General features: G+C 42.0%; 1 protein-coding gene across 1 annotated transcript; it reads right to left on the bottom strand.

The window, feature by feature from the left end:
• Positions 1–14,085: 14,085 nt before the first annotated feature.
• RSPO3 (R-spondin 3) lies at positions 14,086–71,392 on the bottom strand (the record flags this gene model as incomplete). The annotated part of the gene is made up of 5 exons (XM_084202194.1): positions 14,086–14,279; positions 35,775–35,972; positions 38,281–38,427; positions 39,914–40,105; positions 71,296–71,392. The coding sequence occupies 5 exons, from the start codon at positions 71,390–71,392 to the stop codon at positions 14,086–14,088; spliced, it is 828 nt and encodes a 275-aa protein (XP_084058320.1).
• Between the last annotated feature and the right edge of the window lie 54,422 nt (positions 71,393–125,814).

Genomic DNA, 125,814 nt, shown 5'->3' with positions numbered 1-125,814 from the left:
TGTGTATTGCCTAATGTCACAGGAACTCACTCACAGCCAGCAGAGCTCAGTGCCATTCCACGGAAGCTACTTCTATCAGCAATGAGTAATGCCTAGCTTTTAAAGTACACATGTATGTGATGGGCAAGATGAGTAGGTTGTATCTTCCAATTGTATAAATTCCTGGATTTGTATGAGGGCTGAATTTATCTATTTACCTGGGGCCTCAAGGCTGCCCCCATTATTCATTTTTACCAGGATGATGGGACTGTTATTCCACTGATCCTGGATTGCATTCCCTGCTGTTGTAAGAGGATATAACTAACTCCTTGAGTTCCAGTGAAGTGACACTGATTTACACCATCCACAGACTCACTTGTATGATTTCATTCAAGATTCCAACACAGTTGGATAGTGAAACAAAGTTGAAGCATTATGTAATGGCGTAAAGAGTGAGCAGTAAGGCTAGAAGAGGTGACCAGATATGTATGAATGAGTGAATGAATGAATGATTCAATTCATTCATTCATTAACTTAATTGTGATTCATATTAAAGACTTTGCAAGGCTATAGATTTCAAAGATGAGGCTGTACATTTTACAGGAGGCGTAATGCTCGGTTTGAGCGGAGATGATGAATGAATCTGTACTTCCATTTGAGCTTCCATGGTGCGAAAGGTATCTATGTGTTTTTAATGAATGTGTGCAGTTGTGTACATCTTCACATATGCAGTTGATGATACGTTGTGCTTTGTGTTTTGTGGCAAATTTCTGTGATGCTTAGGCCCAGCAAAGTAGATATTCTGTGGAAGTTCTGGTTAATTAGTGTTTATGCTTTTGGTTCAGCTTGATGTGATATCAACTAATTATGTTGATGGAGTGATTATTTGCACCATCTAGCTTACTACACCTCATTACTCTCACCTCAGTTTCTAGTTTGCTGTAAAATAACAGCAGGAGGGATAAATTACAGAATTCTGCAGGAGAAGCAGAAGGCTTGGCAAGATCTGCAGAGGAATATTCAGAACTCAGGGTATCTGGATAGGTGTGGTGGATAGTTAGGAATTGCTGCATGTGTGCAGAAGCTGCATATTTCTACTGAAAAGGTTAGCAGTGGTATGATTACTCCTTCTGTAGTTCTAGTCTCTGATATTATCAGGCTTCATTCTTCAGTGAGGCGCATAGTATCTATCATTGTTCCTCCTTGGTTAGCTGAAGAGCTGCTGAATCTTCTTCAGGAGCCAGATTCTGTGGCATTGTTTTTTCATTATCTCCAACAATGGGAAAGAAAGCTCTTGTAACTAAAATAAGACTGGGAGAAAACTTACAGCTTTACACAGAACAAGAACTTATAAAGAAACATTCTTTGACTGATCACCCAGTTAAAATGCAGTAGCAGTCAAGATCTCTCAGGAAAAAATGAAAGCCCATATTGGAGAGGCGCCTGGGGTGATAGACTGAAAAGGGCAAAGAATGGAGGACTCATATTTTAAACTCATTTTAAATTGTTAACTTTGTTTAGAATAGAAAAATGGTCCAGTTATGACAGCTTAAGAGCTGATGCTCTTAGTTGAGTGCCCGTAACTGTCTTTATATAAACGTTTAAACCAAAAGGAGCAGGTCAAATCTGGGTCACACTGGGAGATTCAATATGAGTATTAAATACACTTCAGCCTCTCTAAGTGTCTATAGCTGTGCCACCCGTTTAAATTTGTGGAAATGTAGGTAGGGTTCCGGTGTCTATGTGTGTGTCTCTTGGGCCTCTTGAGATGCTGTAGAGTTTCTGAGACACCCACTGGGGGCTGGTACATCTAACACACTGCCTTTGGGACACCCAGGTCTGCAGTGGTGTCTGAACTCCAGGCAGGCTGTCCCAGGGCATCTCGGATGGCAATCCATGAAGTGTTCAGGAAGCTGCACTGAGTTCCTGGGCAGTACAGTCAGGAAAGCCACTGGAACAACTCACTGGATCAACTCAGTCTGCCCCAAAGTGACTTAGAAGGCCCGTGACAGCCATGCATCATTTCAGATACGACACAAGCATTGCAGGAGATGTGCCCTTTTTGATGTTCTGTTTGGAAGTCAGCACAGGCTTGATAGGGAATGTAAAATGGCCTTGGGCACCTACCTTTGGACAACTGCATTACCCTCCAGCCTCCACTACTCTATTCACCAGTTTAATGTTGACAAAATCAGGATTTTAGACATCTTATCTGTGCGGACACCTCCATGGGAACAGTGAAAATTGGGCATGGTAATCTCATGAACCTTGTCCTTTGCCTCAGCCCTGAAACAGAGAGGTGAGAGAGGCTGATTTGGCCAATGAGTTGTGCTCCAGCAAGTCACTGACTCCTGCGCCAGAAGCTGCTCTTTCTTGCTGGGGATCGCTCTTGCCTGTACCCAACCATCCATATGTTGGTAGAAGCCAAAGGTTTTAAGGGCAGCTGTGAGCAAAAGAGAGGTTGTTGCACTGGCCAAAGTTGCAAAGGCTTTTGTGTCCTGATGGCAGATGATAAAGATTGGATCCCAAGAGCTTGCACTTATGTTCTTTTTAAAACATGAGATATACATAGAAATTCCCACTGTGTGATGGCAGTAAAGAGACAACATATTCTAGAGGCAGCAAAGTTTTAATCTTTCCACTGTCCATCTGTGAGTAGCAAGATGGAGTAATGCCATAATAGAATAATTACCATAATATTCTTTAACCACGGGAGTCTCACTGATAGCTGAGCATATTTAAGTTATGTCATTTCTCATGATGCAGTGAAAGGCAGTACCATTGTCTGTCAGTATCCATAACTTTACAGGTAATTGTAGCTATGTATGGGCCATGCTCTTGGCTGATTAAATTTGTTTACCCAATAATTGAAGCTTATTGTAGTATAATTGTAATTGTAGTATACTGTGTTATTTCTGAACAATGGAAAAGTAAAAGCTAAAGGGTATCCAGTGGAACAAACTACCTCCTGCATGCAAATAAATTGTCCAGTTGCTGTTATAAACAAGAAGCATTGTGTTTTTCCAGACTTGCAACAAAGAAATCATTATATGTCTGGCCTGTGTGTTGAAGAACAATGATCTCTATTTCCAAAATTAAAACCATAATTAACCTATTATTATGAGTCCACAACACAAGAATGAAGAAAATGATAGTGTTAGGCCCCTCTGAGTCTCAGATCCCCAATTAGCAACCCCTGAATCAGTGGTTCAGATTTTTTCCACATGAAGATTGCTTCATGCCTGACTCTCTGTTGGTTATGGAGGCATCACCCCATGGTCTGAGTCACTGAAATGCTTCTCTCATTGCCTACCTGCTATGCAGGACATTGCCAAGAAAGGCAAAGTCTCATAGGGATGTACCTCAAACACCTGAGGAAGCAACTTAGGCTCTGTTAGTTACTGGAAACTAGAAAATTATATAGGAGGCCTCTCACTGGTAAACAGTTGTCACAGATTTTTTTTTTAAGCTAATAAAAGAAGCTGAAATCTCTTCTTATGCTCTTTTTCAGGCCTGCATTTCACTTTCCTTTGGGTATTGCTGGGAGTCTTGGTCTTGACCATTCTGTCTTAATAGAATTGTGGAAAATAGAGTAAAAAAAGACAAAGGTAGCATTTCAAGATTTCTACCACAAAACAAGCTCTCTAAATTACAGCTGAGAACATACTGACGTGTGTGTACATAAGTATTTTTTCACATCCTTATTATTTTCAGATGTTAAGGCCAAGATCTTCATAAGTCTTATGTTTCGTATGTGTTGTTAATGTGTCATTGAATTTAAAATGAAGATATTGTTCAGATCATCTGGACACAGTGACAAATAGTAAAAGTCAGTAAAAAGTCTATGGCTAGATCTTCAGTATAGCCTAAGCTTCTCTGGAAAATGAGTGAGAACATTGCAGCTAAAGAATTTGCTACATTATTTAAACTGGCTGACATTGCAAAAGCAACTTCAAATTTTGAAATACAAAACTGCAGTGAGTCAGAAAAGAAAGAGAACAATTTTAGTGTGACTCACCCACTCACATCCTATCTCCAGGTTTAAGGCTGCAACCAGCTGTGCAGTCTGGAATACCCTGCATGTGTAGGGTCAAAACTAAAGCCAGATGACTAGGTGTTTTCTTTTTGTAATGAAAACTTTGAGGAAAAACATGATCCAGAGCTAGAAATCAAGAAGTTCCAGGTAAATTAAAATAGGTTTTACTGACTTAATATTATGGTCAGATTTCCTATTCTATCAGTTGTTCATGTAGCTCCATTCTTCCTCTACACTTCTGTTTTTCTGCCTCCTGTAGTGCCTTTGGAGGGACTCCTTAAACCACTGCTTTCCTCAAACAGATCCTTCCTTGTGCCCCCATCAGTTCAGCAGCCACATCCCTTTCTGCCCTGAACACCCATGTTTTGCTGGTGAGCAGATGTAACTCTGCTCAGCTGCTGAGGCTGGTGTCAGAGATCTCAAAACAGGTCTTCTTTTAGTAGATGTTGCTTTGCTTCCTGGCCATGTGATCCTAGCTGCCTTAATGTGCATGGCCTGAGTTGGAACTGTAACACAGTAGGATCACTGCCCTGCTTGGATGTCTGCTCCAAAGTGGGACACTCAGCTGTGAGCCCATCTGTCTACTAGTCCAGTGAAATGTCACTGTCCTGGATCTGGGTATTTGGAGTACAGGACTCTCCCTGTCCCCTTGTATGTGCTTGTTTTACTTGCAGGTCACAGCATATGCATGAAATAAATCACTTGCTTGGGTAGACATTGATGTTGATGCACACACCTGGAGACTCAGTCCAAGGAGTCACTTTTTAATTCTGACTGCATTAGATGGCTCTTTGCTCTGCTTTCTGATGAAAGCTGTATTGGATCTTGTTTTCAGGATGCACTTGGAGTGGGAGGACTTATTTCGATACCGAGAAGTCTGCACATGCTGACTGGTAGCTCAGGATCTGTCTGTTGAATGCCTGCTTTGCGCACAATTTTTTTTCTCTCCAAATTAGGGTGAAACTGGCCATCAAGATGGAAATTTGCTAGGCCAGCTCACTAGCAGTTTTACAGCAAGGTAGCACAAGTTTTTTTCCTCTAAGAAAGATGATAACATTTATGTTTTGCATTTTTCTTCCAAATTAGGAGCCTCCAGTATTTCTTTGAATCACTGGGAAACAAGGAGAGTAAATTTTATTTGGAAAAGAGTAGGAAAGGTGTTATTCTTTTCTAAAATAATGAATGAGGGAGCTAGGAATGCAAACACGCACATCCTGAGAAAGGGTAAAATTAGGTACTGGCTACAGATGGGAAGGAAGAGATATGTTAGTTTTAGTGCTGGGAGTCTTGTGTTTTGCTTTCTCTTTTGCTAAATGCTCTCAGTGACTTATATTGTTTAGTACGTCCAGAAAGGGAGAAATTTGTAAAGATAAAGAATTATTTATTTCTGTTTCCTTCAGCTGATTCCCATTTGTGGCCATATCCATTTCATCCTTGGCAGTGCTGCTGTATGGCTATTATCTCCTTCGTAGGTACGTAGGTGTGGGAGCATTTTTCTGAAGCTTTTTTTTTTTTTTTTTCTGAAGCTTTGATCATTCTCAGTGCTTTTGCCTGAACAATTTCTAGTTATACCACTTCTTTCTTCAACTGTGGTACCTTAAGGGGACGTTGCAGTTCAGCTGATACTTCTGGCAATACAGAGTAGAACAGAAGAATTGTTTCATATATATTACAGGCTATATTTCTGCATGTGTGTCCCAGTATGATGTTTGCTTTCTTTGTGATATGACACTATTTACATTCAGCTGTGAATTACCACTGCTGCCTAAGGGGCCTTTTCTTCTTACTCTCTACATTTGTATGCTCCTACCTTCGTGTGGTGCTCTGCATTCTCCCCTTTGATTTTCATCTTGCTGCTTTACAGAAGCCCACAGGAATCTTCTCAACCTTTGGCCACAGCCTTCTGAGAGATTTGTCCTTGTGCTTAGCTAAGGAAAGAGGCTGTTGAAGCTTCAGACCAGCTTCAGCAGAGCTTGTGCAAGGGAACTCGTGTTTGTACAGACAGCCTTATACAGAATGTAAGTCACTGTTACTGCTTGCACAAATCATGTGCAAAGACACCTTGACTACAGATCTATGTCACTGTATTAAAAAATCAAGGTAAAAACTGTTTAAAACAATACACAGTGCTGTCAATGCATGCTTTAAGTTGTCCTCTGAGCACTTTGCATTGCCTGTTGCCTTATAGCAAGCACAGAATGTCCACTTTTCAAATTAATACAGAAATTCCTTTTGATACTGCAAACTGCTCTTCAAAACATGGCAGTTATTGCTCTCCCGCAGGGGGGGATGACTGAACCATGAGGAGGATGCTTCTGCAGCTCCCCCTTCTAGCAATAAATAACACAATGCACGGTGCTGCTACTGTGATTTTTTATGAAGTAACATTTCAGTAAAACTGGTTACAAAACATGTTAAGTATGATTTATAGGCCTGAAATGATGACTATCCAGCATTCCTGAGTGATGGATTATTTATTCTTGTAGTCAGAAGACAAAGCTTTCTATATTGAAAAATAGCTGATACCTCTTTAATTACAGCCTAGGTACAATGTGCGCATTGTGCTTCTTAACCACCCACTGGCAGACACTAAAGTGCAGTGGACCTGCATTTCCTAATATAAGAAATTGCTCCTAGGATCCTGCAGGACCCATGAGAAAATTGCAAAGAATTCTTACTTATCCCTGAGCAAGTCTGTCTCAGCTGAATAAAACTTCTAAGTCTTTCTAAAACCTTCATTCTTAAGATCTTATATTGAGATGGCCCCCTAATGGTGCACCAGAATTTCAGCTTAAGGTGCCCAGCTGATTTTCAAATAGTTACTTTTAATTATCATTCTTTTCTTTCCCCTGGGATTAATTTTGAAATTGTAAGTCTCTGGGTGCATGCACTTAAGAAATTTTCTTGTGTTGACATTTCTGTCTTGTATAAAAATAGGAAAACAAACCAAAACAAGAATTAAATATCTCAAGCAAGATTTCTACTGGCATGAGAATACTTGGTTTTCTTTTTCTTTTCCTCTAAGCAGCAAGTACAATATGTCTAGACTTCAGTAATGCATTTGGCACAGCAAATGTAAGGTTGTAGGAAACAGGCTGTGGAAAGAAACCACAGATGAGGGATGCTAATTACATCGTTTGATGCACTACTGGAGCTCAGATAATGGCAGCAAGGTAAAAGTATTCATAAGAAGTAGAATATGTGCTCTTGGTCAAGATTATCTGGGACGCTATCACTAAAATGTACTCCAAAGAGGATTTATCAGGATGGAGAGTAGCAGGTGGCTCAGCCCCCACTATTCATTAACTATAATGTAAACAACTTAATTAACATTCAAGAAGACTGTTCATTTGTTGCAAATCCCATTAGGAAGTGAGCTGAGCATCCGTAGTGAGGAGAATAATACAGAAATAGCACAGTATATTCCAAAGGTCTAGAAATGGGCCAAAGCTGTAGCCCACGAGGTCAGCCTCTACCCTTGGGATTCATCTCAAATATGACTACAAGAGACTAAAATGTGTGAATGGTCTCCCACTGGCTTTCAAGGTGTTCTGAAGTATAATTTTGGCTCGTCTAATGTGCTCCCTCTTTTAGAGGTGTTTGATCCAAAGTGCAGTCTCCACCAGTCCTTCCATCCCTGACTCCAGTCTCATACATGGGCACATGAGACATCCAAACCACTCAGTCTTGTTCCCCACATGAGGCACATCTACAGAACAGAAGGCAGGGGCTGGTGGGTAGAAAAATGTTTCAGAAAGAAGTAACTAGCATCTGGAAAAAATAGAAGCTCCTCACACTCTGTGAATGGTCAAAGTCACTCTTTAATGGAAGTAACACACTAGAAGAGATGTTAGGTATTAATAATATCTCTGGTCTTATTACTGAACAGAGTGACAGCAGGACATAAACCTCTGACATGGAGACATTATCACTAAACATGACCAAATTGTGCTCTTCAGTCACTGTTCAAAAAACTCCTGGTTTAAAAACAGGCTGATACCTCCTTGATCATTATTTAGTCTCTGGCTTGCAAAACCAGATGCTTTTTTATCAGCTAGTTCAGGAGTAATGAGGAGGCTTGGGGGGGGGGGGGGGGGGGAGGGGAAGGGCTGATAAAAGGATGACCATGAGTTTATTATTTTGGATATTTCTTTTACAGTAACTAGCAGGAATACACGGTTATCCATCAGTGTCTTGCGGACATAGTTTACTCATTTTTAGTTCCCTTCCACTGTGTGAAACTGTCAGAGAACAAAATTATTAGGGTAGCTATAGGACAGATTCTGTTGTAATTTACTCACTGGAGGTTTATTTTATGAACAAAGCATCACTGTGAAAAATAACCTCCTTTATGATTTGGAATTGTGCTTTTGCTGTGAGATGTTTTTCAGTTTCTGCCACTATTCAACTTTGACAGCAGACTAAACCAATACATCATTTCTTATGAAAAAGGGACACAGCCCTGAGCAGATGATGCTGATTTCCATAAGAAATATTACCCACATTTTCCTTTCTCATGGCAGCTTCCTTTATTAACTGCTTTGTATTTAAACAGTACATGGATGATATAGTAAGGATTGAATCATTTGTAAAACCAGGTATTTCATGCTATAGCCTAAAGTAGGAATGGAACTACCCTTCTGTTTTTCAGTCACAAAAATTATCTCAAAATCACAAAAGCAGTTCCTTAATATTATGTTCTGGGAAAACACCAGAGTTTTACTAGAGCAAGGTATTAGTTCCTGTACTGCTTCCCCGACAATGTCTGTATGAACATCTGTAGAACTTTAATAACGTGTTAGACACAGGAGTACTGGAGTAGATTGTAAATGAGTAGAGATTACTTAATGCATAGATTAAATAATAGTGACAACATGTTTTTCAGCTTCCTGCTTATCTGCAGCCAGCCAGTACCCTGTTCCCTTCTCTGCATTAATTTGTCTCATCTCTGGTTTCCTTCTATATGCACATCGAGAACTAAATTAATTTAATCCCATTGGTTTCATTCTGGGATCATTTATCCTAGTACTTTATTCCCTTTAAAATGTGGTTGCTATTACTAGTTTAATTTTGTTCACATCATCCTTTTAAAGGTGGCAGACCAACTTTTTTCTATCCTGTCCTTGCTATATGGCCTCATATTTTGGTGACACCTGCAGAATTTGTTCTGCTTCCAGAAAAGTGACCACAGAAGAAGTTGTGCTGCCAGTTTTATCCAAGAGAGCCTGCTTACCCTACCCTTCTTTCCCCTGGCTGACATTCCATGATTACAGGTGAGTCTGCTAGTGAGACTGGTTTCACTGTACCTTATATGGACATTGTTAGCACTCTGAAACACTGTATAGAATACTATCAACAAGAATTTGCACATGAAAACACAAAAATTTCTGTGTCAAACCAATCAATGGGTACTCTTGATTTTTAAATGCAATTAGCATTCCAGGTCTAAAAGGGCAGGCCTAACCCACTAGGAGCATCACAGTGAAGTTAGGAGAGGAAGATGCAATGGGCACTTGCATTATTAAAATGGTGAACAGATATGCTGACTTCTCTTTAAATTATGCCAAATTATTGCAAAATACTAGGAAAAATCCAAACCCCTATTAACAAGAGGCCACATGAGAAAATTATTTGTGGATGTGTAACAACAGAGCATGCTTACTTGTAAGAGTGCAAGGTCTTTATGAGTAAGTTTTGTGCTAAATAACAGCAGTGGAGTAGCAGATCTGAGCCTGCAAATATGACCAAGCCCTTGCTGATGGACTTAGGAAAGACTGAAGCTGCAGCTGATGCTTGCAGAATGTCACTTTGAAGAGTAGCTCCCATGATCAGCTGTTATGTCGTCCTGTGCAGAGGTTTTTGTTTGAATTTGTGCAACTTCATGTGAACCATGTGAACTAAACCCAGTGCTGTCTCTGCAAATAACAATGCATAGCAAGTAAGTACAAGTGTCATGGTAAATTCGTGCTGCATCAGAAAGTTCAGCCTTCAATAAGTTGCAGATCCTAAAACCACAGAAACAAAAAGTAATTGTAGTGACTCATGAGGGCTATAGAGGAATTCTTCCGAATTAATAACAATATTCATGTGCTGCTTTCCCATCAGCACATCAACCACAAGTACACAGAGGCTGTTGGTAGCGACGCAAAACCTTCGTTGTAGGCGATGATGGTGATGATGATGGTCCCATTCTGCTGATGGGTTCTTCTGCTGCCACTTTGCTTCAGGGTACAGCAAAACCTGTCATTTATTTGGTGCATTGGTCAGCCTGACAACTCTGCTATGGTGGCTCAGAATAAAGCTGCTGGGACAAATTCAGTGAAGGGTTCAGAGTTCAGCACTTAAACTCTTTAACATTGGATTCCTTTATTTGGATCTTCAGGTGGGAGAAAAAGCTATAGCTTGGTCAGACAGATCTGAAGCCTGGGACATAACAGTTGCTTGGTTTTCTCTGTCTCTTTGTTACTGATGACAATTCCTTGAGCTGCTTAACTGTCAGAAATAGCACTTGATGTGGGTTTATCTACTGGCCTTAACTGATATTTAGTATTTTATTTCAGATATATTCTTTAATAATTAGCACACTATGAATTTGGCTTATAATTAATGTCCATTCAATTTAGGTTCCATTTTAAGAAAAGCTGTTCATAATTCTCTGGGAATCACTTCAAATCAACTCTTAAGATTTTGAGGTATTTTTTAACTGGAAAGCAATTGTCAGGGAAGAAGTTTTGCACAGATTCAGTCACAGCTGCACCTATTACCTAATCAAACCTTCTCCAGTAAGGTCCTATTAGTTCTCACTAGCTCTTACTAGCATGTAAGATCAGTGACTCTTGATTTTTCACATTTATTCCTGGATGGGCAAAAGGTGTTATTGCCATACACTTGGCCTACAAAGGTCCATATTCTCCTTCAGTTTCTTGGGAGACCCAATTGAGTAGTTCACCTACCAGCAGGGTGGTCTGCATTCTGTGCAAGGACTTGAGAAAATTTTAGTTACCCAAGTGACTTGGATATACTTCTTAGTGCTTCACCATGGCTATAGGCAATATTATCGAATATTTTTCTGTGTGGGAGGAAGCAACATGACAGCAACTTCCTTGTTCATTTCCAGGAAAGAGGTAGCATGTTTTTTCAGGTCCTAATGCTATAAATTATTACTGGCAGGGGCCAAATTCTGTTTACATTTTTATTTCTTGCTGAAAGGTAACAGCATTCCAACTTCTGCCCTTGGTAAAACAGACTTGTCACTGCCTCTTGTGTAAGCAGAGGATTTATAATAAAGGTTTTTGTGACAGTGTATAACAGAGCTCACATTTGTATCCTAAATTACTTTCTTTTCCTTTCTCCCTCTTTCTTTTCCCTCAGTCTATAATTCTTGAACTACTTGATACTGCTTTTCCAGTCTTCTGTTTATCTTTGCCAGATAAATGGCATTCCTTTGACTCCTCCAAGTGTTGTAGTAGAGAATAACTGAGATCAGGGACATTTTGGGTAAGTTCTCCTAAGTTCTCCTTTTTCCTTTTTTTTTTTTTTTAATTCCTCTCTGAACACTCTTGTTCATTTTTATAGCTTTTGTTTGTGCTTCTATCAAAAGCAATTCTTCCATACCAAATCCCCTTGCCATTTAGCTCCTATATTTAATTGAGGCAGGGAAAAAACAATCCTACTGGCTAGTTTTAAGAGTTGCAGATGAATCTTCCCTGAGTGCAACTATTCATGTGGTCCAGCTGCTGACCTAGTTTGCTGAATCCAAGTAGGGATGCTTCATCTGGCCAAAAACCTGTCTTTGGAGGAAGTAAATTGAACAGTAAATTCTTTCCGAGCAGCTGAACATCCCTGTTTGCCCACCAGCACTGCAGACAGATGAATGACTGCAGCTGTAGGAGAGAGTTTGAAGCACTGGGTTCCCCTTTCTGTTGTGATACCAATGCCTCTCAGCCCAGAACTGCTACTTGCACCTCCTCTGGTGCCAGTTTCTGAGTCTGGCAGCATGAGGATTTCTCCTTCCCTCTCTCTACTTTAGCATCACCCAGAGCCTCAGTGGCGCACACAGGTTCTGCACCTTCCTCTGCTCTAAGACCAGCTCCTCCTCATCTGTGGCTGCCAACAAGGTGGGAAGATGTTGGTGGAGGGATTTGACTGCCGCTGCTTGGGTCAGTGGTTTGAGACTGAGACCAGACGCTCTGGAGGAGGGTAGAAACAAGTTATGCAATGGAGCTGGAAGCTCACAAATGGTCACTCCTGCTCCAGCCTCCCACTGCCAGGTGCCCCTCACAGGCATTCAGCACACCCTGCTTTGCTCTCTTACCCATTCAGACTCCATTGTGTGTGAGGAGCGTTACATGTTGCTCATCTCTGTAAAATTCAGCCTTTCAGTCTTCTGAAAGACTGAAAAAATACAATAAATGCATAAAATCAGGGGCTGGTTACAGAAAGTTTTTATTAATTCTCATGAATGTAGGAGGCAAACTGTGGAAGCCTTAAACACCGTGTGGTTAGACTACTGCATCTACATGTATCATTAGAGACAAAGCTCTTACAAAGCAAACTGTAGGAGACCATCCTACATTGCTGTCTGGATTATTAGAATATTACTTGGAAAGTCACTGGCACCTGTCATTTAGGTGTCCTCAGCCTAAGAGACAGGCTTCAGCATTGGACAGGGTCTTTTTTAAAGTCAAACTCACAGTGAGAAACAGAAATAGTGAACAGGGAGGGGAACTGACTCCTGCCACCTGTTCTAGTCTACACTCCACTGTGGGTGGGCTGCTACCCCCGTGACAGCTGTCATTGGGCAAAACATGGCAACAGAACACAAATCGTGAGGCATGTTGGTTCCTTGACATGTTTCTGGAAAGGGTAAGTCCATTTCTGAGCAGCAGCTCAGTGTGTGGCATAACCTGTGTTTCACTGATGGGCTGCTCTAGCCTCTGACAAACCTGAATGGTACCACAGGATTTGGTTTGTCCTCTGAGCAGTAGAGATTTTCACTTCTGCTGTGTCAGAGAGAAGAATCAGAATAGGAATTTAAGTAAAATTGGACAGAAGTTTTTAATTTGTATACATTTGTAAATTTATTTTCATGGATACTCTTTTGCTAGATGCACAGTGTGGGTGTAAGTTGTGTCCTCTTCTCTCTGTGAAGCTATGAAATTATCCCTTCCCCAGCAGAAAAAGTGACATCATCACTGTGAAAAACACATACTTACATGATCTATTTTTCTGGTTTTTATTAACTCAACGTTGTCTCCTACAAATACGATTTGTCATTCACCAGAAGATTTGAAATGTAGACTTAAGTTACACATAGGTATAAAAAGCATAAAACAGCACACGGTACCACTGTTTAGACCAGAAAACATTGTGTTGTCCACAGATAAGAGCGTTATTCGAGCTCAGCTCAGTTTCCTTCTGCCTTAGGGATTCAGTCTTCAAAGCTGCAGATGCTTCTGCTTCTTATCCCTCAGCAGCTGAAGCCCTGCTGGCTTTCTCCTGATGTTTCTCACCCATGTCTGGAGCATGGACCGGGAAAACACGGGGCAATCCCATCCTGCTCCACCAGAGGTTGTAAAACCTTGGGCTCCTACTGGCTCTTCAGAAATGTTTTCCTCCTTCTCTTAATTATGTACAATATATGAAGGGATACGATTTTCATCTTTGATTTAGACATATCTCTTGCCTCATACTTAAACAATAACTTGAAAAATATTTTACAAAGAAAAAGAACATTGTTCATCTGAAAGTCATTCATTATTATATTGCTATATTTTATACCCTATTATTATTATATACAAAATTTCTTAATTGCCTTTTACAGATGCATGGAAGCATATAATATAACAGTTTTAAAGGATCCCATCTTTAGATTTTTTTCCCTTGGCTCATGTCAATCTCTTTAATAAACTATGGTTGCTTGGAGAATATAGGAAGTATTTGGAATGTTGTTTAAAGTTTAGCAATAACTGGTAGCATTGTCCACTTGCGGCCTGAATGGTTGGAACACCTGTCAGGGCGATCTGGTAGAGATAGCAGCATCATAAGACTTAAACAATCATGGAGGGCCATTAATGTGCAGTGTCAACGGGTGCCAGGTCCTGTTCTTTGTTTGGGGCTTTCCTTTTCTTCGGCTGCATTTTGTTGTTGCTTTCCCTCTGTTCTCGGTTCTGTCTTCGGGCTGCTCGCCCTTTGCTTTCCTGTCTTGTCTCCTTGCTTTCGTCTTTGTTGGATTTTTTTCTTTTCTCCTCCCTATTTTTTTTCCCTGAAAAGAAATGATGGCACGTTAGAAGATTTGCTCAGACTATTGAAATTTCTGAGTCCCTCACTTTGCCATAATCTGTGAAACCAGCCCTGTTTAGGACCTCCCATTAGGAGCTGGACGCTAGCATTTGGATCACCACACCTACATCCCAGGGGATTTTTGGTATTGCAACATGAATCCCATGGAGTGTCTGCTCCAGCACAGGTGTGTGATGGTCTTCAGGCTAAAATGTGTTTCAAATCAAACTCTAGACCATTGTCACAAAATTAGGTATTCAACTACTTTATTGCTTTAAATCAGGTGAGATGTTGAGGAATTTGTTGCTGCTACAGACCTCTCCAATAAAGCATCCTGTCCCCTTAGGAACATCAAAACTTTGTATATTGGTCGTGGAGATGATATAATAGAGATGATATAATAGAGTGCATTTATGCTTGCACATGAGGAAGAAATTTTTTATGCTGAGTGTGGTGCAGCACTGGAACAGGCTGCCCACAGAAACTGTGAATACCTCATCACTGGTTCTGCTCAAGGTCAGGCTGGATTGAGCTCTGAGCAACCTCATCTAGTGAAAGATGTCGCTACCCATGGCAGAGGTGATCTTCAAATTTCCCTTCCAACCAAAACATTTCTGTGATTCTATGATTCTGTTTCTTAGCTTTACAAACCAGTGCAGGAATGACATTGGCTTGAACTTGTAAATCCACATGAGCCTAAAACAGATTAGATTTTTGTCTGTGTGGAGCTACTGAGCTATGGAGCTGAAATTCCCCTGCAGTTAGATGAATCCCAATGAAATCGTCAAAGGCAACCTCTCTGGAGACTATCTAGTATGATAGAATATCATACTGGCCCCTATGCCTTCTTACATGGAGAAATTTCTGGACAAGTATTGAAAAACATCTGGCTAACCTTTACTCTTTTATGATATCTCAATACTAATGAAAGTAATCTATTCTTTTTTGGTACAGAGAGAATAATTTTTGGTTTTAAATTTTAACAAAGATAATCCAGGCTTTCCTACACCAGTGTAGGGAGAGTTACACAAACCTGGCAGTAGCTCTTACTGTTGAGGGTGCTAAATTTTTATAAATTTTGCCCATTCCTGCCTCAAAACCAAAGACAGTGGTTTTTGATGCCTCACTGAGCTCTGTGGGAGTATGTGACAATGAGGGAGTAACTGCAGGGGAAGTGGCTTTGTTCTGAGAACCAAAGACCATCCAAAGAGGTTCAGGGTGCAGGTCAGATAAAGGAAGAGAAGTTCAGAGGAGGTGAAGAGAATGCAGAAAGCAAGGAGCAAGATCAAGATGTCAGAATATGCTCTTCTTGCTGCGTAGCTGTATGGGAATATTTTACACCTTCTCCATTCTTTACCACCACTGCCTAGGATTGAAGAGCAAGGGAAAGTTTAGATACACACATTAAGTAGTGACCAATATCTGCCTTTATCATTTGTTGTTTCTGGAACAGTAAAACTTTAAATGTAAAATGACACCTTAAATTTCAGGGAACCAGTTACAGATTACCTGAATATACACCCACATACCTGCTGAATCCCTCTCTGAATTTGTAAATGCCATCTAAGATGCCCAGAGGTGAGCAGGGGAGACTGGCAGAACTGGTGTGGGAGGCTCAGAAAGAGCTGCTACCACTGTGAGAACTGGGAGCCCTCCATGCAGAAGTAAGGCTGCATCTTACCCAGCTGTAATGCTGTCTCTTACTAATGGATAAATGACAGTATGGGATTTCATTCCAGTGGTTTGTAAATACTATTGGCCCAAGATGAAATGTTATTTGAATGGAAACTGTCCAGACATTCAGTGTTTGACATTACTCACTTGGTGATTAGCCAAAATCATTCAGCTGTGACTTCCCAGCCACAGTTCTTTAAGTATGTTGGAATGACATGTAATGGTTTCCCATTCAGTCATGGATATATGTATTTATATGTGTGTGGATATACTAAGAACAAGATATCTTTGTCTAGCTGGAGACTTATCTAGGCACCGCTTTACTGTTTCTGTTTTAATCAAACTGGTATCTTTACAAATGACAAGGAAAACTGATCTCTGGAAAATACTTAAAACCAAGTCGTAATTCTCTTCTACTCTGAGGATAGCTAGTTTGGAGTCCTCTGTGCATGGTTTGTACATGGTTTAATGTAACCACCTCCATTCTGCTGCCATTTGTGAAAAGATCTACCCTCTAGATCTATACTGTTATGGTAAAGCACTATATCATAGAAGGGTCATCTTTACTGGTTCTTTTGTTCCTTTCACTACTATTTTTAAAAATGAAAATTTTTATGTGACAGTGTAATGTTACTCCTAGTCAGTTTGTGTTTCAGTTTAGACTCAAGAGAAGATTCTACCAGCAGTTCTGTGCTAGCATTGGGATATAGCTGGAGCCCCATTTTTGGGTACATCACCCTCCCTGTTCTTGTCCCTTCTCTCTTCTTCCCAGAGATTTGTTCCTGAATATTTTTTCTTCTTTCTTCTACTTGCTGAAACTCTCTTCATAGCAGCACATTGAACTGGCCACCAGGTATCATGAAAACTCATTGAAAATTTGGGCATTTGGCTATCTGTGAAATGAAAAGTGCAAAAATTACATGGGCCATTATGTTTACAAGTTCATCTCTGAATAAGACTTGGCCTTTCTGTACTTAAAGAGAGCTTATAAAAAAAGATGGAGAATGATTCTTTATATGGACAGATAGTGATAGGACAAGGAGGAGAGGTTTTAAACTAAAAGAGAAGAGATTTAGATTAGATGTTAGGAAGAAATTATTGTGGGGGTGGTGAGACACTGAAACAAGTTGTCTAGAGAAGCTGTGGCTGCCCCATCCCTGCAAGTGTTCATGGCCAGTTTGGATGGGGCTTGGAGCTGGTCTTGTGGAAGGTGTTCCTGCTCATGGCAGGGATGCTGGAACTAGATGACGTTTAAGGCCCCTTCCGACCCAAACCACTCTGTATTTCTATGACCTACTTTGCCTTTGAAGAAGATGACAAGGCAAGGCCATTATCAAAACTGTAACTCAGCAAAGAAATAAACGATGCAAAATCATGACCTGGAGGAATAGATTCGCCTGGAATTTCAATTCCATTTAGGAAGAATGTTCCCGTTAGAACGTTCTCCCGGGCTGCAGCCTGTAACATTTGATGCACATGAGTGAATCTCTCTCGCTGCAGTCGCTGCCTGTTCCCGGGCAGTGCTGCAGTGCCCGTGCCGCCCGCGCGGGGGCGCCGCGGCTCCGCGCCCGGCGGGGCTGGGGCGGGGGCGGCCCGGCGGCCGCAGGTTCCCTTCCCCGTCCCCTTCGGTCGTGTCCTAAAGTTCCCGCCCGTGCCCTTCCTGCCGCCCTACCCGCTGTCTTTGCTTCATTTTGCCTGCGGGTGAACTTTCCCGATGAGTCACGGAATTCTTGCTATGGTACACTAACGTTACTAACGTTTATTTCTTCTTATAGATTCAATACAACAAAAATAGAAAAATGAATAGCCTAAGTATTTTTAGACAGGAGATGAAATATTTTCCAATAGAGTGTTTTGCTCATGAAGAGAATATATATAATATCAGAGAAGTATCCATGAGAATCTAATACATCTCTGATATTATTGTACTATTGTATTACAAATGTATAATACTTGCAATATATATTACAATAAAGTAATTAATTGGTGTTAAAATAACTTTTATGTTGGAACTAAAGCTTTGTACAGACAACTGTACTGGAAGAATTGATCTGCAGGCAGTGTGAGTTTTCTGGTACACAGAAACTTGCTGCTTCTAATAATAGCAAATTCCTATACTGATGAAAATCTAGTGACTTGCTATAATTTTGAGAAGTACAGTAGTTCAAATTAAATGCAGACATTAAATTAGTTTGGATAACAATATAATTACCTGTCTAATCAGATTCAAGGTGGTGAGTTCTTGTTAATATATTTTATAGCCCCGGGTCAAAGAAATTCCTGAGTCTGTATTTATGCAATCCCTGTCTGAATACATCTATTTAAACAAGCCAGGGTATTTCAGAGAAGCCTGTGCATTATCTCATCAGATGTGGTATTTCCACTAGATCTGTAGCTGTATTTTATGGATTAGTGGGAGGACGCGTTGGCCATGACTTGGGAGGCCTTGGTGCTCAAAAGCACTGTATGACAGACAGTTACTTAGAAAATCATGGCTGACGTGGATTAGCTAACACAGGTGACAGATTTCTTATGCTTTAAGCGTTGTCACTTAGTCCCACCTATTATTATTCAGCTGAAATTATTGCAGGGGACTTGGGTGCTGAAATCCCAAAACACCATAGGAAGACATATAATCTGGTTGTGCAAGCTGCTTCACTTTGATGGGGAGGAAGTATTACAGGGTAGGCTTCATGGAAGTCCCAGAAGGATGAGAATCTGGCCTCAGACATTTGTGATGATTGTATTTCTTTCATCACTCCCATGAAGACATTTACTATGGGAGAGCAAAAGGAGCAAGAGGGTCATGGAACTGCTCCTGTTGGGATTGCAGGCACTGATGTAACAGGCCCCTCTCTGGAAGGGTCCCACTGCTTCCACTGTGACTGTCACCACAGACCACAAATCCTCCCCACGACACTGTAATAAGCTGAAGAGCTGCAATAAAAGACCACAAGCCACTGCTGTAACGTGCCACATTGTTCTTTCACACCCCCCACAGCCTTGTCTGACCTCTTGGTGCTTCCTGGCTCTTGGAGCACTGTCAGCACTGATGCTGCAGCACCAGTGCCCCAATCCCTCTGTACCCCATGAGGCACAGGGACAAAACCTAAAGGTTAAGTGCCTCTACACTGTGTTGCTCTCCTTCCCACCTGTCCACACCCTTCTCAGAGGCATTTTTAGTCCTCAGACTAAAAGTCTGTCACACTTTCCTCATCATGTGGCCTGGACAACAACAGCATGACGCAAAGAAACCATGCTGAGCAAAGAAACCAGGAAGAGAAGCATGCCCCAGGCTCTGAACTCCCCTACTCTAAGCTCTGTCAACAATACAGTCATGCCATATTATGCAAATGAGCAGATCATTCTCATTTTCAAGAAAAGTGACACATTTTTGTTCTGGAACATAGCCTGTAGCATGTACTCACACCACTTGCCAAGATAACATCCCTCCAAACCCCCGGCTGCCCAGTGATGCAATGGACTTTCGCCTTTCATTCCCAAGCCACAAGTGGCTGATTCATCTGGTATGTCTTTTTGAAGTTTAAACAGCATAACTGCATAACTTTTTTCACAGAAGTCTTTTTTTTTTTTTTTTCTTTTCTTCCTTAGCTTTTGTGGCCCTGTTTTATAATCACTAGATTTCTGGGTAACCAGAGTGTGAGGGTCAACAACTTCAGAACAATCTAGATGCTACATGACTTAGTGCATTTCCTGGGCTGCCTTACTGCTGCAGTTGTTCCAAATGCCGAAAAGAATATAGGTAAAACATTTAACAGAGCTAAAGTCCAAAGACATTCAAGGAGCAAGTAACTTGGCCAAACCTTGGGTCTCCTGCTGTTGAGGTGCGTAGCAGTAGCTTACCTGGTTTCCATACCAGTCTGGATGGATACAGATCTTAAGTCATGTGTCATATCCATAGTTCTATGTAGTGATCTTTGATAATCCAAGATACGTGGACAAGATCAAAAAGTGGGCCCTTGGGAATCTCATGAGGTTCAAGGTGCTGCACCTTGTTGGGACAACTCTCAGTGCCAGTACAAGCTGGGCAGTGAACAGATGGAGAGCAGCCCTGCTGAGAAGGACTTGGGAATGCTGATGGATGAGGCTGGGCATAACCCAGCAATGTGCTTCTGCAGCTCAGAATGACAATGGTATCCTGGATTGCATCCAAAGCAACATGGCCAGTGGGACAAGAGAGGGGATTCTGCCCCTTCTCTCTTGTAAGACCCCACCTGGAACACTGCATCCGTCTCTGGGGTCCCAGGCACAGGAAGGACACAGACTTTTTAGAGCAAGTCCAGGGGAGGGACACCAGTATGATTAGAGGGATGAAGCCCCTCTTCTATGAGGAGAGACTGAGAGAATTGGGATTGTTCAGCTTGGAAAAGAGATGGCTTTGGTGTGACCTAATTGTGGCCTTATAGTACCTAAAGGGAGCCTACAAAAAAAATGGAAAGGGGCTTTTAAAGACAAAGGCAGGTAGTGACAGGACAAGGAAGAATGTCTTTAAAATGAAAGACAGTAAGTTAACATAAGATCTGAGGAAGAAATTCTAGAACTGGTTGCCCAGAGAAGCTGTAGCTGCCCCATTCCTGGAAATGTCCAAGACCTGGTTGGGTACAGCTTCAAAAAACTTGATCTAGTGGAAGGTGTCCCTGCCCATGGCAGGGGATTGGAATTAGATTATCTTTAAGGCCCATTCTAATCCAGTCCATCCTGTGATTCTGTGATGATGCTCTACCTCAAAAGCTATTGATACTTATGGTTGAGCAACTCTATTATGGGACTTGGTGACTAGCTTGTTCTTACGTGTCCTATCTCCCCTGAAGAGTGGAAACTTCTCTAGAATGTAGACTTTAGATGTCTTTGTATTAGGATCCTAAAGTTTGTTTGCCTCTGAAAATAGGATCTGGACTACCAGATTGCTTTCACTTGAAAAATGTTCTTATTTACATTGTGCGTGCTAGCTTGTCCTTGCAAGGAGGACATTAACTGAAGGAGGCACATTAGCAGGAATGAGAATATTGTTTCCAAATACAAAAATAGCTGGGGCCTGCACCACAGCCGTTGGCATGAAGCAGGCAGAGAGGAATGGGAGGAGGCTGACCTGATTAGTTATGCCAAGACAGGAGATGTCGAGTTTTTCACTGCTGTAGGAGATAAGGAGAAAATTGTATCCTGTTAGGTCTATGGGAAGTCAGGAGATATAATTTCTTCTGTGGATGGTTGGGAAATGATACTTCTACACTCATGAGCTCATAAGCAAGGTTTATGGAAAGTCCCTGGCTTGTGATGACCTCTTGCAATAGAAACTGGTTGGATGTGCCTTTCCAGTGCCATAGAAAAGATATTGCCAGTGCTTGAAAATATAATATCCTCCACTCAAAGAAGCAGCCAGAGAAGGGAGATTCCTATAATGAGTTCTGTTTGCTGTTTGTGGAGACATTTACTGCTGCCTCTTCAAACAAGTGCTTGTGGGGATTTATTCCCTTCATGCTTGTCTGTTGGGACTAAGGGAATTTGCTAGCAGCCTTGTTTTAATCAGGATTAATGTGCTAACAACATCAATTGTGTAATTACATAACAGTTTTCATCTTATAAGAACCCGCAGCTTATAAAGTCTGAGCACAGCTTCCAAAGACCAGAAAGTAATGGCAGTTTAGCAGACCAGAAAATCAGTCCCCATTCCTTAGGACAGGAAATGACCTAGACCAGCCTGGTACTTAGGAAACTGGCATTTTCTTCTTTCGAGACTTTTAATGGTGACTTCTGAATGGGATTGGGTTTTTAAAGCTCTCCTGAAAGAGGGGAAAAGGTCCATGAGTGTCCAAATCCATTTGATGGGCCTCTTTTAAGACTACAAGAATCAGGAACCTGTAAAACTATTGGGAATAATAGTGATTGGTACCAAAAGTCCTTACCCTGTTGTTAGAGCATCAGGATATTGAGAAAAATCTCTAATAGCCTGTTTTCCCCTTAGCTTGGATTGAGATCATAAATATAGTCCTTTTTAGAGACTTATTTCAGCTGGTGCAGTCTTTTGAACAAACCAGAAATAAAAATGTGATGCTGCATTATGTCAGAGCTGCATGTTTAGTCTGCTGCTCTAGAAATAATCAAGAAAAGTTATACATGATAAGAGACAGATGCTAGTGCCTCAGCAGACATTTAAACTCTTTCTAGTACAATAGTAAAATGGAGAAAACCCCCAAAGAAACTTGTTTCTTTGGTACTCAAATTTGTGCTCAGTGTGCTCTGAAGGGGGGGATAAGTGAGGAAAGATGTTTTCCTCAGCTTTGCTTAGATTTATTGCCTCAATGGAACCTGGTAATTCAGGTGATACTTATATGACCCCAACACCTGGGTGCATCTCCAAGGAATACCTTTTTCCATTATTGACCATGGTTCAGAGCTGGGCTATACTGGTGATTGGGTACAGATCCTGGACGCATTTTGCAAGTGCTGAATCCAACACCTGAATCAGGCCAGCAGTTCCTGCCCTGGTACTGTACACCAGGAGCAGGGAGCCTGGGCATCTTCCACCATTTCATTTGCTGGTATAGGTGCACCTTCCCCCTGGAGTCCCCTCCTTACATTTTCTTAAGTTTTCTGATATGCCAGGAAGGTAAAGGAAGATGAGGAGTCAACAGGATGCCCCTGTGGCCCCTCTCGGCACGGTTCACTTGTACCCTCCACTCTGAGCATCGTTTGTTTGCATTTCTGCCTGGGGTGACACCTGTGCTGACAGGTAGGCAGGAGTCCCTGCGCACCCCAGGCCAGCTGAACAGCTGGATCAGCCTGTCAGCAGCAGACAACATACAGGGGAACAGCAGCTCCTGATGGATCCTCTCAGCAAATCCATCAGCACAGAAGCAGGCTGTTTTTACCAAAATTCACCAGAGGCCTGATTCTGACCTCTGTGTTGTACTTGCTCAAACACACAGAGGTCACCGGGGTTGGTGTTTGGTGTAACTGAAGGGAGAATTTGCTTTCAAGGATACTTTTCAAGTCAAGGTGTTGAAAATTGACTGTCCCTTTCTGTTTTGTGTCTCCAGTGTGTGTGTGTACTATTTCAGCTGGCCAAAACATTGATCCTCCCTTCTCTAAGTAGTGCCAATATTTCCAAATGCATTTTCACATTGATTAAAGTGACAGGTCAGGCTTCTAAATTTCATATGGATCAGAGACTCCAAAAAATCCCTCTCTAAAAGGGTGACATGAAATTTAACTTCGGCCATCTCCATGTGCTTCTGAAGGATTTTTCTTACCTATTGAGAGAACGCCTGCAGTTTACCAGGTAGAGAGAAGTTTATGGAAAAGGACATTGGGATCACCAAGACTCATGGGCTGCCTCTGAAAATGGCTCAGGGAATTTATATGCCAGAAGGATTCAGAATTGAGCCCAATGAAGCCTAGGAATCTTGGACAAAGTTGCCAAAGGGATCTCAGGTTTTCAGGCTGTTGAGTCTTTGTCAGCCTGCCAGGTGGGCTGCCAGAGGCCAACCCAATGGACAAGCTGAAAGGATACTAGGCAGAAACCTAACACAAAGGCGAGGTTGTTTCAAAAACCTGCCTGCTTTCGACTGGAACTTCATTGAAATCAGCAAGTTTCTGGGAAATGTGATGACTCTGGTAATCTGGTATTTTCCATTTCTTTGGAAAATCAACACCTATAAAATATTTTAAAAAGTATTTCTGGGTGGGGTTTGTGGTGGATATGCACAAAAGGAACTTGAATGCAAATATTTTAACATTGCCCATAATTCTTAATTTAACATGAATCACCGATAGGAGTTGTCCATGTGAATTTTATCCAGGCTGTCTTGCCTTCTTTTTTTTTTTTTTTCTTCACCAGGAATGTGATAAGTTTATTCTTTTTAAATTCCTCTGAGGATGAACTTTGCATTTAGAGCTTTTTGTAGTAACACAGCTTTGCACACTGAAGTGAGCAGCCAGCTTTATGAGTAGCTGGAAGCGGAATGTGAAGAATGACTTTGCCATGTGACAGTGCATCACTGGAGCCCACTTCACTTAGGATACTTCACTAACTGACTGCCATGCTCTTGAGATGGATGCAGGCGAGCCCCTGTGGCCCAAAGGCTGGAGGAGATGCAGCCCCCACTGAGATGAGAATGCAGCCTCTCATGACAGAGCACCCCCAAGTGATACGGAAGTTCTGGAACCCCTGATCCACCTTCACCAGGAGATCTGCCCCATGTCCTGTCTCACACAGATCCTGCCAGCAGTGCACAATGGCCATTCAGCACAACTTGCATGTTTTATTTTTCGACTTGGCAGGTGCCTTGAGAGGGTTACAGCAGTGCTGGTAAAATGGTAGCACCCCTAGGGTGTTCCTGTGGTGTGTGTTCAGCCTGTGCAACAAGGCTGGTTGCAGGAGCTGAACTGCTGGAATGCAAGAAAGGTTCTAAGGAACCTGATGCAAAAGTTCAGCAAGTGATATTTTCAGTGCAACGATGCACAAAGTCAGGATTCTCTGGAAAAACTTGGGACTGTGGGGATCAACAGCCTTTCTATCCAGCTGCCTCCAGCCTCCAGGTGAAGAAGCCCACTGTACAGTAGTCACCAAATATGTTCATGTTTCTCTTTCAAATGCAGTAACTAATAATTTTCTTGCCTGCTCCAAGAAATTCCACTTCAGCCAAAAGCAGAAATTGCTCACTATTTCTACAGATTTAAGCGCCACGCTTTTGTTAGCAATTCATTTGGCACTCTTTTACAAGACCTGAGACCAACCCTGTAGCCACTAAATCAAATAATATTTTGCAAGGGTCTGGAATGGCATGCTCAGAAACAGTTTACAGACAGTGTAAAAATCTCAGGAGCAAGAAAACAGCAAATAATTGGTGCACACATACTGTAGCAAGATACTATAAGGTGCAGGATATTTTCTCCAAGGGATTCAGAACAAATAGACTCTTACTCCAGCCTCAACCAGAAACTCTAAGAAATTACTTGAAATTGTTGTTGTACTTTTGAAAATGTTATCCAAGATGTCTCTATGTCCAGGAAGTTAATTTATGTGCTGCAAGAGTTTCTTTCAAATCAAAACCAGAGATTCCATCAGCCTTAAGTATTCACAGAGACAAGACTCTTCCATCTCCATGTTACATCTTCCATTGTGTCACATTTAAGCTTGAAAGATCTATGCATCATAGCTTTAGTTTAATTTAAGACCACTATGAAAAAAAAAAAATCCAACAACAAAAAATATACTGTGTCTTGGAATGCAATCCTTTTTCTCAGTGGCAAAGACTTTTTTTTTCTTTATAATACTATATTTAAATTAATTTCTCAGGTTCCACAAGTGTAAAACAGAGGTAAGAGTTCCTTAATTTTGGTGCTTTAGACTCGATGGATAAAAGCCACTACTGCTGCAAATCAGAGCTGCCAAAGTGCACAGAGAGTTCTCCTTACTTCAGTTAATGTTTTGTACCAAATCCTCAAATAGAGAGCTCAGGATTCTTTTTAAAAAATTATTGTTTCCGTGCTCATGCTTAAAGATAGCAAGGGCTAGATCACCCCACCACCATCCCACATCCATACAAGATGGTGGTGGAATTCCCCACCACCACCCCACATCCATACGAGAAAAAGTCAGTTCTTCTGGATTTAAACTAAATACTTCTGGTTTAGCAATGCACGTTTCTGCTTAGGCAATAAACATCTGTCATCTGCCATTCATTAATATTAATTATAAATGGTCACTAGCTCATGGGATCCAAGTCCACCAGCTGAGATTTTTCCAACTCTGACCTTGTGAGGGTTTGTATAAAAAGTGCTCAGAAGGCTTCTTCAACGCTCGAAGCCAGCAATAAGTGCAATTTGCAGAGTGTAGCATTTAGATTGTGCACTTAGAAAAAGGGCAGTCACAAGGGGTGGTGGGGAGTGGGGGAGGGAGGGGAGGAGGGAATACAGAGCCTGAAATGGAGCTCCTTTAAACGCTTAAGAGTTTTAGCCCTTTCTGCAGGCTAATGACAGGGAGAGGCATTGTCCATAATGAAACCAGCCCATCCATTAAACATTACTGTAAATGAAAGGTTGCATGAATTAAAGGTTGTTCATCTCATGTTTCAGGAATGTAGCTGTGTTTCATGTCTGAAGCCTGTTTTCCTTTTAAATGGAGTTCTTCAGATGACAAATGAGAGAGAATTTCAGAAAGCAAATGGGCAGAAGTAAATACACGCTCAAGAACAAAGCAGAGACATAACTGGAGCTGTAAATCTTTACACTGGGGCTACTGTTTGCTGTAGATATTGGGGAGGATTAGATTAGAATTGAGAAATTTCATTACTGAGTCACTTTGCTTGCAAAACAAAACAACAATAGAAAATCCCCACAGTTAATTGTCAAGTTCTGACCTTAATGTTAGCTGTATATGTTTCTCTCATGGAACATCAGCTAATTTTTTTGCTACCATTTTGAATTTCAAGGAACTAAAAATAGAAAATTTAGAAAATGCTTTTTCTGAATCTTGCATGACCACCATATTTTTAAATGAAGAATGCTGGATTTTTTCTTCCAATAATTTTTTGTCACTGCAAAATTGCTTCAACAAAAATTACTGAAAAATAATATTTGTTTGCATCTGTCCTTATTTTTTTTTTTCAGGCTTAATCGTACAGCAATATGCCCCTCATGGACCATATCTGCATCTGCTCTTAAAATAGACACATTTTCACTGGCAGAGAGTTGCTACCTTATATCTCTCGTAAATTAGCAAGAAAATACATCCCTCTACTCTTCCTGTAACAATTATTCAAAGCTGGTGAATGCAAGAGAAACATGAACAGATATCTCTGCAATGCAAATGACTGAACTGGACAAAAATGATGAAAAGCTGATTTCAGTTCTTTGACTCAGGCCCAAATAAAAGTCTGAGCTTGGTAAATGACAGCAGGAGGCCTTATACTGGTGTCAGTGGACAGAGATTCTTGCATTTGTGCTCTGTAATAGGCATTTTGTTGTCTTTTTGTGGGAGTTTTGAAGAAAGCAACAGGCAAGAAAAAGTTTTGTGGAAATTTTGTTGCCATTTTATAAATGCTTATCAAAGAATTATCTAGTCCCTTATTGGTCTATGAAGCTGAGCTGCTATACTTAGGCTGGCTCTGATGATTGTTTGTCTAACCTCTTTAAAAATCTTCCATAGAGATTCCCACAACCTCTCTCGCAATCTTTGGGATCTCTTAGAATAACACTGGGTGTTATCATCTCATTGGGAATGTTCTGAAGCTTCCTTGGACCTTTATAGCACAAGGTTATGGCAGCAAGTGCTTAACTTCATCACTTCATGCCCTTTTCCAAGGTGAAAGGGAGCTGGGAGGTGGCAGCTAAAGCAGACCAAAGGCTACATCAGGTGTCAGAGCTGGCTGGGAGAGTGAGCTGAGAAGAGACAATGAGGCTGGAGATGCAGAGATCTGGGTGGGGAAAAACAAACAGATCTGCCTGGGTGGGGAAGAAAAGGCAAATATCCAAAGAGATGAGGAGAAGCAGCGGCCAAAAAAGTGCTCCTTTGTTTTCACTTTGTTACAAAGGAATGCTGAAAATCCCTGCTTTATGGTTAGATCCACAATACTCTGAAGTCAATGGGATTTCAGTGGGTCTTGGATCAGGCCCTTTAAAATGAGGGCAGCTGTAACACAATAATGAATGAGTGCCATGCTGCCCATGACTGCAGTGTTATAACAGCATTGCTATACATGGAAGTGTTCCATAGCCCAGGATTTAGCTGATTAAACAGTGCTGGATGTGTCGCCATTAGACTTGAAACATCCACAGCCTGATTTACTCTGTAGCTCACATACCCCAAATGTTTTGCATTCTTGGACTAGATTTGATAGATGCCCTATCAAACTTCTCTCTTGCATTTGTTCCTCTTTCCAGGACACTCAGGTCGAAACAGTGAAGAGTTTAGGTCTCCAGGTGGTCCCAGCCAGGTGGGCCCTGCTCCCAGCAGCCACATCCCTTCACATTTGCTTTGTAGAAATATTTCCAAATGTGAGAAAACAGCTTGATGTGGGGTCTGCTGGAGCTTCAACAGAAAGAAGTTGTGATGGTATCCCACTGTGGCACACATCCTGGAAGAGCCTCATTTCCTCTTCCAGCAGTGACAAACGTGTCCCTTCCTCAGAAAGTGCTCCTTACATCACTAGGAGTCAGGGGAAGGACTTTGGCAGCGTTACCTGTGAGCTGTGATGGAAGGCCAGTGGGGTATGCCAGGATGTTCTGGCAGAGGAAGGAAGGGATGAGGCGTGGAGAGAATGGCACGCTGCTCTTTTGCACATTGCCCCTGCCCTGCAGCCCTGCAGAGAGGGAGAGTGGCTGCAGTTTCCTGTGTGCCTCTCCCTGAAACGATGGGACGTCACCGAAGGTGAAGGTGCCATGAAGAAGTTGTGCCACAGTTGTTCCCAGCTGTGCCAGGGAGGAAGATCAGAGGCTAGGCAGACTCCTGCCTGTCTGTATAACATAACTGGGAGTTTGTTTAAGGACTCTGTTTGACCTGCCCTCTTCCCCAGTCATATCTGCTATGCAGGGAATAGCCCCAGCTGGTTTGGTGGCAAGCCAGAAGGTGGACCTGGACTTTGTGGGCAAGGAGCAGACCTCTGCCTTCTTTTCTTTTGCAGAATAGACACAGATGTGGGTTTCACTTTCTGAAACTGGAGCTTTCAATCCACAACATTTTTATTCAAGAGGGAAGAGTTTAGGCAGGTGCTAGAAATTTAGTGCTGAATGAATACCTGATGGATACTTTGCAAGAGGGAGGAGGAAGGGTTCTTGAGGGGCTTGTATTCCCTTCAGATTTTCCTACAAAGCTCAGGCATCTAAAATATAGTTAGCTAGCCAATTCTGGAGCACAAGGAGGCACCAAAAGGGAAGATTAGAAGAGAAAAAGAGCTGATTTCTATCCCTTATTTGGTTTAGTGATCTGAGGAGGGCAGCTTTCACATTGTTCACATTTTAATAAAAGAATGCAATCAGCTTTTTTCTGATTCACTTCCCTTACAAGAACAATTGACCACATACTTCTCTCTCAGCTTTGACACTATTCCTGTTAATGTGAGGTTGATGCTTTTTATCAACAGCATGTCTAGCACATTTTTTATAGCATGCTCCAGAGGAGCTCAGGGCATCTGAGTCGCCTCCCCACTGCTCCCAGGCTCCCCAGGACAGGGAGGAGGCAGAAGGTGGCAAGAGAGGAGCTAGTAGCAGGAAAGGAGAACATCTTCCAAGGAGCACAGAGGCAGTATCAGCCCAGCACCCTGTGGGGCTTAAACTAATTTTGATATCTGAGGGCACAACCATTTTCACCTGACTGTTCATCAAGATGCATATGATTGAGAGATCACAACCTTGGCATGTGTGCAGAGGGTGTGCATTCATGTGTAGTACCATACATAAAGGAGCACACCCCATGGATGTACTACCTGCTTGTGTGGTTCATGTGTGCCTGTCAGAACTGGGAGGCTTGATGAGAATTTAATGTTCACAGTAGCACAAACAAAATAACTTGTCATGAAATTAAACGTTACTAGTAATTAGTTCAGATTTTAATGTCTCTGTTTGCAGGTAGTAGCGTAGTAAAACTTTCAAAACTGCCTATGATCAAATCTTGAAAATGCTACAAGGTTAAAAATAGTTTTTTCCAGCGTTTTCAACCCTTGATTTCTAGTCAGTATATCCTCTACTATTAGCTGTTTTGGATTCACAAATCATTTTGACTCATCTTGGCCTTATTTTTCCCTCTGAAGCCTGTTCACCCAGATCTCTTTTCTAGGTTGTGCCCATGTTTTCTGGCCAGTGGCAGCTGGGTGCTGACCACGCTCTGCCTCGCTTGGGGTATCCCCAGGATGCCATTTCCCTTCATGTTGCAGCTAGTGGATTCCCGGTCTCAGCAGCCTTCCTATTGGAGGCTGGAAATGTGTTAAAGTTAAAGAGTCAAAACCCTTGCAAGGAAAGGAAATGAGAAGCCCTCTTGGCAGCAACAAATGGAAAATAAACAACCAAACTCTTCACAAGACAGATTCCTCAATTATAGTAACTCAGGCTCGCAAAGGCCAGAGCTAGGGCCCATTGGCATATGCAATATGTAAACACAGGGATGCAGTAATTAGCTTCCTGCTCATTTTGAGGTTTCAGAAGTCCTGTGACCTGCCATGGAGTAAGGTCATTAACCATAACCACACTAGTGGCCTTCACACAGGACACCCCATCTCTCACAGTTACACCAGTGAACTGTGTACTGGGACGTCTCCCTGGCTCACATGCTCCAGCCCTCTTGTTTTAAATGCCACTGAGCTTTATATGAGTGAGAGGATGTGACTTGTGGAATGGACTGTGATAGGAATATCTTACTTTCCCACATAGCCATGCTTAGGACTTAAATGTGATTAAGTAAAAGTAGTCAATACCAGAAATATTTAAAATTGTAGGTGGTTTTTTTTTAATTCAGAAAAATATTTGCTTAAAAATAGTACTCTGAGGAATTACTGAAATGGTGTGGACCTCCATTGCCTTGGGAAGACACTTTTATCTTTGGAGTATGGAGTGTATAGGGATAGACTATTCATTTGAATAAGTAGATGTACAGCCATTACTACACATTTATCAACAAAACAAAATGCTGCTCTGACCTGATTTTGCCAAGACTAGGTAAAATTAGTACTGAACATGAGTATTTTTCAAATCCAATTTTTTTTTACTGTGCCTGACCTGTGGCTACCCTGAAATGCCCTCATCCTGCTTGGACTCCCACCACTGCCAATTGAAGACTTCTTCAGACATTATCTGATTAATATGTTTGGAAGCATTATGTGGGCATATAAGAGGTGGAAGAACTAGTAAAAAGAAACAACAGAAATGAGCTGAGTCTCAGTTCTCTAGGCTATTTAATGGAACCTGCAGTTTTATATTCACATGTATGTCATACAGTACAGAAGTTATTATTTTAATTTATTTACCCAAAATTTATGCACTTGCTCATTAAAATTCCTTAGCAACAAATCTTGTTCCCTTACTTCCCTTCTGTTCACCAGTCTGCATCTAGAATTCAGCTCCTCACCTCAAAGGCATTTCTCTCTCTCTTATTCCTGCTGTAAACTTAAAAAGAATCATAGCATAGTGTCTCTATTCTCCTGAGATAGCTGACAAGCTATCTCACCTCTGGGGGGTTGTAGTCTTTTGAATTTTGACTAAAATTATCCCTCTTCCTCTCATAACAGTATCCTGCTTTCAGACTGAACAAGGTGACAAGTGCTACATTCCACAGTGAAAAAGAAACATGCTATTCTACATTCACCTTCCCATGTCTTCATGTCTAATGCTTGAAATTTTGCCTGTCAGGAAGAGGAACTTTCTTTTCTTTGGTTTGTATTGGCACAGAATGGAACACAGTTAAGTTAATATTGCTTCTGTCCTCTGAACATTGAAACACCACCAGCGTGCAAAAATTCAATATAAGAACGAGAAAAAATTGAAATTTATTTATTTGCTTACAATAATGCAGCTGGGTAACCAATGTCCTCTATCTGTTGACTTGAATAATACCCATATTTCTAAGGTGTCTTTCTTGTTCACAACTAACAAGAAAGACACCTTTGGTGAGTTCTTTTATTATCTTCAAACTGATCAAAACATATTCTCTGAAAGTACTTGAAATTGTCTGATCAATGGGGGGGTTTAGTTGGGGCTCAACAGAAAGTCATATGTTGAATATTCTCTTCTTGCAGAATTAGTCATGAAAACATGCAATTCTTTCCCCACAAATACTTTCGTATGCAGAATATTGGAATTTCAGAATATTTGTCTTTTGTCCAATAAAGTCAATCTCATACATTTGCAGACAGTAGTCCAAAGGGACTTGTGTTAGGCCAGAGCACATTTATTAAGTCAAAGAAATAATGTTGATGGATAATTTACAGTGTTTGAGGAACTCTGAAAGCTCTTTTGCTTTTCCAGGACATCTATTTGCCATTAACAGACATGGCTACAGCAAACACGTGTCTCAGTTTTTATCTGTCAACGTAGGAGCCAAGAACGTGTTACGTGTGGGAAGGTAAAAGTTACAGTACACTGCACTGGGTGAACAAAACAAAAAGTGTGAGGGAAAGAAAGGAAGAAGAAAAAACTGGAACTTAATATCATATTGTCATGCAGACTAAAAAGAACGCAACATCATGGGATTAAAAGAGAAGAATGATGAAATAAATTACAGTGAGGTTTGGATGGGATTGAACTACAAAAGAAGCCTGTATGTGAAACAATTGGGAATTACCATGTCAGATCACACTGGGATCAACTAATGTAGTGCTAAAATAAGTAAAAAGAATATTTTAGGCCAATTGAGCTATTTGTATCCTCATTATTCCCATTTGTTTGCATCTATTCTGAAAATATTATCATCTTCTCACAGTAAAACATCATTGCATAGCCAGTGAAGGGCAAATAAAGGGTTGCAAGGCATCTCATCAGCTCCAATGACACAGCAGCAGATGGAAACAAAGAAAAAAAGCCCCCTTCATCTGCTTTATCTCGTTTTGCGTGGTTGTTCCAGAGACATGTCCTTGCTGCTGTGCGATAGCAGCGCCTTCACTGAGTAACATCCTGTCGCTGACCTCAACGTCTCCAGCAAAGTCATTGAGGCCTCTGTGACGAGCACACCCCGTCATCATGTGGTCTTTGACCTAAATCCCTCAGCCACAGACATCCATCCAACATGGAAACAGCCAGGAGTGACCGAGCTGACCCTCTCTCCATGGCCGTGGAGAAAAGATTAGCAGCACTGCTGGTCACTGCCGGCTCTGCTGCAACGCTTCAAAAGCCAATGCCATGGAAGTTCAACTCTAAAGCAATGCCTGAGTGGCCACGGGGAGTTGTACAATTCAAAAGAGCCTTTTCAGTATTTCTCAACTGTAAATACAAACTTATTGACTTTCCCTTTCCTTTCAAGTGTTTCTGTTGTCACCTCCTTCTGCGCTCACTGACAGGGCACAGCTAGCCTTGAGAACAGAGCCTGGCTTGCTTTCTTGGGCAATTATTCTATTGTTCAAAGGGGAATAGAAATTTCTTTTTGTGTAATAAGGGACAGTAGCAGTAGGGAAGATATGTTGCCTGGAGATCAAGCTTTGTTTCCCCATTTCAGTAGGAATAGAAGGACAACTTATAGCTTAATTCTTACCTTCCTAGCCTGTCACCATAATTCATCCCTTGAAGCTCTTTTAACCTGATGTTTCATGTGTGATATTCCTCAATTTTATTAAGAATTATCTTTCTTTAAAAAAAAAGTTCATCTCCCTGAAGTGATGAATGGGAAAAACTTCTGTGGATACTGAGAATGTAAATGTCAGAACAAAAAAAAAAAGGGGGGGGTGGTCTCAGGAACAGGCATACAAATCCCAAGGGCACAGACTGGGAACACTGGTTCCTCATTTGAAGGAAGTAGCCACTGAGCACAAAACAGGCTAGAATATAGACTGTGACTTGCTCAAAAGAAGGAAAAAAAGCATACCTTTAAGCATATTGCAGAAAAGAAGGAAAGAAAAAGATTCATGATTGTGAACAAATTCTTGTGGTGCACAGTATTTTTCAAGTATGGTTTGGCTCAAATCCCATAAAATAAGAATGGATAGCAAAATACGTGAATAGTTTCTTCTAAAGTTCTTATTACACAGGAACAGCAGGCATTTCTCAAAGAGAAATGTCTTGTCCAATCTGAAGTGTTTGCCAAATTGCTATAAGAAAACACATAATATCATCGCCTCAAAAAAAACCCAGTTTCATAGTCCAAAATTGCAGTTCAGTCCTATATTTTCATCTCTATCAAGATTAGGCTTTGGTAGGGAAAAAAAATGGACTCTTTCCCCAGTTACAGTGGGCTAATGAGAGGCTGTTTCAGGTTGTGCCACTGTGTAGAAACAGAACCAAGCATGGACATTTTGAACATAGAAATCTGTAGGATTTCTAAAGGGATTCAGTAAATAGGTTGTCTTGACTGTGACCATGACACAGGTACAGCTCTCTGCCTCTTCAGGACACTGCCTGAGCCAAGGAGGAGGGACCATCTATGCCCTATAGATCAGTAGATCTACCCAGTTCTTGGGTGAGGAGGAGTCACCTGTGGCTATCTGGTCCGTAAGATCCTCCCTCTGAACTATAGAAACACAGAATCAGAAAAGATGCTGAGTTGGAAGGGACCCTCAAGGATCACAAAGTCCAACTCCTGGCCTTGAGCAGGACACCCCAACAGTCACACCATGTGCCTGAGAGCATTGTCCAAAAGCTTCTTGAACTCTGCCAGGCTTGTTGCTGTGACCGCTTCCCTGGGGAGCCTGTTCCAGTGTCCAGTCACCCGCTGGCTGAAGAATCTTTTCCCGGTATCCAACCTTAACCTCTCCTGATGCAACTTCAGGTCATTCCCTTTGGTCCTGTCACTGGTCAGCACAGAGAAGAGATCAGTGTCTGCCTCTTCTCTTCCCTTCACAAGGAAGCTGTAGGCAGCAACAAGGGGATCTCCCCTCAACCTCCTCCTCTCCAGGCTGAAGAGATCAAGTGACCTCAGCTTCTTCCCATATGGCTTCCCCTCAAGGCCCTTCAACATCTTTGTGGCCCTCATTTAGACTCTCTCCAATAACATTATTGCCCTTCTGATGAGGTACATCCCCAGGGAATGAGCTAACCTTCAAAAGATCCAAGCCCCTCGAGCATTTCTCTAAGTCATCTGCAGCAACCCTGGCCATCATTTAACAGTGGAACAGGGGGTTGGTACTTGGTACCAGCAGCTACTACTGCCTCACAGATGTTCTCATGGAGGGGCAGCTGCTCCACCTTGCTCTACTCATCCACCCACACAGAGGTGTGGGAGGAAAGGGAGAAGTAGATGAGATGGGGAAATGGGAGGGACAGAGAAAATGGGAGGAATGGAGAAAAGGAAATAGTCTGTAGTTCCTCCTGTGTCAACCAGAGTAACTTCACTGAGGACAGATCAAGTAACTTCCCCTCTGCTAGAAGGGGAGAGCAATCAAACAACAGTATCTACTGAGTGGAATTTGTGCAAATTATATTTCATAGACTTTTTAAGCATCTCCCAGTCTTAACACATGTGATGCCATTCCCTCACTGTCATGCTGGGGAGTTAAGTCCCACAAGCTGCCTTGCATGGAGGGACAGTTCTGCTGGCAGTCTTGATTCTGGGGTGAAACCAAGTGGAGTTTCCCTTGTCTGCCGTGCAACGCTGTGATCTTTCTCCCATGCTGGGACTCGATGACCCAGATGCAGATGTCAGGATCAGGTTGTGTTGTTCAGCCAGAGCTGGTAAAAAGAGTTCAGGCTGGGAAAGAGGCCACAGCACTGCATTTACAAGAGTTAAAATCTTGTAGGGAAGCATGAAATGGGAACTGGTTTGGAGGAATCCCTCTGTTGAAGCACGAAACTTGGCTGCCTGATACCCAACAGACAACACCCACCATGACATGTTTTATGATGGATCTGTTTGTTCTGAGCACTACAATGCAACTTTTCATCTTGGCAACTCTTTCAGCAGACAGAACTGGGAGACAAAGTGCCTTCCCTTCCAGCCCACCCTGTCCTCTCTAGATCACACAAAGCACATTTTTTGAGCAGTGTTAGGATTTTATTTACTGCAGGCAAAGGCACAATTCTCTCTAGCCCAAAAACCACCACATCAACAGCAGCTTTGGTGAAGCCTGAAATCAAGGCCTAAGAATTCAGGTGTGAATTATGAAAAAAACCACAATATCAATCTCATATTATTATGATGATAACTTGGTACCTTTTCCTTCCTTCTGACATCTCTTTCTTTGTACAATACATTTTCTGCTCTCGGTTGTAGCTGGGCAAGGATTTCCCCTTGCTGATGGATGCTGTATGATCTCTTTGACCCTCACTTCATTTCCTCTTTTGAAACCACAAGTTTTTCCTTTCTTCATGCAAGGGCTCCATGGACTCCACTCACTGGTTTCACAGTGCACTGCAATAAACATAGAACAAACTTAACCTGACCAATATATTTTTGTATACAGAATACATATGGTACATGATTTTCATTCTGCATCAGCCAAAAGGTGGCAAAAAATAATGGAAATAATCAGTTGTGAATTGCAGCAATGAATTGACAGAAATTGGACTGTTAAGAATATGCAGAACAAAATAATGTCCAATGATTATGACAGTTACTATTTTCTACTCACTATTTTGTAATTACATTCCTGAAACAAGGCAATAACAGCACAACCGGTCTCAGCGGACTCAGTTACTGGGTTTTGTTCTGACTTTGCTTTGGTTTGATGGAGCTGTAAATCCTTTTAGCTTCAGTGGAATAAACTTTGGTCATGCCTGTATGAAAGGTAAGTGAAGCCATTGGGTCAAGCTGCTGCAGCTTGTCTCAAAGGTGGAAATTTGGAAATTGATAGTTATAAAGGACCAGCTGATATCAAAAGATGTTACACTGGAAGTCAAGTGTCTTTGGCCATCTAAAGACCCATCATCTGTAGCATACACAAACTAGAAACAGGCAAAGCAGAGGAGAATTTGGGTCAGCATGAGGCTTCAAGCTTTTCAGAATGGTGCAGGTTACCCTTTCTAAACCAGAGTGATGTGAATGTGCATCCTGTACTGTTTGGAAGTCAGAAGGTGTGTCATTTCACGCTTATCCAAAGAGCGTAAACAAAAAATGGGAATAAACTTTGAAGGCTAACAATATGCTTTTAATAGCTATCCTTCTATTATGCCATCTTGTTATCTTTCTCTTGAAAAAAGATAGTAAATATGTATATTTACTTTAAGTCCAACTACATGTTTATTATAAGTCACCACTGAAGGAGGAAAGACTTCCAGCTCCTCTATAAGGAAGAATTAGCAAGTCAACATTTTTCCAGATCCAGAATTTACTTCTAAATTTTCTGAAACCTAGAAATATAACAGACTTTAGGCAATCTCTGAACCTTCCTTCAGTGGATTGTCATATGGGTCATTTTTTTCATGTTACACTGGAGCTCTTCTGCTAAAACAATTGGCTTTCACATGCACAAAAAGGTTCTGGTTTTACTCCATAGCTTTAAATGGCTTTTCCTCTCTGAGACTGACTCATTGTTATAGCAGCTGAGTCTACAGCAGTTGGAAACAGCCATCAATAAAAAATTGATCCCTTGAATTTCTTTCAAAGATAAAACTCTTTTCTTGAAAACAAAACCATAAAAGCCTACACTACCACCTGAGCTAATATGTATTTGAGAAGGAAAACACCAAACTACTGCCCATTATTTTTATTCCTGCATTACTTCCCCTCCAAAACACTCGATGCCAGAGAGAGCTATGTGCATGATACTGTGGAGGAGATTTTCATCACAGCCAGACTGTGCCTAAGTGCTCTCTGCTTGCTGGTGGCTGAAGAGGTTACAGCTTGCACTGCAGCTCACAGCCCTCAGCCACCACAATTCACAGCCAACATACTAAAATAACCTGAGCCCTGCCACAGCTTCAGTGTGCCCGTGGTGGGGGGTGCCAACTGCAGCTGTTCACAGGCAAACACATCACTTGTTCTTTCATTTGGAGGGATGGCTGAGGGATGGAGCAGACTGTTAGATGTGGTGACATCCAAAATTGCCCTTGTGTGAATAATTGGAGCTTTTGAGTCAGAGGCTCAAGATACAAAAGCAAGTCTCTTCTCCACAGCCAGTGAGTCACGATGACATCAATCTCACTCTTTCAGTGTCAGTGACACCCTATTTGTAATCTTCATTTTCTGAAATCAGGTGATTATTGCACCATTTTGGAGATTTGAGGTTTTTTGGGGGGATGCATCCTTAATGTATTAGTTTTTAGCCTTCACCTTTGAAAAGATAAGCTTCAAAATGTTGTTGCATACATGCTTTGAAGGCTCAGGTGGTACAAGGGATCTAAAGTAAAGCCATTAGTATTGTAATATTTTTTAAACTACATGTGGGATCTGACTCAAGGTTTTTGAAACTTTGATATTAGTGGTGCTGCATAACATAGTAAACAAGCAAGAGATGTATGTCTTGCTACCTCAGGGCAGAACAAACAGGTTCTTCCTCTGGCAGAATCGCCCTTAGCATCAAGGCTGTTTTTGTGGGACAACCAGGTTGATGTCTCTTGTGAAGTGGCAGACTTGGGAAATACCTTGAGTGTTCTGTGCTGGGGAATGCCTCTTGTTATGAAGAACATTTTCATTTCCCTGGTATTGTAACTGACCATGCCTTCCTTAGATCCCCCACCCCCTCAGAGAAAACAAGGCAGGACATGGGGAGCAGACTCACCAATGCTGGTGCACTCCATCGTGTGGTTGTTGGCTTCCAGGCCATCAGGGCACTTTTCAAGGCACTTTCCACTGTATAAGTAAAACCCACTTTTACACTTTGTGCAGAAGTTTCTGGTGAAGCAGGTATCACAGTCAGCTTTACATTCTGCAATGCAAACAGTAAACAACAGCGTTGTTGCTCTTTGCCATGAACTGCCATGGGCTCTCTCATATGTACCAAAAACACACAATTCTAGCAATGTCAGACAATCCTCAAAGGAAGCAACTTATGTTAGGTCTTCTTCCTGGCCAGTACACATGGTCAGGCCAGTCACAAGTGACCCTGGCATGGGTGAGAATTTAGAAAGGATGTCCTGATGCTGAACAGCCTCACACTGCTGTTCTTGGAGACCTATGCAAATGGCAGGCAGAGCAGAGCACATGGGAATAACACCGTGCTGCTTCTGCCCTACCCTGGCACCACATAGGTACTAATTAACCCCATGGGACACAAGTGCTAGGTCAGTTCCACACTCCTATCTCCTGTCTGCAGGAGATAAAAAATATTCTTCCAGGAGAAAAAAAAAGTATGCCAGAATTTAGAATCTGCTTGGGAGTGGTTTTGATCAACATATCATTCTTTTTCTCTAAATGGTTCCCTGATGTTCAAGCAGATGTTCTGTAGTATTTAATGTATTCTTTATGTGACTACCCAAATTGGCATTGCTGATGCATTTCCCAGTTCTCAGAAATTTTTGAGAGAAATGCATAAGACCTTATGTATGGCACAGCTCATGTTTGAGATGCAAGGCCACACACTGCTAAAAAGTGAGCAAATACTTTGCAGTGTCAAGTTACTCTGTAAGACTTTACTCTGGGGTCCATTCACTAAATAACTTTTATTACCAGGTAAAAACTGGGAGAATTTCTTGGCCATCACTCTTATGTTTTTATATCACCTGTGGGATTATAAACAGTGAATTCAACAACAGAAAGAGGAGTGGAGAGGACATTGTGATCTTTTCCAGTTCATTTATGGTTCAAAAATCCATAGTGGGGTCAAAATGTTGCCTGAGCAGTAAAGAATAGAGTTGACTTCTCTGTCCCCCAGCCCGGAGACGACACGTACCAGTAAATTCCCCCAAATCAGGGGGGGATTTGGGGCTGAAGCCTGGCCAGCTTCTACAGGCATTCAGAGGACTACAGTGAGCATGAGGCAAGCTATAAAGGGACCAGGGCAAGCCTGGTCTAAAGCATGCCTCCTGCCACCTTATTTCCTTGTTGAAGGGCTCAGGCAAGTAAAGGCAGCGGGTAAAACAACTCCAGCCACCAAGATTCATCAGTCCCCTCCCTGTCTTCAGAGCTGCCAGTGTTCTCCTGCTTCTGGAAGGCACTGGTGCTCATCAGCACTTCCCCCATCAATGGGCATGTAGAGGAGGAGGAGGCCATCACCTGGGTTCTAGGCAGGTCATTCATGCAGAGATCCCTGAGCTTTAGGCCATTTTTGTTGTCTTTAACTTCTTGCTTGGGTTAATATTTACTGCACTACAATAAAGAACTGAGCAAGTAAGGACAGAACCTGTCCATTTCCAGCCACAGCATTCAAGAGAGAGCAAACACATCCACATGCTTCCCCTCTCCCCAGCACTTACTTGCACACTTATTGATGTCGGGATACCGTGTCCCGTAGTATCCGCTTGGACACGAGGAAAGACACACGCCAATCTGTTTCATGCCAATCCTCTCCAGAACAAAGAAGAGCCTGGGCTTACATGACAGGCATCCGTTGTAGTCAGAGCATGTAGCACACCCTCCTTGGCAACCCTGGCTCACGTTAGGATGCACTGAGAAGATAAGAATTTAAAAAAGAACAAACTGTGAGAAAACAGTACATTAAACAAGACCATGAAATAATGGTTCCTCTGCACTTGGAAGGCTGGATCATTCATCTCTCTGACAGCTCTTACAGATTGCTTCATTTTTTTCTTGTGTCTCTTATGACCTGACTTGTCATTTCAGAAATTATTTCATCTGCATAAAAATGAGAAGCTCAGCTGACATCTTTGCATCTTGCAGAAATAGCCAACAGTAAGTGATCTTTGAAAGAGATGGTATGGAACAGCAGCATTCTAGAGAACATTCATTTTTCTTTTCCTTATTTTCAGGGGCTTTTCTGCCTTGTGTGCACTTGGTTCAGCAGCTAAATTCATGTTAACTTATTCTTTCTTTTCCTAGTTGGATGATTAAAAATCGACCTAGTGTATAATTTCCTTAGTTGTTAATTTCCTAAATGCCATTTTGTTTGAGTTCTGCTATGCAGGAATATGCCTGTGTAAGATCTGATGATACTTTGCCTTAAAAAAAAGACACAGGAGAGCCATCCTTCTCACCCTCCTTCTTTCCCTGGAATGTTCTCTCTGGCATGTTTTTAATCTCTAACAATTACAACCTGATGTTTAGACTTAACTGTGGCATTTACCCTGCTCCAGTCTCAGCATGTAGCATAGGTAGGATTATATTTGCCTTTCAATTGAATTGTTCTAATTCTCTAGACAAGGAAAGCGAAATTTATTACACACTGCTGAACTTCTTTAGGGGCTTGGGGATAGCAGGAAAGAGGATGCTGTTGCAGACTATCTTTTCAGTAGCAGACATTAATCTGCTATGTGATACAATTAAGTGTATTACTTCTCAATGGTAGAGAATAAAGTTTTGCGTCCTCCTGTGCTTGAGAAGTTGTTACCTACTTTGAATTCCTTCTTGCTTGCTTTCTTAAATAAACTGAAACTAAAAAAATAATGGAGCATCAAGAAACTCCAGACCCTGTGTCCCCTCTTTTTTTGGCCTTGTCTTGCATGAAAAAAATGGTCATCTTTTAAAGTGCAAGCTTTAATCTCTCAGCCTAACACACCTGGTTATATTCCATATACAGAAGAAATACAGTCCTCATTTACATTTGTAACTTGTATTTCTAAATACTATTGGCTTCCTGTTCTGCCTTCTCCTCAGGCCAGTGATAATTTTATAAATGTGCACATGCGTGGTGTGATTGCCTATTTTAGTGCTTTGATTTTATTTTGATCTACAGACACTGCTAAATAGCTTGCACACACAATTAACTTGTTTTTTTCAACTCCTTTCTGTGGAGCCCTTGGAGGCAGACCAGGAGTCCATATGAATCCATGGCTTTGCATGATGAGAGGCACCACTGCTGGCTGCTCAGGGCAGGGCTGCCTGGCAGGGAAGTTCAGGAGCACCTCTGTACTTTGTTCTCTGACACTCTCAGCAGAAAAGACATGTCCCATGAATGGGAAAAGAACTTTGCTGGGCTCTGAGGTCCCAATGACAAGTCCTGCGACCTGAAGAACCTCAAAGGGAATTCAAGTTCACTCTTCTTCTTTCATTAATAAAACGAGGAGTGAGGGTTATTTCTCTCAGTAGGGCTGGACATACATGAGATGTTTAAACTTTGGCCTTTCTGTGCACAAACAACTTCAGTAAAAGTACAAGAACTCAATTCTCTGTGCGTACTGAGACACTAGTTTTGTAGCATTACCTAGAGGAAAGTGTGTTTATGATGAGGACACAACATCACTATGAGAATAAATGACATTCAGCAGTAAGAAGTTGCAACCCCAATTCAGTTATCATACTTGCTTTCACTAGGCTCTCAAAATACTGAGACCTTAATGAATGTAACACTTTTTTTTCCTGAAAATATTCCAAAGGCACAGAGCTTATTGATTTTGAAATTAAGAGCCTGGAAATTTTTTTCTTTCTAAAGTTAAGTAAATGAAAGCATCCTATCTGTCTCTCCTCTGTCTTGTGGTCTTTGTATGAAACAGCTTTAAAAAAGGCAGACACAGTAATGTGATCTAAGAAGCTGACATTATTTAAAAACTATCTGTGACTTTCCTTCATTAAGTCTGACAGTTGGATGAAAAAGCAGCTGAAGTACAAAATATTTGTCATCAAAGCTGCTGTATAAAATATGGATGATCACTTTTGACAGGAAACATATTATGTGTGAGCACCTGTGACACATCATTATGAATAGATTCTCCTGACAGAGAAAACATTATGTGCAACTGCTCTGAGGTCAAGATGTGTGTGTGAGCCGAGACAGGCAATACTTTACTATTGAAATATGATCATTCTCTATAGCTAAGGTCCATTACATGGCCAATTTCCATCTCCTCTTTAACTCCAGAAGTACTAAGTATAAAATAAAATGTACTCATAGCCATTTTCACAATTTCTGCCTCTTTTCCTGCATTCCAGATACATCTCATACGAATAACACAACAAAAAAGGAAAGCATAACTCCAAATGGAGAACATCATTGCTAGTGTTATGGAGCAAGAAATCGGATAAAATATGCAAGTCAAGCTCCACTGGTTTCATGTCATGTTATAACTAAATGTGTGAAGCAAAATAAGCTCCAGTTCTTGGAAATTCTTAAAGAAAAATATCACTGAAAAGTCAGAAATAACATTTTACATGAAGCAAGGGGGTTTTCTCTTAAAAACTATTAAAGAAATGCGCTTTTTTGATTGTCTTTTACTGCATTTGGCATTTCTTTGAGTCTTGTATCTGTGTAATAAAATAGTTTCTCATTTGTATTGCAATAAGGGCGGAACTTTATTCTGGCCTAGGCAAGAATCAAAGCAGGGAGGGACGAGCCACGTGCTCTAGAAACTGGCATTCTTTGAAAGCACTGGGCTTTGTCATTGAAGCTGGAAGAAAAAAAAATGTGGAAGAAAACTATTTGTGCCTAGAGAATGCAATAATGTGTTTGAAATTAGGCATCTCCAAGCTCCAGCTGAAGATCTCTTGTTTCCTCTCAGTCTCCTCCCTCTCAGGTCTAGATCCAGATGCTTTCCATATCCTTGCAATGTATGGGCCAGTCCTTCCCCTGCTGCAAAAGCTGGGTGGGATTGAAGGGATTGCAGAATCCATTCAATCTTCTGGGTACAGAACTGGCCCTTACTCTTCCTCTCTCATTGCAGCAAATTGTTAGCACCTGCCGATCTCAAGTGCTTCACCAGCTCCAAACATAACCCCAAGGAAGCAACCAGTAGTTTTACCTCTTTTTTTAACCAGTATCAGACACAGAGCTCAGAGTTTAAGTGGTGTGCCACAGGAAGCTGGAAACATAAACCCCACCTAGTGAAATCCAGTCACGGGAGACCGGGTGTAAGCATTGCTTCAAATTTCTACACTAAGGTAAACAGTATAAATGGGTAAGTAATGTATATCCACATTAAGAAACACTTTGAAATGAAAAAGCAGGTGATAAAGCACTAGAAGAGCACAGACCAGTCCTGTTAGCCACAAATTATAGATGTGGTAAGAGGGATGAAGAGAGATTCGGTGCCTTGGCAGCGGGTTGGGCACTGTGGCCTTGTGGGTTAGACACGGGCTGCAGAACCAGGAGGTATGGAGTGTAGCATAGCAAATATGTCCAAGACATGCTCTTGCTAAGTACACTTGCTTGAAACCACTTGGTCTTTGGTGCAGCCCGCTCCATTACAAAGACAAAAAAAATGAAATGTGGAAGATTCTCACCAACTTTCAGAACTGACTCAGTGGGGATGAAATATTCTGTGCATGACCGTACTAACCATTGAGTGCTCCGCCCTCTTGCATCCAAACACTTTTTGAGCACAGTGAAACCAGAGACTCTCAGGGATGGAAAATGCACCATAGCAGTGGGCAAAGCGAATGGTGGGAGCACAGAGACCCACAGACAAGTTCTTTCTCAGCTCTTACACAAACATCAGCCAGAAGTGTTACAAACTACTCATTTGCAGACTCATGACTGGCTATAGGTCCAAAATCATCCCTTCTTTTTCTTGTTTTGTAAAACCTAAATACTGGAGATTAGAGAAGACCCTAAATGGATGTTGAACTATTCCCTTCTCCTGTCTGACTTTAAGCTCTTTTTTTCCCAGAGGCCTCTTTTTGTGCAAGCCATTTGTCCAGATATTAGTTAAGTCTCGTTAGCAAATGAAATCTCAGAATACTTTCCAAAGCCCTACTCGGGAAACAATGAGTTATAGTCTCTGTTAAAAGCAGAAAGTTAAGGATAAGGAGCTGAGTTTGAAGCTGTACTTTTGTGGACAAGAAGCTAGATTTTGACCGTGTGCAGCAAATAAATTCTGAGCCTTTGCGATGGTATTTTTCAATCAATTTTACTCCACGTATAGATTAAAACTCAGGGGATGAAAAAACCATGGAAATACGAAAATGCAGGAGAAATCCAGCTGGGCATACATTCTGGCACCCAGGGGAAAGCACAGGGTAGAAGAATATTCTTTGCCCATTTGCCACAGCTGAGGTGCACTGTCTCATCACCACTCCAACAAGATATCCCTTTAGAGGTTTGCTCTTGAAATGGATGTGCTAGGCAAATGGAATCCATCCCCGCTGCTGCTCCTGGTTTCTCAGGCTTGCGTGTTCTCACAGGAAATATTTTCACAGCAGAGCTGCTCTGGAATTTGGCCTTCCCAGCTGGGCTGCCCCTTGCCAGGAGAGCCAGACCCCACCTCAGCTTTTACCACCGCGCAGCGCCCGCACGGACATGAGCCCTCGTGGTGGCGCGGATTTGGGATGGGAAATCCCATGGGTTCTGGTGTCATTCAATTGCTCTGTGCACTCACTCACGTTCCTTTCTCTTTCCCTTGCCTAGTGAGAAGCAGCTGCCTGTGGTGGTGGCCTGAAAACAATACTTCATGTAAAGCAGAGCTACTCTCAGTCATGCAGACTGTCCTTTAGGCAAGCGCAAACAGCATTTGGCAGTCAGCTCTTCTAATGAGAAAGTCATTAAGGAATTCAGTTTGCAAACCACAGCGTATTTCCTCACTCTTTCTTGGACAGTGTTTCTTTGTGTGGAAAAGAACTAGAGGTGGGACACACAATGAAAAAGGCTGAACTGTCCTGCAGGCAACAGGCAGTGCAGAGCAGGGAGAAAGCCCAGGAGCAGTAGGACAGCCCTGGGAGAGCCACTATGCATGGCCTTGATAAATGTGTATTATCAGTGCTAAATAGATTGCCAGCCTGGGCCAGGGTGAAACCTGAGTTCAGTCTTGCAGGCTAAGCTCTGCTTGATCACTAGGTCTTAAATCACCTGCAGGGAGCAAGGGACTGGATGTGCTGTGATGGGGGAGCAGCTGGGGAAGATAAACCTGTACATGGCAATTCCTGTGCTGGATTGGCAATAAGTTTTCTGGGATGCAACTGGATCGGTGGTGATAGCTGAGGAATGTGGACTCTCTGTTCAGCCTCCCCTGGGTCTGCAGGAATCTGAGGTACCCGCAAAAGAGGCAAAGAGGAAAAAACAGTCAAAAAGTCAACTGTTAAAGGCTTAACGTCTTCTGCTTCTCCTTGTGATTTGATCTCCACAAATATTTTAGGACTTTTTTTCTGAGAGGGTGGTAACTCCTCCAGAGATTTGCCTGACTTCTATTTTACTTCAGAGTACTTTTGCCTTCTGATACAAAACATGCAGCAAAGAGGATTCCCAAGTGTCTTCCTATGTTTTGAAGGGAAAAGATCTTATACAAAACAAAAAATATTTCCCCAAACATCTGCCTGGCTTGACAATATTTCTCTCTTCAAGAGGCACTTTATGTCTGAGGGAAAAGAAACCAACCTATTTTACTCACCAAATGTCAAGAGTTCCAAAAAGCAACAGAAATGTGAGTATGGGACTGTTCCACAGTCTCAGGGAGTATCCATAACTGTTTTGTAGTGGTGTCTATGAGCAAGGAGGCCCTTGGCCCAAATGGCCAAGACCTCGCTGGGGATTGCCTCATCATTATTAAACACATGTCTGGCAGAGTGATCCTGAAAATTAAGTACACTGGCAGCCAGAACGCATTTCCCCTGAATTCGGTTAGAAAGAGGATCAACAGGCTGAAAAATCTCACCAGGGGTGCAGAGTTTTATGCAGTCTCCTAGCATCTTCCGCACAACAGAAATCAGCCACAACAACCACAAATTGCTCCTTGTCATTCCAGAGAGTTTTGTAAATAAACTGAAAAATTCTTTTCATGGAGAGAGAAGGGAAATAGATTTTTTTTCCCCACAAACTATGGAGCACCACCAACATTCAAGCATCCAGGAAGTTTAACCAGTATAGGAACCAAAGAGGATCCCTCTTGGCAAGAGGCAAGAGAAAATTGCCTTAAACAACCAGATAGTGATGGTGATGGTGAAGGCAATACTTTCTCACATCAACTTCTAAATCCTGTAAGCAACTACAGATATTACATTTAGAGTCAGCTGTAGTTGTTTTCAAATACCCAGCCTTCAACACTATACATTATGAATTTCTTCTAAAATGTAAACTCAATTACATAATCCCTATTTTATTGTCTAGATTTTTAAAAAAAGCTGTTATAGAAGGGTAAGTATGTGATCTATTAAAAGTAGTAACCCAGTAATTGTAGTAACCTAATAATTCTATAACCAGCTGTGTTATGACAGTTGTCAGATTCAGTTACTTGCAAATAAAGCATCTGTGCTCAGATAAAAAAGGAGGTGTGACTTTTGGAAAGAGATTATATTTGATGCACATATAGACAGTATTTTAATAATCTAGTCCTGCAAGTTCCTGTCATGAAGATCCCCAAATGATTTTATAGGGTTCATATGGACACAGGGCTCTAAAAACAAAGTTGTCAACATCACTGTGACTCCCTTGACTCTCCAATCTCTCCCGTACTAGAGATGCTTCTACTGAGTAAAGAAACAAAAATGTATAGTGTACAGGCTCATTCTTCAAAATGTGGGGTCCTTCTGCTTGATGGTAACTTTCCATCTCCCATTTTTGTGTTTGTAACCAAGGTTGTGAATGCTCAGGCTATCCTGGTGGCAGCAGAGCCTGTATCCCCCACACCCCATTTGCTTCTCCTGGTTTGTTCTCTTAACATACTGGAGACTTTGATTGTTGCAGATTACGCAGATGCTCGTGTATTTCCAATCTGTATAAGGATCACTCAGCTCATACTGTCAACATTACACAACTACAGTAGCATTTGCAAGTTTCTCATTTCCCACAGGGTCTTTTGAGACCAGAGTTTTTCTCTCAAAGTTTTGTTTCAGAAACCACAGAAAGAACAGCAGGATGTAACAGATTTTACTTTCCATGCTGGGGACTAGGGAGAAGGGTTTAGACAGCAAAAGCCTGTAATCCCATGTCGAAACTATGATTTTCTACTACCATGTTTACAGCATTAAAAAATTAATAAGCCAGACAGCAAGCCAGCCCGCTGCCTTGGCGGTGCTCAGATGTGCCTTTGGTCAATTACTTAATATCCTCTCGATTTAATATATTTTCCTAAGTGGAACTGATCAAAAGTTTGTACTGAATGAAATGATTTCTTTCTGTGTAATGATTAAATTCATACCATACTGAAGCTAACTGGAAGCCCCAGATATGTTGCTTGCAGTGGAACTGTTCTGGGCTGACGCCTGCAAACATTGAAATGGAACATGTCTCTTTAAGTTCAGGTCTTACATCAAAATTTCAATTCATAGTATAGGTATTAAGGAGCATCACAGTGCTAGAAAATCTCTAAAAATTGTGTTCTACAACTTGTAACAAGGAAAAACTCTGATATCACATTTTCATGAAGAAAAAAGGCTAGCTTCTCCAGGCTGACTGGACCATCCGTCTGCTAGTGACACAAAATACTGTCCAGAATTCCAAGTTGAAATTAATGATTAAAATAGTGCTTGTAGTGACACTCAGCAAATGATGATCCAACTGTTTTTTCCTTTCCCTCATGCCACTGGGACTCATGCTAGTCTAAAAGAGAAAGAAGTCAAAATTTTCTGACTGCAAAACATGAACAGTATGATGTGAAATCAAATTAAATTCCGGTGGAAAAGAGACAAGAGTCATCATCACCAGTCAGTTTGGACTCATTGACAAAAGTCTTGGGCCCCCAAAGTCGATGGTAAAACTCCTGTGAAGGAAACAGGGTGAGGATAATTTGTTAATCAGCATTAGCATAGTCCATGGTTTGGAGCATAGTTAACTGATTTTTAGAGGGCAGTGTGATTGGATGGCCTGTTTCGATTGGGATTAAGTAATAGGATGGGTGAGGCTTAAGTAGTCATTCGAATCCTGAGAAACTGACTCAGTTCAACAGCTCTGTGTGCCTGGATTTCCTAGAGAAGTAACTATGAATGGCACGTAGTTTGGGCTTGCTTTATCACCCCTTCTGCGTGCTGCCCTCCCTTTGAAGTCTGAGCCTTTCCCTCCCGACGCGCACACTGACCCACATGAAAGCGCTCAGCGCTCACACCAGCATTGCTCACTTCCCAAACTGCAATGATCTGACATCACTGCAGTGACACACAGCAGGCAGTTCTCTGGTGAGCTACAGCTGTGCTGCAAAGTAATTGAGCTGAATTATTGGGGTGCTGGCGACAAAACCAAGGCTATCGTCGGTTTTGTGCTAAAGCACAGAAACATCTCATTTTCTTTGCGGTGGTATGCCACCAGTTCCCTGAGGACTTGCACACCAATCAGGTCAGTTGATTGGAAGAGAAAATGAATTAAAATTAATTAAAACTTCTGTTTGATTTTTGGTTTTTTTTTTTAAATTGATGTAACATCTGCAATAGCATGTTTGTTATCCCAAATCCAATTAACAGTATAACGCTGGCACATCAAACTTTGTCAAAATATTTGACAAAATATTTCTATTTCTGAAGAGCGTCATATTCTAATGGAATTATATTCCATTAATAATTGTCTGAGTGGCTTTAATTTAAAATAGCAATAGCAACATTTTAAAGGTGATAAAGAATTTTAAGATACAAAATTTCAATTAAAAGCAAAAAGAAATTCTACAGTAAAAAAAAAACAAACTGAGGCCACCTATTGACAATATTAGGTAAAGAAGAACAAAACTTCATAACTCAATAATTATATATAAAATCAAGAATTAAATATCTAGGAAACTTTGGGTTAGTGTTATAAGACTTATTAAACATTTTATAGTAAGAGCTGAAAAGTCAATGATTTTGAAGCCATTTTAATGTTTCTGTACAATAGAAAAAATATGAAAAAAAGTCTAATTTGTCTTTAAAATTTGTCTGTACCCTAAACAGAGAAAAACCCCTCACATTTGGAAAGATTAATGGGCAAATGATGAGCTATAAATTTTAAGGATGACTTTTTTATTTGTCTAATATATTGTGTGATATCACTGATCTACATCAAAAGTGACATCTGACACTTTTTATGCACAATTGAAGAAGCGGTCGTAAAAACATACTTTTGTTGAAGTATTTCATTGGTAACAATGGTAGGACTCACATCATTTAGGCTGGCTCAGAGCAGAATCCTGGGGGTGCATGTTTAACCTTGCTCTGCACATTCAAGTACAAATTTATAAGACACATCTTCCTAACCAAGATCTTACACAAGAAAATTATCCATTTACTATTTCCTGGCCTGCTTTTTCAGGTGCCAGATGCCTTAACCAGCTTGTAAAATATCCTTAGCACTTTGCAGTATGCTCTGTTGAAGAACATTTTACTAATCACTCCAGTAACGAGGAAGAAAAGACTGTCCTGTTCTGCTCTGTTCTGTCACGCTGTAACTTAATTAAGTTGATGCAGAATGATAGAAATAGAAACCATTATTGCAAATAGAACTGCCTAGTATAAATTATACCAACAATTAGCTAGGCTTCAGTGAAAATCCAACATCCCCATGATATTAGAAAAACATGAAATCACAGCAGTTATTTTTAAAGTCTCCAATATGATGAATATTTGGCAGCTCAGCTGGTGGCTAGTGGCTTGCCACCACGTTGGGCTGCCATGAGACAGGGCTTGGATGTGAGATGGCCACAACAACACCACTCAAAATGCTGGGCTGCTGCAGAAAAATTGTGCTAAAGATGTCACAAGCAGATGCCAAAATGGAATAAGTGAAAGGAAAGACTGAACTGTGCCCTAGAATGACAATATCTTCCTTGACTGGCTTCTTGACCTCCTGGACTTGCACAAAGTCAAGCTGTTTGTCTCGCAGAGGTAGCAAACTGCAAGTACCCAAAAAGCTCCTGGTGATAGCAATCAAAATCATCCATGAAGGGATCCAGGCCTGAGGTAGAATGATGAACCCAGTTATCGGCTTGTAATCAGTAGACCACCAGAGCTCTTCACAATGTTAGAAATCAGCAAAAAATATTATGATGGTGTCAGTTCCGCGCCTCCAAAGCAAAAATATACACAGTCCAGCACGCATGAAAAAGAACCCATGTGGGAAAAGGTAAAAGGTATAGGTTAACTTTCAGCATCTAGTTACTTTGTCTTTTGCTAACAATACCACTGAGTTATGTGCCTTTGAAGAAAGTTGGCGGTTCTTGGGTTTGAAGGTTGATAAAGTCGGCTGGTTAAGGTCCCTTTCTACCATTGTAAAGTACTAGAATCTGTATTTTCAAATCTAGGGCCTCCAGTGAGACAACTAATCTCCTGCTTCATTCCTGTGCATAAACCCTCATTTTCAGAATGGCTGCAAAGGTGCAGGTGGTCAGAAGTCTGAAATTGAAGCCATTTATTCAGAAGTCCAATCAAAGAATTGCTATTTCACTTCTAGAGCCAAACTTAAAAATTTTGGCTTTATGATCTTTGGGCTTCAATTTTCTTCATCTGCAAAGGAGAAATGATATTTATCTCTTAGGATTGTGAGGTGCTTAATTCATGGATATTTACATTATGTCCTCAGCTTTGGCTGAAATTTCTGGCTTCTTTGCACAAGAAAGCCTTCATGAGAGAGTCTGTTTCTGGCACCACATTAAACCTTGCTTTATAGAGGGTTCTCTCATATACATCAGATTGTTATGGGCACAACTATTGAGTCATGGGTGCAAGTGTGGTAACAATTTATTGTAGTTATTCACACAACATTTCCATGCGCAGATTTCAAAGGCGGACTGAGACAAGTTGAGAAGCCAGTTCTTTTAACTTTCTGATTTCTGCTCTGTGACTGAAGAGATTAGATTATTGGAAAACATGCTATTAGCAGTGGCTTGCAGCCAAAGGGTCTGCTAAGGATTCTGCAAGGGGTGCTGTGCTCTCTGTAAATTAAGGAAAAGAGCTGGGTAAGTTACTCCAGCGAGGCATGTTCCTTTTGGGAATTGTCCACAGCAAACGAGAGCTGTGGTTGGTGAGCAAAGAGCAACAGGGAGAAGAAAAATAACAAAAAAGGTCAGAAATTTCAGGGAATAAAAGGCTCTTTTTCTCCTCTACACTGAGCACTAAGTTAACAAGCCTTAATGTTTCTTGATCCCTTTTATGCCACTTTCTGCCTACCCAGACCAAACTGGGAAAAAAAACCCCATTCAATTACCATGTAAGCCCATGATTAAATTCCTCCCCATTTGAAAAAACACATCAGCATATGGTTACCTGCACGCATATGTTACAGACCCCTTGACTTCAATTAGACTTGAATGCCTGATTAAAATTAAGGACTCATTCTTGAATGGAGGCTCTTGTGCTTGGAGCAGACGCTTATCTCCCTGAAGTAGGCAAAAACCCAACTCCTAACACAGTAACTTTGAAAATAACACCTTGAACTTCTCAGTCATTAACTAATTCAAAGTTAAACATTTCTATTTTTTAGCTTCTTACCCAATAGTTTTTGGTAATTTTGTGTTGCCAAAAAGAAAAAAAAATCAAATATTTTCAACATAATAACCATATCTTCATGGTGCCTCAGAGAGCAAAACCATTATTCTTTTCTCCTTATTTTTAGAAGATTGGAAAAAAATTCTCTTCCCTAATACTGCAGAGACAAACATAGCTGTGTGAATTCAAAAGACTTATGTAAGGCTTCTAGCACTACTTTATTAACTTTTTTAAATTAATGTTCATGCATTTTAAATCATTGCCATTATATTTGGGAGTAAGATTCCTACAGTGCTTGGAGTCAGTAGCCCTGTTCCTTTGTGTGTCAGCAAGAGACTCAAGAAAGATAATAATTTCAGTGCTTTTTTAATATAAAAGTGTTTGACTTTTAGATTATTAAGTAGTTTTATAAGGGGCTACTAAGCTATATCCTCACAAGAAGGCAAACAGATTGCTTTGATTTCAGTAAGACTCAAACCAGTGTCTTATAAAAAGAGAGACTCAAAGCCTGCTCATTAATCTCTAAAGTATCTTTTTCAGCTTAAATCTGCTGTTTGCCTTATAATACTTTCCATACCAACATCATATGTAACACTCCATATGGAAAAAAGCCAGTACCACAAAGGTGTTCTCACAGAAAATTAGAAAGAGCTGTTCAAAGGCAAGCTAAATAAAAAGGAGGCCAAATGATCAGGGAAAACATTTGCAAAGTTTATCACATACATGGGAAAAAGAGAATAAGTTTAATTAATGCAAACTATCATGATTTCAACAGTCCCTAAAACCCCTGAGAAAATTATATAATCACATAGCAACAGCTATATACATGCAGTTCTGTAGGACTTTTCACCCTGTGGTCCTCAAAGCATTTTACAGCAATCAAATGAGATGCAGCTCCATGATGTGAGTAAATGCTTTAGGGGCCATATTACCTTTGACAACACTTGTTTGGAGAGGAATGGGAAATGCAGTGCCTGTCTGTTGGCTGCTATAACCAGTCTGAACTGAGACATTTGGGGAACCCCTCGGGTTGAAGCTGTGGCTCTTGCCAGCAAATCCAGGTTGGTTGCTGTTGGTGTTACTCAGCTTTGTATTGCAAGCAGCAGGCACAGCCATCCCAAAGCCCATGCCCAAGCAATAGTACCAGGGATTGAGAAGGGACAGTGCATCACCTCAAGGCTGCTTTTCCACCTCTGATCATCTCTAAGCTTTGAAGGGTCTTGTTGCTTCATAATGCTTGAGGGCTGCTGGTTGCAGGCAGAGCATGGCAATGAGAGAAATTGGGATGTACTCATGTCTTCACTTCCAGCAGGAACACTTTCTTGGTCACAACATAGGGACAACTCTGTATTAGACCCTGTCCCAATTCTCCCATAACAATTTTGTAAGCAAAGAACAAGTACATGAATATTTATCACCAAAAGGCTTTCGCTGGCATAGAACAGGGCTGAGCTCAGACATGCTGAGGCCTCAGTCAAGCCTGCTCTTAGAGATGAAAAAGCATAGTAAGATCTGCAACTAGCTTAGGGGGCTGTTTTTTAAAAAACCAGCCTTGTCTGAGCACACTTCACAACAGAAATTCTTTGTCTAGGCTGTTAAAAAAAAAAGGCAATCTGTTACAAAGCATTGCCCCTAAAATATCTATGCTATAATGATACTGGAAGTAAGGATATAACCGGTCAATGGTTGGAAACAGGCATCAGTGAGACTGCATTAATTAAGATAAAATTCAGAAAGCCTTGGTAGATAAAATCATTGCAGCAGTCTCAGGGAGGCAGTATAATCTCAGTCACATGTATTTTTCAAATCAGAGGTGAGATATCTTTTAAAAAGCATTCTGTAGCTTAGCCATAAATTATTGTGCCTGGGAAAGGAACCATTGAGTGGATCCGAGAGTTTATGCTTTTATGACATAAAGAGTTTATACCTTTTGACATCCCTTGCCGCTGTGCCCCTCTCTAGGGGCACATGCTGGCAAGATAGTCTTTTGTTAGCATTTTGCATTTTGATGGTATCAGCTATATCACAGTTTTCTTACTCACAGTGGGTTTTGTTATGCTTATCAATCTAATTCTAACAATTTTTTTTTAAAAAGAGAATGACTAATAGTAGATAAAAGCAAATAAAAGTGCCATATTTCTAATATAAGGTTATGATCCAATATTTTCTTTGTGATTTGAGAACCAGTTGTTTCACAGGAGATTTCAGAAATTAAATAAACTTTAATTTCCTTCTAACAAATTCCACATAGTTGCCTTATGAAGAAAATTGGAATTTCATGTCTACTAATGTTTCTATGTAGCATATCTGCAAACAGATGGTAAGAGACTTGTTGATTTTACCATTATATATTTGTGCAGGATGAAGAATGGGAGAATATCAAGAAAGTGTCCTTTTGATTTCACATAATTTTCCCTTGTTGTGTCTTAGCCAATTGTCTGATCCACTAGCTTACTAGTGTTCCTGCTTCCTGAAGAGGCCACTACAGCTTTTCTAGAGCATGAGTACCTCTTCTGCTTGGCCTTCTGAAACTCCTGTAATATGCACACACAGAGGTACAGAAGAAGATAAATTGCATTACATGCTACCTTCTTCCTTGCTGTGATACAGAAGCCACCCCCTCTGTAAGTCACCATGATCAGAGATGGGAGTACCCACCAAGTCAGCACATTCTGCTCAGTAGCTCATGCCCAACCCTCCCAGTTGTCCAGGTTGCTTTTATTGATTTCTCCAGCTAAGATCTAAAGTCACTTATAGGAAATGGTGACTAATTTTGGCAGGTTGGATATGACTATGAAACTGAGCTGAAAGAATGAGCACAGATTGATGTCTAGGATAACCCAGACACATTATCCAGGCATTTTATTTAAGGTAAGGGGATAAGGAATGGGAAGGAGACTGGTAGTTTCAAAAACTAGACATGATGCTAAGAGGTCTGCCTTGCATGCATTATTTGTGAATACCAGACATTTCCACCCTGGGAAAGCATCATAAGCAGTCTGGATAAGCTCCAGGCCTTTGTCTTGCAGGACTTAACTTGTTCAAGGTGGACACTGGAGTCAAATTTTGTATCCAATTTTTACCCCTTCTCTATTGGAACGAGCACACTCTACTCACTGATCACTGACAATAAATAGAGTAATTAAAATTTTAAAAATCTGTCTCACCAACCTCTGTTATGATAGAAAACATTGCTATGGTGTGCCCATGCATTGACATATACCTGCTGTTCACTGTGTTCCTAGAACACCATTTATTTTTTAAGCAAACAAATTGGCTAACATGTAGGTGTGTTTATACATCTTCATTCGTCTCAGTTGGTTACAAAAGCAGCATTTTTGGTTCTCAAAATTATGTCCACTGGAAAGAGACTTCAGCTAGAATAATTTAAGTATTTTATAATAAGATCCAGAACAGTGTTAGTGTTCATTCTTTCTCTGCCACTAATGTCCTACTGCACAAGGAACATTTAAGATACTGTATAAACAGGATAATTTTGGAATACAATAGGAGTTTTAAAAAAATTCACCAGACCAATGCTTGTCTTTTCCCCTGTAACACATGACAATTCTTGATACACTTAAGAGGTGGAAGGGCACTTGGTGGTTCGGGCTTTTTTTTGATTTTGTTTTTTTGGGTGGGTTTTTGTTTTGTTTTGTTTTTGTGGGTTTTTTGTTTTTTGGTTTTTTTTTGGGGGAGGGGGGAGGTTATATTTTTGGGTCAGATCAGAGAATAGCAAAGATGTCTTAACAGAGACTCTGAGTGCTCTTGCGGCTTCATACAGATCATTTAAAACGCATTGGTCAGGGGAACACACTCTGCCCGTGGCTGTCTGGAAGATTTGCTAGCATGGTACACACTCCACAGAATGCTGTCTCTGGGCTGATATTTGTAATGATAACACACTGACACTCAAATTACACTGTGTTCTGGTTGCTGCCTCTGTCTTGCCCTTTCTTACAGGCAGCCTAGAGGCAGGACTTTCATATGCATTTGTAAAGAGTCTGTAGCTGCAAACATTAGTAAGAGCTATCACTTAGGAGCAGTTACTTACACTTTGTTTAATCTCTAAGGGATTCTTCTAAATATTTACAGTAGAACAGTTGTCAGACCAAATGCTGGACATTACTGGCAACTTCCCAGCAGCCAAAAAGGAAAGAGGAGAGGAGAGGAGAGGAGAGGAGAGGAGAGGAGAGGAGAGGAGAGGAGAGGAGAGGAGAGGAGAGGAGAGGAGAGGAGAGGAGAGGAGAGGAGAGGAGAGGAGAGGAGAGGAGAGGAGAGGAGAGGAGAGGAGAGGAGAGGAGAGGAGAGGAGAGGAGAGGAGAGGAGAGGAGAGGAGAGGAGAGGAGAGGAGAGGAGAGGAGAGGAGAGGAGAGGAGAGGAGAGGAGAGGAGAGGAGAGGAGAGGAGAGGAGAGGAGAGGAGAGGAGAGGAGAGGAGAGGAGAGGAGAGGAGAGGAGAGGAGAGGAGAGGAGAGGAGAGGAGAGGAGAGGAGAGGAGAGGAGAGGAGAGGAGAGGAGAGGAGAGGAGAGGAGAGGAGAGGAGAGGAGAGGAGAGGAGAGGAGAGGACCTACTTGTTGCATTCTTCTGTGAGGCTTTAGTGAGACAGGTTCTGCATTGAGTAGCTTGGTGGCACTGGGCAAAATGGTCTAGAGGATTGTGCAAACCCCAGCATCAAGTTGTGGTTCGGTCATGTAAAACTGCCTCTATTCTTGTTTATCTTGGGGAACATTACTGTTTGACTGTTTGCTTTGCAGACACTGAAGTAAATAAACTGTGTGAAAGGCCAGTGGCTGCTGAAAGAGGTGGAGGAGCTCCAAATTGTTTGGGGTTGTCAGCAGAGCACCTGCTGCTCTCTTGGACGATCTCTTGGCTGGCAGATCTGGAACCCGCAATATTTCCCTGTCATTGCGGCTCCCTGACACAGGTTGATATGGACTTTAAAATAAATGAAGTTAATACTGTGAGACTGAAAGAAAGACCTTGGTGGGCCTCATCTCCTCAAGATGTGAAGTTACCTTGGCTCTGGTGAGAACAGGGTGCGTGGGGTGAAGCAGGTGTGGAGGAGCAACAAGAGGATGGGCAGCAGTAGGAGCCTGTGGCTGCTGGGAAGGACCTATATGCCAGCAGCTGCTGGCCAGCAGATCACCCACCAGGCTGTCCAGCTGTGTCTAACAAGTGGGGTCTTGGGCAGGCAAGAGGAGGGGACAGTGGCTGCATCACTGCTCTACAGCTGGCAGAAGTGCTGGTACATGGGAGGGGGGCCTGAGACACGAGATACTTGTGTGTCTTGCTATCCCCCACTGTGACACAGCAGGTCTGTACTTACACAAAAAGGCACCAAGGACTGTTATCTTTCTTTGGAAAAATTTCCATTGACTTGAAAATGAGAGCCTTGCATGAATAAGAATCTATGAATTTACCCAGATATATAAGTTTTCTGTAGCATTTGCTATTGTAAAGGGCTGTCCTAATTTTGAGATGTGTGTGTGTCTGTGTGTGTGTGTGTATGAATGCATGTATGAGAGGGAGAGAACTCTCACTGCCTACAACTGTTCTGCCAAGATAAACTTTGGAGCATTTTATAAATTAACTCTGCTCTGTGTGTTTATTTTTCTTTTGGAGATTCTAAAAAGAGACTGTTCAACCCATCTTATTAGGGGCAGCACATTTTTTTAAAGAGAAAAATAAGTTCCGACTCTGCACTGGAAAGTATTTGCTATTTTCAGCAAAAAGTATTCTTTCCTTCTGACCTGGCATATTAGATAAGATTTATATTTCTGACCTGACATTAGGTAGTTAAGATTTATTCTTCTATATTAACTTTACTGAGCTTGCAAGCTATTCATTTACAGCATAGGGAATATATTTATGGCAGAAGCAAAGAAAGTTCACTACAAAATAGTAAAATATGTTATTAGGAGTGTCCTGTAGACTGATGAAAATTGTGAGTACCCTTGCAGCTGGCTCCCTTCTGACTCTTTTTTCCTTCTTTGTTATTTCAACTTTAAAACTTGAAGTCAGTTTCAATGGCAAATAACTTAAAAGACTCCAGATGATTCTAATATATCCACATATATGTACATACATTTACGCTGTGATTGAGAGGTGTGGGGAAGGGGATAACAAGTGACTTGAATTCTCTCCGTGTTCTGCTGGCAATGACCCAGGCATAAGTAACATTGGACCTCACTCTCCTGCCAATATAAATCAGGAGGAACTCCACTGGGGTATAAAGCTGGTGTGTGAGTGAGCAGTGAATCAGATCTGGAGCTTTTCTCTATCCAAAGGTGTGGACCCAGGCAATCTGTTAATGTCCAATTGACTTAAAGAGGGGAACCGCAGACTATGATGGAAACCTGGAAGTACTTCAAGACTCTATAGGCAGGTTGGAAAGGTTGGAAAGTTAGAGGCCTCCTATTGAAATCAGTGGCAAAACCTTCCATTAACTTCAATAGGAAAAGAATTAGGCCCTAGAAATGTCTGGAAGCCAGAGAATTGCATGGCTCAAGAAAAAGGTAATAGGAGCTGATGACTTGCACCAATAAATCACCAATGCAAACCTGGCCATGCTTGGTTTAGGCTCAAAATTGCTTTCATCTGATGTTTGTTTGAAACTTTTTCATTGTAAAACCTTAAAGAAGAACTGGCAGCTGAGAGGGCTGTCTGAGCACGAGGCTGACGGCTGGACAGGGTGTGGTACCTCCTCTGCCCCTGCATCATCGGAGGGAGTCCATCTTAAAGAGAAGCACGAAACCCTGGCCTCCCTGTCGAGACAGCAGTGCTCACACTCTCCTCTGAACCAGAGGATTTCTAATTCAGAAACTTTCAGACTAACTCTGTAAATCCACTTAAGACTGAATATTTTGGGGGAGGGGGATTATGGCTCCACAGCAAGCCAAAGGGAGGAGTAGATATTTCCATTTGTCGACATTATTTAACTCCTGTCACTAGAGTGAATAGAGATGTGCAGAGCTTTGAGGAATTAAATGTGTTGGAGAAAGGGCTTGGCATAGGGAAAGTTGGGACCATTAGGCATTACAAGAGCTGGGAATTTCTTACAGAGTGTAATGAGCAGAGCTGCACATTGCAGTTCAGCTGAGGAACTCTGCTGCCCATCCTGTCTCCAACAATACAGCTGAGGAGGAGGATTCTACTTCTGAACAAACTCCTATTTGTAAGTTGTACTGAGTCGAGGCCGACTGCCCTGCCACACATCTTGACCATCCCTGATAGATGCTGGGGAAAAGCACAGTGTGGTGGAGGGGGCTTTCCTCCCCCTCAGTGGTTTTGCAAACAGTGCATTTTTTCTGCTGGTCCCTGAAGGGGAGAGCAGTAGACAAACTGGATGGATAGTTTGGTATCTGTGCTTGGTCAAACAGCCATGGACATGTTTGACATCAGCTGACGCATTCAGAATAGTTCACCACTTTACAAACTTCACATTTCCTATTCTTGCGTTTGATAGACCTCAGGGCTATATTCTGTTACTCGATGCAAACCTTCCCATCCTTCCTTATATCTGACAGAGGCTCCAAGGATTCACATCCTTCTGTATATGCAGAGATTCGTGGCTTGTTTTTGCAATCTGTCTCTGTAAATCAAAGAAGTTGTTCCCTGCTTCTTGTCTCTCACCAAGAAACCCACTGCTCTCATCAAGTCATTACACCACAGCTCAAAGGCATCCTTTCTCTTTCCACCATTTCTCCCCAAAACCCTGGTCTCAGCAATGCAAGCTGCAATAATTTGTAATTGAAAGGGAAAACTATGTCGAAGAAGAAACTTGTTTCTTTGGGGTGACACTAAGGAAAAATAGAAGCTTCTAAGACTATGAGAAAATAAATATTTTAAAAATTGATTTGACAAAAATCACATTATTGTACATCCTGTATGTTGTATGTATGATTGCATGTGAATTCTGGTGTCTGTTCTGGTTCCATGCATTCACCTGCTAGTTCTCATTTCCAGTAGGCTTGGACTGGGCTCATGTGTTGAATGGATTATGAGAAGGACATGGATCATACATGTATTAAATCTGGCAGGCTAATGGAGCTGATCTAGACTTATTACTTCCTCTACCACTTGCCACTTCAGAAAATGCAACATTTTGTGTCCGTTCCTGTGCTCACTTATTTAGCTAGTCTGTTCTGCTGACTGTTCTTATTCTGTGAATTACTTCAGGCACTACTTTGAGAGACAGTGCTCAGGTTCAATATCTGTAGAAACAAAGGGGAGGCAAAGAAGGAAAATGCTCAGGAATACACAGTGCTGGGCAGAGTGAATAAGTACAGCATGGAGAAAGCCATAAAATATTTCTTCTACACTTTTAATTGGCAAATTACATCAGTTCTCTGACAAAAGACAGTGGAATACCCTCATGTTCTGTACCAGCATCTCACAAAGTGAATTGCAGACTGCATTTCTGCTCCTTTTCTTGGTGATTGGCAAGAAAAACCTCCCACTTATCATGTTTTTTTAGTAGCCTGTATAAACATTTAGGCTGGATTCAGTGCACATGCAAATTTTATGCTGGCAGGGCTCTGTGAGATACTTGCTTCCTGACATGAGTTGTAACTAGAAGCAGAATCAGTCCCTTAACCTTTGTGACATGTTTATTCTGCCTAAACCATCTCCCATTAAAAACAATGCAGAGGCTCTAATTGAAAACCTCGGGTTAGAATGGCATGTGCCTTATGACTGTGACATTTCTGTTTGCTGATAAAAGAGAGAAATATTGTCTTTCCTTGCACGTGCACGGATGCAGTTACGGAAGCGTACCCGTACCCATGGCCAACCCCAGGAACATCAGCAGCAGTGTTGCTGCATTGTCACAGTGGCAAGGAAAGACCCTTTTCACTGGAAACACCAATTTTCCCTTCCCACAGCATACTCTCTAGAGCATCATCTTCCTGCCAGGTGGTTAAGCAAAATTCCCAGCCTAGTGATACAGGTCATTTGAAAGGCAAGAAAGGTTTCATAACCAAAAAGGGAAGGGTCCATATAACTTTTTGGTACAGTTTTAAACATGGCGAGCTCATCAGAAAAAAAAAGACCCTACCAAGCTTCCCAGGCAATTTTTTTTGTAGTTCTTTAATTTAGCATTTGGTTTAACCCATATAAAACTCATTATTTTGTTTTCCATATCCAAACAGATGATAAGAACACTGGGAGAAGAGATGGAGTTTTCAGACAAACCAAAGGACTTCATGTGGAGTCAAAAACTTCTAGCTGAGGTTATCAGCATGAATTTCACCTATATTTTAAGACAATCTCAAAGTGAAAATACTTTAATTCTTGCTTGTGTTGATGTGAACTTTTTTGTATGTATGGGAGTGCATATATGCAGATATAGATATTAATGTGTAGGGGAGAAGGGAGAGATGGCAATGCATAAGCATGAGTTTTTCCAATTCTAGGACAACAGCTGTGGGGTCAGAGTGTTCCAGGGAATTAACTATATAAGCCAGAGATGTTTCTGTAGGAATTAAGGAAGATGAGATGGAAGATTCTACTTCTGAATAAACTCTCCTATATGCAGTACTGCAATTTCTGTGACTGATCTCTTTTGAGCAAGATGTGTCCAAGGTGTCTGCATACTTCCAGATGAAAAACACAGGCCCTTTTTCCTGTTCCCAGAAGTAACCACAGCCAGTCATGGAACCAGGCTAGAAGGCTCAACCAGCAAGTATCATAGATGAATAACTTACTTTTCAAGAAATTATGCAAGGCTTCAAAAAGGATTATGGATTGACTTTCATAATGCTTGGTGGTCTTTTAGCTATGGTTAGAATCCTCCTCTCTCACATAATCAGGAGAGTGTGGAAATGCAAGAGAAGGCTACTCTTTTGATTAATCTATTTTATCCGGGCTTAGGTGTGATTTATCCTGAGGGAGAAATGAACTTCTCTGCTCACTGGGTAGCTGGAAATGATGTGATTTCAGAAAGATGTGAATAGCAGCCTGTCCTCATCTTGAACTGGTACAGTTCACAGCTTTGTGGCCAGCCAGTTCCTGGCAGAGTAGTAAGATGCCCCCACTCTGATCACTCCCTACTCAGTGCTTCTAACCTCCATAAAGCTTGGGAGGACTTGTGTTAAGCAGAGTATCCAGGTACAATATGTAGATACCTCATAAATGAAAGCCTGTTTGAAATTTCCTCCATAATTTTTACGTTTATAGAGTGATTGAGACAATGCAACCACAATATTTGTCGCTGCTTGTTAGATATACTGAACTCAGAGCTAGTAATGTGGCAGCTTACTTAGCTTACTTGCTGTATGTTTGAAGGAAGCTGGGGCTTTAAAGCAGGATTAGTGTCTTAGTTAATTACTCAGATGAAAGAACCCAGTCATGGAAGAGAATAAACACTTTCAAATCATATTGATTTTCTAGATTTGTAGCAGAAATAAATCACACCAATGGAGATAAAATGCAATATTTTTGTCCGCAATCTGTCTAGGGGAACCAGTTTTTTATGTTTATCTGTTCCTCAAAATGACTTTGGTCTATTCTTCAGAAATAATGCTTGGCCTAAGCAGCAATGAGGATGCCCTTTTTGCTGACATTCACTTGAAGCTGGATCCTACTGACGGATTTGTACATGTCTGAAACTTCTCCTCAATTGGTAGCTTAAAAAGCACAGTTAAATAGTTTCATTCCTAAAGTCAGGGCCTTGATCTTAAAAATACTTGTCTAGGACATAGCACAAGTTACAAATTCTACACTCTCATCCAGAATTCTACTTTCCCTTTTAATACGCCCTCAACTCTGAAACTTGTCAATTGCCCAACTCTTCATAAAACATAAACACGAGAGACAAATGTGTGATTTCACTTTGGACTGCAAAACAGAAACTGTTGTGGGGTTTCTTTTTTTTCTTTTGCAAAACACAAAATCATGTCATTTATTTGCCTTCCAGGCCTTCAGGATCTTGCTATTAAACATCTGCGGCCAGTATGCCCAGCACAAGAAGGTCTCATTTCAGCTGATTATTTTTAGTTCTGTGTTATACTGAAACTTTCTGGAATCTTCATCCATCCCCATGTGTTTGCAAAATACTTGCACTTAACATCTTCTGATGCCCATGTTGAATAAACAGCCTTTGCTCCCACTTTTCTATTTGGGAGGGCCAGCTCTTCCCTCAGCAGTAACATCAAGTAATATAACAACTCATTGTAGCAACTCATTATTCAGTGGCATAGAAAAAGTGAAATTAATAATGAACATTCTAGGAAAAGGAAACAAGGTTATGAAACACTTGCCGACACTGGTTTGTGTAATCTTTATGAATAAGCAACTCAATAATGCTGGGCAAGTGCGTGTGGGAGGCTCATTCTGGAGAAACTGGCTGTTTTCCTCTCTCTGACCAGTTCAGCTGTTATGATAAAAAATGTTGTTGCTAAAGAAACCTTTAATAAATCCTAATGGGAGTATTGCATGTGCTGATAACATGCATAAACTTTGCAAACATATTAAAGTGTCAGGTTTTAGTAGCTCTGGTTCATGTGGATGTTCATAAAAGTTTTGCAAGGAATGCAATGGAAATCTTGTTCCACCAGCGGGTTGCTGCTACGATTCTGGTTTATGTGAGGACCTTGTCTTCCTTCCCCTTGAAACACAGCCTCATCCTGTAAGGAAGCTGAGTTAAAATATCTCAAGCCCTCCTTCTGCTGTGACTTTCCATTAAAACACTATCACTAGTGAAGCTGTGTACCCAGAGAGTAATTTGGGGAGAAGTGGGGTGGATAAGCTGGTGCTTGGTAGAGGATTTATGCTGTTTCAAACATCCCTGCATTGTGTCGTGATGAACTCCATTGACGCCTCCATTAAAGAACAGCTGGCAGCTCTGAGCAAGATATTTCAGTTGCCTTTTAGTAGGTGAGAAGAGTTGGGTGCCTAAAAAGGGAAAAAACCCAGCGCGATGAACAAGGAGTCTTAACCTGGTCTGAAAAGATGGATCAAATCCTGGATGTCCAGGGCACTACTACACTGCACTGCAAACCAGTATATTCTTTAACAAAAGAAAGGAGAATTAATTTTTTTCTTCTGAAACATACCACAAAAGGAGCAGCAGCCTTGCTGCCCCTAAATGCATCCAAAAGCTTACCTGCTAAAATATTTGGCAAGGAACAGAAAACCTAAGCTAAATCAATTCTTCCATATAGCATGACTGTAGCCCATCTGTATTAATATGCTCTAATAAAGTGATGTTTTTTCACCTGGATTTGCATGTAATCTCAGGTCACTGCTAGCACCAATTTTAGTTTGCACAGGACAGACAAGGGCTTGGGGGCTGGGTAGGGAGCAGGAATGCATGTGACTTTATTCCAGTGTCAGTAAGCAATCATCTGCAATATTGTGAGCTCCGTGCGGAGGAACTTTGCATTGATATATTTATTATTTGTTGCTATTTATTCATTGCATTTTTTAACACAGGGTTTCTTTAAGAGAAAATTTCAAAGTCGCTGCATGAAAGGACCTGAGCTCAGACAGATGTTCAGTGCCAGTAAGATGAAACATCGTGTTAGAAATGACAGAGCATCTGAGAAATGTCCATGTGTCAAGGGTGAGATGGAAATTAAGCATTATTTGAAGGTGAGGGACTCATATTTAAATCCTGTCCCAGACACACCTTAGGCACCTTATGTCCAGTTCTTGGATGTGAGCCTTTCTGTGTTTGCCCTTGCCCTTTACAGGAAGCCACAGGAATCACACATCGTTACTATCCCAACATCTATCAATGACCTCCTGTTTCATTTTCATGCCCCAAAATCTTCTTTACCCTGTAGAATATATTAAATGTCTGAAACCCCATCTAGGACCTCTCAATTTTAAACACGAAACCTATCAGGATGTTATACTGACACACATTAAGACGTTTGAAAGGATAAAATTTATAGCAGCACTGCAAGAACTCAGTGTAAACCTGTGGTTTGGAGCTTTAAGTTTATTTAAAAGTACTACTACAAGCATTCCTTTATCCTATTCCTCCCAATTATTCTATTGTGTGGAGCCAATAGAAGGCTGGGGTGCTGCTTCAAGCTGGCAGGAGCTCAGTGGCACTGCCACAGCCAAAGGCTCTCCCAGTTCAGCTCCGATCCCCATAGGTGAGCTCTTGCCTAGGAGCACTGGAGCAAGATGTGTGTTGTGGCTCCTTTGCTTCAGTGGCTGTTATGTTTGTTTACAGGAATAAGTAATACTAACAACAGGAATAAGTAATACTAACATTTTAAAATGCAAGGTCGATAGCTCATAATCTAGAAACTGAAGCACACAGAAATGTTTATTAGTCAGCTGTCGGACAACCATAGTACAATCGTTCCTTAAGTATCATTGCTCATCGCACTGCTTTGCACTAGCTACAAAAGTTAGGTTAAAGTACTCATTAATAAAATCTGCTGGATTTTATTATGACAAAACATCTAATTTTAATGATTCTGTTGTCACCAAAAACTCAGTTATTCAACTATTTATAAAAGAGTTGGAGGTCTCATCTTTTTTTTTTCTTTGAGAGCCATAGCACGTTTTGCATGAATAAATGTTCTCTGAGTACTTTTTTCTGAAGCATTGTTTGTGGTAACAGCAGACAGACAGAGTTTTGTATAAAAACGTACATGGTTTCAGCTGCCTTTTGTCATCTGATAAGATTGCTTTGTTCAGAATTATTTTGGTAAAAAAATTGGCAATGTGATTTTGACTCGTTCAGACTCCAAAATTAGAAGTGAGACAAAAATATTTTTTTATTAGCTTTTATATCTCCTCCACCAAGCTTTCGCAACTTCTAATTTAATTTTGAGCAAAAGGGACAATTCACTGCAGGGGAAAAATAATTCTTGAGAACATCCATAGTTTTAGTGGAGGAGTGTTGTTAGCAGTCCCTGTCTATAAATGATTGAGTATGAAATGACAGACAGCTTGTTAATGTCAGCGATAAAGTGCAGTGGTGCAGCCAGCACACTTGCTTTGCAAACCAGAGAGCAAAATGAGCACGCTAAGCGGGAGAAAATTAGTAAGTCTGATTTTTGAGTTCCAGCTCAGATTTTATCAGGTGTAATTTCCATAGTTTCCAGTGACAAATTTATAGCAAGAAGAAACAGCAGAATGGGGATTGGCAAAGGCTTGGTACGTTAAGGGCAAAGCTCAAAAGAAGAAATTAGTCTCAGTTAACTTGTTTGGCTTCAGTTGGCTCAATAGGTGGAAGTAGTAAAATAGTGATACTTTTCATATGATTAATAAAGAGACTGCCTCCAAGCAGCTTAAGTATCATAGTATTGAAAGGCAAGAGGCATTGTTTTATCCTCTTTAGGGGCTTTGCATATTTGAATCATGCAATTTTGCAAGTACTTTAGTATGGGATTTCTTCCAAACTCAAAGTGTATCCTGAGGTCCTGCAGAAAAAAGCTCACTCCAGCTCTAGCATAGCCCATAGGACTTTCTCCACTGAAAGTAAAGCAGACGGGTTCAAGCTCTTAAACCTTCTTACTAATAATAGCAATATTTTATTCTGTCTGCAGAGAGAAATAGGACTTTTCATATATTTTAAGGTATATCATCCTACATCAATGTCTTTGAGAAGTTGTGGTAACATGTATCGAAAGTCTAACATTTATTTTATATAGTATAAGAAATGTCTTCAACAGGTCATAGAAAAAAAATTGAAATTATCACCCTTTCAGATATCAGGTATGAAATGGGAACTGGTCAGTAATGTCCTTTAGTCCCTGGGGATAACAACACTTATCGTTCCACATACGCTGGTATGATCAGGCACAGATTTTACATACAGACCAAGTTATTTTTTAAAAAATAACACAAGCAGTCTATCCCTATCGTGCTTCTAAAGCTTTCAGAGGTTGGTAGTGATTTTCTGATATTTAATTTTTTAAGATAACTCTACAGTGAGATATGTTCACAGTTTACAACAACACAATGGAACAGCTTCTGCTTCCAATGACTGCAATAGGAATTTTACTGTCTATTTTTAAATGGACAAATTTTCATCCAAAAAATGAGAAATATAGTTTCATTGCAAAAAAAAAAGAAGGACACACTTTTCGCTATCAAAGTATTTACCCTCACAGTGCTAATATGAAGAGATCAGAGTAAAAATTATCAGCAGCATACAAACACTTTGAAAGAGAACTAACAGTAATTCAATCCTGCCCAAAGGGGGCTGCTTGATGGCTGTTTGCCTGGCTAACTTCTGCTTACAACTTGCAAAATTATTTCTGTTTTTAAAAATTGGTAACAAAATCTATATTAATACCAACTCTGTAGTACTGCCATCTGTGACGTGCAAACACTGAACATACATGTAGATATCAATAATATGTATAGGTGGGGAACTATTAAAATAATTGCTTCTACAATGAGGTGTTATTTTAACTAATAATGTAATTCCTTTTTTCTTCCCGACATTCTACCTCCATGTGAATTCCACCCTGTTCAAGAGTATAAAAATACTGAAGAAATAATTTTACCAGTTGGCGTTGTGTCAATATTTTCCCGGTTTGTTTTAATTTATATAGCTATCTATACAAAAGGGCTGTTAAACACCTCCCTAATTTTGAGTTTGTTAGTAGTTGTATGCAAACCAAGCCAGAGATGCAGAGTGTTTGCAGACTGGAGCCCTCCACTAGTAATTGTGACCAGAAGCAGATGCTGGAAGACCTGCAGTCCCGCATCAGCAGAGGAATGGACAGAGGAGCAGGTGAAGGCAGGAAGGCAGGAAGGCAGGAAGGCAGGAAGGAAGGAAGGAAGGAGCACTGGGTATCCTGGACGTGCTATTGTAGTGAAAGGCCGGAGGCAATTTGATGGGCTACCAATAATCACGGAGGCTCTACATCCAAATTGCATTTCCATAAAGTAATACAGATTATTTTAGTCACAAATGTAGGAGTGTAGTAGAAATACAGAATTTTCTATCGCTTTACTTATTCTGGATTTCCAAATTTAGTCCATGGCTCACTGCTAGTCCACAGGGTCATGGCAAATGGTCTGCCGGTCACTCACAGACCCGCAGCAAATAATACTTCATTTCTGTCTACTAGAAGGTCAGTGAGAGATGTACATAATTGTCAGTACTAAGTTTTGGGGGTTGGTAGTAGTCTGCAGAGCCAAAATATTTTGGAGCTATTGACTTGATCGTCCTTTTTTTCTAAGCAAACTGCAATCACTGGCCAATACACAGAAATTCTTATTTATTGGTACGCTAGTCTATACTCAGTTGCATATTACTCTGTCTTGTAAGACTCAAACCAGCAACTTTGTTAATCTTGATTGCTCTTATCAGAATAAAATCACAAATTTCACTGTTAGTGGTATGTTTGCTTTTAACTTTTATTGATTGTGTTCTATGTCTAATTCTGGACCCAATCATCTGTCTGCACTTTGTTGTTGAATTCAGAGGAGTTTTATCTCTCCACAGCCAACTATATCTTTACTACTGATCATGGGACAGAAATTCAGGACTCCCCAGCTAGAAAATTCAGTAGGAGTTTGGAGAGCAAAAGGATTGCAAACTAGACATTTCTCATAGAAGGATTACTTTGGCAATAGGTACAAAACAAGTAATGCTTCAGGACCAGATCCTTCTGATGGGATAATTTAACAAATGAACTTCAATTTATACCAGCTGGGACTCTGGCATGGTGTATTCTGAATTAGCCAGTTCAGATTTTATAATTTCTTTACTTAAAAATATGTAAGTCTACAATATAATGGGGGACTCTGATAATAACCAAAACAAAGTAACATGGGCTCACTCACTGACTGCTTGATAGGAACTTATTTGTACTATATTTAAAAATAAGTAGGTTAAAGAGAAATTTTAAAACATTTCCCTAAAAATGTGCTTATGATTTGTGACTATCTAAGCAAAAGAAACAGAAATCCACACAGTAGATTCATTTGACAGGTGCTGTCTGTATCTGCACACTATAATTATAATAAAGTTGCACTATTCACTAACAGCGATTCATAGGTTTTTAAAGCCAAAGTGATTGATTAGTGCAAGTGATCATAACCACTTTTATAATCTTTCTTAAACACTCACTCTCTAATTCTTTGTTTCAAGCTAAGTAACCACTATTTATACCAAATCATGGTTTGCAGCCAGCTGGATTTGAAGACCTCGGCCAGTAGGCGATGTATATAGCACGTCCAGGTGAGGTGTTCTGAAAGGCTTTTTGCCTTCGCTGCCAAAATAACGAGCCAGATTCCCATTCTGACCCTCGAGCTGCGCTTTTCCAGCCACTTGTTCTGCTCGGACTTTATCTTAACTCCTTCATTTAACCATAAAACTTTGAGCAAATGCTCAGTACCTTCTCCACGGTGTACCAACCAGCTAAATATTGGCGGCCAACACTTCCGCCCCTATTTCCCGAAAGCTGCCCCGCTGCGCAGGTTGCCTGAGGACGACCGAGGCGGGACGGCGCTCTCCTGAAGAGCTCAGCGCGTCTGCCGCGCTTCTCGGAAGCGGCGGCCGCCCTGCGCCCAGCGCTGCGAGCGGTCGGGGGCAGGGGGCAGACCCGCCTTGTCCCGCCGAGAGCGGGGCAGCTCCGGGCCGTGCCGAGCCGAGCCGAGCCGTGCCGTGCGGCGGGAGCCGAGCACCTGCAGCCGCGGGCTGCCCGCCGCGGCACGGGACAGCAGAGGTCGCCGCCGGCCCGGCGCTGGCCCGGCGCGCCGCGCACCAGGTGCCTGCCGGAGCGAGTCCGGGAGGACGGGGCCCCGCTCCGCGACCCCAGCCCCGCGGGGCCGTCCTGCCCCCCGAGCCCTGCCGTGCCCCCAGCCCGGGGCTGAGCCTCCGCCGAGCCCGTCGGGGCGCCCCTGCTGCTGGGGGTGGGGGGCAGCCGCAGCTTGCGGGCCCGCGGTCACCAGGGGTTAAAGGAGTGGGTGGGAGGTGATGGAGGCTGCGGAGCCCTCCCTTGCCAAGGATAATAAACCGGATGCCCTGACATGTTTTACTTAGCCCTTAGTGCTCCCTCGCTGTGAGGCCGTGGGGATCGGAGAGCTGGAGTCCCGGTCTCTCTCGTCCTCAGCTCCGCTTTAGGGGCACTTTAGGCGAATCAAAACTTGTTTGCAGGAGGCAAACTATACAAAGGAGGCTTTCAAGGGCCAGCCGTGCCAAGCAGGGCAAGGGAGAGAAGGCTGAGCTGGAGAAAATTAAAATAGCAGTACCTCCCCTCCCTGAGGAAGTAACTCAGTTACTTCTTGCTGATGAAATGTAGGGGGCTGTGTTTTATGACATTTCCTCGGTGTCTGCAGCTGCCAGGGAGAGCGGACAGGCATCAGCAGCCCCTCCGCGGTAGGTGCGCAGAAAATGCCTCCTCTCCTCAAACAGCGGCGGGTCCGATTCAGGCGGGGGTGGCGAGGCCGGGTCGGGGGCACGTCCCGGCGGCCTCTGCCGCCGCATCCCGCCTCATCCACGGCTCCTTGCGGCAGGGTCACGGCAGAGCTCCGGCCGGCGGCACTGCCGGAGGTGTCACCGCGGATTCGAGCCCACACCGCACCCCCACGCCGGAGCCAGAGACCGCCTGACCGTGACAGCGCCCCGCGACCTGGACAGCGACTTCCCAAGGGGGCGACTCGCTGCTGCATCCCTGTTCTTTCTTCCCCGATGGCGGGGGGGCTCTCCTTTCTAACCCTCGGACGGGGCAGGGTGCTTCTGCCAGCACCCTGGGCACTACCCCTCGTCCCCCCGGCCCCCGCTTGCCTCTGCCCCGGACCCGGGCGGAGATGGACGGGAGCGGGTTGAATCAGAAGGGATGGACTCGCCTCATCCCGTGGGATTAAAATTTAAAAATTAAAAAATTTTTAAAATTCAGGGGCCACGGTCCCAGGACAGTGGCAATGGGTGACTAGTGGCCAGCGGAGGCTGAAAGCCAACGGGCCAGACAGAACCGCGACACCCCCAGCCCCCCTCCGCATTGCCGGGCGCCAGGCTTAACCTATAGCGATAATCCGTACTGCCCGTTCTTGGGAAGGCGGCTTCTTGACCGGGATGGAGAAGCGCTTAGGGCATACCGGCAACAAGTTACCTGTCGTGTCATCGCCCTTTCCCTTCAGAAAGAGGGAAGACTTAAGAAAGGACGTTCCCTTTCACCAGACATTAAAATGTAAAGCACCAGACGCAGCTCTTCCCAGAGCCCGCGCTGCTCATCCCGGTGAGGGGAGAAAGAAGAGCAGAGAGAGGTCAAAAATTGCTTTCATCCCTCCAGTTGAATGAAACTGCCTGCAAATCCTCTCGGCCGCGCCGCTGACGCGGGATTTAGTTCCCAGCGCACTCGCCCGGGCACCGGGGACACGGAACCCCCCGGACAGGTGAACAGCACAACGAGAGGAACCAGAAGTTATCAAAGTATAAATCTCTTCGCACTTACTTCTTCCCTGTCGCCGTACCCTGGAGGCGTGCTGGCTGCCAATGTATTCCATAAAGTTCAAAGTGATAAAAAACCAAGAAATCAGTCGCAATTGCATAGTAACCCTTTGAGAGTTCGACTTCTCCTTTTCGTCCTTTTTTTCTTTCCTTAAAAAAAGAAATAATAAACCGGGGTGGTAGGCGGCAAGGGATGAACACAGCAGCAGAAATACCTGCACTGAGATCCAAAGCTGGGCTTGGCCGGCTTGATGTCTTTTGCCTTTTTTTTTTCCTCTTTTTTTTTTTTTTTTTTCTTCCTTTTTTTTTTTTTTCTTTTCCCTTCCCCTTCGCTTTTCCTATTGCACTTTCCAGCAGTCTGCCCCGCTACCTGCCGCAAACCTCAGAGGGCAGTCAGCAGCGGAGAGGAGCCGAGCAGCCGCCGCCGGGGTCCATGCCGGGCCGGTGGCCGGCAGCATGTTGTGAGGGTGCCGGGGTGCGTGCGGCTGTGCGCGCCCGTGTGTGCGCCGGGCGGGCGAGGTGCCGACAGGACGGATGGATGGATGGCGGTGGGAGAGGAGTGTGCGAGGGCGGGAGCGGCGGGGGGGCAGAGGGAGGACCCAGCCCCGCCGCCGCCGATCCGGAGCAGCCGCGCTCTGCGCCGCGGGCACCGCCGGGCGCAGGTGGGCTGGGCCCCCCCGGCTCTCCCGCCCGCCGACCAGGAGCCCCCGGGCTTCATGCGGGAGCTGCTCCTGAGCGGGGCCCCGGGGGAGAAGCCCCGGGGCGGGGCGCGCCGGGAGGAGTCGAGCCCCAGCGCCCCGGCACGGCGGGAGGAGGCTCCCCGCTCCCGGCAGAGCCCCTTCGGGGCATCGGCGCCCGAGCATCCTCCGGCAGCGGGGCCCGCGGTTGGCGGGGCTCTGCAGCCTCGCTGGCAGCCCCCTCCCGCAGGTCTCCGCTCGCCTCCCCTCCGCCGCCGGCCTTGCCGGGGTCACGGCGGAGATGCCGCTGCCCCCCGCTCCCCGGCCCCTCCGTGGGGAGGGGCGCCCCCACTCTCCGGGGGGACGGGGCGGGGTGCTCGGCCCCTTCCCTCGGAGGGGGACACGGCGCGGCACCCTCTCTTCCCCGAATTTGCCCCTTACGTCCCGGCTCGCACTGGAGGTGGGGAGATGGGAGTGGGGCCCTGGGGGGGTCTCCAGCCTCTCGGGATTTTCTCCGTTGTGGCCTTTCCCCACTGGGCAGGGGTTTTCCGGGGTGGCTTCTCCGGTGGGAAGGAACAGAGCAAACCCGCGTGTCCTGTCCCCACGGCCGGCTGGCGGCAGGCGACACGCGGGGCTGGGGTCGAGCGGAGCCGTGAGCCAGGGGGCGACCACAGCAGCCTCTCGCCCCGGGACCGCCGGGACCCTCAGCAGAGCGCCGGCAGCAAGGGCACAGCTCGGCTGCACCTCGGCGAAGCGAGGCAGCCTGTTTGACAGAAGGGTATCGCGTTTCTTTTCTCCGGCAAGGGTTTTCTTTAGGGGCGGAGGGGAAGGCTACAAAGGGAGTGTGAGGTTGATTCAAGGTAAAACTGGCGACTTCACTGAGCTCTCTCTCGCTTGCCTTCTTATCTCGGGTGCCTATCGCTGGGATGAGAGAGTGAGCCGTGTAAAGCGGCGCTGATCGCATCAAGAACCTCAATGGTGTGAGGAGCGGCCACTCTTATTTGTAACTGTTTTCCCCACTCTCTCCCCCCCCCCCCCCGCCCCGTCCCTCTCAGAGCTGTTAAATATCGGCACCATAAAATGTGGGGGATTTAAAGGTCTGTGGGAGGCTCCCTTTGAAAAGGACTCTGGGGAAAGTCTTTCTAATCCAGGATACTTGAGCCGGATGGGGTGGGATTGCCAGAGAGGCATAAAATAAAAATCATTCAGCAGACAAAACTAGGGGCTACCCTGACAAGTAGAAAGTGCATTTGTCTCGATGTTTCGTTTCGTTGGAGATTGAAACTTCTTGTGTGCTAGTGTGTATGTTTAAATAGCTGAGCAAGCCAGGCGAGTGGCATAAATAAACAAGGCAGCGGAGAAAGGATGGGACATGTATGTGAGCCAACCTGCAGCTAGCCAGCCAACTCACTCGAGCAGCATTAGCACCAGTGGGCAGAGAAAGCATGTCAAAAAATAAACGCTCTGTGAGAAACATAAGGAAAACATTAAACAAATGGGGAATGCACTCCTTCTTGCTCTGACAAAGCACGACTGAGAAACTCTGCTCACTGTCTCTCCAGCCTCTTCCCTTTGCTGTGTCCTCGCTCCAGCAGAGATGCGTGGGACAGATGTGTTGGGAGACAGCCCCGAGGACTGCATGGGTCACCAAGAGCCTCGGCAAAACTGACTTGTGGACTGTGCAGCAACCAAGGGCCGAGCAGTAGGGCAGGGTATGCATGAGTGACCAGCAGCAGGGGGAGAGGTGGTTTATTTGCTGTGGAAGAGGGGCAGAAACATAGACCGAGGAGAAAACAAAAGCTGTGCCTTGACTCAAGACAGGATCCAAAAAGCGGCAGGGCGAGAGGACGCCAGGAGCCTGGTTGCCTCCACAACCAGCCCCATTAGGGGGGAAGAAAACCACCCAACAACAATAACAAACTGAACCCATAAACAGTTACTGCCGTTCTGCGATAAAAGGGGAAGATTTATATTGTTGAAATGTGTGGAAGGAGCTTGTTCCAGAGCAAAGCTCTGGCGTGCAATTCTCTGTTTATGTCGCTCATCCCGATGGATGAGATATCAGCGGCAAAGTTCAGGCTGACATCAGCCCTGGGGAGGCAGAGCCAGCGAGCAGGCTGGGCTGCACAGGGCTGCACAGCTGTGCCTGGGCCTGCGCTGGGTGGACAGTCGGTTTTGGGGTGATCTGGCACACAAGAAGCCTCCCTTCACCAGGCTGGGAGACGTGAGGAGCAGCAGCAGCAGCACACACTGTGGAGGGAGTTGGATGCAGTATCTCCTTGCAAGCGAAACAGATGAATCGGAAACAGTTCCCAGGGTGGTTCAATGCGCCGCTCTGTTTTGGGGTTTATTAAAGAGGGTGGGGTGGGAAAGAATGGCTGATGGTCTGTGTGTTGCCGGAAAGTCAAGTACGTCTGTTTTACTGAGCTGCAATGAAGCCAGCAGAAGGAGTCTGTAAAATCAGCTAGGTATTGTTTTGCTGTGGTTTGGAATTTTTTTTTTCTTTTTTTAAGGAGTGTAATCCTTTGGTCAAAGAGTAATAGCGTGTGGTGTTTTCACTGTCGTAATTCCTGCCCATCCTGTGCAAAATCCCACAGCTAGAAAATCTTGATTTCAGTTTTCCAAATAGCTAATGCATTGTATTAGAGAAAAAAGTGTCCTCAGGATCCTCAGATTGCATCGCAAATAAAATATTAATATTCAATTAATAGCTGATATTGTGTTTGCTTAAAATGGCACTCTAGTCATAAAAACTAGCCATGTGAACAGGACAGCTGAATGCTCACCCTTTGTCATTCTTCTCTAGACTGGAAATAGTTTGTGTAAGTGAACAAAAGAGTCACTAATTTGCCTTTTCAACTTGGGAAACACAGTAAAGGAATAAAGGATTACTTCTGATATATAACTTGAAAACGAAGCATACTGTGTCTGATACATATTCTTATTTTTCAGGTACTGATCAGGGTGTAGATGGAATAGGTCAGACTCCACCACCAAGGAGTCATTCCTGGTAGCTTCCCCACAGATCTGGGTCAATAATGTCTGAGAAGGGAGCAGGGTTGGAGGACTGGAGCAGGAGTCCTGAGTTACAGTTGCACAACTCTACGCATCTACTATTTGTTAAACACCCACAATATTCTTGGCACCACACAGGACCCCAATCATGACAGTCTTTGCTCCAGATTTCTCTTTTCCTGAACAAACTAAGGGCAAGCACATTTGGCAAGGCACACAGAAAGACACCAATATATAAGAAACTACCCAGAACCCACACACACAGACAAACACACACACAGACACACAGACACACAGACACACACATATATGTAAGTATTTGTGTTTCTCTGTGTGTGTCTTTTCTATATTTCCCAATCTGACAGTTGTTACTTTTCTCTGTGTTTCCTAACATAACCCATTTGTTATTTAGCCATGTTCAATTTAGCAGATTAATCTCCTGTAACATCATGAGTATTCTCAAAAGCTGTTAATATCACAAACAGAAGATTGTATTTGAATAGTCTAAGTATACTGAAAAAAGTGAATGATGAAAAGTTTTACTCACAACAAGTTGAGCTTAAGTATACTTTTTAAAAAATAAACTGATTCCTAAAGATTGAGTCCCAATATTCATAATAATATCTTTATGTTTCAGATATTTAAAATATATAATGGCAGAACACTAACAACATGTGCAGCAGAGAACAATCCTACACTGGCAACAAATAGACTAGATGACCTAATTGATTTTTCCCATCTCTGACTTGTGCAATTCTGTCATTGTAATAAAATCCCAGTGTAATCAAAGTTTACAGGATCAGGTCCTAAATTAGCATGTCGATCTGGACTACCCCTCTGTCTGGGTCAGGTCCAAAGCCTGCTGCTGTCAGCTTGACCTTTTATCAGTCTGAGAGAGGTTTGGATCTGGTCTTTGGGATCACACTGGAGGAGGGATGAATTGTTGTTTTATTGTAGGTGGGGAAAAAAAAAGGCGTATTTGTGGGAAAAACACACAAACAAATTTTGCAGCACAAACCTTCCAGATGCAGTTCAGTTAAGAAAGCCCAACAGGAAGGCCTCAAGATGAGAAGTTTTTGGCTCAGAGGAAGTTTTAGCAGTTAATACGAGGATGATCAAACCGTGCTAAGTCATTGTTTCCCTGTATTCATCTATCAGTTGGTCTTCTCTTGGACTTGCGATCCAATTGTAAAACTCTTGGGATGCAGACCAACTTTTTGTTCTGTGTTTGAAGAATCTGTGCCTAGAGCAACTGTGTCTGCAAGAAAAAATTCAGCATTGCCATGGAAGTATCTCTGTATTTTGGGTGCAAATACTCATTCTAGAACAGAAGCAATTAGCATAAAAGTTTTTCTAATGTATGTTAAATTGAAAGAAACCCCAGAACTTTTGGTGTAGGCTAACTTTAACCACACAGAAGGCAATACTAGAATAACTGTATTGGTTTAAATTCATGCATCAGTTTGCCCGTCTGCTTCTCCTGTGGTGACAGCCCATAGGGTGGAACTATCACTGGGTAAAGCTGGAGGATGTGAGTAACCGGCAACAAAGGTTCACTGCCGTCTGACACATCCATTTGTCTAGGCATTGATTTCAGTATTTGGGAGGAGCTGTTTTCTCACTTTGGCAGTGTTTCCTGTGAATTTCTTTGGTGCTGATGTCCATCTAAGTAGATTCCACACTTGCCCAAGTGACTTGCTCATTCCCACTTCCTGGACTCTGTTGGTCCAAGGGTTTGGGAAATATCTGGCTGAAAACTGAAACACAAAAAAGGTTTTTTTCAGCATATTCAGTTTCCCGATCTGGTGCACCATAAGGAAATGAAAAAACCTGACATGTAAAACAGTAAGGGCAGGGAGTGTCTCAAATAGGTCAGTGTAGCAATCTCAGTATACCGTAGGTGAGATTACACATGTAGGGTTCCTTGGAAAGGCTGGGACAAGGGAACAAGCCCATTTCTTTATGTGTGTGCTCACTCGGGGCACAGTGTGGGTGACGGGCAGGGTGCCTGGTGTTCACACAGAGGAACAGGTGGGCATGAAGAAGGCCAGTGGTGCACAGTGCTGATAGAGCTTGTGTGCTGCAGTTCCAGCTGTCCTCAGCAATGCCATCCCATTGCCAGGATATACTGAAGCAGTTCAGCTCCAGTGGCCATGAGAGGTATTACAGGGTTGTAGGAGGTGTAGCTGGGGAACTGGGCAGCCACTATCCCAACAGGAGGAACGGAGCATTCAACCACGGCTCACCCTGCCCTGTCCTTCACCAAACATCGGTAAATGTGTCACTGATACTTATTCTGTGGGATGGTTCAGTACTAGGCAGATAGTGCTGAGCAGTCTGGAACACTTCTGTACCCAAATGCTCTTGTTGCCTATTTCAAGTGAAATAAGTAAAGTGAAATTCTGGAAAATGGCAAAATGTTAGTCCTGAAGAATATTTATTCTCTGCTTGACCCTGGTGCCCTGGTGACATGGTACTCTTCAAGCTCAGGCTGATATCCATCACTACGTCTGGAGAGTTTGAAGCAATTGGATATGTTGCATCAGTTCACATTTTGCATTCAGTTCATTAGAGCTGAAAAAAAAAAGCCCTTGTACTTCTTGGAAGAGAAGTACAGAGGTTCTCCAGTGAGAGCCTTACCTTTTTTGTGTACCTTCCAGCATATTTCTGACCACTGTTCATGAATGGAAAGAATCACATCATGTTTTACTCCTGAACTTTACTTCTCATTTTGCATGAGGCTGATGACTGGTCCTGGAATAACAAGGATTTACTGATGCTGATCTTCTGCTAAGCTAGTATCTACATCTATTACATTGAACAAATTACAAATCAGCCATCAGGCAGCTACAACTTGAAAGCCAAGGTCTCATGAAATAGGGAAATATTTTCAATTTAGGAGTAGCAAATCCTACCTTGTAGGCGTATAACTTTGCAAAGAACATCCAACATTCAATATTTAGATGTCCAAACTCTCCAAATAAACTGTGGCAATAGGTGTTCCTTCCAACCTGCTACCAGAATCGACATTCACCCTTTATTGAGAGCAAGCAGGAGCTAGCAATAAAGAAACACTCAGCCCAGCTAGGATTTTCTGCACAGCTAAATATCCATTTATGCCCGAGTCAGCCAGCCTCCTCCATCAGGAGAGAAATTAAGATCCTTTCTTTCAAAAGATAAAAAAGTCAGTTGTGTCTTTTTCTAGAGTTCCCTTTAGCCCAATGGCAATGGAACTTGGCCACTCTGTGGACCCATGCTGCATGAGTACCTTCCAAGGGAGCGTGATTCAGGGTGCAATTGCACCCCATACCCTGAGCTCTCAGCTGTGTGATTCTTTGGCTGAGATTGCTTCACAGGCTGCTTTACTGCATCTGTGCCACCATAAACATTCTTGGTGTCAGATGATAAGAAGGAAATTATTTTAAGGCACATGAAGGGAAATCTTATTTTCTGTCTCTTTTTTGAAAGTATGCTTGCACATTTCACATTAAATGGAAATTTATTAGCAGAAACTGGAGTCTTCTGGCTGCATATACCCTAACCACTAAGAAAAGTCGCTATTGTTACCATTTGTATTTTTCTGTCCCTGTTTTGTAAACAAGCTTTTACACGCTGCTTGATGAGATGGGCCTGGTTCCACTGGTGCCTGGGTCTAGATCCTCAGTGAATTTTGCTCTCTTTGGCCCACAATCTGCTCACGCAAGCCTGTGCTGGCTCTGGGTCTCTGCAGGAGCTGTACTCTGAGGAGCATTCACCCCAAACAAGGAAGGACATTGTGAATTTAATTAGGTTCTTCCAGCCTCAGCTGCTGCTGAAGATGATTCTTAAATCACAGCTTTCTGCACAGCTATCAAAACCCCTTTTGGAGCAAACCTCTTGTACCAATCTGCCTTAATGTGCCTGCAGATTTTACATACCCTGATAACATTCAGAGCATCACAAGGAAGACTTTCATTGTCCTTACATTATGTTGTCCCACCGACCTTCCATCTAAGAGTGAAATGATATCTCCAACTGCCTAATCTGTTAGTTACTTATCTTTAATAGCTAACTGTTTGGGAGGGTTTCAGTACCCACAGACTCATAGAAAGGCAGCTAGGGCAGCACTTTGCAGCAGGACTTAATAGTAAGGCTTATTAAGGACACTATTGAGACTTTTTAAGGACATTGTTAAGAAATGGTGTATTTCTGGATAAAATATTTATTTCTTTATAACGTGTGGAGTTAAGAGGGGGTTTTATTTGCAGCAGTAGCTTCTACAGTTGGTACTGGCAGGCTGTTTAGCGGAAGCCAGGCTGTTTAGCCATGGGGTATGTATTCAAGGAGCACATGTATATGTTTTTCAGGAACTAGAAAGCTAATTTTGTACTATGGAGTCAAGCAGGGCATATGGTAGATAACAGTCCCCTTTCACATTCTAACACAGGATTGAGATTTCTTAACAAAGGCAATAGAGTTGCAAAACAGCATGACTTTGTTGCAGTTAGTAATTAATGAGGTGCTAAAAGTGCCTAAACAGAGGATCGCAGACAGAGAATGCATGACTCAAGAGGATAAGAAGCCCCCATCATTTCAAACAACAGTGTCATTTAAATAAACAAGCAGCAAGTCGCTGGGTGTGTGAGGTGGGAAGGGAGCAGCAGGCAGCAGCAACATGCTCTGTCAGCCAGCACTCTTCTGCCTGTGAGAAACCAGTTGTGCTCTTCCAAATGCAGCCAGAGTCTTTAGGTGTGAAACATTTGTTTAATCCATTATTGGGGCGCGGGGGAATCGCACACTCATCGATGCTGCCGCTTTTCTGATGGCATGTTAGTCAATTCGATTAATAATCAAAGAGTAGTAATTGCCCTGAAGGCTGTTACCAGCGACATACTCTTCTGGATGAAGTCTACCTGGCAGGCTGGTTTTTGGTTTTTTCCCCCTCATAACGAACAAAATTTTCTGTGTTTTCAGATGAGATTTAAACCACTTGGTTTATGCCTTCTTGTTTTATGTTTTCTTTTTTTTTATTTTTATTTTAACAAGCTTGGGAGATTTTGTGTCATTCTGCAGAGCACTCCAGGATTACTATTTATTTTAAGCAAAACTAATTCCAGTTCGAGTATTATATGAAAATAGTAAAGGTTTATAAAGTGTTTTTCCTGCAATGTTTACTTTCTTTCCAACCAAACATTTATAAATAGATTGAGAGAAATGTGGCAAAGCACCAAAGTCCTCCACTGAGATATTTCATAAGAAACTATAATGTAAAAGTGGAATAAAGGACCACTTTTGGAAGTGATTGTTAGTGAATTCTTTTTGTGTGGGGGGATATGATGCAATATGTCATGTTGACTCTCTGGAGTCTATGGCACAGTGATCCAAATTTATTCCTGGAGGTACTGCCATGCTGTACATGTGTTGTAGTCAGACTGAATTTATCTATACATTGATGCAGCAAGAGATAGCAAACTTTGGGTTTCTTCTTTCCTCTCTTTCCTGGCTTTAAAAACCTAGCAACTGAGAATCCATTGTATGCTGGAAAGTAATGGACCTAGTTAGTAAGAAATACAGTTTCTCTATTTTCATATTCAGGCAGTTCAGTAAGTTCACACTTTTTTTTTTTTCCTTACCCAGGTATTGTATTTTTTCATCTTACTTTCTGGCAAAGAGAGAAAGAAAATTGTTCCTGTCCTGTATTGCTTCTTCATTATTACATATGAAACTTATGGAATGTATTTGATGTTCTGCTTGTTTTTCATTAGAAACATAGACATAAATGCTTTGAAAGACTCTGTGTCTTGTTTCCACTGGGTTCTTCCCTGAAAATTCAGTTGTTTATTCTGTGCTACCTTTTCTTCTGTTCAATATCTCATTACCACCTATAAACAAACCTGTGCAGCTGCCCGGAGTGGCAGTGGGAGCAGCAGCAGACACAGACAGAGGATCCATTGGTGTGTCGTGTCCTGCCCAACAGGACTGAGGGAGTTTCACCAAAAGGCTTCTGATGACCTAAGTGACTCCACTGGCCCTCCTCATTTTGAAATGGGTAACCGATCCTCATTCTAGAAAAAAAAAAAAAAGGCATTTGGGAGCATCAGAGGTTGCCACACTGTGTTGGGTTTGTTTGAATCCCCAGGGGCCAAAGTGAATAAAGGTCCTGTTCTACAGCAGGTCCCCAGAGACACGGGTCTGCTCCGACTCAGCACTGCAGCCCAAACGAAAGCCCTCTTACTGCATTTAGTTGGTGAAGACAGGAAGGCTTTGGTCTCCTTTTTTGGAAAACATAGGCATGCACCATTAGAGCTCTATCATCTCTTACTGAAAAAGAAGATTTACCTTTGTTTTCTGGTGTCAGTGAGGCACTAAGGTGCTCTGGTCTGAGCGCTGCAGGGGCTGAGCTCTAACTGGCAGAGAGCTCTGTTGAAGAGAGGCTGCTGGGCTCAGAGGGATTCTTGCACTTGGAGAGAACTTCGGTGGGACTACAGGGAGTTTCTGCAACTAAAAAGGAATCTCCTGATTCAAGCTTTTCCTTAAATATACTCTAGAGGGAGTCAAATCTAAAAGTTTATTTATCTTTAAAGTATTTCAATTGCAGTTCCTTCTTTTAAAAGGTTCTGTTTGTTTCCTGCTTATTTATTTTAGGCTTGTCTATTAATAAAGCAATTTTGGTGGAATGTTTGTACTTTTTCAGATCAGGTAGGTGCTAATAGTACTTTAAGAGGCACTACTCAGAGTGATATGTCACTGTCATGGCAATAAATAGCCCTTGAAACCAGCAGTCAATTTTATCTTTGAAAGAAGCAGGGCCCTAGGAGACAAAAGTAGAAAAGAAAGTGAAAGAATTTCATATTCCCAAGAAATTGAGGCATTGCTTGTATCAAAGTCAATTTTCTTACCATAATTTGTATGACTTCGGTGCCTGTTGACACCAGGTCTATAACATGAGAACTTCATTGTAGAAACATAACTCTGAAACAGATATCCCATCCATTGCACACTAGTGTGCTGGAGGAACGCTGTGGCCATATTCTATTTAAAAAACAAATCCACTTTTAACATCAATATGTAGTTTGAATGTGCAACTTATTTACAGTGATCACTGGACTGTGTTTTGTGGAATTAAACCTATATCAAAGGGCAAGGGGAGGGAAGACTGTGCCCCTTCAAAAATTATTTTGGGCGACAGCGTCTCGTGGAGCAGATCTACCTCTCTTTAACCTCACTTTGCATACTTATCCAGTGTAGCAGACAGGAAATTTTCTGCTTTTATTTAGCTTCCACTGTTACAGCTGCTAAATGTCTCCTGGCTTTCTGACAACAGCAGAAAACAAGCATTTGTCAGAAAACCATGAGTTCAATTTCTTGCCTTAGTGGAGAGAGCAAGCAATGCTCATGAGGTTCCCCTCTAGAGATTCCACCACAATCACTGAAGGAATGAGGCCCACTGCCTCAGAGAAAAGACTATCTGGTATCTGGAAACCTAGAAACTCCACAAATTCCCTGAGATCTAAACACTCAACAGAGATAATGAGTGGGAGGCTACAGCTAGCAGTTGAATTTCAACCTGGTTTCACTCATCAATGAGCACAACCTGGTGTAACTCGGTGAGCAGAGCCCTGCTTGGGCTGAGCTCTGTGCTGTGAGGGAATCTGTATTTTTTCATGGGGGAAGTGAGAAAGATATGGGGGGTAAAGTCATGGAGTTAGAATTGATCTGACCACATACTTGCATATGGACTTGTCTTCTCAACTGCTTTTGTAGCCAGTGGAAAGACACAGGTATTTTATAAGTTACTTATTTGTCTTGTGACAGATGTCTAAAAGAGCTGACCCAAATAGTGCCTTAAAATATGTAAATGCCCAAAGTTAGATGAAATAATTTGCCTTCTGCACTATTGTGTATAGACAAAGGAATGTGTAGAGGCAAGGTCAGGCAACTGATAGAGTATGAGAAAATAAACCCAAGCTCATTGACATTTCTGATTTCCAAAATCATTCTTGTCAGCTTTGTTTCACCCAGGCTTGAGGCATTTTGCATAAACCCCTGGAAAGCACCACTCCCTCCCTCCCTCCCTCCCTCCCTCCCTCCCTCCCTCCCTCCCTCCCTCCTCTTGTGTCTCCTAGGGTGATGAGAGACCTCATCTGTCCTGTGGGAAATCCATGCTCATGTCCCTCTTTGCCGTGACATTTGCTGTGGACTCTGCAGCAAAAAATTGAAAGGCACATCTTACCTAATGGTTTGCAGCACATGGGCAGAGGCTTTTCCAGCCCATCATCTGCAGCTTACTGTCCATGTTCTTTCCAGCTTTCCAGGTCCATGGTAGCATATTGCCCAGGTCGCTCTCACTGTCCAGTTCTCTGCTGAGAAGCTGAGAGTCCCTGTCACTGCAGGCTGAAGGATGTCCCTTCCTCTCTGGCAGTCTCCCTGCTGGAAAAGTCCTAACTGGTTTTGGAAAAAGGAAATAATTGATCAGAAATCACTGGTTACATCAGGGGGGAGCCACCTGTGTTTGGAGAGAGGAGGAACAAAGGTTTGATTTCCAGTTCTCCATATTCTAGAAGGTGCCTTACCCTACCTAACCCAATCCAACCAAATGCAATCCAATGCCATCCAGTGGTTCATGTTTGGCCCTGGCTGGAAGTACTTCAGACTTTCCTGATAGCATTAATGAACACAGCACGATTTTCATAAGAAACTTTAGCTTCAGTGCATCCTCTTTTCCTACAAAGCTGCTACTTTGAAAAATTTGGTTAAGTTAATATTTTTCCCTTAGCTCTTTCTAACCACAGCATTGAGCCTCCCTTAGGAACAATGTGGGCCATAGGGCTGGTGGATGAACTCTGGCTGTGTTTTTCAAAGAAATCAGATGTATGAAGAGGAAACCAGGGTTAATATGAAACATTGCCCTACACCTCACATTGGCTCAAAGAACATATTTTTCTTGTCTGTATCTTTCTTTCTCTCTCTTTCCTATTTTTTCTTTCCATTATTAAATGAAATGGATCAGTTTTTCCAAGTTTACAAAGAGGAAGTGCAGATTCTGGTGTCACTGTTTAGGGGCAGAGATTGACTGCTGCCCATCAAATTCAAAAAACCAGCATTACCAGAACATTATAAAAGGATATTTTATTCAAATTAGATGACTGGCTGCTGCTTTGGCCTCATCTTTGCTTTTATAACTGAGTGGAATATTTCACACTTTTCATCTTCAAAGCCCTTTATAAGTGTTTACTTGTTATTCTTCACAGTGACCTGAAGAAATATTTTTTTATCATGTCAATGAAGAAAGCGGAGACAGAGAGGACCTGATGAAAATCTCATTTTTCTTATGAGCTGCTTCCCAGCAGAACTTCTGTTGTGATACTGGTGGTGGGAGATCTGGTGTGGACAAGGCAGCAGCAGCCACCAACATGCAAACATTGCATGTCTGCCCTGGGCCATGACTAGAAGATACATATGGTTGTTGGATAGCAGTGATCCAGTCACAGCAGTGTTACAATTATTCCCACCTATTGGTGGAACTGCAGCAGTGGGAATGTTCTTTGGACTAAAATCAGTACAGACACAGCAAAAGAGATTTGCCCACAACCAAGCTTATTAGGTATTGCAACACAATTCTTTTGTAAATACTCCCATTAAGTTCAGCTGGGATTATGAACTCTTAACTCAGGATGCACTGGAAGTCATAGTTAGGTTGTGGAGAGGTGAAAACAATAGTGCCAGTAATTCAGTTTAAATGGCTTTTCCTGGTTGTTTTTCTTTTTTTTTTTTCTTTTTTTTTTTTTTCCCTCAAAGAAATCGCTGATCTTGAAAGCAGATGCATCCAACCCTTTTCTTCTTCCTCCTGTGGAGGAGTGTGTTGCAAGCACTCTTACATGGCAATGGGGTCTGCTTCCCACAGGGCCTTGAAGGGCTGAAAAGGCAGAGAACATGTGGCAAAAACCAGGGCTGTTGAGCAGCTTTTGAAGGATAGTGAGTAGCATTAGCTCCATGAGATGCTAATTAATGATAGAAATGCAATGCTGTCATCAGAAATACTGTGGCCCAGATTTGTACTCTCAGGTGATCCAGACTGCTGAGATGTCTGCCTTGAGACAAGAATTCCCACATATATAAAAAAAACCATGTATAAAACCCTTTAGGGATAGATAATTAACTTAAAATTAATAAGCATTCCTCATCCAGATTATTTTTGAGTAATCATCAGTTTCCAACATTTTGCCTTCACCCAGTTTAGTTAAAGAGGCAAAGTGAAACCCATCCAAGCCCTATATAAATATTATTTCATTTCTTAATACTAGCTCATTTGAATTCACTTAACAGCTCTTCTTGACAACTAAAAAGGCATTTTAAAAGAGGTGGAACTACCTCACTAGTTGGGATTTATGCCAGCTATTAAAACCACAGAGAACGCTGTACTGGGGCAGATTACGTTGCATCTGCCCTCCTGGGGATTCTTGTTCCTGCCTCTGCAGTGCCTTTTCCATATTACTGCCAGAGACAAACACTGCAATATTCACAGATTCAGGGTTGTTATGTCTCTGCTACACCAAAAGTTCCCTGGTTCAACTAAACCACTTACACACAGAACCCTAAGAAGGTCCTGTCTCCTACCCAGGATTAAAGTTCTCAGGATTTTTGTCCTTGCTTTTCTGGCTCATTACCAAAACCACTGAGGAGCTGTCCTGTCCTTAGCAAAATCTCACACAAGCAATATGTTCCCTGGCAGTCAGTGCCTGTGTGAAAGGGAGTGGCATAAAGGCACAGAACTGAACTAATCTTAACTTTCTTCAAGTTGAAGCTGAAGGAAAACCCTAAAGAAACAAAAGAGGGGAAAAAAAAGCTTAACAGACTGAACTCTTGCAAATGCCATTCATACTTGTGGCATTAACTCTTTGTGGTGGATTTTGGTAGAACTGGGTCCAGAATGAGAATAGGATGGGTGTCTGACAGGATTCTGCAATCCCATCCAGTGTTGATCAGCATTAACAACTGCACGGTTTAGGTTTGTGGTGTGCACAGGGTAGCTGTGCCATGGTTAGAGACACTGTGACAAAGGCTTGTCACCCAGAGGTAATCTCATGAGAGTAGGGCTGTACTTCCTCCAGGGGGATCCAGAAGCCAGGTAGCTGCTTTGTTTGAGGATGATCCCCGAGCTGGGAAGCTCTGGGTTGGTCCTGCAGGGAGAGGGCTTGGAGAGCCTTGTGCTGAGCCAAGACACCAGATGATGCAGCGCTTCAGGCACAAGGTCACATGAAGGCTTAGCTGAGCCTGGCCCTGTGCTAAAGGTCTCATCTCTTCCCAGATGCCCAGGTACTTGTAGAGTAGGCATGTGCAGAGGTGGCTCAGTTTTGGGATGGCTGGCACTGCCTTACAGAAGAGCCTGAGTTGTTCCACACACTCTCACTCATCTCTGCCTCCCTGTGTTATCTGAACTTCATTGAGGATCCCTGCTCTCCTCATCCTCCACTCCAGCCAGCACAGGGTTAACCAAATTTGTTGGGCTGACTGAGCCTAAATCTTAGTTTTCTTCTGCAAAAACAGGCTGCAGGAAAGGCTTTGGTGGAGGTTGGTCTGACTATGAAAAGAGGTGTCTATCTGAAGACTAAGAATAAAAGTGCCACCCTAAAATGAAAATGCCGGAAAAGACCAAGAAAACAGCAGAAATCCATCCACTTAATGATGCCCCAGACTGTCTAGGTGGCAGCCTGCTGGGGCAAGTGCCCTCGATTAATGGAGTAACCTCTCACCCCTGGAAACTAGTTTAAATCTTGCCTTAGGGTAATAAAGGAAAATTGCATCTGATGGTGTCAAATTAGTCCCTAGTGGACTTTTCTGCACAGCACAAATTCGCCACAAATTTCACGTAGTTTGTCATGATTGGCAGAATCTGCCAGGGAGAAGTTTAGGATGAGAATAGCTGAGGGTTTTTAGGCTGGAAGTCAAGAGTCTTTTTGCAAATGGCTTTAACGCTATCGGCCCTTCACTGTCAGAACAAAGCCTCAGATTCACCCCCCACTCCTCAAAGCAAGGAAACAAACAGAGGAACTGCCATGTCATGACAGAATTGAACCATTATTCCCTCTCTTGGCTCTAGAGCCAAGGTGGTTTGTCAGAGTCAGATCTGGCCTATCCCAGATCGACATCAATGTCTCATTTCTGAAGATATTTGGGCTTTCCACCAGTCTGTAAGAGACAAAAATAATATAATCACATGCTAGGGTTTAAAATAATCAAGTCCTCTAAAAAACCAGTGGACTTGGCATAAATAAACTGCAGATTCTCTTGAAATGCAACCGTTTCACACATACTGCACTGTGTGAAATGGCAGCTGGGAGACTCCCTAAGTCTGCAGGTGTACATCTGCTTCAGACACAGGCACATCTCTGCGTCTCACACTTGCTCTGTACACACAGAATTTGAGGATAAACAACTCAAAAAGCCTATCCTGTGCATTAGAATGTTGAACAAATTATCTCTAAAGAAATAAAAACATCCTTTTAAAAGGCTTCAAAGAAGATTTACAAGGGCAGGGGAACAAATGGGGGAAAAAAAGAATGCAGAGCAGCAGCAGGAAGATGGTGTCTGCAGTCATTCTCATAGCTAATGGGATGTCACAGCTCTCTTCTCCTGGTTTGGTACCTGAGCAAAACCACCTTTGATGGAGCTGCTGAACAGCAAACTGGAGAATTTAGTGAAAATGAAAGACTCTTCATTCAACAGTGTAATTTGAGAAAAAAAGACCTTTTTTTTCGGCCACTGTGAGAAAGAGACAGTGTGCTGGCCCACATGGTGTTGGAGCAATAACAATACCTACTGATGCAGTCTGGTGTTACCATACAGTGCTTTGAAAATATCACAGCCCCTGTTTGTGCTGTGGCTGGGTGTCCTTGTGCCAGTCGTAGCACTTGTCAAACGGCTGCTTTCCAGATTTATTGTCTTTGCTCATATCCTGTTGAAAATCCTTAATAATGGCGTTGAATTGGATATAAACACGGGCTCAATGTCTTTGAACATGAAACTTAAGCACTTTGCAGAGATTAGCTGAAATAAGCTGCAGGAATATGCGAGTTTTCCTTTAAACAACAGGAGGAAACACTATGCCTGTTTTTATGAACAGTTTCACTTGACAAAACAGAATTTAGAAACACTGAGCTACACTGTCCTACTAGTCATTTTGGCTGAACTCCTCCAGGATGGAGATAGCAGTGCCCTGCTGAAAGCCTGGTGCTTCCCTGAGCCCATGATGGGGATCTGCATAGGCTGGAGGATGCCAATGAGCCTGCAAGTGGGAATGGGCTAGAAGCCATTGCTCTGAAGTTAGGATCATATCTGGGGCTGTTGGAGCATGAGGACAGCACCAAATCCAGCCCTTGACCTGTTGTGTGCCCCACAGGAGGGCAATTTCATGGACACCTCTGACAGTGTGACCAACTCTGTTTTGCTGTGTTTTCTACCCATCCTTCTTCCCCAGCCAGGATGCCCTGTCATGTCATTTTGTGGAAACCTCTCAGCACAGCATCTGTACCTACTACAGGGGGTGGCCACTGAAAAATGCAAGTGAAGAGCATAGTGGAAAACATAAATTAGAACTTTTTCCCAATATATGCATGTGTGATGTCATTCTCTAAATAGCTAAGAAACATGCAAATAAGATAAACCTTATAAGTTCTGTCTGGACAAAAGAATTCCAGTGTCCATTCCTACCTTTTCTCACCTTTAGCATCTCCCTTTAAATGATTAATATCACAATTTTGCATAAAGCTTTCCTCTAGCATAGTCTGTTGTATTGCAGATCCCTACCTAGCTCACAAATATAGGCAAGTGCTAACACTTAAATCTATTTTCTGGTGGAAGCAAGTAGCTGGATCAAGCTTTGAATGAAATGAGCTTTTGTAGCTCTAAAGGCTGTCTACAAGGCTGAGTTAAGAAGTGCATTAAGATGAAATACTCAGGCTGGAGTCATAGAATCACAGAATTACAGAATAACTTGGGTTGGAAAGGACCTTTAAAGGTTATTTATACTAACCCCACTGCAATTAGCATGGACACCTGCAACTAGATAAGTTTGCTCAGGGCCCCATCCCCATTCCTGGCCTTGGAGGTTTCCAGGGATGAGGCATCGACCACCTCTATGAATCACAGAATCATTTAGGTTGGAAAAGACCTCTAGATCATCAAGCCCAGCCTTTGACTGATCACCACCTCATCAACCAGACCACGGCACTAAGTGCTATGTCCAGTCATTTCTTGAACAGCTCCAGGGATTGTGACTTCACTACCTCTTTGGGCAGTACATTCCAATGTTTAACAACCATTTCTGTGAAAAAAATCTTCTTGATGTCCAACCTGAACTTCCTCTGGTGACTTCTGAGCAACCTGAACCTCCCCTTCCTCTCTGGGCAGTCTGTGCCAATGCTTCACTTCTCTCATCATAAAAAATGTCATCTTTATATCTTCTCTAAATATACCCGTTTTTTAGTTTAAACCCATTACGTCTTGTCCTATTGCAACAGTCCCTGCTAAGAAGTTTGTCTCCATCCATCTTTCTTATAAACTCTTTTCAGATACTGAAAGGCAGGAGTCATCTTTTCTCCAGGCTGAATAATCCCAACTCTATCAGCCTGTTTCATAGGAGAGGTGCTCCAGCCCTCTCCTGTCTTCATGGCTCTCCTTTGGATCTTTTCCAAGAGGTCCACATATTTCCTGTGCTGAAGGCTCCACAGGTGGACAGAATACTCCAGGTGCCTGCTGGGCACACTGCTTCAGATGCAGCCCAGGATACAGCTGGCCTTTTTGTGCTGCAAGTTCTCATTGCCAGGTCATGTCCAGCTTTTTATTCATCAGTATTCCCAAGTCCTTCTTAGCAAGGTTGCTCTCAATTCATTCCATGCCCAGCCTGTGTTTCTGTTTGGGATTGCTTCAAGCCAGGTGCAGCGCCTGGAACTTGGCCTCAAGGAGTTCCCTTGGGCCCACCCTTTGAGCTTGTCCAGGTTCCTTGGATGGCATTCTGTCTTTCAGATATGTCAGTCACATCACTCAGCTTGGTGTAGTCTCAAACTTGGTGAGGCTGCACTCAATCCCATTGTCTATGTTATTGATGAAGATATTAAACAGTACTGGTCCCAGTATGAGTCCCCGAGGGACGCCATCTGCAACTGGACATTGGAGATAAAAGCTGGTTTGTACCTCACCCTTCGCCTTGACAATTGTTACCAGCTTGTCAGTCTTGTCCATCTAGGGGGTACTCTTTCTTTCATCTTCCTTTCCTGGTTAACATATAATATAAGCAGCCCTTCTTGTTATTCCTTGCACCCCTTTCCAGGTTCAACCCCAGCTGCGCCTTGGCCTCCCTGACCCCATCCCTGCACAACCGAGCAGCAATCCTCTACTTATCCCAGGGTGCCTGTCCCTGCTTCGCCTGCCTGCACATTTGCTTCTTTTCCTTTATCTTGGCCATCAGGTCGTGCCACTCAGCCATGCCATTCTCGCCCAACTTCTTGTGCATGGGGATTGAGAGCTCTCGCTCTCTTGCCCTGTAGTAGACAGACACGAGATTTCCTTTGTTGCCTTGGTCTCTGTCTCTCACCCATAAACTTTCAGCCTGCTGTCTTCAGAGGCAGCTCTTCACACTCTATCTAGAGGGCAACTCATTTGCCCCTCCTTCCTCTCCTGTCCTTCCTGAACAGCCTGTAGCTATCAAGAGCTGCATTCCAGTCACGGGATTCATCCCACCAAGTTTCAGTTATGGCAATCAGATCATCACTTTCTAGTTGCACTGTGGCTTTCATCTTCTCCTCTCTGTCCTTTCTAGTTGCACTGTGGCTTTCATCTCCTCCTCTCTGTCCTAACTTGGTACTGGAAAGGTGAGGAAGGAAAAGAGAGGACTAAGACCTGAAATACGTTCAAATTGTTTTAAAACCTTTAAAGCCTCTTTTCAAAAGTACTCTCCCAGTTCCTGTTTTTTGTAAAAACTAAAATAATCTCCAGAGTGCTCTGAATCAAAGCCTCTTATACCGCTTGCCACTTTTTAGGAGTAAAGTTAACCTAGAATTTTACTTCAGCTCAATTTCATCATTCATATAAGCAAAAGAGCAAATGATTCTCAGCACGTGCAGAGGCGAATAGAGACATGTTCCTTCCCTGTCACACATAACCTGTTCCGACCTCTTCAAAAAATGCTTTCATCAAAAAATACTGGTAGAAGGAAAGGTCACGGGATGTGATGCACAATGGGTAGCTGAGGACAACCCAAGATGATGTCATGGGCAAGATCTGACAGCAGAGGAAGGATACCGATCTACACTTTCATTAGTCATGGTTTCTGTACAAATCCGTGCAGAATTTTTTCCTTAAAAAAATACATCCCTTAACTATTTTAATCTAAACCAGCACTGTTAGCTAGTAAAACCAGTGAGGTCTCATCTTTTTGCTGTCTACTCGCTAACAGCTTAAATTAGACTTAGAAAATTCTTTCTTCTATGGATGTCTGGGGCATAAATAACAACATATGTTCAGCAGTAGTTGAAATAAAATATCGTTCTTACCTTGACAATGACACTGCAATTTAGGAGCCATGGCTGCAATCACAAGGCAAACACTGAAGTGTTCTGCCTAATCTTTATAAAATATTGTAATACTTTCTTGATGCCTTTTAACTGCATTATAAAATTGGCATTATATTTGTGAGGGGAAAACCCCATGAACTTCTAGCTTTGTGCTGCTGATATATACAAATCAGAAAGTTTAAATGTCATGAGGAACAACCCACAGAGTGAAAAACTTGTTCCTAAGAACATATGGACCTCACTGGCCTCAGGAAATATTTGAAGAGTGAACGCATATTTCATCAAGATTTTTGAAATCCCAGGGGTGAGGAAGGAATGAAAACATGACAGACTAATTTAAAATGGCAGGTATTGCACTTTTCCTGTTCAACACTGGAAATCAGGTACCCAATGTTAACAGAAGTAATTATTTTTATTACTCCTATTAAAGAGGCTAACACCTGCCATCTCCCAGATTTCTGAGAGAGGTTGAATTTTTCCCCTCTGCAGAGGTAGTTATATTGCCCTGGCTGGGGGCAAATGCCATTATTTTATAGAGCGACGTCTGTTTTATCTTCCCAGAAGACTGTACCTGGAAGAGTCTGTTCTGTGCAGAGGGAGAAATAAACTCTCACTGCTGGACCAGAAGCAAAGGCAGCAGCCTCTGAACCCAGCAGGGGCAGACATTTCATCTGGGGAGGATGGGAGGCAGCTGCCCTGCTGCCTGCTCATCCCGAGGATGACCCCTGCCGCAGCCTGGCTGCTGGAGGCAGTGGAGGTCAGCATGCTCAACACTGCACCACAGGGATCTGCTTTGCCCTCAGCTCTTCTGCTATCCCACAGCTCGACTTTGGGAAGTCATTCGCCTCCCAAGTTTCCCTCTGCCCTTTGTGGGGGTTATTTAAATGGCAAGGAGCCATTCCGATTGCTCATTTTCCTATTCAAGGCTGAACAGTTTTTAAACCCATTTCCATAAATAAAAGTGGACACAACTTAAAGTTGTTGACAGGCAGTTGAATTCCTCCTTTTCCTGAGTGCCTTTCACTGCCTTCTTCAGCCACTTGCCTGCTCATCGGACCCATTTTCCTTCCAAAGTTCTAGAATGAAACTTTAAACTTTAATTCCTGCAATTGAAGTGTCATTTTCAATGATAGATATAACCATCTCTCTTTTTTCTCCCCCACTCTGGTAAAGCAGAGTTTATATACAGAGAGATAAGCTTTTTAACCTTCTGACTATATGCAGAAGTGATTTGGGTAGTCAGACAAAAAGTCTGATTCCAGGGAATTTTTGCAGTTGTTGCTGTTGTTGTAGTCTCTCAGCACAGGCAGGTGGGCATACAGGATGGTCATGAGAAATTTTCTACCAACCCTAAACCACAGGATTTTCAAAGACATTGCACATATTTTTCAGGCTACTGCATGAAACTTTCCCTGGAGAGCCCAGAGGGCTTGGATTTACTGCTGCTGGCACAGGGTATGTGTTGCACTCTAACTAGATGAGTTTTGCCTATAAATCACATGCAAGTTACCTACTTTTGCCTTTGCAGCAGAGGAATGGGAAGCCTGTGCCTGGTGATGCATGGTTGATGCTTTCTAGTAACATGTAGCTGAAATATTGCAAAGTTGGAACATTTTACGGAGATGAGTTCGCTGTGCTGGCATTCAATGCAGCAAAACGCTGTCACCACTTCCGAATTTCTCAGAGGTTTTCACAAGGTTGGTTTTTCTCAGGTTCAAGGGCACATGAGTCATGTTACTGTCATCAGGGGAAAGAAAGCTTTGGTGACAGAGTCCTCCTCAAGACTGCTCCTTCATCTGGGCTTGTTGTGTGGTCGCTGATTTCCCCAGAGGGGCAGTAAACCAGTGAGGCTCTCACACAAGTGATGTTCTAAGCATATTCCTCCAGCTTTGAGGCCTTTACTGCTGCCAAACCCCACTAAGAGGCGTGCTAAGTGGTATAATGGCACTGAGCATCACTGGGCACAGACACATTTTCAGCGGTTGTGGAGAAATGAATCTGCCTTGGTAAGAATGAATGTGTGCTGTGAAAACCCTGACAAGAAATATGAGATGCTAAGATACACCAGGCTGGCACCAGTTTTCAGTGATCATATTGGTGGCCATGTCTAGAAGCAGATCAAACAGCCAGCCTCCCAAACTCCACAAGCAAATGACATTGGTGTCTCTTGCAGGTGGCTTTCTGCCTATATGAGAAGATCTGCACGTGCTGGAAGAAGAAAGAAGAGGTGAAGAAGAAATATGAGAGAAATTGAGAGACAAGAAACTTCACTGTGTGCACCAAACTCCAGGTTCAGAGATGTGAGCCCAACTTCAGCCCTTCTACCAGCATCTATGGTTCACCCTCCCTGGTTTTCAGCCAATACATAAGTAGTGAAGGGAATTAGAAATATGGACTGATAATTACCACTCATAAATAACACAGTTCATACAGATCTGAGCTCCCGTGCCAGATGTCTGGGCTGGCATTGGATGAGGTTCTCCAGGAACAGAAAGAGCGTCACCACATTGGTATGGCACAGGACCCAAGCAAATGAGCCCGGGAGAAGCGGCTCAGCGCAGCGCTGCACTCTGCTGCCTTTTTTGTTTCTGCTGTTGTCACTCGTGGTGCTGCATGGTGCCATGAGGCACTGAGAGTGTGCTCTGAGGGAATGTAAGGACGTAAGGTCTGGCTGGATTATAGAGCTGCCATTTCCAGGGCAGAACTGTAGAGTAAGTAGCCCTCATTGCTGCCAGTGCAAAATCAGGGCAGGACTTTACACACTCTTTACTGCAGGATGCAGAGGGATTTGTTTCAACACCCAAATCTTAGTAAGATTTTGTCTTTCCACCCCTCTCTATTTTATGGACTAGGGATGCTAGAGGCTTGCAGGCAGCATGTTGGCTGTAGGTTTGAACTCTCCTTCCAGAATAATGTAGACAAATGTAGTACGTACAAAAATAATCCTCTTCTTTTTTTTTTAAAGAAAGACATGTCTGGACAGGAAGCATGGCTGGCTTTTCCCTCTCTTTCTCCATTATGCCAAAGACATTTCACTGTGCTCCACAATCCTGCGCTAGAAATGCATGGTGCTGGAGAAGGGAGAGGAATTATCAAGAAACTGATGAATAGGAAGGTAGAGATTGCAGATAAATGAAGTGGGTGTTTCTGACCTCACCAGCCTTTATCTGTACATCATTTATCTAGACTTTCAATTAGCCAGCCATGGGTTCAGAACTCCCAGAGCAGAACCATGCATCACTACTTTTAATCTAGCAGTATTTATGAAGTCAGGCTTCGTGATGTGTAAATCACTATGCTGCTTCCAAGACCACTCAGTCACTTTTCAATGTCATCCAGGCGAATAAAACTTGACAAGCTAATTCTGATTCCCTGAAGGGACAGAATGAAGATCTCTGCTCTGCACTCCTGGCATACTGGGGTCCAGAGGGTTTATTAATTATTTGAACCCTGCAGTAATTTGCTTGATGTTGGCGTTCACCAATACATCAACTCCACCTTTAAGGCTCTTCCTACCAGATCAAGATGCACCAGAAAAACAAAATGCAAAATAGTGAGTAATCTTACTAGTTAGTAAACTCATTTTGCTAGTATCAATTTGTTGAGTTGATTGTGTTGGATTATCTCCCCATAAATTAGGATTCTGACATTGTCCATCCTTGTGGTTGCTACCTTAAAGGGATAACATTAATAAACTCCAAATAATGTGTTCATGTGTAAGAAGGGTTGCACACATTTTATCAAGATAATAAAAATGTTCATATCTAGGTGAGCTGGGAGGACTGAGATCTGGTTTTGTTATTGTGGACCCATAGCCAAGCACAGGAGGAGCTTGTAAGGGAGCAGAGAAGCAGGAGCTGGCTCCAATTCCAGTCAGACATTGTGGTCAGTGTCTCAGTGCTTCTCACTATGCTGATCCTCTGCCTCATTTTCTTAGGGCTTTTACATTTTCTGGGAAAATTCCAGCCTTGCAATCATCCTGTGACACCCCTTGGGAAAAGAAAAATGACACAAAGGCATAATAAAAATAGCTGCTACTGTATTACATGGTAGTTCTCCCACAATTAAAACCCACTACCCAGATTTTGGATTCCTCATGGAGCAGTAACAGTCCTCAACAGCAGAGAAATAGTTATGTAGGTGGGAAGAAAACTCTAGAGATAGAAAGCTATTTATATCAAAGAACACTTCCCTCACGAACGAAGGCTTTTTGCTGCCTCCGAAATCCAGTCCAAAAAAATTCTAAAGCCTTTATTTTCTCTGCACATTCTGCTGTAGCATGTTTAAATTCTGCTTTACAATAGCACGAGTCAGCAAACACGTAATTTTATGAGGTGGGTGGCAAGAAGACCCAGTGCAAGATGCACTGTTTCTGTACAGGTGATAGAGCACTGGGGTGATGACAGCACCAGATTTTATTTCTGCTGGCTAAAAATTTATTTCACATATGTTTTGCTTTCTGCTTTAACCAGATGATGATTTCATTTATATGATTGCTATCTTATGAACCCTATAACATCTTATATTATCATGAATCATCTTATATCATCTGCCTGCAATGACACAGCCCTCCCACTGAGAAACAAACCACCAGGTCAACCTGGATTCATACTGGTGATAGTGATAAGTGCCTTATTGACAAAGAGCAGAAGAGGATAAAACAGCGTGAGCAGAAAACAAGTTTGAGAGTAAAAAAATATATTTCCAAGGGTCAGGCAATCATGTTAAAAAAGTGCCAGAGCTCATTTTGATAGGTAGAATTTACTGTCGTGACTCAAATCCCAATTTTGGTCAAAGTTTAACAGTCATAGATCCATGGTTTATGTCTTGCTTGAAAAAAGGTAAAATCAGCTGAGATTAGACTTTTGTATTACACACATGATTGCAAACTGACAACGCCTTGTTCTGTGTGTTCAGAATTTTGTATTTAATACACTGTGAAGCTTTTGATTCCTGTGTGATTTTAAAGCAGTTCTTTTTAGTCCCCAAAAGAAGCAAGCATATGTCTTCTGGCCAAGCCTTTGCAAGACAGAGCTCTTGGTCTAGTAAAATACCACTAACAGTGATACCATTACATCCTTTCACCCACAAGGTGAGATTTGCTTTTATTCTGTACATCTGCAGCAGTGGGTTTGAAGCAGCCCGTGGAGGTTTGCTCATCTCACTATGCTACGTTTCAGAATAGTTATGTCTTTCATTTTCATGACCAATTAGTGTTAATGTCTGCAGGAAAGCTTGGATGACTGGAGCTAGCCCCCAGGGCACCATATCCCCACCTCAGCTGGTTAAGGTCATGCAGTGGACTCTTATTAACCTACTCCTCCTGAAACAAGGGCACACCAGGGAGCAATAACAAGGTGAAAGAGGTTGATATTTTGGCAGGTACCCCTGACCTATTTACTTTGGAACAGCCTTGGAAATAGTACCTGACCAAATCAGGATTGGTAGGAATAAATTCTGGCTCTTATTTAGCACAGGCTGTGTTACTGAAATTGGTGGGAGCAATGCACTCCCAGGAACAGGGATTTTCTTCCTGAAGCCTCATCGTTTCCTTTGTCTGACCAAAGTGAGCCAAGCTGACATGAACAAGTGGCTCCATGAAACACAGCTTTTGCTGGAAAACCCCAGTTCACAGCTGTGAAGTATGAAGCTGGCTTTCAGATTGCTCAAGTCAGGCTGTTGCCAAGGGTAGGTGTGTGCCATAAGCCAGTGCCACCCTGGCAGAAGCAGGGATTCAAGGTTGCTTGAAGTTGTACAGTGCTGTGGATCCACAAATCTTGTCACTGGGAGGGATGAGCAATCAAGATAGCCAGTGCAGGAACATGCTGTCAGGGAGAAATCCTTGTCCACTTGTCCATCAACAAAAGGACTCTGCTCCCACCAACCCTTATATCTTGCCTCCTCCTCCCATGCTACACAGGGGAGACCAGAGAGCTTCAGTTCCTTCATCCTCTCACAGGCTGGAGTATCTGATCCACATTTACTCTTTCTCATTGCTGGCAGGCAGCACAGCCTTGTGTTTCTGAAGCTGTAAGGAAGGACTTGATTCAGCAATAAGCATAGGCTGTGCTGATTTGGCTTTTCCAGTGGCTGTCAGCCATGAGTATTACTCATGCCATACCTCCAGGATCATTTGAATCTGCTAGGAATCCAGTCTGCTGCTGGAAGGGGAGCTCTCATGCTGTCCTGTGGGCTCAGCCTTTCACTGCCACAGCCCTCCCTGGTGCTGTTACTAGCACTTGTGGTGGGCTGGATCAAAGAAGGCTCCCCATGGCTAACTGAAGTCCCTCACCCACTCCTTTGCCCATGGAAAACTCCATACTGATAGAAGCAAGTGCTGCCTCAGAAGTGCTCGATCTGTCTCTGTGAAGAGTTTGGAAAGACAAATGTCTCAGGATGCCAAAGGAGGAAATTACAAGGGCAGAAAGGAACTTCTTGATCCTTAGCAGTCGTGGCATTTGTGTCGAGCTTGTTTTCAGATTATCTCCAAATGTCAAAAATGGGGTAAGACAGATCCATTTCAAAATACTTGTGGCTTCACAACACCTCTGTGTACAGGCCAGGAAAGTTGCACCTGCTTAGTCCACACTGCTAATGCTGTTTCATGTAGTGTTTCAATGGTTCCTAGTATTTGAGAAAACTATACTCAAGTATCAGGAAACCTGATTGAAAATATGTACAATGAAATTCCCAGGGTAGTCTCTGAAAAAGACAGTGCAGTTCAAGTAACATCACACATTTAAAACTGCAAAAGACACTTTGAAACCATGTGTTGTGTAATGATCGGGGTGCTAAATCATGTGTCAAAGCTGAGAGATCTAGTTTCTCTGAAAAGTGCTGATATTTTTTGATGCTGAATAGAAGCTGTGCTTAAAAGAAATGATCAGAAAGCAGAAGTCAGTTTATGAGACCATTAGTGCTTCAGATGTGGTTTGTCTACTTAGCTGCAAACCCGGCCTGTAGCAAACAGATTTTGGACATAAGAAACAAATCATCTTATCTGTGCCCAAACCTCACATATTCATTTGCCTTGATAGCAAAAGTAACCAGTGATTAAGTTCCTGCAACAGTGTAGTTGGTAAAAAGTGATGTGTCAAAGAAACCTCCCTGTGTTATGGTTGGTGTCTTTCTGTTGGAAATGAAGGCTTACTGCTGCTTCCTGGCCAAATCTGAAATGCATTAGTCATTTCAGAGACTTGAACTTCATCCAAGACTTCCTCAGAACTGTTCTTAATAATCTGTCTGCACTGTCTTGCTCTTGGAATTGCCCCAGAGTGTCCCTGCACATCTGTTGTACCTAATATACCTGGTGTCCATAAGCCAAATCAGTATTTTGATCTGGTAGTTCACTAAGAACTGTCTATGCTATGATGAGCTGGACCAATCACTCACCATTTCCATAAGAAGAAAGTTCATTTCCATTCTGAAAAAATGGAAGCTACTGAAATTCAGCTGGAGACAGAAAGACAAGTGGAGCTGGAATGGCAATTAGCAGCATTGGGACAGAGGGAATTAAGCAGGTTTCAGTCAAGACAATCCCAGACTGGGATTCTTGACCCCTGTATGGATAAGAAGGAAGACCAGACTGGAGATGCCAACAGAGAAAAGCTGAACACAGCAATATAGAGACCACTGTCCTTATGGGACCATTAACAGCTCCAGATCTTTCCTGGTACTGACAAATCACTTATTCAGGTGTAAGATATTCCCTGAGCTAAACTGAGATTTCTTTACCTAAAGCTTTAGTTGACTGTAGGGCCTCCATTTTCTTTGCTTCACTTTTGTCCCTATCAAGTGGGATTCAAGGCAGCCTCTAAGTAGAGAAACCACATCATCAAATACATAAAAAATAGTTTACAGTATCCAATGCAGGCATAAGTGATAGAAATCCTGCAGTTCTTGCAAGTGAAATTGCAGGATGCACTACTATAGGTATATTGATACATATGTCTTTGGGTTTTTTTAACTCACTTGAGATTTCAGAGGAAATTTGTGCTGAGAGCAAAGTGTGTACCTTCAATCTACTGGCTGACCCAAGATCACTTTAAGGCCCAAGCACTTGTAAAGTGCACAGATCTCACAGCAGCTTGTGATGAACTGTGTTCCTGCAACCTCACTTAGCATCCTTTTCCTATTAGCCCAAATTTCAATGGCTGCTGGCGCAGTGGTGCTGGGCAATCCTTTTCGTAGCAGAAATTTCAAGGTGCTGTGTCGGAGGATGAACTCCTAGCATTTTTTTGGTAACACATATATTTCCTCAGTCTTCATTGTGCTCTGTCACCAAAGTTTAAAAGAGGCCCACCAACAGGTAGATTGCTCTTATCAAAGGCCTACTCTGAGTGAAGTTCAGCTCTTCTAGTGCCAATTCAGACTCAAAGTACTGTCAGCATTATAGACTAGAAATTACCAAACCACATGGAACAAACCACGTGTACCAATAAAACTGCAACGTCACTACAGTCCTTTGCAATTGGCAGCATTAAACTGTTACAAACCACAAAGCTTTAGACACCCAAAAGTCAGTTTACAGGGAGATGTTTAAAAACAAGCACCCATTTCTGGCTTGATGTTTTTTCTGATTTGTGAGCCCTTATCTGGGTTGGAGCATGCCCATCATGCAACTGCTTGAAGCCTGCCCCAGAAAGCATGGCAATGCAGTCCTGGCACTCTGTTCCAATATTGACATTCAGCATGAGGAAATGCTGTAGTTATTAAAACCTGCTGTATCCACTTGTAATCTCTGTGATCTCCTTAACAAAGCCAAGCTGCCTTCTTCAGATGCCAGTTGCCCTACTGTACACCTCACATCTCAAAATATGCTCTGAGGCTCAGAAATGAAAGCTGGATTAATGTCAACAGTTAGAACAGGTCTGTAGAGTCTGTGTCTTACCATCTGTTAGAAGAAAATTCCTAGACAGAAATATGGAACATAACAAATGGGAAGGAAATGTTGCTAAGTTGGTGGGCTGAGAGCACTTCAGCATAGGCATCTGGAAAGGAACAGGGTCTTTCCCAACACATAATGAAAACAATTCAGGGTAGTGCCACTTTATACCACACTGTGAGTCACAGGATATATCCTTCTGAGTCCTAGCACCTCATGTGAGGTGTGCACATCTGGTTGCAGTAACGAGAGGATGTCTTTCTGCAGTCGCTGTTCAAATCCACGCTCAGCTAACCCAGATCCCAGGGAACACCTGCACTGAATTCACTAGGGGTGGCCTGTCCTGAGACACTCTGCGAAGACATGAGACTCTGAAGATTTACTCTCCACACTTGAAAAGCCTATCACATGACCTTTGTTTGAGCAATAGGACACACACAGTCCAAATCAGTGTTTAGTATGAGGATCTGGGTTCAGGGACCAAAACAAAGTCAGTAGCCAGGAGTCAAGCTGAAGGTCAGGGGAAGGGCTAGCAACAACAGGCTTCAGTTGTCAGCCAGCCCAGGAGCAACTGCAAGTTCTGGCTGCTCTTTCCAGCCAGCAAACCAGGGTTACTTTAGCATGACCCAAAACGGTTGCTTATTCAGTCATTCCTGCCAGGCCTCACTGGCAGGGAGGTCTGGTCCAAACCTAGGACCCAGAAACATGCTCTCAGTTTTCATTTGAGAAAATAAACAGAGATTGGGTTTCAAACTGTGGGTGTTAAACGCCCATGAAGAACTTGCACGGCACAGGTCATCCTCCCTTCTCGGCTTGAAATATTCCACATGAAAATCTGTCAGACCATATCTAAGCAACAAACACATTTGTCCCACTGTGGGATCTATTTTGAGGCAATACTTAACCAAAGGAGGACTCGGCCTGAGGAAAACATTTTTTCCCAATCACTAGTGACTTGCAGAAGCAATTTGCAAACATGCCTAATGTTGAGCAAAATCTGCTATTAAAGTGAATGCCTAAATCCATGGGCATCAATGGAAGCCAATTAAGAGAAGACAGAAAACACATTTGACAGTGTCTCCCACATAATTCCCTGTGTTGGAAACAGCATAGAAAGATTAATATCCAGTAAAGCTAATATGAAGAAATACAGAAAGCAATCATCCTTTCAGCTTCTTGCATTTTGTAATTCTCTTCTTGCAAACAGTAATCCTGTCAAATGTCATGTTAGTTTTGTATTTTTTTTTTTTAATGGCAGGACACTTTAACAGTCATTACTAATATCTCTTGGTATGCAAAGCATGACCATGATACAATGCAGGAAAACTTCACAATTCTGAGAGCAAGATGATTACATGCAAACCTCAAAAACCTTTTCCACTTATGTATATTTGTATGAATTAATTTCTTTAAAAGAGGCTTGCAGATTGTGGACAGTATTAATGTGCTCCTCTTGAGGGGAAATTGAGTGAGGATATCAATTACAACACAGTGCAGCATCTTTAGGAAGCTAAACTAATTTGATTGGCCTAAACTGGAATCATTCCAGATTTGTATAAATATATGTGAGAACAGAAATTAGTATCTATCTTTAATTAGGGAAGTAGCTCAGGAAGTCTCACTGAAGCTGATGAAGTATCTATTTGTTGTGTGTAGCACAAATGATTTGTTAGGCTTGCATGAATTAAAGATGCCACTGAGGTTTGTCATGTACTAAACCCCAAATTTTAGTAAATGTTTCAAAAGTTTTTGCATTTCTCATGTGACATTTTGACACGCTGACAGAATAAGCATCATGACATTTTATGATATAGAAATTTGTAGGAAATTAAAAAATAAATTTGTTGCAGTTTTAAATTAAATCTAGTAGCATGGATTCTACATTTATTATAAAGGATAAGTACTTTTTTTCTTTTCCAGCTTTATTCATTTGAGAAAGAATAGACTAATTTAGAATAGGTGATCCCAAGTTTTATAGAAGGTTGTGTATGGATTTACTTGTAGCTCTGGAAATGCCCAATAGAATGGAATTGCAAACAACAATACAAAATCCAGCTTTTTCAGAAGATGTGTAGTTAGAATCCATATTTTCTCTGGACAATTACATGAGCAAAAATTTTGGTGGCAAAGACACACATCCTTTGCTTCCTTTCCCTGCACTTATTACCTCACTGCACCTTGTCATCCTGCTCTGAAGCTCATGACTCTCTCAGGTAAGCCAGAGAAATCTGCTTCTGAGTCCATACTATAAATCAAAGCTATTCTGATGTTAGCCCAATTTAAAAAAAAAGTAAATAAAATTATTTAACATGGAAAGAAACCCCTAAAATTTCCACAGACTTGCGATTACTTTCACAGAATCATGAAATATTCTGAACCGAAAGATATCCACAAATAATATCAACTCTCAAGTGTGGGGATTGAACACACAAACATTGTCATTTTTAGCACCACATTTTAACCAGCTGAGCTAATCTCAGGGCCTTTCTTCCATATATTTATTTTTAAAGAAGACACTGTGAATTCCAGCTGATGTTGCAATTTACCCTTTCTTTTTAACTTCATTTCATTTCATTTAATTTCATTTCATTAAATTGTTTCATTGTTAGCTCTTTCCTTCCCTCCTCTTTTTTGCTAGACCAGATCAAGAGGCCCTCATACATATGCTGAGATTGAAATACAGTCATGTGATAAGAACATAAGGTTTTGTTCATTGAGATTCCTGGTTCCTTTGCTGCAGAATATGACAAATTTGTAGTGAAAAGGGGATCTCAAGAAATGGACAATCTCACAATAAAGGAAGCCACGTGCTCTCCCAGACAATCTTGATTCCACCATAGCAAACTTTCCTGCACAGGGCTTGGCAAAACTTTTCCATATCATAATTCATTGCAGCAAAGGTGGCACATTAGCTTGCAAGATATACATTCTTTGGGCCTTCTCATATGTATGGAGTCCAAACATTAATACGTGGAAGAGAGAAATCGAAGCCGTTCATAAATAGCTCTCCGTGTTTTGTCTGGGTTTTTTTGGGAAGTATAGTGAGATTTTTACTTTCTGGAAGCTTTTTTCCAAGTCTATAGTTTAGGAAGTATTCAGAAAACCACAGTCTAGCTGACAAATACACTATACATTTCCAATGTATTCTCTGCTGTTTGGCTACTAAACCCACCATAGAAAATGTAATTCTGTTTAGTAGTGTGACCCTCGTTCTTTGCAACAAATATGAGTCCTTTCAGTGCAGGCAGGGTTCACTTTCTTACTTCAAAGGTTTTCTAGGCAATTTTCTAAGCTACTGAGCTATTCAGAGTAGTGGGGGAAAAAAAAATCTCACTTTTTCATTTAAGTGTCAGTGCTTTTTTCTGCCTCCAGTTATAAACATGGGATTTATTGATATTTTGTGTTAATCCAATTTAATTTGCTAGTTTCTACTTTCCTGACTTATTTGCATAAACTATAATATTTTAGCTCTTCTTTCATGCTAGAAATCAGTCTGTTATATGGCAGAAAGCTTCCTTGGCAGTTCTGCTTTCTGTTACTTCCAGACATTATTTTGGTTCTTTTCTTGCTGATTTTTCTGGTACAAAATATTTCTTCTGTCACATGCAATTTTACTGTTAGTATCTCAAAAACTCTCTCTCAGGATATTCAGTCTGTAAGCATTTGTGGGGAAGAGCTGTTTGCTACCATGAATTTTTGTCTTTGCTCTTTTAAACACACACAACTAATTTCTTATTCTTAGAATATGGGAAGAAATGATGCCAAGGAATTTCTCCAGAGAAGGGAACTTATTCTTCTTTGGCCAGACTTGCAGCACACACAAATTGGTATAAATCCATTGAAGACAATGAATGACTTATTGACAATTGTATGATGGTAATCAAATGCATTTAATTTAATTAATTTATAACGCAGGGAAGGTTGGTGATATGTATCATTTTAATCTGTCCATATATCTCATGCTAAATGCATAAGGAAGAGGGATCCAGGAATAAATTTAGAGGCATCAAAACCCCATAGTCTTACAGCTGTTTATCTTGGGAAACATAGGTGAAGGCTGGTTACCCTAGAAGATTCTTTTCTGCACAACACCATTTTTTCTGCCTCTAATTGAAAGACTTATTATCTGCTTTATGATTGGTAGAGTCAATCATTGTTTAAAGGTTTTTTAGGAGGCCTCAATGTCTGAAAAAACCCAGACAATAATGATAATTTATACAAAGTGGAAAACTAAAGGGAAACAACTCCCAGCACTTTGATAGAAAGATTATTAATGATATTTGTATAGTCTGTCGTTCATATTGCTGTGTGCCTGTTTTTGATCAAACCTGGTTTTTTCCCCTCACTATTTCACAAATAAGATGATAAAAATGGCACACTAAATTGATACTTGCAGGACAGAACCAGGATTTTCTGAAGTTAGCTTTGCTCTTTTCAGATCTCGTTGTCCAGTTCTGTCAAAAGAGAAAGAAACCTCAACAGACTTGAACACAACTTTACAATCTGCCTGCCGTGGGCTGTGCCAGCATGCTGACTTTAATGCTTCTCTTAAGGAGCATAGATTCACTAAAAGCAATTATAACCACATGGGAACATTCAAGGCAAGCAAAGAAGGGAATGAATTAAAAATGAAAGAACATGGAAAAGTGTCTTGCACAAAAATCAATGGCAAAAGCAACTAGTGTTTTGTAGGAATGAAACTGTGCAGATATCAACCACATCAGATAGTGATGAAAGGACAGCAAGTGACATTGCCATACAGATGATGTGGAAAGAAGTCCAGCCAAATGATGTTTTCTGGATGAAGCCAGCAACAAACACAATCATGTTGTGCTGTGCTGTGCTGTGCTGTGACAACCTGTCACCCTTGTCCCACATTTATCTTTTATTCACTTTAATTGCAAACTAGGATGACTCAGCACACCCAACCTTTCTGATCTGCTTTAGGCATTTGGTAGTTCTTGGGATCTGAGTTTGACTATCTGCCCAGGACTACCCAGGTAGCATGGGTGAAAGTGGAAACAGATGAGGAAACATGGTGAGGAAACTTAGGCCTTTCCTTCCTTTGGAACTGCTGATGGTCCATGTAATGTCTGTGTCCTTCCAGAAGTGGACATTTGCACATTCCATCATCAGAGGATGGACGGGAAATATTCCAGTGCCCGCTGCAGCTGTGAAAATGGAAATACTATGAGAAATATATGTATCTTAAGAAAGTCAGAAAGTCCAGAAAGCCCAAGTAACTCATGATCTAAGAGATTTTGGGATCCACAGGCTGGACACTGCTTGGCCTTCTTCATCCACAGGTGAGAAAATGCCTATGTGGACCAGGTCTGTGCAAAGCAGTGTCTTTAGCCATTCCCTCTCATGACAACTGGAAGTGATACCAATCCTCCTCGCCCTCTCCAGAGAATGTATGGTATGTGATGGCATTCAAGAACATTGAATATTCTCCTGCCCCCAGAAGGTTCTCAGTCTCCTTTCCATCATCAAAGAAAAAGCTCTAAACTGCATGGGAGCACTTATGGTAGCTCCTTCTCATGCTGTTCATGAATATCTAATTACTAAACCAAAAACTTAAACTGTTGCTAGCTAAGTGATGCATTCCATTAGTTCTCCCCCCAAAAAAACCCCAGCCAAACAACAACAACAAAAAATAATTGTAGGAACATAAGAGAAGTGGTGTCATGTTTTTTTTTCAGGTAGGGAAAGAAATGAGACCCAGAAGAATACTTGAGCCACAGTGGTGCTGAGAAGGGAGTTTAGCATGGAGACAGAGCATTTTAAGTATTCTCATCTCCTGCTTTCCACATTTCATAGTAGTTGCAGTGGACAGATCTGTGTGGAATGAACTGGCTTCTCCCAATTCCCTGCAGATCTCCCTTATTCCCCCTTTGTAGATGTAGACCAATGGAGCCTGGGAGCTCCACTTAGGCTGTCAGATATGAGTAGCAGGAAATATCAACTTAAAAACCCTGGCAGCTAGCATACAGACCAAATAGACTTGAAGACCCAATCTTTGATTTCATTAAGGTTTACTTACCCATCTGTAAGATAATGAGCTTTTAAGTCTCAGGCTGATCAGTGGAAATATCTAAAGAAAATAAGAAGTAGAAGAGAAGACTTTTGGAAGTATTTGTTTTTGAACAGATCTCTTTTGAAACGGAAATGTGCTTGTAGTACTAGGAAGAAAACAATAACTTTTATGGCAGCTAGAAATTCCTCAAATAGCACTTAGGACTTTCAAAATTAGTAAAAAGTTCTCTTTAGACACTACACAAAAGCCTAGCTTCTGTAATTCAGTGGGAGTTTCATCATCAGTTCTAGTGGAGTCTGTATTTCAATGCACAAGTATGAAGTCAGCAGCTCCTACAGGTCCCCATGGCTGCCTTACAGTGCAGGTGGGATGCTGGTACCCTCTGGTGTCATTCCTCCCACCTTTAGAAGTTGGCTCATCCCAGCAGTCTGCAAGCCAGCTCAATTTTACTTCCAGTCAGCTGAGATGGGCAAAGCTGGGCAACTGCAGCACATCAGAAAAATGAGTTTTTCTTTCTTGCTTGCAATTTGTGATGCTGAAGTGCATGAAGGAGGGCTTGTGTAACAACAGAACCAGGCTGCACTAATGTATTACCAGTTCTACTCTGTCTTCATATCATGTCCCTCTTGCTTCCAGTTTTAAAACCTGGTTGTTTTTCACTGGCTCTGTGGGTTAGCATGCAAGGTGTGTGTGGTACCTACAAGACGGATGCCTACACGAGGAATAAATCCCTAGCTTCTTTTTACTGCCAACACATTAAATAAAAAACCAACAAACAAAAAAGACACTTTTTTTGGGGTGTGGTCAGCAGATCTGCTTTAAAATTCTACTTCAGGAAGACATGATGAGCACCTTCCAGGAGCCTCTTCCTCTAACTGCCTGAAAGAAGAGTTAGGCAACCAGCTCAGATGTACATCTACTCTGCTGACACAAACATGAAGTAAGAGGAAGCCCAGCTACATGCCTAATAAGAAATCTATATACACAGATGATATTTTCATTTGGAGGTGCTGAAATAAGGTCTTACAAACATAAAGTGAGCTAAAAGCTAGAAATTTATTTATTTGTTCTAGACATTCAAATGTGAAAATTGCACCTTTCAAGATTGCAGTGAAGAAATGCATTAATCTTTTTACTGTATTTTAGTTTTTCTAAGACAAAATCTGATAGTTTTATCCCTATAGGGCTACTTCCTATATCTACAGATCAAGACCTAAGGATCTGGTGATCTGAAAATCTGTAAAATCTTAGATAAAATCTAGAAGATGAAAACCATATGCTCGTCTTCCTCATCAAATCCTGGAATTAAACTCATCTTTAACTCTGTCTTTTATCCACAGCCATATGGGAGGGGTATATTGTACAAAATATAGAAGAAAATACAGGTCTAGGTAGAGATGAAAAGTGCCTGGTAAGAGTGCTTTGTCTTGGAGAAGGAAGGCATTCATGAACATGCCACTTGCTCTCTAAGGTAGATATGTGCATTTTGCATTCACTTATCTAAGGGCACAAACTACAGTCTAGTGTCAATAATTTCCCAGTTTTTCTCTCTTCTTAGGAACAGTTGTGTTCTATGGAGGTTTATAGTTTAACACATACTTGTTGGAGAGGCAGATCATGTTCTCCAAAGCTTCCTGCCTGTGAAAAAATGGCATAGTACTTAATGTAAAATACAACTTGTCAAGAACTGCTTAGCAAATCACACATGATCTCTCCCTTTCCCAATTAAAAACCTACCTTTAAAAAATGTGGCAATAAGCAGAGGCACATGGGCTGCTTGGCAGTTTGCCTGAAAATCCTTGCAGCCAATGAATAATGATTACACTACAGGGCATCTGCTATCCAGAAATAGACTGTACTGTCTCCCAAACCTGCTATTGTGTCTTTGGACACAACACGGTGGAGGTGAATGTATTTTTTCTTCTGGTCACAGTGAGGAGCCAGATTTTCATTTAAATTAAAGATGTGATTAAACAAAGTCAGATAATACATAATGTTAGCAAAATATTAACATATATAAACTATTTTGTTTCAGAATTTTCTAGATGAAAGGGAAGTATTTTGCTATAAACTAGAGCAGTTCTAATGGAAAACTATTTTCCAGAGGTCTTCTATAAAAAATTCAGCATGGATAGAGATTAATGGCTGACATCCCAAAACAAAAGTTTCAGGCAAGTTAATAAACACAGAGAGCTGTCGGGACAGGGAAAGCTATTGCAAGCACTCTCTCTCCACCACAACAGGAAAAGTATTTTAATTTTCATCAGGGACTTAGCTGATAAATCAAAAGCCAAGCCTTCCTCCCTTTATAGGCAGAAACATCCAGAGAAAGTGCTGAAGGTTCATGAGGAACAAAAATGCCTCCAGAAGGTTGGGTGGAAAGACCAAGCCATAAAGAGTTGGAACAATTATGAATTTGAGAGAATGAAGAAAGTAACTGCTTTCCTGCTTTTTGTTTGTTTGTTTGCATGTTTTGAAGCCATGGTGCTTGTGACTTGAGTGTCAGCCACAGAGATTTTCTTTGTCTACTAAGAAAGGGAAATAAAAAGGATTTGCAATTCTTAGAACTTCAAAAAGAATACAATATTGTCAGCTGAACTGAAGTTTAGGAATTTTACATATGGACAGCTAATTCCAATATTTTGGAATTAGCTGGGTTTTGGCAACCAAGTAGAGTTTAAGAAGCAAAAGATTGCACATTAGGAACTTGTCAGTAGGGGAGCAGCATTAATAGAAATGCTGGCTCAAGTCTCCCACATACTAAGAGATTCAATTTAAAAACTTCTGGATATAGAATATAAACCTATATATAAGCCTATGTGAACATAACACATGTAAAAATAAGTTGGCTAAACCTGGAAAAAGTTTCACAAATTTTGGAGTTGGTGGATTCAGCTTTACTCAGAAATCCTAAAGAGAAAAAATAAATATGTACTGTGAGGAAGGCTTCATTAATGTTTGTTTCCCAATGCCTTAGAAAGTGTGTTAATTTTAGTCTGGTTATCACAACTTGAAAAGATGTATGAAGGTGAAAAGGATCTCTGTTGTGTTGTGACAATGATTAAGATGTGAATCTGCAATCGTTTATGCATTAGCTGCATCTTTTTCGCTGACAGCATGAAGGTCAGAATACATAAAATTATGCATAGCTGTAGACATTGGCTGGATCAAAGTCACAAAGTAAGCAGACAGCTTTGGAATCATGGATCCAAACTTCACTTGGCTACCATATTAATTATACCATATTAATTTCTTTGTGATTTTTGTAAACAAAAAAATTCCACCTGGTCTTTCAGGGTTGGATATGCAGCCCTCAAGAAATTATTGAGGTTTTGTAAATCAATAAAGAGAGTTGCATATTTCTTCATTTGTAACAAATATTGAAGAAGCTGAAATGATAGTCCTAAATTTAATACATGACATGAAAGTTATCCTCTAGCACACAAGCTAATGCTAAAGTAAAAAAAAACATGTAAAATGATAGAACTGTTTATAGCTTTCTGATTCTTTTCCTTATGGGGAAAGTTGCTTCTTGCAATTGTTTTCTCTTAGCATCATTCTCTTATTATATATCATCCTTGGTTCAGGCATTTTGATACTATTGTCCCACATCAAACTAAACATTACTTGGCAACAGGCAAGGACAAACAGATAGGCTTACAATTTGTTTTTATAATTAGCTACTGTGTCAGTGTGAAAGCTAGGATGCATGTCCAAGGTATATGATCATGAAGTGCCGTGCAAGGTTACCTGCTAGGCTCATTCTCAGCATTAGCCACCCTGAACAAATGGGCACATAGCAGCGTGTAATCTTGGCCCCGGCAAGGGCGATTTCAATAATTACAATGTCTCATTGCTGAAGCTGCTTCTAGACATTTAAGGGGAGATGGACCATGGCAGGACCCCACAGAACGTTAGAATCATCCCACGTATTTCAGATCGTTGGCAAGGCTGCTTAAGTTACGGGCAGAGACTTTCTAAATTTCTTTTTCTGTCAGTGGAGAGAGAAAAGTTCACTGCCATTGGCAGATGTCTAAAGTTAGGGGGGATGAGTGAAAGCACAACTGTTTCAAGGCATAGGCAAAGTGGCATGTATTGCCTTCACATCTTTCCACATATATTTCCATAGAAGGGTGGCTCACATAAGGTGTAATTGAGCTTGTGCTGCTACAATTCAGCTCTGCCCTGGCCTGCCCCCCCATGAATAGATGCTACCCATGATGCAAAAAATTCAAAATTTATGGGTTACATGCAGATCATCCCCTTAAAGCACCTCCTTTTGTAGAGAGAAAATTATACTAGAGGGGTCTTCATGGAGGGTAGAAGGAATTGTCTGGCAAAGAAGAGACACGACAGTCCTGGAATTAGATATGATGGGAGCATATCTAGATATGAGGTTATTGGTATAGCTGCTACTCTGGCAACACCACTCAGGGCTTTAGGACCTTCTAGGTCTCCACCAGCTCAGCCAGGCAATTCACCACTTAACAATACATCTGCTTAAGCTGTGTGAAGCTACACTGCAGTTTTAAAATATGTTTCTGTTTTATAGATGCATTCTGTTTGATAGGGGAATGTGCTGGGGTGGGCTATTTGACTCTGTTGATTTCTAATGCCTTGCAAGAGCTTAGGAAGTAATGAGAACACATTTAGATGTATATGTATAGATGAGTTTGTACATACATATTAAGCAAAAACTGTGTTCTGGATTTGATAATTTCTGTGAGTGGAATTTCTGTTCTCATCTGACAGAGATTTTGTACTGTGTTGAGCTGTGTGATTGATACAACTGGACACATCAGAAAACCAGAACCGCATTGTTCAACTTCACCTCTAGAAAAGCTGGACATTAGTTTGGTGTATTGCATTTTAAATCACTTGTGACCAAGTAGTTATGTGGATGTTTTACTCTGACCACATTTTTCAGAATGTCTAAATATCTTTCTTTGTCAGGGTTTTGTTTATATTTTTGCTTTTGTTCTCTACCATGAATGCATCCGGTCAATATTTTCCTGATGGCAGAACCTCTCTGTGTAATGTGTGCATTTGTTTTCTTGAAAATGCAATGAATTTGAGACACTTTCAGTGAAACAAAGAAGTGTTCTGCAAATTCTCTTAATTCTTGACAGCTCTGCCCCAAGGAAAGGACCATTGGGCTCCCAACCTTGGGCAATTGTTTTTGCCTGAGAACAGTGAACCATCAGAAACTCCTGGTAGTGCTCAGGAAATGTGTTGATTTCTATAAAAAATCTGCTGGATAGAGAAAGACATGATTTGGGCTTAACCATTATTTGGCCCAGTATTGATCACACACTAAAGGAAATCTTGTGCCATTCTCCTCATCTTGTTTTCCTACAAAGCAGTAAAACTGTTTCTTTGTTGACTCTATCCCCCCCAAAAAATTTAAAAACTGTAGACTAATGGCTTAAAGTTTCAGATCATTCACTCCATCATTCTGATTCACAGCATGATGGAGATAAGAGGTAAGGTGTTCAAAGACTTCAGTGATAACAGAAGGGTTGCAGAGAACCCAGGTCTATTTCACTGAACTCAACAGAAAGCAGAACATTTTCTTGGAGCTTAGAAATGGACTATGCATACTGTGCTATTGTGTGTCCAAACAGACGTGTCTGTGTTGCAAGCTGATTCAGGTTACTCGGCTATTTCTCTAACCAGGCACTTGTAGCTCCCTATCTTTTATTTCTCTGATCTAAAGCAGCCATAACTTGCAGGCATGGATTTATCACAGAGGTGAAAGGAGACAGTTTTAGTTCTCTGAGCCATCAATCTGGGCAAAATGTGCCCCTGTATTACATCAAGCAGCTGTGGCCACACAGTTGTGCAGCCTCTCCATTCAGATCAGAGCTTCAGCTACCTCTGTCTTAAAAGCATTTCCCCTCCAGGACGCCACCCCAGCTGCCTCTGTGGGTAAGATTTGAATAACAAAATGAAGACAACTTCCAGTTAATTTCTATATTCTCTTGTCCCTCCTTGCAGAAGGGATTTGGGCAATTTGGGCAGAAGTGTCATAAAAAAAAGTCATGGTAAACATTTTTTTTCCTTCCTAAATTGTTGTTAAGGGAAGCAAAAATGGGAAGCTCAGGGTTTGCTACATTCTGTGTCAAATGACAGAGTTTTATGACCTCAAGAAACTTGGAATATTTATGACTGCACCTACTAGCCTGAAAATCAGGGTTACTGTTAGCATGATGTAAATTGGTTGAATTTTCAGTATTGAAAATTTGGCCTCAAAAATGTGGGGGCCAGTTGCTGTAGAGAAATACATCTCTTCCAAAGCAAGCATTGTCCCTGTTCTTACAGCATAGAATCACCCCAGGCAGGCATCATCATGTCTAGCTTAATGTGTGCTAGAGGGGAAAATGACAAAATTCCTACTTATGACTGAAAAAACAAAGATATGGGCAGAAATACTTTTATTCAACTATTTAGAATATTTATCCGTTTGTTGCCCTGTCAATTTGTTAAAACAAGCTCACGATAGCTTATTGCCACATCTGTCACTGGAATGACGTCTATTAAACAGAAATACAGTTCAGAATATATTTTGAAAGCAGATTTGCAATGTCTGGTATAAATTTATCATCTGGTGTTCTTTTTTACTTCGTCAACTTCACCATATTCATGACAAACTGCGTAAGGCAACAGAACAGTGGCAAAGTAAATTGGGCGTTTATAAAATAAGATGCTGCCTTGCACCTCTACTTGAATAGAACTGGCCCACCATGCCTTGGGTTATTCCAAAATGTCTAGACTTTCTTATTAAAGATATCCCATTTTCTGGCTTTTGCCAAGATTAATAAAAACATCAAAACTTGCATAAAACGGCAAATAGATGCAGTAGAGGGGGGAAACTAAAAACAAACTCCTTAACCAAACCCCAACAATTTACATCAGTGCTAATTAAAATAATTGAAATTCTTAAGAACAGATGTTACTTCAAATTCACAGGCACAGATCAATGTTTCAAAGAGCAAAAAATTATCATTTAAAGATTGTGTTGGAATTCAGGAGCTGAGCAACTACAAGCATAAGAGATGCCATATTAGGATTTGGTGAGGCTAAGGCTATATGCCTGGATTCATACATGGCAACTCCTATGTACCCATTAAAAGTACTTTAAAAAGTTACAGGCTGTATAGGACATTTAGAGTCATTTTCTGTGGTCATAGGCAAACAGCACAACCAGTTTGCTGGCATTTCAGATTTTCTGCATCTTGTTTTAAATTCTTCAAATTCACTGTACTATATAAAAATGTGATAGTTTGCATATAGGGAATTGTGGTTTTGTTCAGATCTGTGGTTTTTGCATCCTGGAAGTCTTGTTTTGAGACCAAATCTGGTCATTCCAAATTGATTACACAAAAGCTATAGAGTAGGTTATAATTTCCATGGTGTGTGTAATATGTGGTGTAGCTGATTGGGCACTCAGAAATTGTGGTAGACCCTCCAGCTTGCTAACTTCCTAACTCAGCAGATCACAAGCTTTTATATACATGTATGTCCCGTAACAAGGATGGTGATGTTATTACTGTAGGTCTAATTAGATATCCTTTAATGTTGCTTTCACTCAAAAATCTTGGAGATGCATTTCATCCGGATTTGGTTCTTTTCCAGATTTGTTAAAAAGGAAATAATTATTCTGTATTTCCACCACAATTTAAAAAATAACACTAAATACTTGCAGGACATTGCAGACTGAAGGGAATTAAAATAAAACCTCATCAGGAAAAGGAAACTTACACCAAGTCACAAAAAACAAAACCAAAACCCTGCATGAGTAATTGGATCCCAGAATGTAATGAAGTGTTGGCTGAACGTTGTGCTACATACCAAATACTCCCTTTAACAAGATGAAATCTGAAAACAGTGGAAATATAGATCAGAGTTTCAGCTCAGAAATGATAGTATAAGAACAAGGAACTGTGTTTGAAATAGGATTCCCATTCGTATATATTTTTAAGTTAAGCATATTTTTGAAGAGACCTAGTTTTTGTGAGCAACTAGAATCCGAATGGAATAAAAGCCTCAAATAAAATCTACCAAGGGCTTAAGGGAACTGGCACATCACATTAGTAGGACAACATTTTTTCTCCTAAGACAGTATTGACACTAGGTAGAAATTAAGTGGAGAAAGAGGAGATAGAAAATGTTATTAGAAACATAGATAGAAAATTATACTCTGGTAATAAATTTGTGTTGGACAATTTTTGATTGAAATATAGTCTCTCACAAAAATAAAATAAAAATTAGATGAGTTTGTTTGTAGTCACTGGATCTATTGATAATAGATATTCAGTTTGTCATAACTCTGGAAAGAGTCAAAGATGGGATGCTGCATGAATACACTTGAAAGAAATTTTCTGCTTTTCCTCTCTCCAGCTCTGGAATTTCCCATGCTGTATAGGACAAGGATGGATTAAGCAGAAAGCTGGACAAGGCTGCTGCGTCCCAGGCCTCCCAAGGTGTCAGCAGAAAGGCCACCAACACCTTAACACAGCACAAATGTTACTTGACTAACCCTGACACGAGAGTGGGATGCTGAAACAAAAGGTTTTAAGTCTCAGCTCTGTAAGTGAGAGCAGGAGCGAAAGAGAAGGAGGACTGTCCTGTGCATTCTGCTCAGAAATCACTTCCACACCTCTATTCCAGCATACAAAGTAGCACACCAGTGCCATGGGACTTCACTGTCCTCTCTGTAAAAAGGAACTTCAGGATCTTATGTGAGTGTCAGGAGATAGAAAGAGACACAAACTTAGGGAGAAATACCTGCTTTAGGTTCAGGTTTGCTTTACAAGGACCTAAAATTCACTGAGGTCTGAAGCTTCACTGTATTAACGGGCTGTTATTTAAAGCTTGAACTGCATTTTTTAAAAGAGAGACAAACATCAAGTCAGAAGAATTTGAGTTTCTCCTCATTGTCTATTCTTGTCACAAGTTAGTGATATTCGATTCTTTGATTCTGTGCAGTTACAACCATCCCAGGAAGAGGAATTTGCCATGACCTTTGCTTAAATGTGGCACATTAAAATATTCCCACTGAAGTAATTAGATCTCCTCTGTATTTTACTGCCTGGTTATGTGGCAGCAATGCTTCTTTTCAACAAAGAATAAAAGCAATTGAACTTCTTCCTGCAAACTGCAGGCCTTATTTCATTATCAGAAATTGCCCTTGGTTTGATAATTTTGAACTTAGACTTGCTATGATTGGGGAGATCAGACATCCGGGGCTCAATTCTAAATATGGGATAAATAAATAAATAAATAAATAAATAAATAAATAAATAAATAAATAAATGGGGGCATCCCTCCCTTTCCTCTGTCCTTTTCATAAAGGTATTCATACTATGGTCCAGAAATGTCTGATTCTCTTGAAGATCCTACAGAGGACCTGCCAGCCCTCTGGAGCAGATATTCTCTCTCACACACCTGGCATGACACTGGTCTCTGGAGTGACACTGAGTATCTGTGTATGAGCAACTGAATCAAACACATTAGGACATTTATCACAGGATTTTCAAAGTGTTTCATCACTCATCTCCTACTAAAAGGCATTGCAGATTGATTTGGATCATTATCATCATTAGCAACCTAAATAACTGGTCCTAATACTCTAACCTGTCACCATACAGCAATTGAATATCTTGCATAATGGCTGGCACACATCCACTAGAGAGTTTGCCAGACACCAGGAAAGGTGTAGAAGAGTATCTGTGGACAGGATAAACCACAGGACCTGGAAATCAGCACACAGCTGACTATGTTTAGAAGGCGGTTTTATTACCATGTAAAAGCATTATAAATATCCATTAGTAACATCAACCTGTTATCACAGAAATAAAGAATTATGTATAAATTTGACTGCATTTCAATTAACAAACTTGAAAGTTTTAAACATGTTTTTAATATGTTCTCACTGGCTGCCAAGACTGCACCTCTGCAGAGTTTCTTCCTCACCATTTCTCACTGATGCTAGTTTCCCTTGTGGAGGATAGGGTGATGCCTTGAAGGTATAGGCATCTTTTGAAGAGGCTCGATGAAGAAACTGTTCCTGAGTACTGTCCCTGATTTCTGCTACCCTGATCTGCCTGCCTTGGCCCCAGGGATGTCGAAAAACCTGGGAGCCTGAGCCAGGCTTCAATCCCCTTAGAAATGTATAAGAACAGTTGTAGAAAGAAGGGAACAAATAATAGTCCACAAAACCACAGTAGAATCCCTTCTCTTTTGTTCTTGCAAGACATTTTTACACTGAAAAAATTGACCCATTTAGAACACAGGAGTAATACAATGCAAGAAAAGTCTACCACTTGAACAGATAGATCCTTGCATGAATGAGAGACATGTCTTGTTTCTTCACCTTGCCCCTTTAACTCAGATTTTACCCCACATTGTGGCTGACAGGCTGTGCAATGCACTGCAAAGCAAGGGCCAGCCTGCATAGCAATATTTCCTATTATCACTGCTGCTAAATCAGTTTCCCTCAGATGAGGATGCCTGGACAGAGGAAGGAAGCTCTGTAAGTTTTGTCTCTGTGATAGGAAGAGCACTTTCCCTCTCCAAGGAGACCATTTTCCCAGCTGGCATAAAGTCACTGACTTCGCTGGAGCTCACCCAATGTAACACAGATGAGGAGCTGGGCCAAAATAGAGTAACAAACATTCAGATGAATAAATACTTTAAAATGTTTGTACCTAAGGGAGAGAAACTGAGGAGAGAGAGGATTAGCTGTGCTAGAGGTGTTGAATGTGTGGATAAGTGAGAGTCACTATTAGGCATCCGTCCATACCTTTCAGGCTGTGAATAGGGCGTCCCTCACCTCTGGGTGTTCTCTTTTCTCCTCCCCCCACCACCTTTGGCATTTGGAAGGTTTGAAGAAATTTCTTCTTTTGGCCTCACCTGGGATCTTTGCTGTCCCAGAACCTCCTCCTGACCTCAGTGTTGTGTTTTCATTTAAAGTCGGGGATGTCTATAAATGTCAGCAGTACAGGGCAATTAGAACTTTGAAAAGGGCTGTAACATAAACCAGCATTATAGTGAAATGGATACTGCCTTAAGCTGCCTGAAATTCACTTGCTGTTGGAAAGACAATATCCTGCCATTCTCCCATGGTGGCCTTCAATTGAACACATTTGGCTGAGGGTTGACCCATTATTAGGATAAGTCTCTGCATGGCTTGAAACAATGAAGAAACACAGGGGGAGAGAAGACAGCAAATTGGGCTGGTAGTTAGCCAGCACTAAGCAGAAATGTGACACTGGATTAGGCCTTTATAGCTGTCTGTGGTGCTATCTGTGAAATCCAATGCTCTCCTTGTTTCCCTGCATTGCAGGCAAAAGCATGTGGCTAGATGTTGAACGAAGTCCCCCCTTCCTTTTATTTTTTTTTTTTTTTTTTTGCCTAATAGCCTCTAAAACATACCTTTTGTAGCTCTAAAAATAAACATTCATTGCAATAGCAATTTTGCTCCCCAGTACAGTGCCTTTTTCTCATATGTCATTGCACTACATTAATTTATGATGTTTCTGGGTACCTTTGTCCTCGTGCCTCCAGTGCACATGTGCTGCTTTGCTATATATAAACTTAATTCTGCTTTAATATCAGCTCCATTAAAGCTGTTCGAACACCCTCAAAACTCAACACACTCTCTCACCGTGAAGGGGAAGGAGAAAAATTTTCTGCACAAAATATGTTCTGAATTCATCAAAACTATTTTCCTTTCTTTCATGATGCAAACTAATGTAAAAGCAATATGGTAACACTCCCTGAGCAACTGGGAGTACGTGTTTCAGTCAAGCAGGACAAAGAGAAAAAGACAAAAGCTCCAAAGAGACCAATTCAGTGGATTTCTATGCAAAAACCTATTTTTCTGCAGAGAGATTTCATGGAAACTGTCTCTCTGCTCCTAAGGCAACATTTCATGTTATTGCACTTTGTTATATACTAAAAGACTGTACAGGCAGAATCTTGCCAATTTTCTGACAGGGAATTTTGAAAAGAGATTTCTCTGAATTATAAATGTTTGGATTCATGCACTGCATTTTTTCCTCCTTAAACCTAGTATGGAAACACAGACCCATGAAACACGCCTGTGAATATAATCATGCTTTCCTGCAACTCCTTGGAATTCAGTCAGTTCACGGATCCTGCCCACTACCTAATAGATAGGAATGTTCTTTTATGGCACCTTGGATTTTCTCAAAGGTCCTGCACTGCACACTCACCTATACACATTTAATCACAATCAGATTGAGGGGTTCTGATGCAAAACCTTGAAGAGATTCCCAGCAGACTTTGGGTCAGGTTTGAAGGTTTTTGAAAGGATGGTTTAGCAAAATGGTAGGATTCCAGCAGGGCCACCACACCCAGCAGGGACTGTCTGGGGCTGGTGGCTGAGCATTGTGCTGCGCTGTCCCAGGAGCATCCCTGGCCTCGTGCTGTGAGCATGTGCACACTGAAAAAAGCAGGTACATAGATAAGTTGAGAAGGCTGATTTCAGAGCGTGTGTCTAAACTTCCCAGTCAGTATGATGCCATTTTAACATCTGTAATAAAACTAGTCCTCTCCATAAGATACACAAACAGGTCACGGCCTGTGAAATTGTCAGAGCTGTCAAGGGAAAACCAAAGTATGAGGTTGATGCTGGAAAGAATGTGTAATTTACTACGCAATGGTCAGTGCAAGTTCTTTTTCCAAGCAGAGCTAACTCCCTAGAAGCAAATCTTTGTGGCTCCATAGGGCATAATATGGTTGTTCCAGCACATTTCTAGACACCCTGAGATGTTTTGCAAACAGCATGGTGTGCAAGTTTTATCTCTGACCTTAGCAGTCCTGTGATGAAACTTAAAGCATGCATGGTCTCAAGTAAATATGTTGCTTACACAGGAAGCATGCCTGCACAGCAAGCAGTATAGTGCTGTGCACCTCATCTCCACCAGGGTCAAGTCCACCTTTGGGAAACAGGCAGGAATGCAAAAAGACTATTAAATTAATCTAAAATCTGTGTTGTCTGCTGAAGAGAGAGAGGTATGTGACATCTGGAACAGGAAGAGCTTAAAACAGGGGAGTGGATGTCTTTTATACATATATTTTTTTTCCTGATATAAAGTATAAGCAAGCCTTTAGACATTTTTTACGTACTCTTGAAAGTTGTATAACCTACTCACACCAATCTCTAGCCTGTACAATGCCTGACTTATATTCCACTATGGAAAATATAACTCCTGTGTTACATCTCCCACTAGCAATTTTCAGTGGTGAAGGAACACAGGAGCCACACTATTATTGACTGCAAACTCTTTTTCAGCTGTTGATGCGCAGCCATCCCAAAGTCCAATCTAGGACTCAGTAAAGACCCACATCTCCCAAACTATACAGAGATTTATGGTTCACAGGTCTTTGTCAATGATTTTCCTAGGCTGGACACTGAAAGCCGAATGATCCTCATGCTGTGAGTCACACTCCGCAGGAAACTTTTGTTGCTCTGTGCAACAAAATAAAAGCATAGAGGAATAACTGTTTTTATTTGGGCTCTGGAGAACCCGGTCCCAGCAGTGTGCCAGAACATGGGCCCATGGAACCTGGATGTGTAGTTTAATGTAGTTTTCTGCTGCCAAATATGCGTCATAGGGATTTCCTTACTCTATGGTCAAATACTCTGTCTGACACAAAACCAAAAGGCATTGATTTCACCATGTTTTTGCATCAAGCACTTCCCAGCTGCCCAGAAGATGGGATCTTGGAAAGAGACTACAGAGCATTTACAGACTTCCTAAGAGGGGTGGTAATGGCTGGCTGAATGTACCATGAACCCAACCAAATCACTCCCATTTGCAGATATGAAGCAGAACTGGTCCGTGCCACTGCCCTGCCTGCTGCCTCCAGGGTCTTCCTCTGATCCTGCCATGCTTTCATGGCTGGATCCCTGGCTGCCTCCCACAGGCATGCAGTCCCTTTGACTCTCAGTGCTCAGTCCAGGTTTCTGTTGCTCTGGAGCACAGGCAGAAGCTCCTCAAAATACTTCACTATGAGCATTACAGTCTCAGGGGTATCAGCTTGAAAATCCCCATGTTCTACCTGCTTTACTGCCTTAGGCCAGTGTAGGATAAGGACCAAAATTATTACTTAATATGAAGGACACTTTTAACCAATATAAATAAGTGCACCTCTGAGGAATTGTCATTTGCTGCTTTGCTTTGACTATATTTAGTTTCCTCACTGGGACAAAGACATTCAACCACTGGGGTAAATTCTGCACTCAGTTATCACAGTGTAAAACCTGATTACTCCTTCAGCAAAAAGCAGTCATTTGAGCCTTTCAAGGGCATCGCTGAGAAGAGAATTCGACCACAATTTACAGTATTTCTCACAATACCAGCTGTACATTAGCCACAAAAACATCTCAGAGATGCCTGAATTAGTCTCAGTGGTAAATGAAAACAGGTAATCCCTTCTTTAGAGATGATTGTGTGGGACAGTTTACTCCCCTTCCATGAGAAACCTTCCACAGGGCTCTTAACCAACTCCTGACTTGAGACTCTAGTTCTAATCCTTCCTACATGACTTTAGACCACAGTTAGCACAAGCCAAGCCCAAATCTGTATATAGCAAGCCACAAGATTGTACAGCAGAACACCACTAGTTTGCAGGCCAAAATGTGGGATGCCCATAGACCACCTGATTGCCTTCTGGAGTGCCCAACATAACAGGCAACAGACGGGGCTGCAACTCAAGGGGCTGGGTCAAGGAAGATACTGAGACGACTTCTGCCTTCTCAGGGGAATATTTACAAGTGCTCCTAAGGAAAAGTGGGTTGGATTTCCTGGGAGATCAACCTGGAAAGGACAAGGTTCCAGGGAGACCTTATAGGAGCCTGCTTGTTTCAGGGGTGTTGGACTAGATGACCTTTAAAAGCCCTTGCCAACCCAAACTATTCTGTAATTCTATGATTCTATGATATATCAGCATAAAATGTTAGTCATCATACAAAAAAATGTATACAGGCCTATTGTTATCTTGTGGTTAAAAATCGCACAAATAGGGAAAATCACATCCATTTCAGTTATGATCTCATTTCTGTATGTGCTGCATGGCCCTTCCCCACGCACCCTGTTCATAGCAGCTGACTGAATACACATGAAACAGAAGAATTGGCACCAAGTTTACAATCATATTTGCCACACAGATAAATTATTTGGTAGATCTACATCTGTATTGCTGAACCAGGATACAAAACACATGGGTCAATGTGTTTGGGGAAAAGCATACAAGCAGTGGCATAAGCCACTGATACCTTTATCTGAAGAAGCTGAAATTTTATATTTGAATATGTTATGCAGAAACCAAGTAAATGCTTTAAACAAATTCTTCTTGGCTTCTTCATTCTTAAATTGAAGAGTTTGCTTTAACAAAAATATATATATTGCCCCTGGTACAGTTTAAAAAGGGAGGTAATACACATACTTTAATCTTTTCTCTTGTAAGTCTGGCTGCTAATGCTCAAGAATGTAAGATAAAATGAATGAAAGCCTATCTTGGGAACCTTGAGTAAATTCCTTGCGCACCACAATGGCACTTTATTGCATAATTACATTTATTGCAGAGATACTTTATCTTCATTACACATGACAACTTCACCTTTTCTTGCCTTGCAATCTTCTATTTAAGTCATTAAATTCAGATATTCTTGCCTCTCCAGACTTATGTGCGCATGCAGTTTGACAAATATATCTGGGAAGAGTCAGGGTATATTTTGTACTCTACACCTCGTTCAGAGTTGTCAGGTAGGCACAGTTAATGCAATGTGCAGCAGTCTGGCCCACAACTTACCTGTGTGAATGCTAAACCCCCTGTGTGCTGAACTGCTTCCCTCTGTGTGGTTACGTGATGCCACTGACTGCAACACCGTGAAACCAAAGAGAAGCCAGTTGCAGTGTACCAAGTAGGCACCCAGACAGACAGCACTGAACTGGAGAGCTCAGCAGTGATTCCTCTTTGAAATCATCCGTGTAGTAGTCTAGCACTGCTCAAAGGCACCCAAGCTTGTGTTCTGGTTGATAAAGTGCAGCAGAAGTTGTAGGTCAGCGGCTCAGTGAGCAAAGAACTTAAACCAGGGCCAGAGGACTATAGGAAATCACAGAAGGAAATGACTCTCTAGAATCCTATTTGTGTCTTCAATAGGATGGCTGGGGAGGACGAAAGAGAAGCAGAAGCTGGAAAGTGGGAGATGTGTATATCTGGAAGAAGGGCAGGTGGAAGGAGTAGCTCGAGGCAGTGCTGCATGGAGGATAAAGCACAGGGGCATATCCCACACAGGAGAGAGCAGCCCACTCTGGCTGAGGACAGGAGGGGAAAGGGATATAGATGGGCAGAAAGGGGGATGCAGGTATCCATGGGACATAATCAAAGAAGAGATCAGCATAAAGCAGCATAAAGCAATGCTCATTGCCTGAAATCTTTTTGGACAGGACCTAGGAATTACAGACATCAGCTGAAAGGAGGAGTTCAAATTCAGAGCAGAGCAGGAGAGGCAAATAAACTGAAGGGTGGGTGTGAGGGGTGGAAAGAACAGAAAAAAAGGAATTGACATCTGTGTTCGGAGGAGATGAGAAAGCAGCCCATGGAATGAGGTCTGTAATGGTGCTGGGGAAAGGGAAGGAGATTTGACGGAGATCAGCCTAGTGGGGCACGGTGATGAGCTGTGGGGAATGGTGATGGCAGAAGTGGACAAAGGGTTCACAAGAAGTAAATGGGAAGAGTTTATGGAAAAAGCTGAACCTGAATACTCAATGAGTTTTTGCTTAAAAACCTCATCCTGTTATACCACATGTGAGGAAGGCTGTTTATGTCCAACAGAGGAAAAATATGGAAGAACAGTATCTCTTCTCTTTCTTGTGGCAGCTGCTCCCTGATAACTCCTCAAAGTTTTCTCATTTCACTGTTTTTCATCATGTAGGATACATAATATCACACACTAACTGGACTTTCTCTGGCAAAGGTTCCAGATTTGAGCTTCAATAAATAGGTGCAGCAGAGCTCACAACCAATTTTTTTTCCCGTGCTTCTTAATAAGTTTTCCTGGGGTCTTGTAGCCAAATAAAAGACGTGTTCCATGGTCTGGATACCTTATCACCTAGGTGGGATTTAAATGGGAGTTCTGTTTTCAGGGCACTCATTCTTCCAAAGCATCACACTACATTTTTCACAGTCCACAGTTCTGGACCAGATTTGAAGTCTGACTCTTAGTGGTGAGTATATCAGTTTGAGCCTGACCTGGGACATTTTTGAATTTGCCTGACAGACTGTTCTGTTCCTCTCTTTTGTGAGAAGCAGCAAGTGGACCACAGGGATCAAGAGCATTGTTTGCACTGAAACACAGCCCTCTGACAGAATAATTTCAGCTTGTTGAAATACAAAAGGCACTTGGAGAGGTCTCAAGGAGAAAGGGACCCCTCAAACACTTGTGCCCCATTTGCTGACCAGTCCTTGTGTTCTGGGGGGAGAGATGGGTCATATGCCGTTAAAAAAAAACAAAAAAAAAGAGTGGAAACTGGTTTCTTCTGCCCCATTTATGTCCCTTTCTGTCATATGGTGTTCATAGGGATCATGGTACCAATGGGGATTCTCACAGAGAGCAGGATCATTGCATTCCTTCTTCCACTGCCTCTAAAATGTGCTAAAATACATTAATGGTTTGCACCATGGTAAGATTAAAAATGACTGTATATTTAGAGCTGTTATACCTGAGATGCTAATGGTGTCTATTTCAAAGTACATTAAAACCTACAGCACTGATGTTCCTGGCAGCCTGGACCTCAGTAAGCTCATATTACACTTATAACTACAGCCTTTCTTTTGTTTCCTTTTTTGTACAGCATATACATGACATTTTATTTTTATGTTGGAGTTCAGGAAGTCTTTTAGTGAAGTATCATGGCTAATTTTGGAGGACTGAAGACATCCAAACCTTACGTACCCAGCCACGCCAGCCACCTGCTCCATCTACATGACACAGGCAGGGAGGTGGTGTCCTCCGGATTTGATACTTGCCTTCTGTAACCAGTCTGTGAGAATCTGAAGGAACACCCACATGGCTCGTGTGTGCAGGACATGTTGGTAGCTTCTCCTGGGCAGAAATGTCAGCTCTGTTTACCATTGTAGGTTCAAGTGTTGGTTATAATAGCATGGTTGGTATTCCTACCTCAGAGATGAGCTCGGAGCAGACCTTTAGTGGTTTCTAGTTGCAGCTGGTTTGTATTTCTCTACTGTTTCTCAAAGTCTTGGGAGAGGAGGGTGTGGGATTTTCTACAATACTCACCAGTTATAATAACGTTTATATGAGAGGGGAGACATTTATTAATGTGCTACCACTGCAGCAGCACGCACGTAAACAGAAACTCCAGCATGACTGGAGCTGCATGAGTAGGTGTCTGACAACAGTGCCTGTCCCCAGAGAGCTCTCAGCCCAGCCATGCAAGAAGAAACTGCAGGAAAAGTCCCTGTGTAGGTCACTGGGAGAGACTGGATCTAGGGGAGGCAAATCCATTTTCTTGGATCTTAAGTCACAGCACAAGTTTACTGTCACTGGCCAAAGCCAACCAGCCTCTCAAAAACTCAAAGAAATTATTCTGTGGGAACATGAAAGAACACCACTTTGCTTTCAAGCAATTAAACTCCTATCTCTTTTAATTAACATTGTAGCTCAACTTCAAAATTAGATTGGTATCCTGAAATGACAAATTAAATTCACTTCTCTTACTGCTACTGAAACAAAACATCTAGATTTTAGAAATGCCTACATCTTCTCTTCATCTTTTTGAGAGCAGCAAGTCTATCAGTTCACAGTTGCATTACGAAGCAGATAAATTTTATATTTGTCAAAAATGCATTCAGACAGGTCCACACATAGCCTTTCAGCTTCTGGATTGAAAGAAATGAAATGAAACATTATGTTTAACTTGTTGAAATATATAGTATAGAATAAGAATAATAAAATGATAGAATAGTTTGAGTTGGAAGGGACCTTAAAGATGATCTGGTTTCAACACCCCTGCTGTAGGAAAGAACACTTTGCATTAAGACCTGTTTTCTCAGACCCTCATCCAACCTGGCCTAGAACCCTTCCAGGGATGGGGCAACCCTCTGTGGGCAGCCAGCTCCAGTGTCTCACCACCCTGACAGTGATGAATTTCTTTCTAATATCCAAAGTAAACCTCTTTCAGTTCAAAGCTGTTCTCCATTGTCCTGTCCCTGCATGCCCTTCCTCTCCAGCTCTCTTGTAGGCCCATAAAGGTACTGGGAGCCTGATACAAGGTCTCCCTGGAGCCTTTCTCCCCTGGCTGAACAA

The sequence above is a fragment of the Fringilla coelebs genome (assembly GCF_963513975.1).
Source record: "Fringilla coelebs genome assembly, chromosome: 3".
NCBI lineage: Eukaryota > Metazoa > Chordata > Aves > Passeriformes > Fringillidae > Fringilla > Fringilla coelebs.
This window is presented reverse-complemented; position numbering and strand designations above follow the sequence as displayed.